The sequence below is a fragment of the Apostichopus japonicus genome, chromosome 12 (assembly GCF_037975245.1).
Source record: "Apostichopus japonicus isolate 1M-3 chromosome 12, ASM3797524v1, whole genome shotgun sequence".
NCBI classification, from domain to species: Eukaryota; Metazoa; Echinodermata; class Holothuroidea; order Aspidochirotida; family Stichopodidae; genus Apostichopus; species Apostichopus japonicus.
This window is the reverse complement of record NC_092572.1, coordinates 1,889,918-2,007,631: the sequence shown is the minus strand read 5'-3', so window position 1 is coordinate 2,007,631 and position 117,714 is coordinate 1,889,918. Positions and strand designations below refer to the sequence as shown.

Here is a 117,714-nt window from a genome sequence, read left to right as displayed (position 1 = left end):
AAACCGTACCACCAATCAGGCAAATAAGTTCAACAATGCCAAATTTAATTAAACCCTCTGGACCTACATCAGTTGTCACTGCACATCCTTTCCAATAGGAAGTACCATTGCATTCAGCTTTCTTTGCTGTGTAGACCATTTCTGCTTCACCAGTAACTGGTAGCAACACATCCTGGATGGACTTAAGCATTAACCTGATAGGATACAAGTTGCCAAAAGAATGTTCAACATGTCCCTTTGAAAGAAAATTTCTTTTAGTTCGAAACCAAGACTGATAATATTCATGCCTGTTTGCCAGTGTTTTGCAAATATTCCTTCTATTCTTTGTTCTATGTGACAATTCCTTAAAATACAGATGTTTCCCTTCAAATCGTAATGTCCAGCAATGCACTAATGGACCAAACTGCAGCATCTGATGGGGATAATGGATCATGTAGTGGAACTTGGGAGTCATAGAGTCATTCGGAAATAACACAAAATAATAAATTAAGAATGACTCTATTAAATCAGCTAAAAATTCACTTAGGACAACATTTGTGTGTGGAGCCACAACTAACTCCACAACGTCAGCAATCAGCTGTAACAACTTCCAAATGTTGTCACCAACTGGCACATGCTTACCAACCATCAATGGAAGAAGCCTTAAAAGACACCATGTTTGAATGGCATTTTGTTTCACTTTGAACCTGTGAACATTAGTTTTCATCTTTGTAGGCTTATTAACCTTGTCTGTGCCTTCATATGGGAAGATGTCAATTTCTGTGTTGAGTTGTTCAAGAGAAAATAAATTTTCTTGAACACAATGCAAAATTACTTTTTCCAATACACAAGGTACAATGCCTTCAAATAAGTCATGTGCAATATCTGAAGGTAACCCATTAACTACATGGAAATACTGCAACACATTAAAAATGGATGATTTCTTAAGACCATACATCCCAGCAATTTCTGGAATGTTTTCTGCCATCCTGGCTTGTTGGTCATATGATGCACTTGTCCTTTTCGTAACTGAATTTGCATTCATGTGTTCCTTTATTTCCCCTCTTGTTACAAGGCAGAACCTACAGGGACGAAAGGTGTTGAAACTCTCTTGAAAGCCACCAACAGTATGTGCAGCCAAATTGTCTGCTACAATCATGGAAAGAGTACCCTTGATATTATGTTCAGCACCATCTTTCTCAACAATAATGCCATCTCTTTCCAATTTTTTGAGGTCTGCTACCAGAGGGGCTAACACTTTGTGAAGTCCAAATTCTTTAACACATTCAGTTTGACACAGCAAAGACAGTTGAATAACATGCAATTTTGATCTCAACTTTGGGCTTATGTTACCAATGAGAAAATAGAATGCTGAAAACTTCAGATTTTTTACTTTATTTCCAAGTGGATTAGCCACACAAAAGTCGTCATGATACAGTTGAATTTGAATATTTTGTGATTCAGCCAATAATGGGTTATTTTTACAAAGAGCCCCATCGCAATAGTCCTGTAGGGAGCTGTCAGGACTTAGATGTCCATTTACCACCTCAGCAAAAATGTCATCCTGTTTGAGCAATAACTTGATCGTTTCCAATATATCAATATATTGAAAAGTTTTTTCTTTGCCATTTGCTCCAACTCCCAATAGGTATTCAACTGGTTCAACAAAATCCAAAGTTTGTGCACAGAAAGAATTTACATGCCTTGCATCACTGAAATGATCCAATGACCTCCAAAGGGAGCTTTCCCCAAATATGTTGTAATGATCCATCAGAGTAGGATCAATATTTTCATTTTGAAGTGCAGAGTTAACTTTCATTTGCATATCGGCACTGAACTCGAGAAGCAGATTTTGCATCTCAGTGGCAACAAAGTTACAAGCTTCATGGCAAACTTTAAAGTTTTCTCGCAAACCAATAAGAAATGCTGCAACTTGCTCTTCTGTGCTACTTTCAACTGCAACAAGATTAGGATTATTCAACTGGCCAACAGGATTTGGATGTTCTTCTTGTTCAAAGTCATCAATCTGTTCATCATCATTGTTGACATTAATATTTGCATCATTTCTTTGTCTACCATATTGGGCCCAAAATAGAGAATGCTTTTGTCTGATATGTCTTTGAAAGCTCCTTGTTGAACTGAAAGTACGATGACAACTGTTTATGTTACAAGTGATTTTACTGTCTGGACTTTTATGCATGTATCTATAATGTCGTAATAACTTTAAAAAGCTTTGTGTGGTGAACTGGCACTGACAACATGGGAAATTTACCATAGTGTTGAAGTTTGAAATGTCAACTATATTGTTAATACGTTTGAAAATTTTGCTATTAACTATTTCGCCCAAGGTTGTAAAAGATAGATGACCGAAGTTAGCATTGTGGTAGTGGCAGCTAGATGTTCAATAAATTCTGCTCAAAAATATGTTACCAATTCCTTCATTTCTTTTTTACATTCATTTGTAAAATATATCATGAAAATGGACAGGAAATTTTGGTGTTAAATGAAAATGAACATAGGCATGTAATATAATCTCTAGCACAATTGAGAAGCTGATATGGCAATCTCCCTGTTCAATGAAATGGTATATCTGCATGAGACAAATGGAAAATAACTGTAACAAATTTTAATAACACATAAATGCATGAAAAAGTAAACTGCATGAAATTGCTGTATCATTCTGTGAGTTTCTCAAAATGATAAAAACTGTTACTTTTGAGCATCTTTATTAACTATTAATTTTGGTCATTCTTTGTGAACTCAACAACTGCATGTATTGGCTGGTCACCAAAACTCACCAGACTTCATTGTTAATCCTCGTGAAAAAAGGACTTGGAACACATGTACCGTACTGTTAGTTATCCCATAACAACACAAACTTGTCAAGTCTGGTTGAACTTTCTTATATTTCTCAATTATCCTAATAGAAAATATTCAATCAATACCAATTATGGCCTACACCTGTGCCAAACATTATTTTCTGACCAATATGGTACTGGAAAATAGGAATAAGCTAGATCCCAAATTTTAAGATCCGATCGGTAACATAGGCTAGGTCAGTTGTTTCTAAATATCATGACATGATTTTGCATTTAATTGATACAATTCATCCAAAAGAGTCTCTAGTCACTATGTCAACTCGTCTACTACCAACTCGCCTACAATATTTGAATGCCCACAGTTGGATGTCATGCCCCCTAAAGTTCAGTCCTGGCTATGCTTATTATTGATTTTTTATTATTGATTATTAATTAATAATTTTTTAGATGTGGGGTATTTTCTTTTGGTGGGGTGACCGATATAAGAAATGTTCTTAGGTAAGGGATCACAACATATATGCTATGTTAGTCCCCCCCCCCCCCATCACTGTACAGCAAATGTTTCAATGTAAGAAAATGATATAGGCCTCCTAGCCTCTATGGGGGAAAAGATATGTCAGAACTGCCCTTGTGATGAAATATATATATGGTAAGTGAAACGCACATGGGGACAAGTTAGGGCCTTACTACTGTATATACTGCATACTGTACAATTTACAACAAGAAGCTTTTTAGTGTTATTGGTTGGAGTTTGCTGATAATAGGTATGCATATGTAGAGCACGGGTTGGCGAGTTAACGAATAGGGGAGTGAACTACTTGGTATAATGGTAGTGAATGAGTTGTTAGTGATCGAGTTGGTAGCTAGTGGACCTGACACCAACAGGGAGAGTTGACTAGTAGTTGGCGTGTGGACGAGTCTGAGTTGGTAGTGGACTAGTTGGTGTCCAGGCTGCATTTCATTTTATACTCACACCGAAGGTACGCCAAGAATTTAAAGTACCTTCTAGGCCTAAGACCTAAAGTAAATTCCACGACGAAGTTCTTCAGTTCAGAGTGCACGAAATGCAGGCTGGGGTGGCGTGTCCACGAAGTGTCTAGAAACTTGACGTAGGCTAGCCTACACCACAGGCTTTCGCAACATTATAGAATATAGTATACTAGCTAATCATACACATTTATATCATAATTGTCGTATAAGTGTGTATTACTGCTACTATAGACTTAACTCCTAGTTTCGGCCTAGCGTTGGCAACAGTTATGCTTACTGAGGCCTAACGTTATTAATTAATAAATACTTTCCAGCAAAACATATCGCGGATATTCAAACCTTCCTTGAACATTATGTCAATTATTATTTAATAAAATTTCAGTTGTGATTGAACTTACCGAACTGACGACATTTTGAAAATGCTTCTGAAATTTGGTTAAGTGGTTAAGAATCTTCTTATTTGCTGATAGCACTTTTCTATCTGCAGTTACGCAATGTACCACGTACCACGTACGTACGTACGTACGTGTATACAGTATACATATAATCGGCGGCCGTCGTCTGAATTTTTGATCTCTGATCAGCTGAGCAGACGGTATTCTACGGTACGATGATTGGGTAAAAATAATGACGTCATTGGTCAAAGCTGAAAGCTATAGAAAGTAAACAAACAGAAGACTAGAACATTCTCGTCACGCTTACATACATGACATGCATAGTGATTGTCAACAAAGTTCGTACAAATTTATGTGACTAATTTATGTTAGTCGAGCGACCATGCAAATTGGTCTGCAACTAACGAATTGGTAATGACTAGCTAAATCTAGTCACTGTGACTAGAATTTTGCCATTCGTGACTAACTAATGTTTACAGTGCACCAATTTCCTCATTGAGTATTTTCTGTAAGCCCATCCATTACCTAAGCCTAGCATAGCATAAACAGATCATTGACATATAGTTATACAGGTTTAATGTTGGTAGCTCCTTGGCTAGAGTAATTGTAGGTTAGCCTTCAACAACATATCCAAAGGACTAATTATTTATTGTTCAAAGTTTACGGTGTCAGCTTCCCTAAAGGGACAATTAGCCATGTTGCCTAGCAACGAAGTACCACCTCTATTATCTCAAGATATTAAGATATTATAGGAATCTGTGCATGCAACTGGAAAATAACATATAGTCGGGAATTACCACTCGATACATATCAGCTAAATAAATCTTGGGAGGAAAATCGGATAGAAAGGAGTTGGTAGGATATACAATAATTGTCAAACTTGGAAAATTGCAAACAAGTTAGTCGTGACATCATTGTTGTCATATAACAAGCATTAGAGATAAGAAATTCAACTCCATATATTGTTTGTTCTTATTGTACCTACATCGTATGTTTTTTTCAATACAGCTACTGCAATCAACCATTTTAATATTATCGAAAGCATCAATTAGTAATTCAATCAACAAACGTGAGTGATTTAACAATTGGTAGCCTTCTTGCTATTCACATTGTTTGTAAGGGGTTTTACCTGTATGACTTCTGCTTGTGCTGGAGAGTCACTGGGGTCATGGACATGGACTTTCCATATTCTTTTGTGTGAAATTGTAGCCAAACTATAAATTCAGTTTTAGATTTTAGCTAACGTTTATCATATATGTGTAAATGTTAGAAGTTTTGATGTTACGTTCATAGTTGGATATTTTTAGGGGCTAACTGAAACTCAAACAAACTTAAAATACATTGAGATACACATATAGACAGTCAGTACTTTCGATTGATCGCACTTACTCAGTTGGTGCCCAGCAATTTCTTAAAATAACAATCTCAATAGCTATATATAAAAAATATTACTGATAAAGGATGAAAAACGGCTGGATAAACGATAGACGACAAAGTGGCATAAATCATGCCTTCAATCAGCTAATACCAAGAAATTAAATTTGTAAAAATAAAAATTATTATTTATTTTTATTTGTCTTTCTTTCTGTTCTGTTGAACACCGGTAATACTTTGACCGTTATTAGCACAAATCTCATTTACAAATAATATATTCATATAAAAGCCCTATGTGTTAAGTTCAATGTAAAATTAATCTCTTATCGAGGGAGGTAATTAACCTACAAGAAGATAATTGGAATGAATGACCCCTGAATTGTATTAATATTAAAATTATGAAGTGCTTTCCTTGGGAGGCAGGGGTGCAGAAAGTCAAAAGTCGAGGATTCGGGTTGAATTCCAGCACAATGCATTTCGAATTTAGACTATTACATGAGGTTCTTAGCTTTTCTTTAGCACGTATTCTATATAATTGCCTGTGAGAACATACAATAATTTTCGTGCCATTGGGCTACTCATCAATCTTTCTTCATGGTATAAATCATATGAATCGCTCGTTTGGTTAGGGAGGAGTTGAATGTAACTAATATGCATTATATTATCTCCACAATGATATTTCCGTGTGATGCCTGTTTAGTTATAACTCAGTCAACTGCACTGCTGCTTTAGAAGTGAAAATTCAAACCGCTTTTTTTAGTGCTACTTATGTGAATTGAGTTAAAGATGATAAGACTTAGGATTAAACAATTCTGTCATGGAAACATTTGCCAGTTAGCATATAGTCATAGAATCCATTAAACACCCAACGCTTTCTAAAAAAAAAGGAGTTGGGTTGCTTTTTAAAACTAGTGAGGTATCATAAACTATAGCTATATTTCTTGTTTGACGACTGACGACTAGGCTAACGCAGTATTGACTTCAGTTAAATTAAGCGTACACGTTACCAGTCCCTTGTCATAGATTTACCACGTGCCTGGGTAACGTACACAAACGGGTATAGTATACTCACATCATAATTAATGGATGACGATAGCATATGGAGAGCCCATGGTTAAACCTAGATAAAGGTCGTTATATATGATACATAATCTACACAGCAGATGTTGAAGTGGGATTTTATTAATTCATAATTTTCTGCGAAAATTACTCCTTAACATAAACCGTAGTAGAGTAATGTTTATTAAACGTGATATGTGGAAGTGTGGACAAATGTCGCTAATACCCAAGCAATGTTTTGTATTCACTAGCTTAGTTTTTCAACTTAAAATTGTTCATAATACCGATGAAATGACCTGCTGCCCTTTTGAATTACACAACCAAATGCTTACAATGTATCAACAACTGTGGGCATTATCACGCTTTGTAACACATTGCTGTAATTCTGTCTTTATTCTACTTGTTTGGAAAAATAAAATCCTTCAAGACTATTTCAAACAGGAAGGTGTTAGGGGTGAAACAAACAACGAACTATTGGACCATTGTAGCTGCCCGTCTTTATATCATTGACATTTTATTGGCAAATGAATAAACCATGATAGGAAATGACCCGCATCTGACACATTGATATAACTGTTTCATTGATTTATATCGTCAAAGTAATACAGATTCTTAGTCATCTTAAGTCCTCTCTAGCTGACCCTACCAATCACTGTGTAGCTGACAAGTTGATCATTCATCGCATTTTCGTTTTATATTTCGCTATGAGATCCTGATTGTTTTCCGCCACTTGTAAACAAACCTCTTTACTTAGTTTTAAACATTTTTTTTTAAAGTGAACCTGGGGGGCCGAAATAATTCAAACATTCCCTCAAGTGACCCTATTACATTTGTCTTCATGTGTACTTGTCATAAGAAAAGACACATTTTGTTTGATAACATCTCAAAAGGATATTCTCCTGATGCTGTTCGGCAGTTCTTCTCTGAAAATCCCCAGCCGATTGATATAAACTCTATGTGGAGTACGCCATCTCACATGGCTAGTAATAACATACGTTATAAATTAATATTTTTATGGTGCTATGAGATGGCGTATTCAATGCCACGGCATTTCAGAACTCCCTTCACCACTTGCAACTGCAAAAGTCATAGTGTCGCGTACTACTCCTCCACGACTAAGCCTCTTATATCAGTCGCTTCAAGATTTGTCGGCTAAGCACATTACTTTCAAGTATTGCTTTCATTTTATCCAAGACTGACAAACTCTTTTCAGACTGTAAAAGCATAATCGTTCATTGGTAAATGTATTCAAACGTAGTTTTGATGGGAAATGAATACACTTGTCGATTCACACGAATGGAAATAACAATAATTTACTGACTCCCAAATACATATTGAGAGGGTCTGGAGAGAGAAAGTTGTTTTCCATCGATAGCACACTACTGTACAAAGTGACGCAATACACATAAATTATGATCAATTTAGCCAACTTCGCTGCTACGCGAGAATAAAAACTAAACGACTGTATTGTTGCAAGTCAAAGGTTTCAACCGAATTTTGGGTGGGAGTAGGGATGGAAGGTTTTGAATGAGCGGGTGGGTTATAGCTGGGAGTTATGAATAGGGAAAGATGAGAAAGTCAGGCAGGGGTCGGGAGGTTTTTTAGAGCACTTCCTTTTACAACTCTTTGTATTTTTGTTGCTTGATATAAGCTTAAAATTATCACCTGAAAGTTGTGATAAAACAAGTACATAAATGAAATGAAGTCTACAATATAAATTCCGGCTAAAAACAGAACTGTTGTCGTTTGTCAAGAAAGTTGCGCACGTTGGAACATTTTCAAATGCTGACTTCATTTTATAGATCGAAGATCTTGAACTGAAAACATGGCCAGTCGCTTTAAATGAAAGAAGCATCATACTGCTTACACTGACACTGCAAATGTTTTTTCCTAATTTGGTGCATTCGAGTTACTGTCTTGAACAGAGTAATGATTTCTTCGCACGTAATCTAATCTAGCCAGGTGTCGATGAAATCGTTTCCCATTCTATTCATAAATATGTTCATCAATGAACTGTGGCCACGAACATGACGCACAGTGGTTGACCAATCGATGAATGACGCATATCATATGAAATCTTGATCTGTCATTTCAGTATCAAATGTGAAGTACCCAAATAAACTGATAACAACGACACTTATTATTAAAACAAAAGCTAGGTTTCAAGTAATACGTAATACCTTCTTTGTCCTAAAACCGTTTATATATGATTATTTAACTCTTAAAAAAAGGTTATTTTGGGGTTACTTCTAGCCCACAATGTGTTCCACATGGTATTTGCTAATATAAGTTTACCACCCAACAAGCTTTATATTCAGCTTTGAATCCAAAGTTCAAGTAGAGCAAGTCCCGAGCATTGCAATGACAATATATTAATCTTGCATGCATAACTGTACTATGTCTTGGCAACGCAACGCTCTTGGTGATTCATATTTTGCATTATACCATTGGGATATACAGTTTAAAAAAGAAAAAAAAAAACATTTAGGGCGACATTGGCGATTTAATGTAAATTCCAGTACGGGTGCTTTTAATAAAAATCCTTTTAAAAATAACATAAACAAATGAATTTAATTAACAAAATAATTACATGTCGCCATAAGTGAATTTAACTCTTTACACACAATTTGAGGCGGTATGGCATAAAATAACACTTCGGGCGACATTGTCGATTTAATGTTATTTTGCCACACTAGACCATTGTTGGGAATTCAGTATGCGTGCTTTATGTACAAATCCCTTTGCAAAATTCATACCAAATAATTGAATTAACTAATTGATCAATTAAAAATCCTTTTAAAAATAACATAAACAAATGAATTTAATTAACAAAATAATTACATGTCGCCATAAGTGAATTTAACTCTTTACACACAATTTGAGGCGGTATGGCATAAAATAACACTTCGGGCGACATTGTCGATTTAATGTTATTTTGCCACACTAGACCATTGTTGGGAATTCAGTATGCGTGCTTTATGTACAAATCCCTTTGCAAAATTCATACCAAATAATTGAATTAACTAATTGATCAATTACACATATACATGTCGCCCTATGTGAATGAACTCTTTGGTACAAAACTTCGGGTAACATATCAAAAAGTAACATTTAGGGCGATAGCGGTGTTTTTCTATTAAAAAAAATACTTGTACTATGATAGCATCTTTATTTTTAGAGTAATGTTTTCTTTAAATTTGCCCCTCAACCCAGTGTGTTTCTCAAATTTAGGGAAACGTGCTATTATACTGTGTTACTATATCATGTTCGCGAAAGCGTTATTCTTGCAAATTGCAGTGATAACATCTAAGCGTATCTTTAATCATGATAAGACATTTCAAGTCATACCTATTACATACAAGAAATGACGGCGACTCAAATATGTCCAAACGACCACTTCCAAAGCTTGGGTCTAGGCATTTATGGCAATATGCTTAATGTTACATTCAAACCCCTCTCTCAAACTAAACATACTACAAATCGGCTGCAGTGGTAGTCCACGATGTCTGCTTTTTACTCATAAAAACAAAACTTCACGTAACTTCTTAAAAGTAACAGGTCACTGAGTTTGGTCCCTTAATGCACACAAAGGTTCCATGAATTACAAAAGTGATGTCCCGTAAGTTGATCTATTTTATCAGTTTACGCAGTAGTTACTGTGTCGAATACGTGATTCGGGTGATGGACCGTACGGCGCCTAAGCTTCCATTTTGTGACGTTTTTATCTATATGTCACTGATTTTTATTGGTTCTTCTGTTGAAATAGTTTGCCCCAGAGTGGAGGCTACTGGCCCCTGAAAACCTGGAATGGTGTCGAAGGGAACGCGTCTGGGGTAGGGATAGGATGGGGTGCCTAACCTGATAAGAGTTCGTCTCTGATGAGAGAATCATCCGAAAACAAAAACGTGGAGGTAGTAGGTGCGCCCTAGATTGTTTACGGTACTACTCCACTGTGGACCGCATTTTGTGGACACATTGCTGTACGTATGTGAGAATGGGGATCTCAATACTGAATCAGTGAGTACTGTAAATTTGGGCGCGCTGATGTGTGTGTGTGGGGGGGGGGCTATTGAAATGTTGGACGGCACCTTTTCGCTTCTGATAACATACTTTCAAAGTGTGAGGGACCAAACAATGCTAATAACATATAGTTTTCCCCAAATGTATTGTTAAATGGGAGGGGTAGTCAAATAACTTCGCATGAGTGATATATGTTATGCCAAGGGTGCAAAGCAAAATATTCATCCTTGTGGAATTTGTTCCGGTGTTATATCATAAGTCACTGATCGTGTCCAGCGGCAGAGGTACGATTTTCCCCAGATGGACAATCACAAGGACATTTGGTGTAAAGGCCTATAGAAAATTCAACATCTGTATATACATGACTGCAATACAGATTTGTCTTGAATAGCTGATATTACTGCAGCAAATTGTAAATGACAAATAATATTGAGTATGATTATAAAGAAAACATTTTTTTATCGATAAGTGATCATCATAGTACATTAGAACAGACTTGACTGGACTCTGGCTCAAGTCTGAATTCATCTTAATCCGAGTCATTTTAACCCGCTTGTGTAATTTTAAATGTTCTCCAAAATATCAACTTAAATAGTAAAAAAAAAAACATGAACATGCCCTTAAATAATAATAATACAGTTCTATGGTATTTGGTACAATATTCTAGTATGCGCTGAAAACCATATATTAAAGGAAATGTACATTTACTTTCAAATTATGCTATTTTTTGTATCTGGTTCATGTTTCTGAGATATTCAGGACTATGAAGTATTTCCTTTTCCACATACCTGCATATGACTATTAGGATATACAATATGTAAACAACACTTAGGGGGACTGTAACTATTGTAAAGGCTGCAGTAAGGTACCGTTTGAAGTGTTCACTGAGCAAATTACGAATACCAAATAATTTATTTTAATAATTACAGATATGAAAATTATGGCAACATATACTTTTTTACTAAGTGAGGAAGTTAGTGTAACCCTCTTACAGCACTTGGGACAACAATGAGGAATGAAATAATACTCAAGTTTGGTGACATGTATTCCATCCACGGACTATATGGTGGTTGATGATATGGGAAGAGGAGATCGTCATGGACTATTTGAGGACCTTAAGGTTAGTCTATGCTACTAGTACAGAGCGGTAATCAGTGACACATGCTGTGTTACTTCCATTTCCTATAGATAGTCTACCGATGAAGGGGTAGGGTCAGGCACCATACACCATACTTTTACAAATTACCAACATTAGCTGTTAGCCTATTAATATTTATATCACAAGTTATATTTCACTGATTTCTATCTGTTGAAACCATCCTCAATAATCAATGTTATGATGCTGGGGTAATATGTACTTGCACACTACAACCATGATGTATTATACCACATGGGACAATGCTATAACAGTTAGAAATGCATTAAATATACGACCTCCACCAAAAACAACCATGATCATATACTACCTCTGACTGATAAAAGCATACCAAGTATAAAATACATTTATTGTGTTCTTCTGGAGATATAGTCTTCCATTATACTGCTTGCTGACACACTTACACACGCCCACCAAACATATACACACGGACACGTTTGACCCCTCCCTTTAGTCATTGAATTCCAGAGCCCAACCATGTTTGACCCCGAAAGCAGGTTGTCAGGTGGCAACCGACATAGCTGTAAATGACCCAACTGGCGAATGAACTGCAATATCTCATCATTCCTATGAGAAAGATTAGCTAATCACACTGACTTGATATAATTCACTTCAACAGCTAGTTGTCGCAAATCTAGTAGGAATAACGTAGACATTGTTAATGTTTAGGTACAAATAGTTCCATGTTTATTAAAATGTCATACTAGTATGAATTAATAATTATTTTTCCGTGTTACTCAACACATATAAAGCATGACATGACAAATGTCTGTCATTGTTACGCTTATGTTGATAACAGTGAGGACATCTTTGCATGTAATTCAACCAGGAAGTTGTTATGAAACAACACCCCCATTCAACTGTACTGCACGAAAGATGTCTTCATATGTAGCAAAAAGCATCCGAGGTGGTCAAGGTAACATGAAATGTATGACAGAACCAGGTACACCTGGGTCTACTTCCCAGTACATTAATCTTCCGAGCAAGTAACTCTAACAGGTTTCGGGGCTGTTTGGGTATAGTAACGCTCACCAATGATCTACAAAGCCTAGTTTACTGCAATTCACACTCCAGCATGGTATATGTGTTCTGCATAGGTAGGTTGAGCGGTACGAGGGGCTCTCATAGGTAAATACGTCGTAGGTATTGGTATCTCGTAAGAACTGTCCGCGATTAATTTCTCAAATATCTGTTAACAGAAAATATATATGTGTTTTTTTTTTTGGGTTGCTGGCAACATATTCATAGTATTTATAATGCTATATATACAATATATCTCAAAGGTACATGAGTTGTTCTGATTGGTATGATACAAAATGTAAACAAAACGGTTTCTATGACTCACAATGTGGTTATTAGGAGATCATTGTCAGATATTTGCAAACAAGATGCATAGGAACACGTCTCTCAAAGTACGTTATAAAGAACTTGTAAGACATAATACACTCACACTAACACAAGGACCGTGGCTGATAGTTTATTTGGCACGCATAAAGGTCCGAGAACCAGTTAAAAAAAGGAGGAACCGCTCGTGAAGTAAAGTTGAAGATTTGCATTTTAATTTAGTACTTTAACATTTCCTTACAACACATCCAGTATATGACATATTGTAACATTGCAGTGAGTAACTCCTTGTCAAAGTTCAGGTATACATACCTGAACTGAATGCTGAACACTCAAATCAATATACTAAAAAACCTCAAAACGCCATGAACCAAATATATTACCTGTTTTGTCATAACTATTCTAAAGATGAGTAATGGGGTACTACTGGGGTACTTACAGCAACGAACGTCTCCCTCAAATGATGAATAGAAGGTCGGAGAGAAGAGTTATGATTCCAGCAATCAAACAAGATTTTATTTCTAAATATAATGGAGAAATATCCAATAACTGAATCAGACATTGTAATCTAGTTTTAATTCTTCATGTAAAACGAATCAACGCATTGCTTAATTTATATTTCCGGTATCATTTTTTCGGCTAGGTATTCTCAAGAGTTGACTTTACGCTATTATTTGTTAAAGTAAATCTATGATTTCAAATACCAAATGGCAAATAAATAAGTGGACACACCAACGCAACAATTGTTATTAGTATAGGTGTTAGGGATAAACTGTGCCTATCACCTTCCACAGGCAGCTAAGAAGAACTTGCTCCATTAGATATATGTCACAGAAATTGAATGTTCTATCACACAGTATACAGAAGGGTTGATCAAGCAAAGTATGACATCACCGAGCCACATGTCCTCAAGTGCTTACGTTATTCTTGGCTTATTACATTGTTTATTTTCTAAAATTGAGTTGGGTTTTTAAATACTTAATGTAACATATTGAGCCTCTTAATATGATACAATTCAGGCATTGGTATCATGACAACTTTTGGTTTTTGATCGTGTCATAACTTAGTTACTTACTCTTTCAACAATTGTTTGCTTCATTTTCTAGTTGTCATTACCATTGTACAAGACAATGTAATAAGTTAAATACCATGACATATTAAAGTAAATTTATTAGGAACTGTTTACGTCAAAGTGCTGCTACATTCTTGAATTTATTTGTTGTTACCGATACTGTTGTTACTGATAGTTGCTCATGACAAACTGCATGAACAAAACTTAGTTTTGGGACCGGTGTGAGATTAGTATTAGTGGGGAAAGGTCGGTTATTTTTAAATGTAGTACTTTTTATGTTTCTTTTCGCACAAGGGACTACGTTATTTTTTTTTAAGTCCACCATGGTTTTTAATGCACTTACTTTCACAGCTTGTAATCGATTTATATATATACTTTTTGTCTCTCTTGTAAAGTTGTGAATAAACAAATAATTGAATGAAATGAGAATTAAAATGTCATAACAGTTTCCTTTGAAATATGAAAGAAAGTAAGATATATCAGATCTAGTGGTATATGACATCACTGGTTTACGAAATGGCAGCTCCCATGCACTACTAAAAACTAGGATAACTCGCAAAATGAAAGCACTACTCAAAGTAAATGTATTATCTTCGATGTATAATAAAGTCAAATTAATGAATATATTCAGCTCAGTAGGTTATACGCGTGCTCGCATTAACACAGTCATCGTGATTTTATATACAGCTGCAATACACAATATGCCAATATTTGTTTCAAATGATACATTGCACGTCCTGTTGCAATCAAGTATTTTGGAAAGCGATAATTTGACAAGTTTCAAGATTGGGTCTTAACTTTATCTGTAAGTACTTCTCCGGCCAGGGTACTAATGGTGTGACCGTTTCCTTGTTAAATCTAACTTCCTGGTCGACTGGAAATGGTGGGTTTCCTAATAAAGGTGGAAACATTCATAATATTTATATGTACAACATGTAATATATAAGTAGAATGCACTGAATTGGTTAATATTATAACACAGTTTACCATATATGATCGGTTCGTTAGTGCAATAGATTTACTATGTGGGTCTACTAAGCGTTTTTTTTATTTTATTTGATAGCTCATTACTTTTGCTCTTAATTTCTTTTCTTATCAATCAGTATCACTGAAAATTAAAATAATTGCATATATTGCGAATCCTATATGATTGAAGTATCTTTGTAGAAAATGTATCTTGAGGCTGACTTGAAAGTTAATATATTTATTTCAATTTACTGATAATATAAATATTAGACCAACCAAACAATGTTTTTGAATTATTATTATTATTTTAGAGTTGTTTCGACTTGTAATTCTTTCTTACCTGCTGCCATAATCTCCCATATTACCACTGCTGTAGACCACACGTCACTGGATTCTGTATACTGATTCAAATCAACGTGGAAACACGTTTTACCAAATGGCTGAAATAACCTTGTCATTTCATATATTTATTATGGCTAACATATTGTTATTTCCTATTTCAGACATCATCTGACACTTCGTCTTTATAATGGTTTGGTCAGTTTTCGTGTTATTCATCCTTCTGGAGCAAGGTAATGAAGATGCAACATTGTACATTACATGATAAGCCCGTTGAGTGCCTGTAATTGAACCCGCCCATTAACGGAACTCTTCATTTCGTAGTATGTATTAGGGAAATTGTTCACTTTTATGATGTTTACTGGTACTACAATTTACATTTGATGACTAATTATCAATTGTGTAATTATAGAAGATTGAACTGTAGTCTAACCCTATGTGTGTTAAGCTCATGTGATTTCATAGAATGATTACAATTGAGGGACGTTGTTATGGTTTGACATTACTTCGACGTATAGACACATATAGCTATATCACTACAGGTGTAAAAGAAACAATAAATTTATGTACAAATACACAATGTTAGTACACAGTTACATCAAACACATGTAGACGTCAAAGTGTGGCTGTTATAACCTTTGCACTCTAAATTCTTATGCTATACATATGACAGACTTCCAATGCGTTGCTTCCTTCGTGACAACTTAATATTCGCGAGATATCAGAAACATTGGCGACAGTAATTTATTCCTTAATCTTTGTCAAATATGCATTCATCACTTTTCCATGACCATACGGAAGGAAGTGGCCCACAGTATTTTTACTAAATAATAATAATACGTGCTAGTGGAAAGTTTTAAGCATATTAAACATGTAGGAAACATTTTAAGTGTTGTAAATAGTAATATCTTATGTAAAAATTTATTTCATGAAACCCCAATAGCAGACATATGACCTTTATACAACTGTTACTCTGCTTGAAATGAGTAGATATGTGTTTATTCTGAACTGAATCACATCTTAATGCACAAACGGTAAGTAGAAGATACTTAATTGATCGTTAGTATGTCCATGGAAGTTAAGTTTTTTCATTCCTACTGCTATAAGCAACATTGTTTAAACCCACTAGATAATTTTAAAATGATCTCATTACTTTACCTACAGGTTTTGGCCAAAATTGTCCTTTGAGGCAGAGCGTCGAAAGAATGGATACAGAAACCATATACTGCATGATTGTCGGTAACGTGCAAAAATACTATTGGTACAAGGGTTCAGCATCCCACACTCAACCAATCCTTAGATTAGAGAATGGTGTAAAAGGTGGGGAGAAATATGACGATGACCATTATGACATCACCTCTGAAGGAAACATGAAAATTATCAATGCTAAGCTGGAACACGAGGCCATATATACATTTGCTGTAATTTTTGAGAATGGCACAATATGGAGACGGTCTATTTCAGTTTTAATAACAGGTGAGTATGTTCTTAGACTTGTTATTTGGAGTCTGCATGATGACAATAACCTTATTTCCTTAATTTCAATGTTACATTAGTCAAGTGGAAATGTATTACAATTATTATGTTCGTCGTAAAAATGTTGTTTGATCTTTAAGTCCTTTTTATACTTTGAGAATTAAGATTTAGGCGCTTATATAATTTTGAAGTAACTAGTCTTTACATAACTTCATTCACGTTAAAACTGAACTTTAAGAAGTTGAGATCGAGGTCTGATGACATAACGTGGCCTTTAACAATATCTTCCTTTAAAGTTAGATTTACGCTGTTCCCCCACATTCATTGTGATTATTAGAAGTATTTATTTTAATTAAATCTAGCTGCACAACCCACTAAGAATAATCATTCTATGTTTCATATTTATTTTATTAAAGTTACACCGACGCCTCCATGCGCTATCGTTCAGTCTTGCCGTAGCTGCGATGAATGTACCGTAACAATTAAATCAAAGGTCCCAACCACTTTAACTTGTTATATAGAACAGGTACGCCCGAATGTTACTTTGTATTGGAATGTCGAAGGAGATAATATTAACTACACCGAGACGGCATCATCAGCGATCAAGACTCTTACAACGGATACCTGGGAAATATCTACTACTATTCTCTTCGAATTAACATGTGCAGAATATATTACCTTTAATTGTTCTGTTTTCTACGACCACAAACTATTGACAATTGGAAATACAACAGTTCAAGTACGGTCCGGTAAGAATGAATGTTGTTTGCGGTTTTTCATTAATAAAATGATTGAGACTTTACGATAAAACTGATTAGTTTGAAGAAAAAAAACGTGTTTCCATTTCAAACATGAAAATTTGTTAACAGTAACTACTCTTAAATCAAGGGAAACGTACTGCAGTCGCCAAGAATGACAGCTGTTTGGTATCGGCTATAAACGCTATGCAAAAGCTTTATCAAAAAATTGTTTAAAATGGATATATATCGATGCCGCATAACTCTCTAAATCATTCTAACGACTAAACCTATAGAATATGGTGATGGATGGGAACTTTGGGATGGGCTTAACTTTTTCATAGTAAGTTAACCAACCTTTATTACGTTTACGAGAGAATCGAACTAACTATATCAAATATGTCAATTGGAAAGCTTCTTTCAAAATTCAAATTACACACTACATCTTACATAAACACAGCTATTGAGAGTTCATATCTAATTCTATGTAGTGAAAGACGAGATATGATTACCTTGACCCACTTGTCAACACAACACATATTTTGCATAATAAAACCGGGACAGCCTTTCAATACCTTGTAGGGTGGATATACCCACTCGAAATTGTAAGAAGATATGCCGTACACGGTGCACGCTTTAATACGCGATGCATTGCTCATTTAGCATGACTTACTCGTTTATGCTGTCGTTTCCCCATTTGTACAAATATGTATACTTGTTACATTGGTTTAGATGTCCTGAAAGGAGGTCCGTATTATGTTATTTTGTCTATACGCGAAATTATGTGAAACTTATGTTAATGTCAAAGAAACATGTACACAAAACAGGTGACATTTCTTTAAAACATGGCGCATTTTGTCAGAACAATCTGAGTGATGACATGCAGCTGCAAAGCGTACTTATTAAATATTATTCGGATGAAGTCCTTCTTCTTGACACCTTTTCATCCTGAAAAGATTCATAACTAGCGGTGCGATAGACAAGGTAGGTACATTCGTGAGTACACGTCATCCCTGAGTTGATACTTACGTACCTTCTTGACTTCCGAGTAGAACACTGTAGGTGAGGTAGTCGCAAGGGTTCAATACATAGCTGAGAACTTACAAACCAAATGTTGTACTAACCAGATAACTTGTTGACTTTATGAAATTTGGGGGTGTTAATAAACTTGTAGTCATTTATTTTCAAGGGATTCGTCCAATGTACTTACCAAAAACATGGATCCTTTTTCAGAGAGCTGCGATGAAGACAACACAAAGCCGATCAGCTCTTCAACGCTAGTAATATTAACGTGTGCTTCAGGGATATTAACTCTTAGCCTCGCCGTATTTTGCTACAAGCTTCATCGTCGCCACGGTGGATGGAAAGGTATATGTAAATTAGTTTTCCTTATGAAGTTGTATATACTTTGAAGATTCATTTTGAATTTTGTTAATTGCATCTGCAAAGAAAAAAACATGCAGTTCTCCTTCATTTTAGTGACATCAATGTACACGGTTATTAATGGAGGCTCTGAAGGGAAAAAGAGTGCTGTAGATTTACCTTCTTAGTATACGCGACACGGCATGTCGACTAATTGATACATTGTGTTAAGGTGCCATGTCAGTTTTGACAAGTTAACACATGTCGTGTTTTTTGACGTGATAACAAGTTTAGTGTCCAACACATCATCTTGACAAGAAGATACATTAGTTATGTTATGATTCATATTAGTGTTACTCGATAATTCAGCAAATACCATGTTTTGATCTTTTTTCAATGTACCCTCTTTCATGGGGTTACAATGAAGCTCGACAATATAGTTTCCTTCAAGGTAGCATGTTTTTACAACAGGACATATCGACAATTATATATTTGGCCAAGAGCACAACCCTCATTTTAGTAACGTGAAGTAAGGTGTACGTTGTTATTTTTTATATATCAATGTAGTCCTGTAAGAGGGAGTGTAAGAGTATAGCGTGTTTTCTCACATGTGAGAAACTTTGGTGATTGACGATCAATTGTATGGAAATGGTTGAATATTTCGTAACGTTTTGGAACAATGTAAACAAAAAAAAACTTATTGTCGTACTTTGCAAGTGATAGGTGAATGTGACGGATGCTCTTTTTGCAAAATTTTGTTTGCATCACATGTTACATCATACGTCGACATTTAAGAGACTATTGTTATTACAGAAATAACAACCTCGCTTTTTCTTCATAATTGTGAAAGGGTTGACAGTAAATAATAGTTGTACCTTTTAGATATTATTGAAGCAGCTGAATGTAAATTCAAAACCAATTTTTGGAAATAAATTGATGGAAATAAATTACATAAACATTTGAAATAATCGTCTTTCTCATATTCTTTCTCGATAGGAACCCTGTTGAAAGAAGTTAAACAGAAGACGTTGTTGGAAGAATTGACAGATATCTCTTCAATAAACAGTTATTGTAGTGACTGTCAGTACACGATAACATACACAAACAACGAAATATCACGTGTGAATAATGCCGATGAACTGATTGCTGCATTATCCAAGGGCGACCAGGGTAACCGAGTATTATTTGTTGGCGAGCCTGGTATTGGCAAATCACATTTATTTCGGGATATGTCAAGAAAATGGAGCAAAGGAGAAATTTTTAAAGATTATATTCTGATCTATTTTCAACTTGAGAATGTTCCAAAAGATGCTTGCATATTGGAGGAACTCATGACATTTTTGGGACGCAAAAAGTCTGCGGCAGAAGCTAACAGAATTATTTTAGAACTTCAAAGAAAAAAGAGCATTGTGATGTTAGATGGAATTAGCAATTGGTCAAGGCTTCATAATACTGTAACAAATGATGGCAAGGGGAGGAGATTAACTATAAAGCAGGTATTAGAGGGTGATGTTGCTGACTTTAGCAAGATGAACATTTGGGTCACTTCCCGTAAACTCGACCATTACGTAAAAATTATGAACACAACTTACACAAGGGTAGACGTGGTCGGGTTTACTGAGTCACACAGAAATTTGTTCTTCAAAAGATTTAGGCAACTAAAAGAAAGTAAACAGAATGACAAAGAGAAGCAAAAACATGTACGTTTGGAAAAAAAACAACACGAAGAAAAAGGCAAAGACGTTGATCCTGAGGAAAGACCCTTGAATGCCAAACATTCAGAAGATATATCGAATGCTTGGAAAACTCATATGGAAGATATAATTACCGATGGATGGAGTGATTATCTTTCTAGATCTCCATTAATTGCAAGGTTCTTTGCCTCTATTTACTTAAATAACTGCAATGAAGATAACAAACCACTGGCGGATCATTTGTTCCGGTTTAGTACAGAGAAGACGCAAAGCACGGAGACTCTTGTAAAATCTGGTAACTTTGATCTATTAGCATGTTTGCTGGAAGTAGGGACACATGATGAGGAGGAGTACAGGAAATACGCTAACATGTTACACATGAAGAAGTTACTGTTCAGGCACATGCCAGATGAGTATCACCAGGAGGCAATTCTACACTTGTTGAAGAGTTGTAAAGAGACAAAGGTAAGGATTATTATATTTATGAAAAGAGAAAATGCAAGTATTGTTTTATTTATATAGATTATACTTAAGCATCCTTGTGAATAACTTTTGCGATATATATCCTGAATTATACATTGTATTATAAAGTAATAACCTAAAGTCACGGACTGCCGGTATGGGTAGGATTGTATGTTGAATGGGGTTTCCCTCCCCTTTGAGATATATTTGAACATCAACAAGCCATCACCAGAAGTTTTTTCACGTGGCAGATTAGGGCATAAGGTGCGTTGAACTTAAATTTCTAAAACAGGTAGGCGGAGTTTCGTGAATTGTGCTGCTATTTCTAATATCGCTGAAGTATTCAAATTTGCATTAGTTTCATTTTGTTACATTTTGGTGACTTTGTTTGGTTGTCAGATTGAAATTCCAAAATTTCGAACTACACTATTTCAGATAAGAAATAGATTATTTAATACACTGTGACACGGTATTAATTCTGAAACAAAAATTATTAAAGTAAAATCAAACGCCATATATAGATTGGTAGTTATAAAAAAACGAACTACGTCAAATTTGTCAATTTGTTTATGAAAGAAACGTTTTAGGAGTCTTATTTGTATTAGAAAGATATCAAAGTACACTGAATAGTGTGCTATAAATGTGAACCACTGTTTCCTCTTGCTTGTGAGATAGATATGTTGCAACTTTATCGTTACCAACTATTGTTCATAGTTAGAATAAACAACCATGTGGATTAGAAAGCAAGCAAAATTAGTGAAATTTACAACTTTTCAGAGAGAAGTTTCAAATAAAATATAATTATCCAGTTCTTAAATTGTGTGATCGATATGCTTAAGTCCTCAGTCAAATCGTTGCATATCTATGTAAGAAACTCGTCCCTGTTGCCATACATGGCGTTAACTTGGCCGTATCAGCCTCATTATGTTCCCCTCAGCAGGGACACATGCTGGGTTACCATGAAGATCTTGCTATGATCGATACTACCTATCTATCATTTCTATATTCACATGTACAGGCTTAGCGCGTTAAAGATAAGCAGTTTCATAACATTTTCCCTCTCATATTGAAGAGTGTGCGTTCAAATGCAGACATAGTTATCACATATCTTTCAGTTTTATTCGAAGTTTTTTTTTCCGAACCCATCACACGCCAAGTATCCCTGTTGTCAGATCTGCCGCATGGGAATGCATTTGAGCCTCACAAACTCTTTTTTTTGTGCCTCAAAATACATCACAATCAACTCGAACGGCGAAAATACTGTTTTTTAATATAATAACGTAATGCCGAAACAAAAAAAAATTCATTGTTTAATTTTATTTTATACCAACAGATCACGATTGGTTCTTTGGAGATACATGGAGACTTCCCAATTGTTCAATTGAGCAATTTACCAACCATCTACGAACGGCTTGTCTTTCACGGGGTTAATTTAGCAGAAAAAGATCAATTCAAAGCTGTCATAAGAACTTTTCAACAGATGAAGATAACAATAGAGTAAGTAGATTTTAATCCTATCTGCTTTCTCCACATGTGTTTTGGACACTTCGCTTTTCTCTACAGTGTTGTGTAGCGTTAGTACCCATGAGACATTTCTAGGTGTTAATTGTTTTTCACCCCTTAAACAATCATAAACATCTATATTGATATATGTTGATGCCCTTTCTGAAGTCATCCAAAACTACATTTTTATGAAGTATAAAGAGTACCAAATGCGATACATAAGTTAGAAAGTCGGCCTGTATAAATTCATAGAACTGTTTACCTTTTCTTTCTAAAAGGTTTCATAACAGCAAAGTTCCAGAAAATTTTTCTAAAGACGAACTACAGAATATTGGTAATTTAGAAGGTAATATCGAGTTTATACATTTTAAGCACCTTAAGAAAAAAGTTAAACGATGTGGAGGAACCTAATTAGCATGTTATCCTTCGTTATTAAAATATTAAAACAATTTCATAATGCACCTTGTCAATTGTGGGCAACACCAATTAAATGTTTTTGCTTCCGTTAACAATTAAGTCTCTGTATAATCTTTGGAAACAAAGTGATTATCGATGACCACTTCATATTTATAATGAAATAATAAAAGCAGTACAAAACAGGTATTATAATTGAAAATCTTCAGTTGTTTTTTAAAAGATTGAATTCAGTTTTTTGCATGAAATAATGTGCTATATCATATGTAATATCAGCTATTTTAATAATGAATGTTTTATTTTACTTGGCAGTGTTACGCACAAATGAAAGTAATACTTTCGAACGATTATCCGAAGATGGAGAGTGGAATAATAAAATGACAACAGCGACAAGTGAAGTATAGCACCTACAAGAGAAACAACATAATTAAACATGGAAAAGAGCGACACGCAGCATATTTGTTTCGTAAAGGTCACGAGACCAAAACAAAAACAACAAATCATATAAATCACATTTAAGATGCAGTGTCAAACAGTGAAAAATTTGTTAAGAAAATAGCCTCTTGTTTCACTGAAGTTATGCTAACCAAACCGGTTGGATACACATCTGTTTGATGAATCCTTCACCAATTAAATCTTAATACAAGTAAACACAACTTTCGACTGTGTAGGAATAAAACAATTGAGGTACATCTTTCAATGCATCCGATATGTACATCGGATGATTGTACCCAAGGAATGAGTACGTAAGTGTAAAATTATACCAGATCCGAGTTTAACGAGGATCATGATATTAATTATTCAATATGTTCAATGTTAGTGGTTATGAACTGTCGATGATTAAATCCATAAATCAATTGTAAGACTAAGCCAGAACCTATCTGACATATCTTCATTAAGCGGCATTTTGATAGCATACACTAAGATTGTGCATTTAGCACTATATCATTTTGATGAACATATAATCACTTTCTTTATTATTATGTTAGAATTTTTCATACCTAACCTTATACAATAAATAACTTAATTTGGTGGAGAATTATGTTACCATGATCACGTATATTCTACTAAGTTGTATGAGCAGTATAAATTAACTGCTATGATTACAGAAAGTGCAGTGACCTTTGATGATGAAAACATGTTTAGTCACTATACATCATATGTATGCGGTAGTACTGAATGTAAAATATTCTATTCAATTGGCTCATTAGATATGTTGAGGATTATGAAATGTCAATATGAGGGAGTATCCTTCTTTTTTTCATTTTCTAAATATAAATGAATAATTGAAAGGATCGCAGTGATATATGTAGACTTCATGTCGTGATGTGTTGTGAATAACTGAGTGTGTCAAGTGTATTAGACCATAGAGAATACGAAAATAGGTTTATTTTTGGCATGTTTCTTATTTTAGTGCACGTATTTTTTGTGTGTCTATAGTTACATCCTTTGTGAGTCTTATTTTGGTCGTTCAATACAAATGTAATTATCTGCATACTTACCCTATCCTGCTGTGACGAATTTCGTTTTCTGTTATCCACACGTCCTTTTGATCTTTTAAAGATTCCTGTGAATCTTTATCTCTGTATAATTTAGGAGCGGCCATTGCGGCCAAGGCATACCTTCACCTAACAAGCCTCTCATACTCCTCGCCTATGCATATACAACGTAATGCTACTAAGGTTTTGTTTTGTTCTCATGACAACAAAAAATGGTTAGGGTTCTGAAACCAGCATGCCACTAAAGCATGTCTTGTTTTTTTTCATGCCCGGTATTGTCTGAAGATCACGGCGAAAATGTCTTGTCGATATTTTACTTACATGTTATCTTTAGTGCATATTGTGTATGAAGAATATTCTCACCGCCATTGATTGCCTTAGTTTGAGAGTTTGAGAGCACTTAGTTTTTGTACCGTATTTGTTATGTTGTAAGTTACATTTGCAGTTTCCATATGACGTCACAAACTTATTCGTTAATATTATTTCTATTTTTCAAGTTTTCGTTTAATTTCATATTCGAGGACAACAGCAAACGTAATGAGTAAAATTGATACTTATTGGTGTGTAGTCGTTTCGATGTTATGATGCGGTAGTCTCTGAACAGGTAACTTCTTCAGTATCTTAAAAATATAATATCATTGGTTGACAGAAGCGAACATCACATTAATATTTGGAGTAATCAAATAACGTTAATTTCGTATGAAAATAGAATAAACGCAAATAAACATAGAATACACTTTTTGATTATTTCATGGTTATTGTGGCAGCTTTTCCCATGATGATGTTTTGGAAGGTCGCTTTTGATCACGGATCTTTTTTGGGAATGACATATTGTCCTGTAATAGCTTCAGTGTATGAACGCTTTGCATGTGAAGTTTCATGTTAAATCAAATTCGTAATCCTTATAAGTCGTTTACATATTTCACATGTCATATTATGTTGTTCGTGCTGTTTACATCATGGAGGCTTATACAACGGTAAATTATGTAAAACAATGTGAAATACATGTTTTTTCTTTCAAAAACCAAATAGTATCGTCAAAAATCCTACTCTTTCCAAGTTTTGCTACAACCGTCGACCCTTCCCTCACGTGAGAAAAGTAAATCCACATACTAACTGAATGACCGCTCTGTGACTCCATTAGGATACGTTTGGCGTAGGATAAATTTCGATTTATTAATTTTACAGTAAATATCATAATTGCGGTTAGATATTTTGTTGCAAAGGATCATATAATGGTACACCGTGCATCATGCACATGTAGCTTAGTTCTATTCTGTCTCGCATGAAAAATAAATGATCAAATGTAAGAAGACTAGATGCATATGCCAAAATAGTGGCTTTTCAAGTTTTTTTTTTTATATTTTTTATCTGGCTCCGATTTGTTTCTTCGTAAGTCTACTCTATGGAAAAAACATAATATTTGCTATGATAAATATGAACTTACCTGTGGATAATGGAGATTTTCAACGTTTACCAGACACGTGATTTAACGTGTATGGAATAGTCGCAAATCCAGTTTTTTATTTAATGTTTGTCTTCGATAGAGTTATAGAAAAGCATTGTGCTAGTACTTATCTGAAGTTAAAGGTGATGTGTAACAGAATATAACATTCCTTTTCTACAAGCTGACTTCTCATCTCCGACCACACTTTTGCGGTTTACTAATCACGCAATGAAATTTTAAAAGATACAACATTTTCTTGATTACATTTATAGGAAATCATAGATTGTAAAATAAACGCAACAAACTTCGGAAATGACATTTGGTGAGTCACCTCGTATATCTTTATTACCTCATCAGCTTTCTGTAAGGGCCACTTCTGCATATGGGAGGAAGTTACGTACGGTGCAACAGTTCCCGCAACCCCCCCCCCCCGGCCCCCTTCGACATTATTAAACAGAAAATGTGTCCGCCCCGGCAAATTTACACCGACTATTTTTAATTGAAACAAAAATACATGTATTTAGCTATGGCATATGGACATCACTAACTCGGCTGTTGCAAAATACATAAATTCATAAAAGGTTACCATTCTTTCGTAATGTGTATCTGTATGGTAAAAAATCTATCGAAATTCAAAACGATTTGTTCAATTATGAACTCAGCCAGCTGGATCTTACTTGAAGGGTTAACAACGGTGTTCGAATATGATAATATGGAGTAACTATAATATTCTTGTAGGTAACTCCCGCAGCATCTGGGGATCCCCAGATACCGTACCGTCCAGCAATGACATCCAATTTCAGATTCCTGCAACACCCAGTTTACATTCCAGAATGGTAGATTGGATCTGGATAAGTAGGTTGAGCGGTATCAGGGGCTCTCATAGGTAAATACGTCGTAGGTATCGGTATCTCATAAAAACTGTCCGTGATTAATTTCTCAAATATCTGTTGAGGGATAATATCAGTACGTACTGTAGGATATAAAATCAATTAACATTAAGTTTTAAGTAATTATTAGTTAAAGTGCCTTCTTTGTCCATTTTGCGTTTTTGCACCAAAAAAGGCTGAGTTGAAATATTCCAAAGAGCAAAGCACTCCACTCAGCAAAGTGTGACGGTATCGCATACTGTTGTTATTTCTCATCATGTTATGGAATGATTTATAAATTTTGTTCCAAAGATGAGTAATGAGTTACTTACAGCTACGAATGTTGCTCTCAATTGATGAATGGAAGGTCGAAGAGAACAGTTATAATTCCAACAATCGAACAAGATTTTATCTCTGTAAATAATTGAGAAATAGACGACAAAAATTGAATGAACGAGATGTGAATCTACTTTGTAGATCTTAATACATTGTAAACTACATATGCTTGAAACGAATTAAGGCATTATTAAATGTTTTGCGCTATCAATCGGTTAAGTAAAACGACAACTGAAAAACACAACTGAAAAAAGGACTACATATCTGTATCATAATCGACAATGAAAACATTTACTTATCTTTTTGTATGGGAGAAAGTCAGTGTTCCTTAAAGTACTATGTTGTCTGCATTGCATAATACACTTAGTAAAACCAAAATGTAAGAACATAACTGAGTAACTTCTTCCTATGTTCCATAATCCTTTTTCCAAATGTTCCCAGTTCTACATCCAGATACAAAACTCGAACACGGTGTATAACGGTTTTACACTATGCGGTTACTATATTGTTGTGTTATAATAACATATTAAAAGTGTCATATTGGCAATAAACTAGATTATGGAAGAGGTATAATGCTTTCTAACCTTAACTGTAAGTACTTCTCGGGCCAGGGTACTGATGGTTTGATTATGTCCTCGTCAAATCTAACTTCCCGGTCAACCGGAAATGGTGGGATTCCTAACAAAAGTAGTTTTTTAGAATCATTGATACTGAAGACTGAGCAAACACCAGAGTAACCATGCCTCCTAAATCAAATGTGGAGCGGGCAGCGGACTAGATATACTCTAGCTATGTTATAATTTACATTTTATATACACGTTTTGATAATATCAGTAAACCTAATGAGCTGCGGTTAAAGTCAAACTACTGGTATGGTATACTTGATAATGTGATTAATTAGTTAAGAGGTAATCTCAAACAGACAACTAATACGGAAATATTTCTTAATGAGTACCTCAATAATCCGTCTTTTCTGTTCCTGATTAACTTGTCATAACTTCTCTCCCTATTATTCTCCCTATTAATCGAAAACACTACATTGCTTCTACACACTGCATAATGCTTGAGGTTCAACAAGTACCAAGAAATTGTCCTTAATTATTTGATTCCAAGATGAATACATTATTTTAAGTCGTCCGTGAAGGAAAATTGTAATTATACAAAAATTACAATCGGTATCAAGTCGACGGTATCCCCGGTATCCCATGTGAAAAATCGCAAGGTGTCTTTATATTCACATGTATATTTACAGTAAAGAACATCACCGGATACCTTTTGTTGTAAATGTGACATGGGTATATTCAGTTTAATTTAATGCTACAACATTGAATAAGTGTCAATACTTTCTCTTTATGCAACTGCCTAAGTTTTGATAAGAATTTAGTTTGATTTACCAGCTTTCATAATCTCCCATATTACTACTGCTGTAGACCACACGTCACTGGATTCCGTATATTGATTTAACATCAACATTTCAGGTGGGAATTGATTCAAAGTCACGGAACGAATCTTATGTAAAAAATAAATATGAAAAAAAATGTTGTATGAAACCACAATTAAATTAGCTGCAAGATAAACAATGCTGCTGCAATGGGCGACATTTTATTTTCTAAAACTAATTATTACATTGTGACATTGTTAAAGTGAGTGTGTGGATAACTTTATCAAATTATGGTAAGGCGTAATAAAGAAGAAGTTGCTCTGACTTCATTAAGTACAAAGACGCAAACAAGTCATGCATATTATTGCAAACTATTATTCAATATTTAATCGAGGCACTTTGAAATAAAAAGCAATCCCGCTGAAGGCTAAATTAATGTGTTTATGTTGTTCTTTGTTATATATGTACATCATAGACCTCGTTATACCAATAATAAGTTAATATGACACAGATAATTGTAAAATGTTTTAACATTGAGAAATCGATATAAAGTTTGAACGCACAAGCCTAAACGTGTAGCACTATTCCAAAGAAAAACCTCAGGCCATTTTTGCTTACAGTTTTCAAGGGTACGGATGTGTCTTACACCAGGATATAACGCTGACTGTGCTTTGACTGGATGATATAATCTTTTTGTCCGTTAAACACATTATGTTATCATAATCTTGTATTTAATATATAATTACATTGTACATTTTACCTTTTCTTTCTTGAGAGCAGCTATTTTCGGTGCATCGCGAGCCAGACAGAAGTCAAATAATTTGACCTGCCCTCCTTTTGTTAGCAAAACCTTTTCCGTTGTTATGCCAGGGTGAAGGAACTAAACGAAGAAGAAAAAACAATAAGTTAGATTCATGTGTGGAGAAGCACAAACGGGTAATTTGAGACAAAATTGTAACACGTTGTTCACTTAGAAATGATCTTTTATACAGAAAGATAGGTTTTAATAAACATTGACGATGCCGATAATACTCAATAATCAGACAGCTATATGAAAATACGTTGTTAGGTTGCTACATATTGAATGCAAAGGTTTTATTATTACTTACCCCGAACGTATTTATAATGTCCATTCCTTCCAAAATTCCTGATATATGTTTGATGACGTCAGGAACTGATAATGAGCTACAGCAGTATAAGTCCTTTTCATCTTTAGTGTCACGTGATAAGACTTTGTGCATACTTTCACAAACGAGGTGTTCACTGATAAGAAACAGTTTATCTTAAACAATACAAGAGACAAAATAGAAGAAAGTACGTTAAAGAAAACGTGTTTATAGTAAAATACGTAAACATATGTTGAATGTCCTGCATATAAAGCTTCTTGTTCACATATATATTATGACCAGAAGATCATATCAGATCATTGGTATTTGCATTTTCTTTTTATTCCACTTGGCGGACATAGTCACACTTGGAGTTTTAAAAACGGAACAAATATTGGGGTATAGACTTTATTTCGCTTTGTTTATATCCCACTAACATAGATTAACAATATACTATATATAACTTGATTAATAAAATATGGACAATAACAACTCACTGCTTTGTATAGATATAGCCTCGATCTTCGCTAGATGGTTCGATACTGGTAATTCGAGACATTTTCTGATGAAACCCTCCCAATGAATTTCTTTCTTTCTAAAAAGTGTTTCTAGAAACAGAACCATAAACAGTCACGAATCAATATATAGTTAGGACTGGTATACAATGTCATTTATTCCCCTCTCATCTTTAACTGATATTTTAAAGGGGCACATTGCCAACAATTTACCGTTGTTGCACACAAAAATCGATACAGACGTTGTATTATATAATATCTGACCTTGGCCCTGAAACTAAATAAGTACAATAATTGTATAACATAATGTTACTAGCCTGTTAGAGTTGTTACTACAACACACTTATTGGTCTCATTAGCAAGATGAATAGATCCCATCCATCTTTTGTAGATTTTTCCTATCTTGATATTCATAATGATGGAAATATCATTCTCATTCAAAATCCGGGAATCTTTTCCTGAAATTACATCAGCTGTAGAATAATAATCTGCAAAAGAGAACAAAAATATCTTAAAGTGATAAACATGCAAATTACTCACGAAATAGTACTACAAATAACCTATTTGAGAGTGTATCTTTTAATTACTCAGTATTTATTAATACACAGTGGCTTCATATTACCCTCAGTAACAATTTACTCTTGGTGGACTGTATAACACAATGACATAAGTATCGAACAGTTGTATCAATTTCCTTCTATAGATATACGGACTACACTCTCGTTGGCAAATGTTACCTGCATCTCTTGTTTAGTGCTTGCGATGTGTAATAAATAATATGAATCTGTTTTTACATTTTAATTGATTTATTTAAATTACTTATCGATATTTTGAATTAACTTACTAGGTTCACTTCCTCCAGAATTGTGGGAGTTTTGTGAGTTTTCCTCGTCAACAGGTATCTTTGGTAATTCTTTCCTACTACAAAAATCAGTGACGATAACCGTGAACTTACATGAATACTTCCTCGTATCACAATAACCCATGTCATTACTTGTCATAATATCAATGCCAATTATCTGTAATTATCTTAACTAGAATAAAGTTTAACATTCAGTATGTCGATTAGTTTAAAGCTTGGCAGTTCCGTTATACAGTTGTAAAGAACATTAAGAACATTGCTTACCTCCCTTCTGTCAATGTCTTCTTTCGTTTAACTGAAAAATAATAAAGTCGATGTTTTATCTTATACAACTGCTTTAGTTTCTAGTTTATATCTATTTCAATTGTTTTCATGGTGATAAAGTATTTGATACTTGATTATGAAAAAATAAGTAAATACACATTAGACATCCAGAATAAACCATCAAGTTGTTAACAATTTACAAATTAAAGCATTTTTTTTTTTTTACTTTGAAGTGCACCATTATTTATTGTTAGAATTGTTGAATTTGAAAGAGAGTGCAGCCACATGTGAAGTTTAACAAATGCATGTTATTCGATAATCCCAATCTGTTTCTTATTTTGTTGCATATGAAATCGTGCTTAAAATCAAATCAACGTTCATCATAGTATTATAATCCATTAATACGTAAATCGAATTCAGAAACTGACAGGACATGAAAATATATCTTACTTGATTGTTCGGTGTCTAAGACGTCTTTATCGAGTACGTTCATTTGGTTACTTGAGTTGATATTTCTAAACCAAACAGAAAATATTTAATTAAAAGCAGAGTATAACTAGTGCTTAGCATTATCAACGTTGATGGTCATTTGACTAAGTTCCAAAGCTAACAAACTAACAACATTTAATACAGACGTCCAAGTGCGAACTACAATAGTAATTGGGGGGATGAACAATTGGATTTTTAAAAAAAATAATACTCACCCTTGCCTGTTTCTTGTTACTGGAAATGTACATGGACAGAGAAGTAATGAAATCCCTCCAAAATGAGAGTACGTAACAAAACAAAAAATTCTGATTACTATTACTTTGTTGGTAACATAATTACTACCCAATCGTAGAGCTATATCATGAGATGTATATTGGATACTTATTTTATATAATTTGCTTAATTTGAAATCAAATTGTAAAACCTCCTTGCGTGAAGCATCTCTATACAAGTGCATTGTGACATGATTAGTCGTTAAGAGGCGAAGCTGATTATTATAATGTACCGATCGAAAATGTATTGCAATCAGTAAACCCTTGTTAAACATACCATGCATGGTCTTTCATTTCGCTATCTGGCGATGTTATTTATTTAAAGTGTGAACGAAAGATAATGCCTACCGTAATTACACAAAAAAATGCGCGAGTCATGTCGAATAACTCATAGCTACCCCTGGATAGTGCTTCTTTGCCTTGGTTTAATTTTTTATCATATTTGACACAGTGCGATATCATTTGACATCGTAAGCATATATAAAACAAATGATTCATATTTCTCTTCATTAACTTTAAATATCAAAGGTATTTACAACACGTTTACCTACATCTAAATTGTCTGACTGTGATATAAACACAGACAAACAGGCCACTGGAAATCAAACCGAATACAACAACCGCTGTGACCCACGTGTTTTCTAATTGCCGTGGTTGTAACTCTTCCGGAGTTTGGGTTGTATGTAGAGTGTCTGTGGGACAAAGAAAGAAATAGTTAGTTTTTGGTGCAAATAACCATGGGTGAAACATTTACCCGCTCGGTCGAAGACTGGAAAATGTGAGCCCTATTGTTTTAACGTCTGTCATGTCTGCAGTCATGAAAACATCATGAACGTGTTTGTCAATTACCGGGTTTGATTAAATTATTCGTATTGTTCTCAAATCAAGAGAATAATTAAATGTTGACCTCATGTTACTTATTAAGGGAAACAACTTACGAAACTGCATCAAACCACTTGACTAAAACCTATTTTTTCATAGTTAGAACTGGATCAAAAGCTTTCGTAGAATAATGTGCTTGACCTATATAGAATCAGATTACTAAGTTTACTTCCTCGTATGGCTTTTTACACCTTTAAAAAAATTATAACTTATTTTGTATCTTATATATACAAAATAAGGGATGTTTAGATGGTGACTATAGGCAAGCACAGTGTTCCGTTTCATTTTTATAGTTCATTGTCCTCATTCAATATCCTGTTAAGTAATATATCGTTACACAGACATATGCTGCCCACCTAAACATCTGAATTATGTCAAAAAAAATATGTTGTATAATACTATTGCAAATACCAGACAAAAGAACATAAAATGAAATTAAAAATATGGTTACATTGTATGTTATTCTATATTGAATTCATACAAATATGTTCGTATAACTGTTAAGGTGTGTTCTCAATACCAATCGTTCGTTAGTCTTGCCACAAAGTTACACAAAACTATAGAGACTATGTAAGCGCACTGGCACACAAAACTGTCCACCTTCGTGTTGTGTAGGTGTTACCCTATTTTCATTACATATTACAATATGTACTTGAATAACCTGTAGGATGATTTTATTCATAACTTACAGGATGACTGTGTGCATAAAACATTGATACTATGCTACCACCATTACATTTTGCATTCCTGTAATACAATTAATTCTGAGAATTGTCCATTCTAACTTTAGAGCCTTGTCACTAATTACAGTGATTGGACTATTTTAGCACACATTCCATTAGATCAGTCCGTTAGACACAACACAAAACAAAACTGAATGATATGGTCTCCAACAGCTACAGTGTAGGACATGTTGTCAATTAAATATTGTGTTGAATACAATGCAATATTTATCTGCAGTATATGTGATATTCATTTATCATGCTTTAATGACATGGCTGTTAGTTATGATACGACCTTGTTTGGTATTAAAGAGCATGGTTATAATGTTTTATTTTGAATTGAATGACGTTTGAAGATCACATGTAGAGCATTATATAAAATTATATATGATTTTCTGTATTTGTTATTGCATATACACAACATGTAACATGCTATCGCTGCGGGCTCGAGAGTTATAATTGTTAAGGTAGTTGTTGTGTTGCGATTTGGCAGCTATCCTGAAAATTCGATATATTCAGTTGCAGACTTATCTTTTACTTTGGTGTAAGGTGAGAAGCATTCTGCTTTTGTGATTCAAATTATTGTTGCCTGGAATTATTGTTGCCTAGAATGCATTAGCTGGTCAGCAGAACAAAATTTGATTCTCTTAATGCAGTTAAGTAAATGGATAATTATTGGAAATAATATGAAAAGTATATAGTGAATACAGTTGCAGTGTATGCATTATTTATTTCCATACATCACTAATGCATCGCCTTGTTTGACTTCAAAGGAAGTACAAAATGACAAAAAAAATATCCACACTGAACATTTTGATATCATGTTCATATTTTTGTAGTGACGATGTTTCCGGTATTAATATTTAAATTTAAACTAATATCCGTCGTAAACTGGATACGTTAAATACATATACGTGGCATAAACGAGTAGCTCTAAGTTCATAATGTGAATTTTCTAGTTATTGTGTTAAACACACGAATGAAGCATAGAAAATAGGTAACTACTAGTGTCGTTAGTCTATAAAATCATTAACCTGAAAGTCCGATTATTGCAGAGTATCGGATAGGTTTTGGGGAGTCACCAAGCAGTCTACAGTCAAAGTACAAATGATACTTATGAAAAAAAAGTAAAATTTTATCGAATGTCCTCACCTTCTACGACAGATATTGAACGACTCATATTTAGTATATAATTTCCATAGGCCACGCATGTGATAGACGTTATTATAGTTCCTGTATATATTTCCAGTGATATCGAAAAGTTAGTCTCCTCACTGCGATACTGGAAGAAACTTTCTGTATAGACCCTTTTACTATCAACAAACCATTCCATCGTTAACGGTGGCAACACCCGTTGAGCTAAGCATCGTAGACGTATGACTATATCCTCGTGACGTGTTAGAGTATCATCTTATATCGTTTCACTGTCTCTTTCGATGATTAGTATTTCTGAAAGCACAAAGTACGGGTAGAAAGAAACACATATATGTTACAGCTTTTCACAGTTGTTTGTATTGTACCTTTGCAAGGTGAAGTTTTTGTCACGAGTTTTATAAAAATATTAAGCTAAATGTATACGGTGAGCTCTTCAGCACACATTCCCTACATAAGTGACATAAGGCACTGCTTTATATAACTACTAACAAACGACATAAAAATTACATTGTTTTTTAGGTTTGTCTATAGAAACATTAAAAATAAATTATATAGCCTTAATCGTATGTTAAAGACAACGAGCTAACTGTATACTTGAAACTTACTCCGAACATTAGGTACATACGTGCCTTTTGCTAATATGTGTCGCTTCTCTATCCAATGCAATGTGATTGGCAAATACCATCTAAAGAAACAATGTAATGTACTCACCTTCTTGTTCACAAATGAACTCTCCCAAAATTTTCTTCCCCTGCCGACATTGAAAATATTTCAGTTCATCTCTACAACTTTTAAAACGTAAAGAAGCGTTCGTCTGATGGCAGATGTTTACGTTAAACTCGTTATATTGCCCCACATAAAAGTTTCCGTACGCAATTCGAGTCTCAGCGGTAAACCACTCCACGTCAACGTCTTGATAAACTGGACAAACAAGGCAGACAGGATCCTCAGGCATCACCTTACATACGATAGTCGGAAATGGTTGAGTCTCATCGACTTCATTGCAAGCTTTAGCTGCACGTTTTTGTTCATCTACAAAATAATTAGGTGAGAAGTTCAGCAGTTTGTTATATAACATTTGTTTGAAACCAGACTTCATGCAAGGATATACTTACCGTTGAAGATTAAAGGAGCACAGAATAAGCAATATAACATTGACCGTAAGTGAGACATGACGTTAATTGCTCTCGTTGTAATAATTCAATACACTGTGAATATGACAAATTATTATCGGATACACTTCTCGTGAACTAATGTAGCTACACTGAAAAAAATAAACTAGTCAATATTGCCACGGACTAACGTTAAATTAGTCTGTAACGTTAGTCAATGCACACGTACTAGCAAAAATTTTAGTTTCATCGCTGCTTTTTAGTCAGTTTACACTGACTAAGGAAAATATTATCGCAGCTTAGTCGGTGGCGACGGACTAAGGTATTTTAACCCATGGACTAAGAACGCTACGGACACCCGATTTACGCCATAATCGTAGCTTAGTCGGTGTCGCGGGACTAATGTATTTTAACCCACTTCGATTCACTTCAATTTGGAAACCGAGAGGCAACGGCAGCTTGCTGGACTTGGCATAGTTTCATACGATCGCTCTAAGCAACTTTCAACCGTAAATCACACAAAAAGGTCTTTAGAAGAATGGAGGTATTAACTGCCATCATCGGCCTACCTGTTATTCCTTTAACTTGAAGGTAAAATTAAAGTTAATTGTTAGGCCACTGACACTAGTACTGTATTATGGTTAGTGTAACGCTACCGTTGTCACGCTGGCGTTTCGCAATACACAAGTGCAATGACAGTGAGTAGCCTATAGGCTTCTACTGGGTACTGAAGTGCATTCTCAACACTAAAGTGTGCATTCTAAACACCAATTAACAATGTGTTATGTGTGTATTGGGCTAGATTGAACAGTGGCACATAATCTTCTAATTTGTTCCCAAACAAATGCTGGAACTATAAGTCTCAATAGTTTATTTGAAGTCTACACTCATTTGGTAAAGATTTCCTGTAATTTCCCATGTGAATCCAAATGGGTAGGCTTTGTGATATTGAATAAGCAAGGCTAGACCTTCAAACGTACAGTCACAGTAGGCTGAACAAATTATGTTGGCTAGTCAACGGTATTATATGTTGCGAGCAGTCAGTTCTATTCAGTTCTATTTAACCTTTTCATTTATCATTTTTTAGTATTTAATTTCCGGTCACGCCCAGGAAACAATTGCGACATTCCTTCACGGTCGACTTGTTTACTGTGAGAAGTATTAACCGAAAGCTTGATAGTCTGAAGTTATTATAACATGTGCTTTTAGTATACTGCCAAAAGAGTAAGTTGTTGTATTTGTATTGATATTTTATGTAGAAGTAACGGAAAACTTAGTATGTTTAGTTTGGTCTAATTGCACGTTTTTTCCTGTCCAATGTAGTGCAGGGTTCACTTGCGCGAATTCAAATTATTCTGTTTATGTATATGTATATGCATCGATTTGTAGATTATGATGTTTTTTTGACATTTATTTGTAATTAAAGCATATCTGTTTAGTAGCAAAGTTTAAAGGTTAAGATTAATTAGTTTTCTCTTTATGATCCTAGATTGAATGAAACGTATTGACGTAAATAATACATCAGTTGATACAGTTTAACGCAGTTGCTAAAATTCTGGGTATTCTCTAGTCTTCGCCGGTCCATTATGTACTTTAGTACTACTAGTAAGACTAAATCAAAATGACCGAAAGACAAACTTAGTGTAACGAAGTACTGATTCTCCTCTAGCCTAGGTCTAAACAGGCTTGTTATGTGAGCAAGCAAAATAACAACTAAAAACGATTAGGCCTATAAATAAGTTGGCTCAGTGCATTTCTGTTTCTAAAATTTTATATTTTTAAAGATCATAAAAACAAACAAAGATTTAGCCCATGTTTTATTATCTCTGTATTCTGTGCATTTGATTCTGGTTGCAATGGTGATGACACTCTCGTTCAAATTTTCAGCTTTATACAGTCTGCTTCAAACTTTGGGATTGTTTTTTGAGACTATAGTGGAAGCAAATCTCACATAACTTTGTGGTGACAACTTTATTTTTTTTTCTTCAAATGATGAATACTTTGCTGTTTCTCTTTTCCAGCAGGAATTGAAAAGCCAAATATCTAAGTCAAGGGTGAGGTTTCCTGTGATGTACGACACCAGTGTGGAGGCAACAACAGGAGAGGAGAACTGTGTTACATATGGCTTAAAGACATGTTTTAAGATGATATATTGGTACCCTTCGCAGAACAAAAGAGTTTATCCAAGAGTCCAAAAAGCAAAGGAACAAGTGCCATAGAGAAAAAAGATGGAAGAGTGAGTTTAACTATTGTACCCAACTGTTTAATGATATTAAAGATACTTTGCATAACCTGTTTAAAAAAAAACAGTCTAGTATATCATTTACGTGCAAGCTTCATAAGTTTGGTCAAATTTTCACTGATCTGTAGAGCGGGAGTCCAGAGGGTTTGGTTAGCTGGGAAGGTAACCAATTGCCTGGTACATCACAATGTTCACAATGATACAAGGGATGGGCATTGCCAGTGTTTTTTATTGGTGGGGTACCCCTGCCAGTAGACCCCCAATATGCCCATCCCCTCATTGACCTAGGTGAGCTCATGATTTGACCAGTTGAAACCTACAGGAAAATGATAGGTATCACTTCATATGTAAGGATGGGCATTTCCAGTATTTTATATTGGTGGGCCACCACTGCCAGAGTCCGCCCATCCCTTACATATAGAATCCTGTCAATCATTTTCCAGTAGTTTTCAACTGGTTAAATCATGAGCTGACTTAGATCAATGAGGGGGGGGGGGCATTTTGGGGGTCTACTGGCAGGGGTACCCCAGTAATATAAATTACTGGAAATGCCCATCCCTACATATAGAGTCCTGCCAATCATTTTACAGTAATTTTTCAACTGGTTACCTCATGAGCTAATCTAGGTCAATGGGGGATGGGCATTTTGGGGGTCTACTGGCAGGGTTACCCCACCAATGTAAATGACTGGAAATGCCCATCCCTTACATATGAAGTAATACCTATCATTTTCCAGTAATTTTTCAACTGGTTATCTCATGAGCTGACCTAGGTCAATGAGGGAATGGGCATTTTGGGGGTCTACTGGCATGGGTACCCCACCAATATAAATTACTGGAAATGCCCATCCCTTGCATATGAAGTGATACCTATCATTTTCCAGTAAGTTTTCAACTGGTTGCATCATGAACTGACCTAGGTCAATGAGGTGATGAGCATTTTGGGGGTCTACTGGCAGGGGTACCCCACCAATATAAATTACTGGAAATGCCCATCAGTAGTATCTGAAGTCCTAACCAACATTTTCCAGTAGGTTTCATGTGGTTACCTCATGAGCTGACCTAGGTCAGCCTTGAGGGGTCTATTATAGATCACTGGCAGGGGTACCCCACCACCAATAATTACTGGCAATGGCCATTTGTTGCTCTTTGGGCCATACCTGACACATTGTACTTACTTTGATGTGGTTACCATGAAAACTGATCTAGGTTAGCTATCAGGTGACTTTAAAATTGCTCTCCAAGCCACACCCACCACAGTCGGTTTGCCAGTCGTCTGGTTTCATATGCAGGAATGCACTGTGAACATTGTGATGTACAAGGCAATTGGTTACCTTCCCAGCTAACCAAACCCTCAGGGCTCCCGGTCAATTGGGATCATTATTAACATGATTAACATAATTATTAAGCTTTGAAAAAAAAACTTGGTGTTATGCTGTGCAAAGCTAATAATTATTTGGTAAAGCTGCTATTCCTGGCTTATAATTTGAGGGACCTAGATTTAAATGTATACCTCCCAATATGTTAGAAAATTTTAATGTAAATGTATGTTTAGGATAACGTGCGTTATCATGTGCTATATCTGTATCTGTGCTTACACGTATATCATATTTTCTGTTCACAGGTCAATAATGGTGCAGATTTTGGCTTCCTGAAGACAAGTGGGAGGCCATTTGTAGTTAAGAGAAACACTCTTTGTTCGTGAAGACTTAACTGGTGTCGATTTGGGGTACCACTTTAAAACGAAAGTCATGAGGAACCCTTGCCCAAGATTCAACTTTGCATTATTGTGCAGTGCTATACTTTTGCGATTCATGTTTAATCCATTAACTTGTCTTAACTTTGTTGGAATTAAATCATATTTTCAGATTTTTGTTTACAGTGATTTCTTCTCTATCTGTCGAAAGTCAGCCTTTGTAGACATCAGAAGTTTTATCAGAAATAAATACTGCCAACGTACACATTATTTGTGCTTCTTCTGCTCTCTTTTCTTTCAGTGATGCTAATCAGTGAAACTAGTCGGGTTTAATTCTTTCAGTGATTCTAGTCAGTGCAACTCGTCAGTCGATACCGACTAAGAAAGGTTAGTCGGGAGAGGCACCATCCTGACTAATGTAAAACCTGCTATAAACTAGTCGGTGGCTCATATAAATTAGTCGGTAAAGACCGACTAATGTCATCAACTAATGTAACTGACTAATATACATTTACCGACTAAGAAATTGATGATCGACTAAGCTGACGGACTAAGATGACCGACTAAGAAATTCAACTGACTAAGGAATAAATTAGTCAGTATAGCAACTGGCTAAGGCTATGTAAGTCGGGAGAGGCACCAGATGGACTAACGTTATGTTAGTCGGTGAACCAATTTAATTTTTCAGTGTATACTGTATGACGCGCTATAACAAAACTAACAGTTTAATATTCAGTATGAACCAACTTGATAAGTACAGTACGCAGCTCTCGATATAATGATTATATTTAATGTAGGCCCACATATAGTTCTTATCCTAGCTTAGTTAGATTACTTCCATTCTAATAGCGTTAGTTTTAACTGTCTATAGAACTGTGCCCTAGAATAGATTTATATGAATTGTTATGGAAACGTCATACTGAATTATGGCAGATTACATAGAATCAAATTGCAGTAGCAGAATAACCTCATTTTATGAAGAGTGAATAAAAACATCTAATTTCATCCCGAAAACACAAAGAACGGCCCAAGTACTGACGAAACAAAAAAGATGAAAAGCAATCGATGTCCTAGTGTAGTAGCATTGTTTGTTTCTGACACCAAATTAGTTTCTGGTATTACTTCCCAGTCCGTTTTTGGTATATTCAAAACATTGATGTGATCAGCTGTGTTAAACAAACTGCTTCTAAGTAAGAGGAAAGAGATGATGTTTCCTCCATTTCTACCCCCACCGTCATCCAAATCATCCTCAGCATACAGTATTTTGCTAATACACGTAAAGGGTTTGAAACCTAACCAATATTATCTGACTCATACACTATGTTGCCACCCACTGATGGTCTTGGCATTCACGTCAATAAAATTACAGGATATACCACATCCTGCATAAAATTCATATGCATGCCTTTCGAGCGTACAGGTTGAGGCCAATACAGGTGCGAAGCGAAGGGGAGAGGGGGGGGGGTATCGCCCACCACCCCCCTTGAGCAAATTTTGTGTGTATGTTCTTATGATATCGCTAGTAATTTCAAAATAAATGAATTTGGGTTAATAGCTCTCTACTATAAACATGTCCATGTGTTCATGTGTTCCATTTTTTGCTGTGAAATTCGAAAGAAAATCTGGAAAGAGTCGCTGACTTTGACCAGCAACTGCAAATGGTCTTACGCCCTGGGGTGTTCTGGATGCGTGTACCCCGTATTTCGAACACGCCCACGGCTACTCAGAATATGTTTCCCCGAGTTATTACCATGCGATATGTTGCCCATTCACGCACCATTCCACTTACTTTTGTTCTATTTTGCAGTTGTATTAGTTCAAGCCCTGCTAGCATTAGTCTTCGCCTCCCCCTTTTCCCTGCCCTGATATCAGGTGGCCTCCAGCTGCCTGATAACCCACGCTACGGCTCGGCCGGGGTACAGGGGCATTACAATAGCAAATTAAATTAGTAATGTAATCGGCTTTGTATGCTCGTTTTTTGGGGGGGCTTCTAGTACTGGGGTGCACTTTTTGCCGCTCTATAAAAATTGTCAAGAGTCAAGATAGGAGCAAGGGGATTATTTGCTTTCAAATATTTCAAATAAAAAAGGCATTGAAGACGATACATCCTAAAATGAGTTCAGAGTATTTCAATTTGTAACATGCACTTGAAAATCGTTTCCAAAACAATACCTACTATATGTAAACGCTGCCGCTTCTAGGATATTTGCCTCCTTAACCCCGTTAGAGCAATTCAGCCCCCCCCCCCTCCCACCCGAAGTAAATATATAAACTAAAATACGAATAATGTAGGTATACTTGCAAAGCCATTTTCACGTTTCTCTTTGTTTGATATTTTCACAAAACTTGTGCTGTGTTTGGAAAACCTGGAAATCTCCAACAGTCACCCGCATTGTGCGCTTCCTCATTTATTGCATCACATTTCCTTACGACTGTTACCAAAATAGGCCCTTATATTGGGCGTTGTAAGCTGCTAGAAAGGGAAGAATGAGCTTTCTAAACCTGATACACGTTGTATGGAAAGATTTTTTGTGAAAAGTTTGTTTTGTTACAGCTAAAAGCTCCACTCTTATTTGTATCCTAATTCTGTTTCGTCTTAGTTCAACCTGTTCTAAAATGCTTGCACTGTGAGGTAGAATCTTATAAAAGAAATGAAAAACAAAAAAACAGTGGTTGTGGGGTATTCTCTCAAAAAAAGTTTTACAGATACTACGGTACCCAAACCGGAAGTTGCCCTTTTAATCACGGAGATTCCAAGTTTGTTGTTGGCAAATTTCGACTATTTTTTCACAATGTCATCTGCTTGTTTTCAAAACGCACTTTGTCTATTATCGAAAACAGGAATTGGCTTTCAAAACTAATTTCCTTTTATAGGCAATCGTTATGCGTTACTAAACGACAATGCTGCTGACAAGGCTAACGTAGTCTGCACATGTGATTAGTATTTTATTGATGTCCTCTAAGTATGTGAATGATAGCATTCCATCGCACCCACCGAGTACAGGTCACATAGCCCTGTAGTCGATGACAACGAGAGCTCGTGGTTCATGACCAAAATGAGTTTTACTTAATGTAGCAATGACCTTGTGGTTACCTCAAATTATCTTTACCCTGTGTTTTCTCTCATTTACTTAGCAAATGTGTCAATGACAAAGGTCGTTCTTAATTACCACTGACAATATTGATATGGAGTATATATATATATCGACAATGCTATTTAAAGAGGGTTTATAATTGTTTTAGATAAAGAAACAACGACGTATTTAGCCTTTGGAGCTATGCGTGTTGCAATATTGGTTTTCATTTTGTAAATTTGAAGCAACAACTGTAAATACTTGATGATCTCGATTAAGGGACTCTCTTGGTTTCTAATAAAGATTCAATGCAGCCGTGAGGTCGCATCCATTATGGCTAATATTGTCAAAAATTATCAGAACATTTCAGAATTTTCTTCACTGAACGCAGAAATGTGCAAAGATTTGTAAACAAAACCATTAGACACTTATAAAAAGAGACGTTGTGCTTACTAGTGATGGACTTATTATGTGATATATGTGACTGTGTATTTGCTCAGCCAAAAATGATGTCGTTTTAGGACGCCACACAAATTGCTCATACATTATCACTGTACGAAAATTTCCTACGCAGTACAAGCTAATTATACTTAATTTGAAAGAAAAATTAAAGAAAACTTAATTCACACCAACTGAAAAGAATATCATTAACTTACCCTCGAGTAAATTGGTACCGTCTTTAAGCTTACATGGTTAGTGGATTTCTTATTGCCGAAAGGAATAAGCTACGAAGTATGGTCAAATAAACATGGATTGAGTGTCAAGTGTCCACTAACCTAGAACGTTATACGTATGGAGTCATCTTTGTCAGCCTCGTATATTACCTGTTAATTAAAGGATAACTTAGAGCACATCATTGGGTTTATACGTTGTCGCACAGGCCAAAACGTTGATTATTGCTTTAGAAACGTCATTACCGCTTTCAGCTCCTAAGAAGGCACAAAATAGTTAATAGATTTTAATAACTTAGTTAAACGTTTTAAGTAATACGTTTACTATTATTCAATGGTTTGTATATGAAACCCCAAAACAGGATATTTCATTGAGTTATTAAGACTTTTTCAACAATTATCAGCAAGAATGTCGTAATTGAGGAACGTAATCAGTCGAGTTGCACCAAAGCATGCTCAATTTACTTTTGCAGTTCTTAGCAAAAAGCATTTCGTTTCAACTTTAATTACAGTTTCATGATCTTAAAAAGGCAAAACTAACGTGTTACATTTTATTCACTCTTTTATATAAAACGTTCTTAAAGTTCGAGCGGAGTGGAGATTGGGTTAACATATTTTTTTGTGTACGAAATATCTGCGTAATGTACTTGATGTTGTCATCCACTTAGTTGTCAGCTCTATGAAATAAATATGAAGCTAACATGACTTCGTTCCGAGATTTGCTTATACAATCAGGTGACGACGTTCAATACACAAAGTCAACATAGTGTATGATCATTATCAGAGTCATTCCTGACTTCACTGTTGTATTGATTGACCAATTCGAAAAATACAGGGGTCACTAAGAGACAACGAGGATATGAGCCCGGAGAGTGACACATTTACAATTTTTTGTAGGACATCGATGTTAATGTCATTCAGTTACCAAGCGGTACGATAGATCCTTGAAGCTGGCTGACGAGAAAGGTCAGTGGTGAAATGAAACGAGGCGTGATCACACTTAGGACAAGTCGCAAGTAACAGCTTTACATAGTTTAAAGTCTCGTCCAGTCCTCAATAATTGTCCTACGCTCACAAACTACTACCGTTTATAATATCTATTTTGTAACGTTCTCAGATTATATGTATAATTGCCACTTATTCAAACTATCAAGATCATTTAACTTGTGTTTACTTTCCACTGTAGTCATTCCTGAATAAATACCAATGCACCATTATTGGTGAATAGTCTTCATAGTACTGTATGTAGCATACTCCTATTAGAGTCAATATATCCGCCCGATTGTTCTCCTTCAGGAAAAGCGCCAAAAAGCAGCAGGAGAACATATACTTTGACTTGGTATTAATGGACTGTGGAATAGTTTTATAATTGAAGTGTAGGCATACCTTTTTGTTTACTTTATTGTTCTGTCATCACACTGATGTCTACTTTGAGTTCATATTTTCTTGCTTCTTCAAAGGATGTATTTATAAGTAGTTTTGTCTTATGAGCTGTTATGTTAACTTTATGATTAATGATTAAGTCGTACGTAAAAGGATAATATGTTTATACTAGAAAATATTAACCTTCTTTTTAACCAACTTCAGTTATCTGCATTAATTTCCCTATTATTTTGTCAGTTAGTGTCATGCTTTTAGAGGTTGCAACTTAAAGCAACATAGTACATCACAATTTAAAGCAGAATATGTTTGGTATTTTAAGTAGTATATAGTCGGTTTCTTGTTAATACTTCAAAAGAACATAGCTCTCTTTTCACGAAGTACTTTCAAGTACTCATTAAGTGCTCATCCTAATCGAGAATCATATGCTTTAAATCGAGTTCGAGTGTGAGCATTTATGCATCCGAATAAGAGTTCTCACTGATGAGTACGAGTACTGTAATTTATGAGTACTTTATATCACGTGCTAGTACTGAGTACTACTTGGTTACACAGCACTAAACACTTCTTTAGTACTACAATACTGCATCAAACACAGGTCTATTGGTATTTAACTAATCTAAGTGAAAACATAATGAAGTTCTAAAGTACTTTCATGGTGTAAACAATCCCAACATATGTTGCTTAAATGTTCTTGCGATAGCGTGGGAGTGTACATTATATCATATATTGAAATATTACACAATTTTTAAACAGATTTGTTTGACTTTTACGTTATGGAGCCGAAATATCTGTCAGGCAGACACTTCTACCAATTAAACGTCACCCATCCCTATTTTAAAATTTATAATGATGGTCATTATGTACAACGTGGTTTCAAGAGGTTACCGTTTGGAATGATGTAGCTCATCTTGGGGATCATTCTTTAACCTAAAATACCACACCTTCAGGGAGAAGCCCAGCTGACCTGTAGTTCCTCTTTTGGAGTTCATTTCACGCCGAGAATATCCTTGGAGTTCAGTTACCTTTTAAGCTACAGTTACCCTCCCTACACCTTCCTACTTCTCCCTACTTCTTCCCTACTACTCACACTTCCTCCCAATTCCACATCTAAGGCGTGCAAAATAACCTTTAACTTTCTGCTCTCTATCATTATGACAAAGGTGGTTTGGTCGAAAAACTATAATCGCAAGTACACTGTTTACACTGTTATAATACATATACCTTTTAAAGTATAATCTTTCCCAGCCCCCAATAAAAATGGAAAATTCCAACTAGTTATATAGTGATATTTTTGCATATTGAATATTCATAGTGTACTTGACTGCAGAGTATATTGTAAGTGAATCCCGTAGGTACATGTGACACAGAAATGTAAAGATAGAAGCCATATCGCACCTGAAAAGAACAATACGTTTTGCAGCGATATAAATGTCACTAGCGCCATCTTCTTACACCCGAAAAAAAGGCTGGCACTAGGGTGCCTACGTTATAACAACCAGGTTTTGACAAAATCCTGATGTTATTGTCAAAATATCTTTCATTTTCAAATATATAAACACTTGATGCAGCATATTAGCTCGAATTTAGTGTGAAAAATGTAGTTTTAATGGATTACAACTCACTGGATTTTAGCCGAGACTAACACAGTTGTTCTTACTTTTTGCACAAAATAAACAAGGTATTCTTAGCATGTTCGTAAATGTTGTACAATCTTATGTTAGTCACTTACCCACGAAGCCAAGCCGTCAATATTTTTCACCATGCTGGCTTTGATAAGACCGAAATGTTAGATAGACGGCTTTACTGAAATGTTTGTGCCCTTGGGAAGCAGATACTCCGAGTTGGAGGGGCACCAACAATTTATGAGGGGCACCAACATTGCTTTCTTGATATTTGTTTTGTTTTGAAACCAAAACATCTATTTGAGAAACAATATTTCCCTATAAAATTATTGTAAAATTTATGGTGTGCAAAGATAAAGCTATTACTATGTCACACAGGTGTATTTTGTATCTTGTAAAATGGTAAGCCATCATCCGTTTAGTGGCATCGTTTACATAGTTTAAGAAGGAAACTGAATAAAACACTATGTATTTTCTGACAAACACGCTTGATAAACGATTAACGGACAACGCACCACGAATGGATTTACAAAGTTGCAATATATCAGCAGTCGAGCATGTTAAGATCACGTGTCGCACTTTCACAGCACTAATACACACATCTACCCGGAAATTATGGAAACGTTCCATGCTGTTCACTTTCGACTTTCCTTTACAAATGAATAGCTTCTTCAAACGAACTGGAAACGTTTCAGAATCGATTTTTCTATATTATTGATCACTTTATATCAGTTAAGCAGTATAGTAGTTAATGCCTACATAAATTGTGGGATGGTCCAATCCAAGGATAATTTGAAACATTTACATAGCACTCAACTTTCTTGTTTTAAACCTCAGTGTTTCAAACGAAATGGAACTTTATTCATGGTCAATAGATAAAACGTTTGGCGTTAAGTGTAAAAAGAGAAGGAATGGTCAAGTCCTAATTTCTAAAGGAGCACCCCTCCCCCCGCCATTCCACCAATGCTGTTTTGAGGCTTAGCTGAAAAGTTCTCTCTAACCTTGATCTAAGTCGTCCAAAATGTTTTGAGCATTTTCACCTGTTTTATATCACTTGTCGTAAAGTTACGTAGTGTGGAGAACTTGAAGTATTTTTTCAATGTAATTGATATGCATATGTGCACATTGTTAACGAATTTGATCATGGAGTAAAGGCATACTGTAAATGTTGATTGTAAGAACTTTTCTCAACTTAGAGCTGTATTTCTAGGATTTCGCACTTGCTAGTTACGATTCAGGATAAACTAAACATTGTTGCAACTAATGGATGCCGATTCAGTACTCCCTTTGAACACAGTTAATTCAGATTTGTTTCTCATCTCAATGTTTGTTTGACAATCTATTTAAATAATAAGAATTGTTGTTACTAATCTCACAATACATGAAGAAATTGTTTTCCGTTAAATATAAATGCACTTACAGTTTCATATGCGGGAAAATTTAACTTGAGCTTATCAATGGATAATGCTAATCAGGTGCGTATCCAGGGGGGGGCGTTGGGGGCGCGCGCCCCCCGGGTAAGGAAAAGAGGAGAGAAAAAAAGAGAAGAAACAAGGGAAAAGGAGGGGGGGAAAAAGAAAAGGAGGAGAGGAAGGAAGGGAAAAGAAAAAGAAAAAAGAGAGAAAAAGGAAAAAAGGAAGGAGTGGAAGATAGCCAAGACCTCGGGAAGAGAAAGAGGAACAGTCATAGTTAAAGCGCTGATCACTATTATATACACAGGGTAGCCAGTGACAGATCAAGGATTACGGAGGGGGGTGTGCGCCTCACCCTACCCCTTACACCGACAACTCCATTTTTGACGTTTCCATTTTTCCTCTCTCACTAATGTATCTATATAAATACTATATATATGGTCTATCATAACGCGTGTGTGTGTATGGACGCCTTAAACAATTGTACAATTGTGCTATATGGAACCAACTGTGGCTGGTCTTGAACTCGACCGAGTCGTCGGGGTACATGACGCATTTCGGGAAGGGGGCGAACCCCCCCCCCGAGCAAATTTTCTTTATGACATCGCTTGTAATTTCAAAATAGACAATGCTTAGATGCAACTTTCAAGGCCTGGGAAGTGTCATTTCCAGCGATCTGGGAGGCATTTTCGGCCAAAATTTTGCTTGTACGCTTCGCGCCAACTCATGGTGGCGCTTCGCTTAGATAGTTTGCCTACAGGCTTCGCCCCTCCCTTGGCAATTACTCGCTACACGCCTGTTCGAATTTGTAAAGCAAAGAGCAGATATAACATCATATCAGTGAGCATTGAAATGCATGTTCCACGATGAACAGCCTCAAAAACTGTCTATGTGTGTAGTTAAAGGCGTAGGAGCCCAATTGGATTTGGGGGCTGTAATGACTTGCCCGAAAAAAAGCCAAGATTTTTCGCGCGCGAAGCGCGCGTTCAACATATCGATGCCAATATCATATAAGCAAGCATCGGTCATTACAGTGCATAGCATCGTGCACCTTATGGTCCGTGAAAGTTCCACAGTATACCGCTGGATGCTAACAACCAAATGTCTTATGTAGATGGAGAAAAATCATACAGATCCATTTATGTCAAAACTCTCTTTTACAGTAGTAATGTCGGCCAAGCTTACAACTTTATTTTAATTACCAAGGAGATCATTTTTAAGCTATTCATTGCTATTTATTTTTCTTTCAGTAGGTGCCCGAAAAAGATGGGGAAAAATTTGGTTGAGGGGGGGGGAGGGGGGCTGCAGCCACCGCCTCCTACGGGACCTACGTCTATGTGTGTAGTGTTCGGTTTCGATATACCTGATATCGGAAATATCTGCTATTTTTCATTTCCTTCAACCAAGTTTTATAATAGCCGTTATAAGAGGTTGCAATATTTCTACACCAATAAATTAACTGTGTCTCAGTGAATTTTCGAAAATTTCCTCACCAACATTCTTCATCATACTTTCCTCTACTCGTGCAACTTTGACCTGTCTGTTAGGGGTTCAAGGAGGTTTTTCTATATTGCTTGTCCATAGACTGAATTTTGCGCAACATTATGGGTATGTTTTCAAGTGATTTTATTCACGAGAAATGGGAATTTTCAAATTCTCAACAAATAATCGGCTTAAAACCTTGAAAAGTGGGGCTTTCGGATATTGTGGGCCGTGACGTAGAATCACCTACAAAAGCAATCATCCATAGGACATGCAATCAGGTCGAACATGATGTGTGACTGGTGACAATCTGCAAAAAGGTTATGGATGGAAAAAACTTTTGGGAAACACTTGGTTCTCAGGCAAAAGTGTACATCTGGTTGCTCATTTCAAGCCCGAGAAGTGCTATTTCCGGTGATCTGGGGGGTATCAAAACCAGAAATTTTCTTGTACGCTGCGCGCCAACTGATGGTGGCGCTCCGCTTAGATAGTAATTCGCGCCCCCCGGGTTAGAAAATCCTGGATACGCGCCTGCTAATTAATACGTTATGAAACATAAACAAGTCAGGGTGTAATTGTATTACCTTCAAATAACGCATAAATTAATGTTAATATTGAAATGTGAGTGTAGTCATGTGATTAATATATCACGCAGGTATCACGCTGAACTCACATGCCATTATGATCCGTACTAAAGTTTGGATCCATGTCAATCCTCTTAATATGGGGTGATAGTAGCGTATCAAGGAGAGGCACCGGAATATAATATGGGCCTTGAAGGACAAACCATAATCATCAAGTCCAACCTTGGTTTGACTTTTGGTAATTTTGTTTTATATTTGACACCGTGGACGCACGGATATGGAACGTTTATGCTTTCTCCATGAAGAAGAATTTCCTTTCAATGTCCAGTTTCAGGAGAGATTTTACCCATTTCCTTTAGTGTGTTGGCATCAGTAGATGGGTGTTCTTCTTTGTCGGTACCGGCTGCCTTGACCTAGAAACGTCGCTTTCGATACCACTTAGCTTTTAGGGATCAAATGCAGTGACTGTTCTATTCACCATCCTTAAAATGAACAATTTGCTTTTTTTAACTGTATAACTTATGAATCTTTACATGTAGGAAGTATTTCCATTGGTTTAAATTGTTGGCTGAGACACCAACGAGGAAGCTACCGAGAGCTGCAGCATTTTTAGGTAGTTCGTGGCCTTTAAGCAATTTGAAGCACACAACTAAATGTCAGACAGAAGAATTACTCCTCTTGTAAACCTTTGAATATATCTCAGCACTATATATATTGGGTTTGGGTTGGGGAGGGGGTGTAGCCGCAGTGTTTCAGTGATTTATTGTTCTCTTGTAGGGAAATTAAAACACTAATACATCATTATCATAAAGAACAATGACTTCAGAATGTTAGTTAATTATTTCCCCTTATATTGTACTAAGAGAGTAATCTAATAGAATTAAAGCATGCTCATAGATATTTTAAATAATAACAAATAAACGATATAAGAGTTGTCACTTTGACTTTCACTTTGACTTTCACTTTGACTTACACTTTGACTTTCACTCTGACCTTCACTTGTACTTCATTGTTATCACAGAAAGACAAAAGCAGTAAGCGAGATTTAAAATCGATGCAAATCGATAATAAGATGATCTCTTCAGAGGCAGACTTATACCAAAACTGGAATGGTATTGTTTACAACTAATAGTTGCAACACAGTTTTCACTAAAGATCATTGTCGAACGTTCTGTTCCGTTACGTTTCGAATATCCGAAAGGAGTATATGTGTTATATGCCCAACAGTAATGTTAAATACATAATACACATTTCATAATATTATTTAATAATATTGCATAAATCGCCACAAGCTAATTCTACTTCCTATTGCCGGTTGCCTCGACTGCTGACCAAGATTCTAGTTTTAGGTGGGAGAGAAAAGGGTGGTAAGTTTTTGAGGTGGCCGTTTGTGTGAGGTGTTTGTAAGTTGTGTGTGTTAGGTGTATGGGAGAGTTCTTACAAAAATTGTCGCTCATTTCCTCCTAAAACTGTAATCTCGTTGTCTAGCGTCGTGGTTTGCTTCATAGCGCCACCAATTTTGTTAAGCTGAAGAAAAATTCTAGCTTAGCGATCGATTGCGATCACGCCGTTAAATTTAGTGTTTCAAAGATTATGCCTTAGTTAGATACAGTTGGTAAGTTAGGTGTTATTGACAATATATTAACGACTAAGGATCCTTGGGCAGAGGGAGTTGTTTCGAAGATTAATTTATAAGAAAGGCATCAATATGTAATTATAAACTGTATGGGACAATGTCATATACAGCTATGCAAAAGGTGTAGTTTGTCTGCGATTTATGACAAATAACAACACCAAAAGTATGAACATTACGCGCATGCCAAAATTAGAATTCGTTATTATTATAACCATTTAGCTAGGATATAAAATTATGAACAATAGTTTTGTATAATGGAGAACATCAATGATCACGTGGTCAGTTGAACTTGGAAAATATGTGCGAAAAAGCTTGTCGTGACGACATAGTCGTCATATAACCAACATTTGAAATAAAATCTGCAACTTCATGAACTACTTATTTTTCAATGCAGTTATTGCAACGAACAAGTCCAATATTTTTTTTTTTGATTTATTATATAAACAGATTAACAAATGTGGGTAAACTTTGGAGTACAAGTGAATATGGTATATTATTGTTTGCACTCAAATTTAACATACAGGATAATGTGAGTCAGGGTTATGAGTGATGGAATATGTATGACTACTGCGGAGAAAATTTCTGATACAGATCCACGGTAGACCTACACTATATCAGGATAGCGTTGCTTACCATCCACCTCTGCTATTTCGAACATACACCTACTTAACCGTATACATGACTAAACCATGGTAATACAAAATTGGTAATTTAAACCATTCGGGTTTGTATCTTAACCGTGCATGGAGATGAAACTAGTTGACATAACGGTAAAAGCTAATCTCAAACCACAATTTCCCTATCCAACCAAATAGTACTTGTTTAATCGCCTGACAAATTCGCAACGTTGAAAGAATATCGACAGTAACATATTATGTGTATGTCATTAAAACAATGTACTGTGCTGTACACCGGTGTTGAAGGACCCAGACGAGTTTAGGTTGCGACTCAGGCTAAAGGTCGGTCATTTAGAATTCGAGAATTCAGAGCACGACTAACACACGTCCTATAAAATTCACCCTGATGTTCGCCCTCTATTCATATTTCCTCTAAGAGCAATGACACAAGTAAAGTCACTTTGCTAATATGACAAACATGTTTGTTCTTATCTGTAAAAACTGTTTGCTGAACTTAGTAAATTAGATCTTCACTAAAGATTTTATAACCGTTGTATCTGTACTATTATTAGGGAAGCAAGAAGAGTCAACACTCCAAAGATTCCCCGCTGATAATATATTAAAACTAATTAGCCACTCATTCAATAATTAATAGAATAACGTTATGTATATCCACAAATGTTGACAGAAAACACTCCTGCCAACTTGCCACCCAGCACTCTGTCCTCTCCTTCTAGGATTCATACATAGGACATAATAATCACTCATTCAATTGGAAAGAAGTCGAATGAACCGCCATTCAATTATATTTCATAGCTATTAACATAACTATATAACATGTGACTCATTCATGGTGTCTGCTAACTTCATTCTTCATTTCACTTCATTGTCCTTTTATGTGGAGGCAAGAAATCATATTATTAACTTTATTTGTGTTCAGCTTCAATCATAACTGTTTTTCTACAGCTCAGTAAGTTTCACATTCACGCTTCATTGATTACCGCATCGATTCGTTCCTGTTTCCCTTTCGCAAAATATTTCCCTGTTCTGATAAAATGGGGTGTTTTTTCTCTGTGTTCTGATTATTTTTAACTAGCAATATGTCTGCTTTTAATCTAGAGCTAATACTAGTGAAAGGCATTTACATTTTTGTCAAGGGATATAGGGTGTATAGCAAGCTCAAGACCAAGTATCTTTTCTGAGCGCGGCTTCAGTGCATCAAAAGTGGCATACTGTCTAATAACTAGTGCATACCGTATCGACTGGAAATGAGAAGAATCTGTTAATTCGAAGATTCCATTGAATGTATCTCAGAGCCCTTGAACCAAAACCCCGGCAAGCTGCAGTATGATTAAATATTTCTTGATGTCTTTTAGTCAGTTTAAACACAGTAACAAATTCAGGCCAAAGAAATTAAATCTCTATGGGATGTATTTCAAAGCCCCTGGGGTCCAAGTGGCGAAGCGTTAGCTTTTGGTGATTTTTCGTATTGACGTGAATGCACAAAACGTGTTAGGAAAATGAAGATATTTAAAGTATCATTCAACCCTTTCTGGGAACTGTGGGGTGCTCAGCCGAATCTCCTGCATATACTCTGTGCCCGTGAAGCGATTTACATGCGCAGTAATACGTTTCCGGAAAGAATTCAACTTCAGCGGAATGTATTTCACAACCTCGTAGGATATCATATTGTTAGCTTCATATTATACACATATGGGAACGAAGACGAGAGTTACACAACTAGAGATCAATTTTGTCGTTGTTATCTGTGTATTGTTACTCAAGGCTTACGTTCATGGGCAGATGATCACACTGATATCAACCTCCAATGTTTATAACGACTTGCCGTTGATTTGAGACCGACGTTTGATACAATAATCACAACTAGGACGCTGACTGTCTCATATAAAATTTGGAACACGACAGCAGGCAATTATTCAGTGGACAGAACGACAGCAAGGGATGCAAGGGAGAGGAAGGCATTTATTCACTGTCCTCGAAATTAAAAACATATCCCATACTAGTAGAGCTTCACCGGTCCGCATTCATTAGTACGGTTGACTTTTAAAACAACCCATTATTATGTCGTCACACTTAGTGAAGTTGACGTCAAATGCTTAAAGTTTACACATTTATTTGTCAAACCGGTCCAACGGGTATTATATTAAACGTTTATGAGAATACTATCGAAGGAGAAGCTGAATAGTAGCTCATATGAGCAGATATGCAGTAACCCTACATTACATAAAATAAATACACGACAAAAATTACAATAACAAGAAGAAAACAGAGAACATGAGTACATTTGTCTGTAATTAATGTGTATTTAATTAATTAGTTTTGAGGTGCTTTGTCAACGGAACATACTGATTTATGACAATGTAAGAAACTAGCAATAGAACTACATTGTTCGTATTGGTATCGTAAAAGTCGTAATGAGGTAAGAACGATTTATATGCGGTTAGAAAAATATGTAATCGGGAATGAGTTAAAAAAAAAAAATCTGTTACACGTCCTTTCTAAAAAGCCTTAACTAGAAGAATGTACAAACATATTAAGTTACATCTAACTATATTGCATCGGAATATCTCTGTAGACCAGGTGTTCCTGCATCGAATATATCTGTCATCTACGTTCCCATCGTGACTATAGATTGCGATATAACTCGTAACACTCATTGCTGAAGGACAAACTATAAAGTATTAAAAGAGCTTATGGTATAGTTCCATTGTTTCGTTAAAAAAAATGGTTTTGTCCACTTGAACTGATTATATATGCACTTTCATTATTTGATGAGCGTTTAAACCTGCTTATAATATATTATAAAAGGTAAAATCTGTTTCATGTTCACCATTATACTACTGTCAGGAGCTTGATCCCATTTTTGTTTGATCCATCTTTACAAACCTCTCATATTATTTGTCGCTTGAAAGATGACTTTAGAGAGCATAATTTGGCGTATACGTTGTCATCAAGGCATTGATTTGTCATTAGAAACGTCAGCTCTTAAGAAGTGTTGTTTGTATGAAACTGAGAAAAGTATACTTCGTTGATTCATTATATAGCTATATTTTACATTGATCATCAAAAGCGTCTGGAACGAGTAACGCAGTCATTAAACATTGAATGTATATGAAGATATACTCATCTTCCTTTTTGCAACTGAGGAATATAACTTTATGAGTTCTAAACAAAACACATTGCACCAAACAAATAATTATAACCTTCTAACTTCGTTAACAGATCTGGTAGGCGTCGACGGCGTAAATCTATTGCAAAAAAATTGTAGTGTACATACAGTCTAAATATATTTGATGTTTTCACCCAATTAGTAGTTACCTCCATGTTATAAATATGAAGTTAATGTTTCTCAGTGATGACGATTTTGGTCCTGTATTTGCTAATATCATCAGGGGGTGACGTTAAATGCAGTACCGTGGTTGGGCTAACGTTTTCATTATGTTAAAACTGTGAACGTTTCGAACTAAACGACAAAATAGTTCTCTCAGTTCGATAATGTTTGTAATACTATCCATTTTGTACATGGAGCGTTCTTGGTGTACAATCCTGATAATTCTTAAACCGATTCGAATATTAATGTGTTTAATGTTAAGTATTATGATTTCCATGATTTTAATAATTGCGTTAACCGGAAAGGTTCACGTGTGATTACATTAGAAAGGAATATCATGTCAATATAAACAGTCAAACCAATGAACTTCTATGGAACCGAATAGTCTATCAAAAGTCTACCAAACCTAACGTAAGAAATATGTATGTATTATGCTACGAATAATTTACCTAAAAGTCAAACCTTACTTCATAAATATCTCGTAATGTTATTTATAATCGGTGGTTTACACAACTCGAACACTAAGTAAACATATTTTATTATCTATATCACAGACTTGTTTGCCATAAATGAAGAAAAGTCTATGCTATACCAGGCTTTATAATCTACAATCCAAAGTTCAAGTATTGATAAGCCGCACAAAGAAACACTATTTACCGTAAACTGCACGTACGATAGTTTGCGTGCAAGACGACATAACATCTTTGTTAATCATCGGTTTCAGACAGAACGCAACGTTGTTGGTAAGTCATCTTAACCTCAATAAATTATAATAACTGCTGTTGTGGCGTAATCATATTTATTAGCTACTCAGTATGTTTTAAAATGTAATGTTAGAGGGAATTGTGGAAAATATATATGTTCAGTGGTAAATGCAATGGGCTTTGTACACACTAATTCGTAATTGTCAACGATAATTTGTCATATTGATCGTTGCTGAAAGTAACGTGAACATTAGACATACCTACAGCGGTAATGTTTTCTTGTTGTTGGTAAATTCTGTAATTTAGTTATATTTTTGCGTTATTGCGTATAAGTTTTACACATAATCTTCTATTAATTTGCAAACACTGCAATGTTCTGCGCATAGTGAGGTAGTAGTTCTTTCACCATGCGTCATGAAACCGTATTTTATAGATTATACTAAATCGGGTTAGGTTTAATATCTTATCTGCTTTCAATTGGCGTATCAATGATTAATTACAACTTGAAACACTCTGTTCATTTGAACTTTGATATTTCATAAAATGCTTGTTTCACTTTTGGTTTTCCATTTATTCATACGTCTAAGCAGTCAGAAAATCATTAACGTATGACTGCCACGTCAAATAATGACGTGAGCAAATTACAATTATAGAACAACTGGATCAGTCGTAACCAATTTCATCATATATTTATGAAAATAAACTCTCCTAGTGAATCTAAGTCAGTAGATTTTTGTTGATACCTAAGCATAACAAGAGCATTGTATTTTACAGGTAGCTAGGTTGTCTCTTATTTTATGTAATGACCTTAAACTAGATACTTTGAAGTTACTTGCGAGATTGCTCTGTACTGAGTTAATGACGTATGTCGTTTTGTACAGGGCACCACTGATATCTAACCACACATTGAATAAAGATAAACTCTCATTTCTCTGTGTTATTCCAAAGAGGGATCTTCCTTCGATTATACACATTTTGACATAATTTAGTACTACCTAGAAACAAATCTTAATGTGTACACTTTCACAGATGTAGGTTGCGTTGTTGCACTTATGACCTCCATATAATGTTACTATTGATAGATACAGTTAAGAAGCCGAAAACTACCATGATTTACAGTAGTACAGATACCTTCCATCGATTATCTGATAGATATAAATATTAACCATTGCAGTATCAGTACAAAGCAATAAGCGTCTTCCAAAATTCCTTAAAGTGTGGGTATGGTTGGCAGACAGTGACTTATATACTGTTGTTCACGTTACTGAAGCAAAACAAAGCAAAACAAGCCTGGCGTTTTTGTATGTTATGCTGGTCTCTCGGATTATCCCAGTAGGTAAATAGTTCAATCCCATGTTTTTTTTTTTTTCCCGAAGAAGATTTTACGATAATTTGAAACTTCAGACGAGGAAGTCAAGACTCGTCGATATATAAACACCATTCACTGATTTAACGATCGACATAGAATCACTTCGGTATTTCTGAGTAATTACAGTCTTGACATTTCTGGAAGAAAACGAAGTAATACAATGCGTTATGTACAAGCCATTAATAATTTTCTGAAACATTGGTAGGAGCAAAAAGATATTGCTCCATACCATTAAATCAAGCGCAATTAACACTACATTTTAAATCGAGTATGTCTTTTCAAAGGACTTGACAAACGGTATTTTAAGACTCGGATGTAATATAACATCTTTTTGTGAGAGATATTGCTTATATATGGTTTAGTTACCTCATGCAACTTTTCATATTCACATCGAATAGTTTGCAGTATATCACTACACGGAGGTCTCATGGTGTGGTTCTTTTGCCAGCAAGACACCATAACTCGAAACCTGATGAAAGTTGAGAATTGAAAGCTAGTAAAAGATTGGACTAATACCTAACAAATTAATACAGAAAAACGTAAGGATGATTGTTACTTGTTACAAACTTCACAAAAAAAGTAATTTAGCCATATATATATATATATATATATATATATATATATATATATATATATATATATATATATATATATATATATATATATATATATATATATAAATATATATATGTATATATATATATATATATATATATATATATATATATATATATATATATATATATATATATATATATATATATATATATATATATATATATATATATGCTCAAGGTTAACGTATATGTATACTATATCGTGTATTTGCTCTACCTCTATGAATTGGCACTTTTGCAGCAGGAAGTGAACAAGTGAATCTTTGTTGTACTAACGTACTACACTGCAATTATACACAAATGCGTTCAGTATGCTGAGTTATAGGACATAAATATTTCATAAACATGTCTTTCATAGTCTTCTTACATTCACAATAAACATTTAAGTGGAGTCACCAAACTACTTTAAGATATTACGAGAATTACAGTTAAGAACCAATAAATCGTAACTCTGGAAACTAGTCGTGCACTTAGAACTACAGTTATTTGGCCTGTTATATTTATGAAGTATGTTTAACTATGCAAAAGAAGGATATTTGTATTCTTTTTCCATTTCGGCTGTTTTTAGTTAATATTATTGTGTATATTGTATTCGGCAACACTATTTAGATGAAGCTAGTAAAGAATATTCGTCTTCCTTACATATTTTTTGGACAAACGTACGGTCTTGATAACATAAACCCGTCAAGAACCTTCGCTTTGATATCTTCTTGGGAGATACCAGCAAACGGTATTTTACCTTGCAAGAAAAGTAAAGCACATGTGAGAATAACATATGAATAACTAATCAGTGTTTTTAGATGAAAATACATGAAGGTAACTACTATTCTCACCCCCCCCCCCCCCCGTAAAAAGTGAAATTTGACAATCTTAAATTGGTTGGTTCAAAAGTAATTCAGTTTATGAAATATTACCTATCGACAGAAGCTCCCACAAGAAAACGGAAAAGTTCCAAGAATCACTCTTCAGAAAGTATTTGTCAAGAAGTAATATCTCTGTAGCCATCCATGCCGTAGGGGGATTTTTCTGTATACAAAATGGATTAATAATAATACAATCATAAAATAAAACATTAGAAAATAGTGAGGCCTTTCAAATCCCCAAAACGAGAAATTTCCTGCGTATTTCGTAAAACCTACTTAATTATGCATCTTTTATTCCTCTGTGAGAGAGAGCTTTTAATATTAGACAAAATAAGAAATTATTTAAAGAAATGAATATATAGCTCATGAGTGGTGATAAGTATGAATAAAAAGTATTTTGAATTAACTTGCTTTTTAATATCATAGCATTACCTTTTTCATCAAATGTTGGATTCTCTCCATACATAGGTTATTTGGATAAATATCGTATAATTTGCAGGAGCATTGAGGCGTCATCAGTACCTTTCTCAAAGAGAGTGCTGGATGACAAAACTACGAGAGAAATGTAAATTTGGTTTGATGTTATGGAAAGAGCATTAAAACATCATAAAACGCCTTAGCCACTGTGGACCACGTAAAGATGAAATTAAAGGGATCAATGTATTATATTCTTATAAAAATATTTAGATTGCCAAATATTGTCTTACCTAAAACAATTGTATAAAGGAAATGCAAAAGGACACATCGTTATATTTGCAACTAGGTTCTTCATAATAAACAGGAATCATCTGAGGCTGCATTGGACATTGCGCATTCCCATTAACTGCGCCTGGTATAACTCAAGCAATGTACGAGACCGTAGGTTATACCCCTTGAATGTACTGCAAATAAATATTTGGTAACCCTATTCATTCATACAAAACATTAAATAAACATATATTTCTTCTCAGAATGTTACCCTTGAATATACCAACTATATTCTCGAAAGGTTACCACTTTGTAAGAATAGGGTAAATTTGGGCGTATCTGTTATACGTTACGTAAGTGATAATATCGAAGGTGTCCTCACATTGTCAAATCAACTGTGTTTTATATATATATATATATATATATTACTGTACGTGTTTGATGCATTTCCTTGAATCTATGTATTCAGGACATTTGAACATTGCCTCCATTGGGTACAGTTAAGTTTGTTAGTTCTTTTCGAAGCCTCGCATAACTTCTGATAACATTACTTACGTTAGACGTTTTACTTCATATCGATGAACTTTAAACGCAATTAAGTTAATCTGCTGCGTTTACTTTGAATTAGATTATGTATCTAGATGGACCGGGATATAACAAACCGATTTGATCTTGTTATGTAACTTATATTCATCTGTCGTTGAGACTATACCGTGCATTAGTGATATGTTAATGTATCGTCAGCTGACGATCACGGACGATCAATCATATTCGACCATGTTTAACACGTATGAATAAACACAAATTACAAACTTTTGGCTTGTCTAAATACACGCTTATCATAAAATGTCAATCACTGAAGTATGGTAAAGTACCTTCTGAGAAGCGAGATAATGCATTGCTTGGGAAATGTTTACTGCGAAGATGAGTAATTCCTTCAAAACGGGTCGGTAAAAATAAGATAGCTGTCTCTTGATAGTTTTATTAATACGTGATTTTTTCCGGAAATGATTCATCACATGGTCTTGAAGAGTTCCACATCTCATCTTTTCATAGAAGAGACCAAACGGAACTAGAGAAACAAGCTCAAATTATATTATGCATGTTTATAGTATAAGCAAAGCATTAAAATAGAATTCATTATACACCCCAGCATTATAACATGCCTTATTGTCGACATTACCCAATTCGGTCATAAAATGGATATATTAATAGATAAGTACTTGTCTGTGTTGATATGTGTAAAAGTTTCACAAATCCCTCGCCCATTTGAAACGATGATAAGCTCTCGGCAAGGACTTTGAGAGTCGTATAGTCGCCAATTGTTGCATTGTCTGAAAGAAATCAATAACGACCCATTTTCAAATACTCGCCTTGTGTAAAATAATATTATACTTTAAGTTGAAACAATGGAACAATAAAATAAATAATGTTGGCATGTCCGGATTATTTTGAGTTTTCTTTCGAAATCAAATACTGAAAGTTCATTTCTTAGCCGTTCACACGAATCTACAAATTGCGTAATTAAAATTAATTTTCTTTTTTGCTCAAGAGATGCTATATACCTGATAGCTTCTTTGCGAAACAATCCATTTTATTGGAACCATCAACCGACATGTGAGCATTCCAATATTCAAAGGGTAGACCAGACAGCACTTGTTCGTTCAGGATCGGTTTGAGAAGAAGGCGATTTGTATCTGGATGTAGACAAAAAAACGAACAGAGGCCAACATATAATCATTGCCAACTCGTACTACTCACAAGAAACTCGTTTAAGAAGTGAAGCTTCCATTTACAGTTTAATTAACTCGTTTATGAAATACCATTATTACAAAATTCAACACAATGAACTGCTATAAAGAATCAAGTTAAAATAACGTAGCAACGTACGTCACCTGTTAAATTTGTCTGTACAATGTATTCCAAACTCATTGTTCTAGTAGTTTCATCGACCATTCCTACGTAACACACGTTATCTTCCATTTCAATGCTGGGTGTAAATCTGAAGGTTAATGTACATACAAATGGACATTAAGTTACTTGTCTTGTTGCGCCAAGGGCAAATGGTTAGCTCACTACACTTCACAGTGATATTGCGTAGTCTAAAAGCCATCGCTAAAGGAATTACAAATATCACTTTGCTTGAAACCCGAATGAACTATGCACTTTGCTGCAGATTTTTAGAAACACATGTTTAAGGAAACGTTTACAAGAAATTATTCATCAGTATACAGTTAGATTAAAATTACTTTGTCGCGTATAATACGAAGGAAACTAATATTTGTGTAAGAACTCACAACAGTATTCGAAATTGGTAATTTCAATGTTACACACTTTTTCAGACTCAAATTACTCGAGATTGTGAATTTTCTGTTAACCCATAAAATATGAGAGAAACATTTAGAAAGGTATGATTCAAAAGATTCCAATATCGTTTTAAGAATTCGATATTCAGTGATTGAAATAACGCTGTTCTGATTTTTGAAATTTGGCACAACGTGCGCAACACTACTATGTATATGTATATATATATATATATATATATATATATATATATATATATATATATATATATATATATATATATATATATATATATATACCATATCGTTACAACGCAGAAAGATGTTGAGTGGGATTTGGCTTTAAGTTTGGATCAAACTTACGTTTTCGCAGGGAGCAAATTACCAAGGGAGCAAGAGTACAGCCTACCGCTAGAGAAATCACTCCAACGGTGATGATTATCTGTATACAGGAAAACAAAATAAGTTAACTGTATGAAACCTTGCAAAATGGATTATTATCAAACATCAGTGAATGAGGTACTATATCATATGAGATTATTTCATTGAGAAGCGATTATTTTTACTTTCATGTCTATCTTTTTCATTTTGTTCCATCATAAAAATAAGGACTTGGTGCTCTCAACAATAACTCAAAATAATGAAAAACTTATTTTAGATATATGTCATTTTGAAACGGAAAGAAACAACTCTGTTTACCTGTTGTCGGAGGCACTGTATCTATCATAACGAGAAATGGAGAAAATATTGTTCTCTTAAATTACTTCGAACTCCATTTTGATTTTTTTCGAATCGTCTGATCAAACTAGTAATATTGCTTAAATTCTTTCTTGGAAATTGCAAATGACCTTGGAACAAATAGTTGTAAATGATTAGAACCACGTAGTAGTTTCCCTACATGTAACAACATATATCATATTTTGTGCATGATTTTTATCTGTCACAAATGAGATGGAATTGTTGACATTCCTTGTATACATATCAGTTTAATATTGATCATTGTATTAGACTATTTTAAGAAGTCGTTCACATTAAGTTAAAAAAATCAGGTTAATTGATACCGGAGGCATCACCTGTTGAAGACTTACGAAGACTTTACCAACGTCTTGCTGCACAGTTAACCATATTTTATCTCTATTGCACTAGATCTTAATATGATTGGTGATTTTGAAAACAAACTATTTATTGCAACAATTATACAAGAAAAATACTCACATAAAGTGTTTCTCACATTGCCGTTTGCTACCACTGCCACTAAAACTTGAGTGCTACCTCTAGCACACGATAAAAACACACACTTGTTGTAATTCAATGTTATTAAAAGATAATCTTAATTAGATTTGTTATTGAATACTAATTTACCATATGGATCTCCCTGATCATTTTATTTGTCTGCGGAGAAGGGCAAAGTGTCAAAAGCAAATGTGTGTCGCATCCAGCACACGATAAACACATACTTAAAAAAAAATGTTGTATTGTTATTAAAACGGAATCTTAACAACATTTAATATTGGAAATGAGTTTACCATGTGGATCTTCCTGAGAATTGTTTTTATCTGCAGATAAAGAAAAAAACGTCAAACAAAATGGTGTCTCGTCCAGCCGACGATGGACACATACTTAATAAAAGCATAATGTATTATTAAAGGAAATCGAATTAGTGTTGTTATTAAAAATGAAATTACCATATGGATCTCTCTGATTAGTATCCATGTTTTAAGAAATATAACAGTTACGTTTCCTTCAATTGCCACTAAAGTATGAATATCACTAACAGCACAAATCGTTTCATAATTGTTAAGACTTGTTGTTATTTTTTCATTACGGAATTTTTTATTGAAGAAGAATTTACCAGGTTGATCTCCTGTACTTTCAACTTTGTCTGCACAGAAAAAAAAACAAACAAAAGCTAGCTGTATACTTTAAATTGACTATTAATATTTTATTGAAAATGCATCGGTTTGTTATGTTTTTTGTTTGGTCGTTTTCTAATTCATATTGCAATTAATTTAGATAAATTCAAAGTCGCTTACCTAATCAATAACATTTACTCACCGTCTATTTTACATATGAGTGTAAATTTGGCCAACACTTCAAGTCCCTGTTGACATCGAATAGAGGATTCATTCTCAGCGTCACAGGATTTCACACTTAACGAAGCATTCGTCTCATGGCAGTTGTTAACGCTTACTCCTTTACGTTTTCCCAAATTCAAGTCTCCGTAAGCTATTCGAGTCTCAGCAATGAACCATATCACGTCAGGTTTCTGATAAACAGGGCAAACAAGGCAGACAGGATCCCAAGGCGAGACCTTACATACGGTGTTCTCAATACCATACATTTCTTCACACATTTCAGTTGTGTTTTCTTGTCCATCTGCAAAATGAAATGTACCGTAACTTCGTATTGACTTCTATTTTACTATTACATATTTATTAACAAATGTTTATGTACTAACTTACCGCAGACAATCAGCAATAGGCTGAGTGAAGAAAAAAATATTGCCCTTAATTCCGTCATTGTGTTCTTGGTAATGCAAACACTGTGTATCCGACAAAAGTGATTATCAGAAAATATTATCATGTAATGATGTAAAAGTGAAATCAGATTAGTAATAGTTTCATTCAGTGACGCGTTATAACAGAGACTGTCAACTATCATGTGATTTATTATTAACTACTTTTTTACTAACGTTCCTAGCGGTCGATGCATTGATTAACTTTAGTGTATGATTTTATTATCATAGATCGAATGAAATACTTTTTTTTGTTGCGTTTATGACCTGCAGAAACGTTTCTCAGAGCACATTTATAAGTAGGACTTGGTACAGTCATCCACTCATAGCTAATAATGCCAGATTAATTATTATGTTACAGTTCTTGGATCCATACAAGAGTTTCAGAAATGTTATGAACTGTATGTCGTTCCGTTAGGTAACGAATTCAACATTTTTTTTGTCTAGTAATCTTGAAGTAGCAAAATAGCAAATCTCCCTAACTTTTATGACAACATCTCATTTGATGTACCCGACTAAAGGTAAGGTCCAAGCAAGGAAGAACAGGAAATTGTAAACTTTCTGTTCTCAACTGACGTCGTCGAATAGGTTTTTCAAGGTTACTTATAATACGTACACTATTTATCTATCCTAATGAACCAGAGATGCTATATCGACAAATTATCTAATTTTCGAAATAATAAGAGAGGTTGCATAGAAAACAAAATGGTTGTCACTAATTAGAAACGTCAAAATGACAAACTTCTGTTGTGGCACTTCTAATATACTACCGATTGGCGCAGAAGTAAGTCAGAGATATTTCTGTTAATGTTCAACAACTACCACTAACTCATAATTTTGAATTTTATAAAGTGTAATCAAGATGTTGATATAAAAAAAGTCAAAGTAAGCACCGCCTATTCATCCTTCGACACAATTCAGCAATAACTTATGGTTACAATGATGTTCAGATGTGTCAGACATGTTTCTTTCAGAGTATAGTTTGTTAATATCTTTACAATTCAAATTATATTGGATGTGGAATTATCACTGAATAAATCAATCAGAAGTTTGTTTGGTGACAATGTAACGGTAGTATTGGTAGCGACGTTAATAGTTTTGGTTAACTTGAGGACGAAGGCGAAGATGACTTAAGTGATAACGGTAACTATAACTATTATGATTATAATAAAATTTTGTTTCCTTTATTTTCATTTTCATTTCTTTTCTTGGTGTTCTTTTCTGATAACTGTAACTGATTGAATTTTAAAATGTTCAAGTCGTTACGCCGCACATCGAATTATGCGTTGAGTTTCATAACAGGTTACCCAATTAAATTTCCAAATAAAAAGCGTTTTCTTGTACATTCCACGTTTTCTATATAGATAGATTGATACATACATACACACACGCATATATATATATATATATATATATATATATATATATATATATATATATATATATATATATATTAACGGCATGATATTTTATGATAGGTTTGTATTGAATTTACATGCAATCTTATAAGCGTTATCTTGGTAGCAAGAACATGTGCATTTCTTTATATGTAAAGAAGAAATACCAAATACGTAGAAAATATTACAAAATTGTCGAAGCCTTCCCACTTATATAGAGTATCATACTATTTGATAAAATATTAAAAAAAAACAGATGTAAACAAATATTAAAAGTCCACATGATGTAAAAAAGTTAAATATCAAACTTTGTTTGTGCAAAGAAGCTTTTTTTGAAAATGGCTGTATTCCTTGACCATGGCACCGACGGGCTCAATATTTGGGGACAATATTCCGGGAAATATAATGCAATGGCAATTGACCTTAAGAAACAAAGCGCAGAAGATAAAAAAAGAAAAAACAGGTTAACTGATTATGTTTTCAAACAAAAAGCGTTTTCATAAACATACAACATACTTAACGTAATGCCGAAGGACTCTAAACTTTAACCTTTTTGAAAATAACACAAAAGGGGGAAACCGTATACTTTGGCCATTATGCACATATCAAACTGAAAAAATGGTGGATACCCACAAGTTTTGGTGAACACCAGAATCTACATATTAATATTGCATTAATTCACGTAAAAGCTTAAAGAACAAATGTTCAATGGATTTCAACGGGGAAAAATTTACACAAATTTATGCAAGTTATTGAAATTGTGTGGTAAAGTGTTTTTAATGTTTAACGCATACTTCGGTGGCTAAAGTAGATTGCTTAAAAAATCGTTGGAAATTATCAACACGAAATACTGACTGTTGTTTCTTTCTTACCTTTTTCAATAGTGACTCCAACATTACCTGTGATAGCGCTTACATATGACCATACCTGTGGCGAGTTCATCATAACAGTTCAAACTTCCCAACCTAGCAGCTTAACGTGTTACTTTAACACAGTGTCCCTAAACAAACATTTGTCTTCGAATGTGACAATAACTCGAGCAACATACAGCGAGACATCTCTAGAAACCAAGAAGGATAATAACACATATACTTCTTTTATGTTTAAAACTGTAGTCTACAAAGTTAAACAGAAGATTACCAACGGAGAGATGTCTATTCAAAGTGCATTTGGTAAGTTTTTATATTAGTCACATGTACATTCTGTCAAACTTCCTGTTTAATCGTAGCTTGATATAGGCAAGACTATATTTCAGATCATGGTCAGAACAATTTTGCATGGTCGTCGAGTTTATAAATGACTAAGATTGGACATGTTTATAAAATAGAATCAGTTGCTAGATTTGTTTTATCTGTAGTGTGTAGCATTGCTTTGGCATATGCCTATCTAGAGAAACATGTAATGGAACACACGTGACATATGTCGTCAATGACGACGATGGTAGCAGAAGTAGGTATGAGACCAGACTTTTCTTTTGTAAATTATCTTTTTAACGCCTATTTGGCCATTTTTTAAATATAAGTTTAATAGATTAATGCTTCCTATTAGTTTAGTTTAGTAGAAATATAGGATCAGGACGGACACTCAAGTCCCCATCAATGACCCTATGGAAAGGAAAAAAACTGAAGACAAACACTCAGACCCGATTACAATGCTTAAAGTGCTTGTCCAAAGCATTCTTAAACCCATTGACACTACTTGCAAGTACAACTTTCTCAGGCAAATCGTTCCACTCATTCACAACCCTAATAAAAAAAATATGCCGATTATTAATCCTACTTTGTGTCTTTTGGAGTTTAAGACAATGACCTCTGGTACAACTACTATTAGCAAACATGAAAAAGTCAGTGAAGGATCAATTGTCAAAACCATACACAAGCTTGAAAACCTGAATTAAGTCACCACGTAACCTCCTAAGCTCTAGTGTGGTGAGATTCAACATTTGTAACCGCATATAATAAGAAACACCCTTTAAAGAACTATTCATCCTAACAGCCCTCCTCTGGACCTCTTTGCGTACTTCCTTATCCTTAGTAAAATATGGTTTCCAAGCTTGCTCAGCATACTCGATATGAGGCCTAACCAACTACTTATATAGCCTAACAACTATGTCCTCTTTAAGAAAACTGAAGTTCCTCTTGATCATACCTAAGACCCTATTTCCTCTTTTAGCAGCTTCGCGACAATGTTTAAAAGGTTGCAAAGATGAGTCAATGTAGATACCTAGGTCTCTTTCAACAATTGAAAACCTCCTGCAACTCCTCACATTTAAGTTTACTACTACCAATATGCATCAGCTTGCATTGATTGCTAACGATTTGTTGGAGTATAAGCGACATCGACTTATGTTCACAGAGGCTATTTATAAACTCCCGTTTTAACATTTCTGCACATTTTAAAATTGTAGTATTATTGCACCCACCTTTTTCTTGATGGTAACTTTATTTACTAGGAGATTGAATCGACAGTATGAAATTAGAGACTTGAGCTATGCGCTATTGCACAATTGCCGCAATTTGAGTTGAGCTGGTCACGTGAATGACGTCATATCAGTAAATAGTGAATCTCTCTTTGATTGTAGTTACTTTGCAATTAGTCAGTCTTGAACATATGTAAACAAAATGCAGAAAATGTAAACATATCGGATTATATATGCATTGCAAGATATAAAGGAAAAATTTACGACATTTATGCGTGCTTATACATAGCTAGCTCGTAACATGCTAATCAAAAAATCTTATATATGATTTAAGGGGCTTAAGTTATACAAGCAACCCAACCTCGCACTACACGATGTATGTAACACATCGTCAATGTCATCGTCATTGCTAACGGAATCATTATTAGCACTATTAGATATGTGCATGTCTAGTTGTATCTGTATGACCGCACATATTGATGTTCTAGAAATTACTGTTGATAGGAAGTTCCCTGCCGTTCGGCAAGCACGTTAAGTTTTATGCAATTGGCCATTCTGTAAATATACTGTAATTAGTCAACTAAGTTATCAAAACAAAATGTAGTACATAGTAGGCAAATGTCTACATTACCTGATACCCGATAACTAGATATACGGATATATACATGGAATATAGGATGAGATATATTCAAACATACGTGTACACGAGTGACACAGGAGCACATTAACCACGTGATCCACCCTGCGCACAGCTACAGTTTAAGACATTTCTTACAAATTAAATACGTTTATAGCCCTTTGATAATGATTCGTATTACGCATTTTCAGTTTACTTAAACAATAATAAGAAAATTGTTCGACTTCCTGGATAGTGTGTTTACAAAATCTGAACATATTTTTGTATCGTTATGTCATCTTCATTTCAGAAGCGTAAGGGAAACGATTTAATAAGTATTTGCACTTCTTTTTTTTGCGCTTCTCTGCAAAAGGTACAATACGATAGCAGTATGATGTAACCATGTTAATATCACTTGTATTTGTATATGTGGCTGGTTTGCTGGATGGATGGCTGGTGGATGGATAAATGCCTTCTTAATAGTGACTTTCTATCTTATTTATCAGACAATCGTGCTAACGAAGACATCATCACGGCTAGCATATTTCTGATCGATGTGATATGTGGCATCCCAATAACAGGGGTCTTTTGCTTAGGACTATGGAAGTGGTGTCGTAAACAAGGTAGCTGTTTTAATAGTTTTGCATACTATAATTTGTTGTTGTTCCCTAAATACATATTAGCTGGCTTAATATTAGCTTATGTCACAGTAGGGCAATTCCCCAACCACGTATACGATGTGTTCCCTGTGTTACCATACGAGAGGTGACTTCTCTTAAGTAGTTATCATGTTCATACGTATACCAATTTTCGTTCCGTTTTCTTCCTGTTGTTGAGACGTGCTAATTGGGTGTTATAATGAATACTTCAGGTCTCCTTATGTATCATGCTTTTGCTAGGTTTTTTCTCTATCATTAAAGTAGTCAATGTAATTTTGTAAACGTTTACGATTGTTCGATTCTATTACAGGTACGTTGAAACGAGATTTAAAGCAGAGCTACATTCCCTTAAGAGGAATTTGGTGCAGTGATAGCACTTACCAGATAACGTTGCATAAAATAACAAGTGGACAAGGAAATATAGCAGCAAACAACGACGATATACTTCTTCACCATTTCTGCCGGGGCGACCATTATAAACGAGTGTTATTTTGTGGAGAACGTGGTATTGGCAAATCACACTTATTCCAGAACATAGCAAGGAGGTGGATGAATGGAGAAATTCTTCAAGATTATATTTTGATATACCTTCAGCTTGATTATGTTCCCAAAGGCGCTAATATATTGGAGGAAATCTTAACAAAATTGAGATATAAAATATCTGAGGAAGCTTTCCAAACACTACACAATGATTTAACAAGTAAAAAAAGCATTGTAATGTTAGATGGAATTAACAATTGGTCAAGGCTTAGTATCACTTCATCGAGTCTTCACAATGTATATAAACATAATCTAACTGTAGAAGAGCTTTTGGATCCTGAAGTTAGCAAGTACGAGAAAATGAAAATCTGGATAACTTCCGATGATGAAGAACTTTTTCACGAACATACTACTCGGGTAAAACTGCAGGGGTTTAATAAACAACAAATGAAAGACTTTTTCGGAATTGAGATGCATGGAAAAATGTGGAAAATATTAAAAGTTGTAGAGGGAATACGACAACGATGGGCTGCTGAAACACCTCTGCAAAAAATGTTAGATAACTTTAAAAAGGATCAGAACATTTACGATAATCTTGACCGCACTATTTCTCCATTAATTGCTAAGTTGTTTCAGTCAGTCTACTTAAATACTAACGGAAGTACAAAACTAAAGTTTTTCAATTTTTTTGAAGAGGGTAAAACCGTCACGTTTATTACGCAATCTACAAACTTTGATATATTAGCATGTTTACTAGAAGTAGGAACAAAAGACAAAGAGGAATACAAACTATATGCTAGAAAGTTACAAATGAGGAAGCTGGTGTTCAGAAAAAGCACAAGTGATTACTACAAACAAGCGATACTGCTTTTATTGACGACTCTCAATGAAACAAGTGTAAGTGGTTTATATATCTACATTGATCTAATTTTCATCTTATTTTTTTGTCATTGCGATATAATTAAAACGAAGCGATTGTTTGTTTAAGACATAAAACTGTATGTTGACGAGTTAAACACACATTATTTTAGACAAAACCGTGTCTTTTTTACTCGTTTGGTACAACAGAGAAATCTTGTTGCATCAAAGTCTCCGAATTATATTTGTACTTATGAAGTTAAGTAAATCCCAGAAAGAAGAAACTGAAAATGATGGAATTTACCCTGCGTCGTTTACATTATTTAAAATTCAGATAAAAGAACTATTTATTTTAATTCACATCTGACGTTAATATAGATATATAGAAATATGGTAATTAAATGTAAATCTATTATTTCATGCAAACAGGTAAAGCTCGACTCGTTGGAGATATATGATGATAACCCGATCCGTCTGCTTAGCTATTTACCAAAGGTTGAAAATCCAGTAGACTTTTACAACCCTCGGTTTTCGCAAGATCCAGATTACACACAAATTGCAAATACTAATAAAATACGGTAAGTTTTTAGCCTTTGGTGTATGCTAATGCATAGCATGCAGTTCTTCATGAGAGTACTGATCTTAATAGTCGCAACAGGATGTCAATGACGAGTATACTGGTCAGATTGTTACTTATATAAATCTCTTTTTTCACAAATCTTTCAATATTCCAACTGATCATATATTTCAACACTGCGGTTACAATTTACTTTGCAAACGTGACTACCTCCATGTTATTTACTCATTATTTATCAATGAAAACTCGAACAATGCGCAAAAGTAAATAAAATAAGAATTCGTTCTTATATTTACGTTTTTTGTTTCTTTTTTATTCCCAGGATACGGAAAATTAAGAGCTCTTCATGAACATCTAAATTTTGGAAATATGAAAACGTGGAAGATACATAAATCAAGTATCTTAAAATACAGCTTGAAACCAGGGCGTCAATACCAATTGAAAAATGGAGGGGGGGGGGAGGGTCGTGCGTATAAATCACTGAACATGGATAAAAGCTGAGGGAGCGCTCTGGTACAAAGCCTTTATCGGTTTGGTTCCAGTGGCCTTTTGTGTCCCTGATGGTGTCCAGGAGCGAAGCCACGTTGGGAGCGAGGTGCGGACTCCGGTCTAGGAATCTACAAGGGTGTTTATGTTTGCTGCTGATTTATATGTCAGACATATATCTATATTTTAACAAAAGTCACATCGGATAAGTGATAAGACTTAAATTAATATTCTATTTAACATCCGGGTATAACCTAGAGCCTTCATCACAATTAATAAAATTGAAACTTATAACAAAGGGGAAACATTCTTAAACTTTGCACACAAGAGTAAAATGATCTTATACCTACAGATGTTAACAAAATGCACACATAATAAGTACATTTAAAGCACACTATTGAGTATCTGGGCACATTCACGTTAGCAAAAAAATAAACATATAAAATATACTTCAGGGCTGTAGGGTTGAGTTGGGTACAATCTCTAGAGGGCAGTTGAGAAACATCGAGAAGCATTATGTATCGTCAAAATGTTACATAGTGCTGCTTTTTGATGTGCGTATAAACCATTACCTTTTCAAAGAAATTTGTAGTGGGTGGGCCATTCCCAAAAAGAGACCATCTCAACAATATGGGAGCAGAACGCCACCGTCAGTTGGCATGTAGCGTAGGAATTATTTATTTTGCCCAAAACGCTTCCCAACTTTCTGAAAATAGCACTTCACAGACCATGTAAGTGGCAGCTAAACATTTTAAATTTTCATGTTTTAGAATTTTACACTGCTTTACAGCTCTGCTTTATTCATTGTAATTGAAATATAACAATACGCCAGGGAATGCCGATGGGAATTTAATATGTAAATTAATATTTAGATTTGATTTATTAATATTTGCTTTACATGCAAACAATGTTACCGATACTGTGTTGGGGAGGGGTTGTGGTAAATGAGCTGAGTGGGTGGGACCTGTAGGGGACTGTGTGCCTCAACCTTCTTAGTTAAAACATTGGGGCAATGATATAGGGGCTAATAATGAAACTGATAGGGCTATTAAAACATACAGACGCAAAGATCAATTTATGAAACATAGTTTTACATTAGACCACTGCACTGTACACGCAAAATTATACAGTATTAATGTAAGGAGCTCACTACGTGTATTGTTATTCTAACAACACTCGTAAAAACCAAAGCAAACCCATGGTCATCGTATCAGCGGTCGTGCAAATACGTGATGAACGTTTAAAATAAAACCTTTATATGTTCTTAATGAACTTCATTCCTACAATATGTGCCTATATAATCTTGATGTTGCACGCCACTGACTAATGAAAACAAGAAGTGATTCCGCTAAACTAACTTAAATTGCGCATACTATTGCTGTGCAGGGATTCACTTGATCGTAGGCCTACTGTCTTTTATGAAGTATATAGTCTTCCTACTCACCTACCCACCCCTCCTTCCTGCAGGCTACGGCCTGTACTTGGCATCGGTAAATTATACATGAATATTATATTTTTGTGAACATAATTATAATTATGTGCATAACTAACACACTACAACTTGAGGTATAATAAGCTACATGGTTATAACAACAGCGTGACTAGCAGCTTAGCACCCAGCCAACTATATATGTATCCGTCCCAAACCTCCTACGAAATATATAATTATCTCAAAATCACTTAAATCTATCATGAGTGGCATTGCTAACCAAACAATAATAAACATATATTGTTATATTGATTTTACGTGATAACACAACATACTATAAAATATGACCAACAAATATTGTGGAAAGGAGATAAGCACTTCTGCGGGCTTCAGTATCAACCCAGTTGGACGGTTCTTTTTTTTCATCAGGAGGTTGATCAGATGAGCACAAGATACAGATAACTAATAATCTCATAGCACATTTTTTGAACTCCTTTTATGAGATACACGAGTAATTATAAGCCTGAAAACTACACGCACCTGCAGATTGACACCCCTGCTTGAAACTCGCATGGAGGTATTAACTCTTTAACACCAGACAAAACAAATTTATTTACAAGTACCCGGACTTGCTCCAATATTCAAAATAAAAACAGAAACGTTTATATGAATCTCTGTTTAGCCAACAAATGTTAGCTTAATTTTACATCTTTAAGCTGTAGTATTTAAGAGAGTGAATGACTCTAAGACGATTATATCATGATAATGATAAATGATACTACCAAATGAAAATAAACTGTTAGCCTTATATGTGAGGTTCGATAGTTGCATGAAATGTTCTCTAAAAGTTTTTTATGCTAACAGAAAACGATAATAACATAATATGAAGCGCGGGCTCTCTTCTTTCACGTTGTAATTATTAGCTAGAAAGAAAGTATACATGATATATTTGAAGTAACATTGCGTAATAAAATAAAGGATTGCCCAAACGCTAGTGTTAGAGATTTAATCTTAAGCCAAAAGTGCTAATCGATTGTTTTCTAAATCAAAAATGGTTCGTAAACAATATAAATGATTTCTTCTAGATTTTCTTTCCATTCTCATTGTAAATATTCCTCAATGTAGGTTAAACGAGTTGCGTGTTTGCTTTTCCGTAATTTTCAATTACGTTTCCATTGTGGTATGTAATATTTTATCTATCTTGTTAGCGGTTTTGAGCAACGTATATTAAATGTACATATTGTGACCAAACGCTGCGATAGTGTATAAATAAGTTTGTAAATGTCAGATTGTAAGCTTCGTATATAATATTACACATAGCAATGACAAAATAAATATGTGTTGTTCATGAAAGGTTTGCAATCAGGGGAAATAAGAAGGCAGTAAATCTTTAATATAATCTCAAATCGTCTGTGAAAAGCTGGAATGTAATGCGTTTGCTTTCAATGAGCATTTTACTTGCTTTGACAACCAAACCAATATAACGTTTATTTTGCAGGATGAATAAAATAATAAGATAGTTATTGATTAGCTGTCTAGTTACTGTGAAGCAGAAAGCCTGTTCAAAGTTAAATAAATTAATTAATCAGGTGAATTATAAATCGATCTTAAATATGGTTGAATGTGAGAATAGGTTCTTCTTTTTCGCTTACGAAATCTGTCGGTATAACGTTTGAAAACTACAGTATTGATTTATTGAATGTAGTTATAATTTGTCAATTTATTCCTACACATGTTACGATTCTCGCTTGTTTATTTGTCCCCTTTATCGCATTTGCAATCGTGTACTTTGCTGTTATTAATAAAATCAGTACTATGTTCTATGCCTTCTCCTTCTTTGCTTGTATTGATGATTCATCCAACTGCTGACATAATAGTGACATTAAATAAGTGAAATTTCAATAGTAAGACTATGTCGTGACAGATCCTTAATGTTACTAAAACCCTTCCAAGTCCCTATGCTACAGTATAATGGAAAAAAGTCTTTCTTATATAAAACCCCATAGTATTCTTCCAAGAAAAGGAGAACACATACTTGTTTATACTGTCGAACCAGTGAACTTTCGTAAGCTTAATTAATTGTCAGGAATCTAACTTCATTTCTCATACAATATTACACGCGGTGCCTCACGAGAAGTTATCACAATTAAGCAGATCCCACAAGTAAGGCGTATTCTATGACTCACACGGAGATTCATACATTGGTAGTGTTTTCCTTTTGTGGAAGGTATAGTTCCTATCGTATAAGAAAACAGGCAAAAGAGTTTCCCTTCCAATAAAGTTTAAAACAATTCAGCCACGAAACCGATTAGGCAAAGTACAATTTGAAGAGAAACTAATTAACCATGATAAATGTTTAACTCTACAGATTTCTTGTTTTTACGATGCTAACTGCGTCTTATAAACCATTCAAAGCTTCAGTCAACCAATCAACCAAAATAACAGTACAAAAGGAAATAATGTTAAACAAAATATTGGGAACATCTATACCAATCCTTGAATAGTATGAGATAGATATTACGATACAAATACTAGGACATATAGTGGAGAGACACATGAATGATTGAAGAGACTGCTCTGAATGTTTAGCAAGAACATTAATGGAATAGACGTCGAGTTAGAGCAAATAAAACATTGAAAAGGATCGAGGAAAGTGGTAAGAGTTTATAAACGAAGATGACACAGAACAACCAATCTCGCCCATCCCATTCTATGGCCACATCCTTACGAAACCATGTTACGGTAAACAACAAAATGACAAAAGACAGGAAACGTCACGAATGCTTATATACCAAAAGAGCTATGGAACAAGTGTGAATAACGATTTACAGAGGTTACAAAATTGAAAATAAATATTGCAGCTTGATGACACTTGAAACCGGATAATCAAACGGAATTTTTACCTATAAGCTATGTTTTGGTAAAGACATTGATAGGTCTGGTGAATAATATCTTCTCAATGATTTCGGAACGAAACCAAAGTAAAATAGTTATTAGCCTGTAATTAAAATGATTTGACAAACAAAACTTGAAAACATAACTTCGCCATTAGGTACATGTGAATATAAATGCTGCTATTTTACATGGTATTTGAAAAGATTTCGTCATAACTGGGACATAGTACAAACATTAGAATAATGCATGGAATTGTTGTGAAAATAAGTATTGTCATCTGAACTGAGTTCTAAATGCATTTTAGGACATTTGTCGGTGAAGAAGTCTCTAACATTATTGATCTCTGTCTCCTCAATCAACTATCCTTTAGCATAATATTGGTTATTTCAAATGACTCTTCGATTGATGTTACCAGAATACTTATAAGGTTTAGCATAATAACAATATTTATGTTTCTTCTCATTAACAAAAATAATCTTATTGCTAAACACACTCCTTATAACTATTCTCGTTTGAGGTGTTTATAATATTTACGATCTTGTTTGTTTTCTTTTCGTATAACACGAGTACAAAATACCCTTAGTCCCCATTCCTTGTGGATTACTTCTACTACTGAGCTAGTATTACAAGTAAGACGTTAATTCAAGGTACTGAATGAGAAATATGACATGACATTGTAGGACCTTTCACATTAGAGCCATTGAAGAATTGAGAAGATTTCAAGTAAATCCTTAAATGATTTAAGTTGCACATACAACTTAACATGTCGATCACTACAGTACGCACAATTTCCTTTCCAGTGACCATGGCATAGAAGAACATACACCTTCTATTAACCTATTGGGCAAAGTAGTACTGGCAAGACAAAGAGTAATATTATAAACATGAGAATCTAGATCATCATTAGAAAAATTATTTATGTCGTCAATTAAAGTATTAAAATTCACATCCAGGGGACGTGGACAGGATCTAAAAGTGAGAGAATGAACAGCATGATCATGAAGTAAACAACCCCTTTAAAATTGAGTTTTCTATTAAAGGTAACAAATATATTCAGAAGTGAAGGTTTGTGTGGAATCATCCCTTAAAAAGAATGAACGAGAATTAAGAAGGAACATACGGACATCACAAATTAGAGTATTAGAGGTACAGTTAAAATGTTGAAATGGAAGCCACCCGTCGTGACAGACTTAGTTCATAGCCATTTTGCTCTCTTTCCGTCTCGGTACCCTGAGTTTGACACTAAGCTGTATACTAGATGTAGGCGTGCTGCGATTCATCTGAAGTTATCGGCCTTCAAGTTCAAGTATACCCTAACTACCCTTTGGACTATTGTATTAGAACCGGTGTGTAAGTTGGTGGTATTGGTTATTAACTCAGTAAAACAGTTTTACACTCATGATCCTCACCAGTTCATTCATATTCTTCCAATCCAATACCATCGATAATGCACAGGAGTATATTGTAAGCCTCATGATATGAATATATGTAATTTAAATTACTCTTCTTTGTCTCTCTTCAGTTTATCTCCTACCTCTCCTCTTTCCCCTGTTGGTTTCTTTCTTCTCCCCATACCTTGTCCACTAATCATCTTACATCTTCTCTTTTGTGTTCACACTGCTCATTAACCTGTCTGTATTCCGTGTGTGTAGGTCCCTTCTGTTACTATGACCTGTCATTCAGCCTCTGGAGAAGATCTTGCTAGGAACGATCCCCCTGTCGGTTTCTTTCTTCTCTCCATCCTTTGTCCACTAATCATCTTACATCTTCTCTTTTGTGTTCAACCTGCTCATTAACCTGTCTGTATTCCGTATGTGTAGGACCCTTCTGTTACTATGACTTGTCATTCAGCCTCTGGAGAAGATCCTGCTAGGATCGAAACGCCAGGCCCTCTAACTTTGACACATTCTCTAACACAGGCGATTGGTGGATAACAGTTTGCTTACAGCTTTGTTTTATTTTAAATTTAAATTACAGCAGCCGGTTGGAGCAGTTTCAAGGAATTATAACACTCTATATTGTCTTCCCAAGTAAAGCTTTAAATAAATTGTACTGTCCTTAATTTCTGTTAAGAGAATATTATTCATATTGTTCAAACAGTTATGATGAATGCTTAAGCATGACATGGCAATGTCATTGATAATCAAAGAATACTGTCCCATCATTACATGTACACTATAACAAATCCAATGATACAAGAGTGTCGCACTTGCATTTGTATAGCAGAAATTTACCTTGCAGCAAGCTCCGCCTATAATCGTTATTCCAAAGTCCACGTTTCGTCAAACCATAGAAGGTAATACGAGTTTATTCGACTATGTTCATAGAATAGCTTCCCTGCAACGCTGTATAAGCGGTCCGTTACTCATCAGTAGAAAGCACAAACAAAAAGTTCTGAGTAAGTCATTTGAATATGGTCTAGCTTGTATATTTAAATATGATGTGAATTCTACCTCTATCAACTGCTAAATACTTACAATTATTATCGTTAATATCATTGATGACGTTAAATTCAACAGTGTAGTGTAACACTGGTCGATGGATGAACCAATTATGCCTTTGGAAGGTGTAGTGACGGCACGGTATTGATAACATATGATATTGTTGACTCGTTGTTTGTCCATTTGAGCGGTAGATGGGCTGATGTATAGGCTAAGACTAGGACTAGGGTAGGATATGGCATCGATTCATAGGCTAGGCATACGATGTATGTATATCATATGTGTGTTATAATGCAAGGATAAGGCGAATGATGTAGAGCGTAACGAGTCAATTGGAACCATTCCTGCGAACCTCATATTCGGACTGACCCTCATAATTCGTTGTGAACAGGCTTGTAGTGACAATAAAAAAAAACGTTTTTAATGAGCTGGTGAAGGTGTGTGACGTGTGTTTTGTACCCAGTCGTCTGCATTTGTGAACGCCAAGCCGAAAAAGGATCTCATTTTATTTAAGTTCTTGTATTTACACCTACATAAAAGAACATTCTCAAGAACCCCGAGTTAACAATATTACTATCGTATAATATAATTTTCATGGCATTTGGGCCATGTATTGATGCACTGAGTCAAACTGCAAGTATTCCAATAAAAACAATCGTCACGCAAATAACCGAGGTGTGTTTCAACGTTATTACAACAACTTAGCAATACTTATTCTAATGATTATATGCAATATACATTGTTGACTTCGAGTTGTAAATTCACATAGCCTAGCCTATACACGTTTTGCATGCATGGTTAGGCTACTGCTGTTACTGCCTATGTTTTGTTTGGTCCTCACTTAACTACACCTGTCTCATATATGAAAGGCGGACATTATCCACCATTACACACATGTAACACATGTACAAATGTATCTCGTGGAGTAAACGATCATCATTGCTCTAGGTCTATGTTTACTCAGTTGGTGAAATCAAATGTTAGCTTGCAGATGGCTAAGGTGATTTTCATGTAATAACCTAACTAAAGGCTTAACGTACTCTAATCTTACTTTAACTTATTTGTTAATTATTTGTTCTTTGAATTTATTTTCTATAACCAGCTGCCTTTCCATAACATATATCTAAAGGTAAAATGAGAATAGTTGCTTTCCTTTATCCTTTAGCAAAGTGGTAGTAACAAATAACACTTAGCATTCAATAGTTGTCTTCATATGTTTCATAAAAAACATGTAACTTATTTGACATTTAGTTTCAACTTTGTGACTTTTTGTCCTAAAGAGTTCACTGGAGATGTAATGGCCTTTAATTATACGAAAACCAGTGATGTGTATAGCTGAAGTTCAAGTCGTCAAATCTTATGATATTTAGAATGAAACTTTACTGAAATCGGTGAAAGCTGATATGTTAACATAAGACTTAGATTTATGAAATTCAAACATGAAGGGAGAAGGAAGCTGTGCCATTATGTTTATTTTTATAATGTGTTATCAAATCTCAAGCTTGGATAGATTCCAGGTTTCCTCTGTTGGATAATTGTGATGTTTTCTTTGAAAGGGTATTGATCTGGTTACTAGAAAAAAGTTTTATTCCAGCATTATTCAACTTTCATTTAAGAATACAAACAAACCTAGACCTTACTTATCCATGATATTTTACTTTACACATTAGCCATTAACTTCTGCAATTTGAAGCAATTATTACATATTCCTAACAGAAATGCTAATCACAGAAGTCTTGGACTGTATGTTTTAATCTCTACGAGATACAGAAGTAAAGTTAACAGGAAGTTTTCGACATTTTCTGATGTACTAACGGTGAATGACTTACCGCATGTTCCATAATACAAGCGCAGCTTATTTACAATAAATTAAAGTCCTTAAACGCAACAAAAAAAAAATCGTGGACTTCAATTCAAACTTTGAAATCTTGTTTGCTTGGCTCTTTTTGTTTCCATATGACTAGCAGTGTAACCCACAATGTAGAACAAATTGTAATATTAGAAGAAAATTGACTAAATATTAACAGCATGTTTGTTATGAAGATCAATTAACTTTTGGCTCCATAATTCTTTCCTCTCTCTGATGGGTTGGTTTTATCGAATTGAAACCGTGTGGGACTACTGTTTGCATGGTAATATGCAAGGTACTGTCACTTCCGACTGGCATCCTATGGAACGAAAAGATTAGATACGGATCACCTGCAACTAAGATATCATAATCTCAGTTCATAAAGCAAAAGACTTGTAATCGTTTAATTCCGGTTTCGAAACCCGTGGTAAATCTGTTGCACTTTTATTTGTTACTACTCACAGTTAGTTTTCAGCTGTTTAATTTTCGTTCTTTGCTCACATTAAATGTTGTCATGGATGCCCCTCTCCCTATGTCTTTCTACTGCTTTCAATACATTGCTTGATATCAATCTTCTTTACGTGAGGCCCTATGTTATTGAGCCCATTATCTTCTATCTTAATTTCAGATAGCATCAGGCACTTTGACTTCATGATAATGTTTTCGTCTTTGTTCATGCTGTCCATCCTCGTGGTGCAAGGTAACGTACTTTTAATACTGTTAATAGGAAGGTCTTACGTAATAGTAACCGAACCCTTCACGACATTAGTTGAATCGAGGACTGTAGCAAACGCTTCATTGAAGAAATCCTTACAGAAAGATCAATATTTCTACATAGGGTAATATTCTCGAAAATTTTGGACAACGTCGATATTTCAACAATATTTTAGATTTTGTTCTATTACCTGCAGGTTTTTGCCAAACATGTCCTACGAATCAACATGTCGAGATAATGGAAACCAAAACCATATACTGTGACGTTGGCGGTAACGTCGAGGAATACTATTGGTACCAGGGATCAATATCACTGACTCAACCAATACTTAGATTAGAGAATGGTGTAAAGGGTGGAGAAAAGTATGATGATGACCATTATGACATCACCTCTGAAGGTAATATGAAAATTATCAATGCTAGGCTGGAACAAGAGGCCTCTTACACATATGCTGTAATATTTGAAAACGGAACCGTGTGGAGACGGTCTATTTCAGTCTTGATTATAGGTGAGAATTTTACCAATTATGATGCTTGGTGTTTGCATTTTCATGTTACTTCTTTGTCTTTGTCTTTTCTTTTCTTTTTAAGATTCGGTCTTGATATCTGCATTGTTCATATCTAAAAATATTCCATCAGAATGTTCAGAGTAAGACATACGTTTAATCAGCTTTCTATTTAATAATTTGTGACTTTTGTTTTTGGAGAGTTCATGTGCGTAGACAAACTTTGTAGCACTTTCCATCACACACATTGTCTTACATAACTAGATTTATATTAACATTGAACTTCACAAAAGTAAAAGAAAGTTTAGATGCAATTTTGGAAATATATCTTCAGTTGAAGTTAGATCCACTCATTCAAATACTCTACGTTCACTGTTATTGTTACAATTAATTTTAAACTAAATTGCATTGTCGCAACCAACATAAATCCACGTTTATATGTTTTTATTCTTTTGAAGTTACGCCGACACCTCCGTGTCCTCTCGTCCAGTCTTGTTCTAACTGCGATGAATGCATTATTAGAGTTAAATCCAGCAATCCTACTAGTTTAACTTGTTACATAGAACATGTACGCCCGAATGTTACATTGTATTGGAGTGTCGAAGGACATAATACTACAATCACCGAAAGGACATCATTTGAGATCAAGAATAACATAACAGATACCTGGAATACTTCTACTACAGTTCTCTTCGAATTAGAATGTGCAGAAGATGCCATATTTCACTGCTCTGTTTATTACAATAGAGAGTTGTTGAAAATAGGGAATAAGACAGTTAACATTCGATCAGGTAAGTCTTGTAAACGATGAGCACCCATTGTGTTAGTAAAAAATTATTTTATACATGTAATAAAACTGATTACATTCAATATGTAAACTTGAAAATAAGATATGGTTAGTTAATTACAGTTATAGAAAAAATAACAGATATTTGTTCTTTAGTGATAAACGTGATGCAAAATGCACATGTTCATTTCTTTATTTGCAGCTACATAAGTGTATCAAAGCCCGATTGAATATAGTAAAATACGCAACCTGATTTAAGTACAAAGAAATGTATTTCTTTTTTCAACTGTCATAATTTATATATATATTTATCATGTAGGAAGAAATACATATGTATTACACGATTATATAAGCGATGTGTTGATCATTTTACCTGATCAGATAAGAATCCGAGGATGTTAATTGACACATGGAGCTTGTGGTATCACAAAATAATAGTCACTTAACTTCAAGATATTCGGACAATGTCAACATCAACAAAGGAGTGAATCTAACATTCCATCTTTGTGACGCATGTCTTTTCAGAAAAATGCAATGAAGACAACACGAAACAGATGAGCTCTCCAACGCAAGTAATTGTTTCGTGTGTTTTGGCTGTCGTGGGGATAATTCTTTTTGCTTTAGCTATATTTTATTATAAGCTACATCGGCGGCACGGTGGATGGCAAGGTAATATCTTGGGTTAAGTATGTAAATTCGTTTACTTTATTAAGTCGTATTTGAAAGAATGAGATTCACCACTGCTTCCTTAGTAAATCTTACATCGGTTCTTGACGAGTTGTCACGTATAGTCTATAACACATGATCTCAAACATTGGTTGTAGTACTATTTTATTTCATGATCACATATTAAGATAACTTGACAATTCAACCGACTCCGTGTGATTTAAATGTTGCAAATATAGATAACGTAGCAATTCCAAAATGTAAATAGTTTCTTGAAGTCATCATTTTTGGTTTAACTTGGCAACTAAACAAATATAATAACAACTATAAACAAGGGGCAAAATCACCATCTTTATTACGGGAGTGGGGGAGGTTGTAAAATGTTTTGTGATAATTATCTTCCTAATAGTAGGGATTTTACCAGCTGCGTACATACTTTCCCTTGTGAGAATTACGGTAAAGCTAGCGGTCATTGCATGTCAAAACTATAAGATATTGTCATTTTTGATACAATGTTGAAGAATTTTCAACTGCTTACGTTCTGCATATGATTAAAAGTTGTATGGACTGTAGAACTAAGGAAGGATTACTCTAATATTCTTTTTTAGAGGGGGAGGGGGGTGAGAACTAGAGCAAAACTTATGCCAAAGTGTTCCCGCTACAAGTACTACGGCTTCTGGACCCCATAGGGGCTACACATATATTTAAGTAATCTTTTTAGTTTTAATGAGTCACTTATAGAAAAATATATGAAAAGAAAAAAATGTTACAACTGAATACCCCAGGACCCCCACCCTTTCTAGGAGTACGTTCCTGGGAATGTCCATAACTCTCTCTGACATTTATTTACGACACTGAGCCCCCCCCCCCCGGCTCATCTGATTTCATCGTACGGGGTATGAAATATATTCCACAGTATTAAAGAGTACTTTATCTTTCTGACATGTAATTATGTGCTATGCAATTGTCAGCATAATACAAAAGCTGATTATGCTGGAACTTCCGGGGCTTCATTCTACAGTCTCAAAATCGATCTACTCCACACCTCTTTGATAGATGTTTCCAGGTTCCAAGTCGCTTCATCTGCCGAACTTACAAAGATTAACGTAGTTATCGAACTGTAATTGATTAAATGGTCATAAATGTTGCGGTACTCACCCAAAATCTAGAGAATGATCACTAGAAAGCAACGTGGCTAGGCCAATGCAGCCAGTACAGCGACCTGGTAATAGGTTTTGAAAATGCACCCATCCACTGAAATCGGCCTTCACAAAACGAAAAGAAAACAGAAAAGAAACGCTCTCCTAAAAATCACCATAATGTAAATTCTAGACACTGTCCATAACAGACAAAGCCCGTGAGAGCCATGTCCGGACGGCTGGAGGTATCTAATAGTTAAACAAAGACTTGGAATCTGGTAGATATTGCTGTCCCTCTTAGAACATCATTTACCCATGCCCCACGACAATACACAATTCAATGTAGACGGTTAATTGGTTAATAAGTTTATGTTTTGGACAGTTAATCGGTTTTTGACAATGGAAGTGCGCTTGCCGCCTCTCATTTTTTTTTTTTTTTTGCGAATGCCCATACCAGAATATATTTAGAAGGTACAATTGAACGTTCTTTTTTTATGAATTGTAATAGGACTCGCATCGATTAGTTCATGTTCTTTCAAATGCCTGTTGAACCTTAATGCACTTTTCAAATACAAAATTAGGTTATGGCATCATTTATTTGCTCTGTTTTTTTGTTTGTTAATTTTGTGGGTGAATAGAAACCAGAGGAATAAATTTAAGAGATCGTTAATGGCCTCTTTTTAATTATCAAATATTGAAGCAATAAATGATACTTAGTCTGTTTGTGTTGCCTGAGTTTGAGGGAGACTTTTGGTAAAAATACATTACAAAGTCATTTAAAAAAAGTTGGTTATTTTTCTATTCTTTTCGATAGGAACGTTGTTGGAAGAAGTAAAACAGACTAATGTGTTGGAAGAATTAAAACAAGTCTCATTCAGTGACAGCTGGTGTTGTGATTCTCAGTTCTCGATAACGTACGAAGACAACGGTACATCTTGTGTTAATAATACCTATAAGCTGCTTGAGGCATTATCCAGGGACGAGCGGGATAACAGAGTATTATTTATTGGCGAGCCTGGTATTGGCAAATCACATTTATTTCGGGACATATCAAGAAAGTGGCAGAATGGAGACATTCTAAAAGATATTATTCTCATTTACCTTCAGCTCAAGTATCTTTCCAAAGACGCTTGTATATTGGATGAACTCATGAAACTGTTGAACCGCGAAAACTCTGTTGAAGAAACTAATAGTTTAATTTTGGAATTAGAAAGGAAAGATAGCATTGTAATGTTAGATGGAGTTAGCAATTGGTCAAGACTTCATAATAATAATAATAAAAATAATATATCGAATGTAGTCAGTGAGAAGAGGCTACCTGTGGAGCATATCTTGAAGGGTAATATTGGTAACTTTAGAAAAATGAAACTTTGGGTAACCTCTCGTAACATTGACAAGGATTTGAAAGTTATGAGCAAACCTTACACAAGGGTAGACGTTCTCGGATTTACCGAAATCCAAAGAAATGCGTTTTTTGAAAGATTTTGGCAAGAGAAGGAAAACCAAAAAAAAAAGGAAAACATCGAGGTGTACAGCATGTTAGAGGAAAAGCAAAAGGAATGGAAAGACCAAACACCTAATCCCGAGGAGAGACCCTTGAATTACAAAATTGTTGCAGATATTTTGGAAAATTGGCAATCTCAGATGAGAACTGTTTCTAATTGTAAAGATTATATTACAAGATCTCCATTAATTGCTCGCTTGTTTGCTTCGATTTATTTACATACAAACAGGGTAGACAATACAATGCTGGAAAAAAATTTGTTTCTGTTCTTTGAAAACAAGCTTAAGGCAATCAATAATCTTTTGGAAGTCGGTAAATGCGATCTAATAGCATGTTTACTGGAAGTGGGAACGCTAGATGAAGAGAAATACAAAGAACATGCAGACATGTTACATTTGGAGAAGGTGGTGTTCAATCATAGCACAGAAGAATATTACCAAGACGCAATATTGCACTTGTTGAAGAGTTGCAAGAAGACAGAAGTAAGGATTAAGCCATTTCTAGATTTCCTCAAGTTGCTAACACATTCATATTTTACGTTAGCATTTTGTACCTAGTAAAGAACCTAAAGGGTATAAACGGTGTATCAAATATTGTATTATATTAAATAGTTAGAAAAGAAAAGAATTTGATTTTCTTAAACGAAAGCATGTGTTAGCATCCTGCTTTGAATTATCCGATGAGCATTATTGCTTCTCATGCAAACTTGCTTTTCTAGTAGATAATGTGAGTTGTTGTCATACTGAATTCATGTGGGTAAACAAAAAAAGAAATTATCATTTTTTAATTATTAGTCTCAATTCGTCTCGATAACTATTGCTATATCTCTCCTTTCATGTTTTATCCCTTTTTCCTATGTACTTTATGCCAGTGAATGTTCATCGGGCCAGTTATATTGTCTGTCTATCATCTAGCTGAAATGTGTCCTTAGTGGTTGCGTCTGTGGCCGCCTTGACGATCTTGGCAGCATTATATTGTATTTAATAATATGTAACTATATTTAAATAATTGCAGTAGATGAACAGCTTGTTAAGTTTCTTCTTTCTACAATTTGACGGTTTGAGCTGACGGTCGGCTCCAAATGTTGACTAGACGTTTTTTTTTATATATGTCGGTATGAAGTATCTTGATTGACTGTAAAAGTGTAATCATCAAGAATGACGTCAATTCCAATCGATTCTCCTAATAGCTTCATCAGATACGTCGCTTGGTTTACCACCATTGTTGCATTTAACTTGTAGCACACATATTCTCATTAATGTGAATCAAAGCAAATTACCCGCAATAACAACGGTGAAAAAAACAGTCTAAGATAAAATACGGTTTGCCGAAACAAATAAATATACACTGATATTAATACTTTGGGCCAACAGATCACGATTGAATCTTTGGAGATATATGGAGACTTACCAATTGTTCGATTGAGCAGTTTACCGAGCATCCGTGATCGGCTTGTCTTTCACGGGGTCCATTTAGCAGACAAAGCTAAATTCAAAGCTGTGATGGAAAAGGTTCCACAAACGACGAAAAAAATAAAGTGAGTGACGCTTGAATTATTTCTTTTCTTCTCATGAGTTTTATATTAATTCTCTCTAAAGTATTGTCTAGCATAGGTATCGCTACGGGTTTTTTAACAAGCAAAGTTTTCATTTATAAAGCAACCATATATAACTAAACTGATGATGTATAGACCAATGTCCTATCTTGTCGTGTCCGCTAAGAATGAAACTAAGTACACAAATTGACATTGTTCACAGCTGATATAGCTAAAGTGTATTTTTTCGCCCAAAAAATTATGTAACCGTCATTAACATAGAACCAAATAAACGGAACACTATACTGTTTCATGTCTTCCTATAAAGAGCTAAATGAAAAAGATTCCCCTTAAAATCAATAAAGAAAGTAATGTTATAATTATTGTTTATAAGCCTTCACACCCAAAATTGAGACATGTTGAACTCTAAAATTGGCGGCATCAAACTTCATTATGAGAGACTTTTTAACGATTTTATTTTTCCTCCAAATTGATTGAGATTTGCTTTGGAAAATGTTAAAGCTAATATTCGTATTAAAGTCTATTATGTGTTATACTTTGCATGAACATGTTGTCGTTTCAGAAACAAATCATGGCACAGTATGGCATAATATTGTGCTAAAGAAGTTTGACGTTCGTTGTCTGTAGGTTTTATAATCAACCAACGATAAAAAGTAACACACATACTTTGAGAAGTCAACGTGTGCAAAAGATTAATACTGTTCAATATCTCTTCTTCGTTTTCCCAAGGTTTTGTGACAGCGAAATCCCAGAAAGACTTTCTCAAGAGGAACTACATGATATTGTTGATATCGAAAAGACTGAAGGTACATATTCAAAATAACATAAACCAAAACTAATTTTAAGTAAGGTAAAGTTATTTCGAAAAACGTATAACTTGAGGCCCCACGCAATGCATGCATTATACAATTAAGCGGTTTCTTATTTAACACTGAAATGATTGAATAACCTTGGAAAATAAACTAAATGTAAGAATACATACGAGAAAATGTGTGCTGCCATGGTTCATTAATTAATCAATATAAGAAATTGTTACAAGATGTATAGCAATATTTGCTTTAACTAAATATCAGCTCTTTTTATACTTTTATCTAATAATCCATTGAACATCTGTATCAAAGGAAAAGAAAAAATAAATAAAGAAATACACGTAAATGCTTTGGTGTTAAATATTTGTAATGACGTTTTAAATCTAAAAATGTTCTTTTAATTTTACAGTTTTTCGCAAGAATGAAGATGCCTCTTATGAGCGTTTATGCAAAAATGGAGAGTGGGAGAAGTGGACAAGCGAACAAGAGAACAACGCTTAGTATACAACTTGCAAAAGTTTAATAACAATACTTATAAAACCAACATGCTGACTGATATTTATCAGTGTCAAGAGAAAATAAAATCAGCACCGAAAAGGAAAAGAAGGAAAATTAAATTAATAAACTCACTTCAGTAAGAAATACAATGCTTTTATTCAGCCTTTGTTTGTTAATCGAAATGTCAGCCTTGAGCCCTGTCTCAATTTAGTCTTATTTGCAGTCGGAATACACGTGAATCTACATGTATTATGCAATGATGAATTGATTTATTTCATACACAAAATATGACATTATGAATTATGATCAGCCTTGTGCGTGATGTCATCACTGTAGTCAAATATGTGACGTTGTGTTTCTTAGTTTCAATTTCAATGTTAATAAGTCGCACTTTTCGTTTTTAAAATTATTTTGTAACAATCACATCTTATGTGATTCTCACATAGTAATTTTTATCTATTTGTAAATACATATAACTGCTTCGGCCCAACCCATCTACTGATTATTTCATTAATATTGTTTAGCAAAACGTATGTCTTATAGTTTCAAGATACAGTGATTAGTGTATGAAGTTGAGAAGCGGCCATTGTTATAACAAAGTCTTCGTTTGCCAACCAAGCCCCACCCATTTGTGGGTATGCCCTGGTTTGTCATTGTAAGGTCAGCGGACATAAATGTAACTCTTTTCGGCTTAGAGAACGGACGCTGCAATACCAAGGTCGTCGTGGAATGTTTCACTATACCACAGCTGGTTAAGTTTCATTATTTTCGCCACTTATTGACCAATTGGCCCCTTCTTGTGTTTATATCAGTTATAATTCCTTCATTCGAGGTTCATGATCTCCGTTTTCCTTGACTAATAACTGAATATAAATTAGAATATTATAAGGGTTACAAAACCATACGATAGTTTGTTTTCCTAACTTAGTCGTTTATGATTCAGCTGTATCTGAAACCAGACGTTTCCCTAGTTTGCATGGTTTATGTATCTTTACTGTGTATACGATTGTTATCAAACATTCCACCTAGTGGCTGAGGCCAAAGTTCAAAATTCCAATGTACTAATATTCTTCAATTATTATTAAACTGTATTCATATATAATTTTAACAAAGCAGATATGAAACAAAAATTGTTGTAATCTTTAAGATCACCAACAGAAACGAAAAACCTCTCGGTAAGTTATGACATGTATTAAATGATTCAAGTTAGTAAGTGCGCAGGATGTTTACCGAGACGATAATGGAATTTACGGATATTAAAGCAGTAGAAACCTAAGTGATCAAGTAGCTATGTACAAGAACCAGTAACAGTTATTGTTACCACTTCCAGTTATACTCTTATTATTACCATATTAAAACAACTATATAAAAGATTGTTGTATTCAGTAGACCTTGAGGAACCGGTTTGGGGTTGATGTACAACTCTGCTTGGTTAATAACGGTTTGCAACCCCTTTTTATTGTACCATTTACGGTGCTAGAATTTGCATCAACCATGGTTTATGTTAATACTGAGAGTATTTATAGGTTTGTATATAGCATAGGATTCTGTATATACAGTACGTCATTGTATGTAGTTTATATTGTGTTGTCGTCATTATGTTATTGCGTAAAGCTGTCGTGATTGTTAAGGGTTTAGCATGTATTAGTAATGCAGCGAACAAAGTGTCGAATGACGAGAAACATACCTTTTGGTCCTTTCAGTTTGGTTCAATAATACAGTAAGAGTTTGATATAAATGATCAAATGTATTTTAAGTTACTCCAGTGCTGCTGAGGTTCCAAAACAGGGAAAGAACATCATATTTGCTATGATAATTATGTATTTACATGCGGAAAATGGAGATTTACAATGCCTTTTTTCATGTTTCTGCAATCCAATTATCTGTAGTTGTCGCAAATTCAGTTTTTTGTTTAATGTTTGTCTTCATGTAGGAGTAGGCCTATAAAGGAGCAATGTGCTAGTACGTATCTGTAGCAAAAGGCAAAAGTAAAATAAATAAAGGCTATTACATTCCTTTACTACAAGCTGGCCTCATCACCGAACAAGTTTTGCAGTGTCGATCGAAATTTATCTTCTAAAGATACAATATTCTCTTGGTTGAACTCATAGAAAGTCAAAGATTAAATAAACACACACATCACACTTTGGAAATTATATTTGATGAACCACTTTCAGCTTTTTTTGCTGAGTCACATCTGCGTATGTGAGTTAGTTATGTACAGTGTAACAGTTTATCCTCTCCTTATCTTGTAGATGTGTCGTGACGGATAATATTTAACAAATTTATTCCGACCATAACAGAAATAAAACAAAATACATGTATTTAGCATTTTTCAATTGACATCAATAACTCAGTTCTTTCCATTCCATAAATGTTTCACTATATTTTTATGATGTGTATCTTTACGATAGAAACTAGCGAATTCCAAACAATTGTTTATAGTGAACATCAGGCACCTGGATCTCACTTTACTTGTTGTTTATGGAAAAATTATTATAATATTCGTTATCTCATTAATGATGAATAAGACTCTAGAGTCTAAATAGTTGCCATTTCTGAGACTTGGATTCAAGAAAACACTCCTCCAAATATGTTACAGGTGGATAATTATAACTTCATACATAATAATAGAACTGGTAAACGTGGTGCTTTTTATATTCGCAATGGTGTTAGTATAAACAAGGTATGATTTTAATTTCAATTAGAGTACTTTTGAATTTGTAATTATTGAAGCTATACACCAAGACCGCAATTTTATAATTGGTGTTATTTATCGACCGCCAGATGGTTCCGTGATTACTTTTAATGATGCGATGTCCAACCTGGTAAATGCCATTAACCTGGGTAAAAAATCACGCTTGCTTCTCAGTGATTTTAATATTGACCTCCTCAAGAATGACTCTAGTAGTCATGTTGCCACTTTTTGAGATAATATGTTCTCTGATTCACTCACGCCGCTTATAAAAAAAACTAACGGGATTACTGATTCATCTTCCACTTAAATTGATACTAATTTCTGTAATGACTTCAATCTCTTCAATATGTCTGGCATTTCTGTGTCTGCTATAAGTGACCATTGACCTATTATATGTCAGCTGCGTTCAATTCTTCAAATTGCTCACACGTTATGTAATGAAAATGGATACGTCGAGGGGTAAATATTATAGGTTTTCCTATGAGCCCAACGACTTCAACTATGGCATCAGCTATACACAAAAACAGATGTAAATGATGCTTGTAAAATATTTGTTAGTGTAATAAGTGAGATTATCCTATTAAGCGCAGTGGTGTCAAGGGGTCACGCAAATGCAATTCTTTGATTACCAACCTCATTAATCAATTGCTACTTAAGAAAATAATACAAATCGTACCTTCAAAACAGATCTCTTCGAAATAACTTACACAACGTCAATTACAAAAATATCCTTACTTCACTAATTAGGCTCTCAAAAAATTCCTATTTTACTATAGCAATTTACTCAATGAAACTAAAAATAATCAGAAGGAAACCTGGGGAACTATCAATGAAATAATTGGTAGATAAAATGAATTTTAGAATAAATCATATAAAATTAAAATAAAACAAAACAAAAACTGTAAGCACAATAAATGTGTAACAGTAAGTAGGCCTGACCGTTTTTTATCCTAGTAGGATCTGCTTCAGAGGCTGAATTGACTAATAACACTTGCCATTTAACCTCTGAAGAAGATCCTGCCATGACCGAAATATCAAGCCTACTTAGAATAAATCACAATAGCGAAGAATTAAGGGTTGTTAATTGCTTTAATAATAATTTATTGTCTAGTTTCGGTCTGAACTAAGCTGGGTACATGGTAATGTCGACTTCAATGGTTTTCTTAAAAACTCTTACCCTAATACTATGTTTATTTCCTCAACTAACTGTATGAAAATGTCTTCAATCATTCATAATTTTATCATAGGTTCAGCGGCTGGGACTGACGGTACAACTGTCAATATAAGTTTTACTTGCGAAAATCTTCTTGAACCGCTCACCTATACTTGCAACCTTTCCCTCTCTAGTGGTATTGTTCCTTATGGTATGAAAGTTGCTAGAATAACGACTATTTACAAAACTGGTGATCCCTCTGTGCTTTCAAAATAACGACTAATCTAGATTCTGTCTACATCTTATATACTTCTCGAGAAAACCATGTTTATATAACTCACAGACTCCCTAGACAAGAATGATATCATTTCATCACGTCAATTTGGTTTTTATGAGAATCTTTCCACGTATATGGCGGCAGCAGATACAGTTCAGTTCTTAGATATTAACCTCATTAACGATGAATTTACTTTGCTGTGTTTTGAAATCGTCTAAAGCATTCGACACTATCAACCATTACATCTTATTAAAAAAGGCTTAGCCATTATGGAATACGTGGGGTTACATATATATGGTTCGAAAGCTATCTTTCAAGAGAGAACGTTTTGTACGCATCAATCGTCAAACTTCTAAGACCAGTACAGTCAACTGCGGCCTCCCACATGGTTCTGTGGACCACTACGTGATCTTATCTACATGCATCAATGACGTGTGTAACTGTTCTCAAATTTTTAACATTACACTCTTTACAGACGTATTCTTTTTAAGCACAAAAATAATTTGCCTTTAAATGTAGGCAAATCAATTGTATACTATTTCGTCCTGTTCAGCGAAAGGTTGATATTGTTAACGTATTTATTGATAATGGTGATATTACTCTCGTTAATTTCTAGGTGTTCTACTTGACTCAAATCTCACCTGGAAGTATCATATTAAAAGTCAATGCCCTCAAATTTCAAAGACTAATGAAATACTTCATAAAAATCGCTATATTGTACAATCGCATACACTTACAACACTGCAAGATTCCCTTATTAAATCAAAACTGTCTTACTGGGACATAATATAGGGAAAAGCCCTTTCTATCTTACCTTAATCGCCTGTTTACTTTCCAGAAGAAAGCCATCAGCCTAAATACAAACTCTAGTCATCGTGCGCAGAGTAATATCATATTTTCTAACTTCAAACTTTTAAATATCTTTGACACATACAAATTCCAATTGGCTCTATTTATGTATAAATATGTCATGGACTCTTGCCTGCGAATTTTGACATTCATAACTACAATGCACGCTTTTGTCAACATTTCCGTAAAATTTAGTCACTTCTACGAGGACTCATCGACTTTTTATCAATTCTGGAGATACAATCTGGAATAGTTTGGACAACACAATGATGAATCTAAAACTATTTAAGCTTCAAAGAAAAATGAAATCAATTTTACTTAACGATTATTATCATTAAGCATTGGTTCTTAGTTTCTTGCGTTTTTTTTTCTTTGTTCTTTGTTCTTTCCTTCTTCCTCTCTCTTATAATTTGTATTCTTTCATTTATTGATTTCGTAAAAGGAGAATGCTTGTAAAAGCTCTGTTTCTTCTGTCCACCTCCACCTGCTAGTGATTTAAATTATTCACCATTGTATTTATATTATGTGGAAATAAATCAAACTCAAAACACTCTAATGGTTAACAACGGTGTTCAAGAAGTAATTAATTTTCTGGGATGGAAGGGAGCTGAAAACAGGTACGGAAGAGAAAAGCAGCGTTATTTAATTGCTGGCTTTTGGTTATGAATATGATGTAATAATACTTCTGGGAAAATTGGTTAACCTTTCTTTGATAAAAAGTCTTGCACTTCCAAAACAGCCCGTCATTTAAGCTGTTATTACTTTGTAATGTGTGGTTCGCATCATACAACATCGCTGATTGGCTAACAGGTTTTACTCAAGTCTAGTGTGTGTAATTTGTGTGAATTTCATGCTGAATTATATCAACGACTATTAAAGGATTCCGTAGCTCATGAACATAAAGCTTTTACATGAAAAGTGTTATATCCAAAACATATCATCATATAAAAGTGAACCAATCTAAAGTTGTTATTATCTAATATTTATCATATATTGTATATTATTTCATCATCATTGTATATTTTTAAATCATCGTTGTTAGTTGTTACCTCATCATCGTGTATTTTACATCATAATCGTATATTCTTCATCATCTTTGTTAGGTCTTACATCATCGTCTTTCAATTTGCACCACCATCGTTAGGTTATACATCATCATGGTATATTGTATACCCTTTTGGCGTAGCGTATAATTCCAGCATGTTAGAACTACCGTGGTAAGTAACTCCAACAGCATCATGTGCTCTCCAGATACCGCACCGTCCAGCCGTTACATCCAATATCAGAGCCATGCGACACCCAGTTCACTTTCCAGCATGGTAGATTTGTTCTGCATAGGTAGGTTGAGTGGTATCAGGGGTTCTCATAGGTAAATACGTCGTAGGTATCGGTATCTCGTAAGAACTGTCCGTGATTAATTTCTCAAATATCTGTTGAGGGATAATATGAGTACTTAATGTAGGATATAAAATCAGGATGAGCAAAGTAGAATTAGCATTAAATTTTAAGTAACTATCAGCTATAGTGCTTTCTTTGTACATTAACCGTTTTTGCCGCCCTCCCCCCCCCAAAAAAAAAAAAAAAAAAAAAAAGCTGAGTTGAAGTATTTCAAAGGCAAAGCAGACTATTTAGCAAAGTATACTGTTGTTAACTATCAGCATTCTAAATACTGGTTGATACATAATATGAGTAATGGATTACTTACAGCTACGAATGTTGCTCTCAATTGATGAATGGAAGGTCGAAGAGAACAGTTATACTTCCAACAATCGAACAAGATTTTATCTCTGTAAATATTTGAGAAATAGACGACAAGAACTGAATGAACGAGATGTGAATCTACTTTGTAGATCTTAATGAAATGTAAACTACAAGATGCTTGAAACGAATTAAGGCATTATGAAATGATTTGCGCTATCAATCGGTTAAGTAAAACGACAACTGAAAAATAACGACTGAAAAAAGGACTACATATCTGTATCATAATCGACAATGAAAACATTTACTTATCAGGATTTTGTTTGGAGAAAAAGTCAGTATTCTTTACTTAATGTACTATGTTGTCTGCATTGCATAATACACTTAGTAAAACCAAAATGAAAGAACATAACTGAGTAACTTCTTCCTATGCTTCATAATCCTTTTCCAAATGTTCCCAGTTCTACATCCAGATACAAAATTCGAACACGGTATATAACGGTTTTACACTATGCGGTTACTATATTGTTGTGTTATAATAACATATTAAAAGTGTCATGTTGGCAATAAACTAGATTATGGAAGAGGTATAATGCTTTCTAACCTTAACTGTAAGTACTTCTCGGGCCAGGGTACTGATGGTTTGATTATGTCCTCGTCAAATCTAACTTCCCGGTCAACCGGAAATGGTGGGATTCCTAACAAAAGTAGTTTTTTAGAATCATTGATACTGAAGACTGAGCAAACACCAAAGTTACCATGCCTCCTAAATCAATGTGGAGCGGGCAAGATATACTCTAGCTATGTTATAATTTACATTTTATATACACGTTTTTATAATATCAGTAAACCTAATGAGCTGCGGTTAAAGTCAAACTACTGGTATGGTATACTTGATAATGTGATTAATTAGTTAAGAGGTATTCTCAAACAGACAACTAATACGGAAATATTTCTTAATGAGTACCTCAATAATCCGTCTTTTCTGTTCCTGATTAACTAGTCATAACTTCTCTCCCTATTATTCTCCCTATTAATCGAACACACTACGTTGCTTCTACACACTGCATAATGCTTGAGGTGCAACAAGTACCAAGAAATTGTCCTTAATTATTGATTCCAAGATGAATACATTATTTTACGTCTTCCGTGAATGAAAATTGTAATTATACAAAAATTACAATCGGTATCAAGTCGACGGTATCCCATGTGATAAATCGCAAGGTGTCTTTATATTTACATGTATATTTACAGTTAAGAACATCACCGGATATCTTTTGTTGTAAATGTGACATGGGTATATTCAGTTTAATTTAATGCTACAACATTGAAAAAGTGTCAATACTTTCTCTTTATGCAACTGCCTAAAATTTGATAAGAATTTAGTTTGATTTACCAGCTTTCATAATCTCCCATATTACTACTGCTGTAGACCACACGTCACTGGATTCTGTATATTGATTCAACATCAACATTTCAGGTGGAAATTGATTCAAAGTCACGGAACGAATCTTATGTAAAAAATAAATATGAAAAAAAAAATGTTGTAAGAAACCACAATTAAATTAGCTGCAAGATAAACATTGCTGCTGCATTGGGCGACATTATATTTTCTAAAACTATTTATTACATTGTGACATTGTTAAAGCGAATGTGTTGATAACTTTATCAAATTATGGTAAGGCGTAATAAAGAAGAAGTTGCTCTGACTTCATTAAGTACAAAGACGCAAACAAGTCATGCATATTATCGCAAACTATTATTCAATATTTTAATCGAGGCACTTTGAAATAAAAATCAATCCCGCTGAAGGCTAAATTAATGTGTTTTATGTTGTTCTTTGTTATATATGTACATCACAGACCTCGTTATACCAATAATAAGTTAATATGACACAGAAAATTGTAAAATGTTTTAACATTGAGAAATCGATATAAAGTTTGAACGCACAAGCCTAACGTGTAGCACTATTCCAAAGAAAAACCTCAGGCCATTTTTGCATACAGTTTTCAAGGGTACGGATGTGTCTTACACCAGGATATAACGCTGACTGTGCTTTGACTGGATGATATAATCTTTTTATCCGTTATGCTATCATAATCTTGTAATTAATATATAATTACATTGTACATTTTACCTTTTCTTTCTTGAGAGCAGCTATTTTCGGTGCATCGCGAGCCAGACAGAAGTCAAATAATTTGACCTGCCCTCCTTTTGTTAGCAAAACCTTTTCCGTTGTTAAGCCAGGGTGAAGGAACTAAACGAAGAAGAAAAAACAATAAGTTAGATTCATGTGTGGAGAAGCACAAACGGGTAATATGAGACAAAATGTTAACACGTTGTTCACTTAGAAATGATCTTTTAAACAGAAAGATAGGTTTTAATGAACATTGACGATGCCGATAATACTCAATAATCAGACAGCTATATGAAAATACGTTGTTTAGGTTGCTACATATTGAATGCAAAGGTTTTATTATTACTTACCCCGAACGTATTTATAATGTCCATTCCTTCCAAAATTCCTGATATATGTTTGATGACGTCAGGAACTGATAATGAGCTACAGCAGTAGATGTCCTTTTCATCTTTAGTGTCACGTGATAAGACTTTGTGCATACTTTCACAAACGAGGTGTTCACTGATAAGAAACAGTTTATCTTAAACAATACAAGAGACAAAATAGAAGAAACTACGTTAAAGAAAACGTGTTTATAGTAAAATACGTTAACATATGTGGAATGTCCTGCATATAATTATTGTAACATAGGAAAGCTCATTAAGTTGGTGATAAAAATATAAGCTTCTTGTTCTCATATACATTATGACCAGAAGATCATATCAGGTCATCGGTCTATGCATTTTCTTTTTATTCCACTTGGCGGACATAGTCACCCTTGGAGTTTTAAAAACGGAACAAATATGGATGTATGGACTTCATTTCGCTTTGTTTGCATTCCACTAACATAGATTAACAATATACTATATTTTGATTAATAAAATATGGACAATAACAACTCACTGCTTTGTATAGATATAGCCTCGATCTTTGCTAGATGGTTCGATGCTGGTAATTCGAGACATTTTCTGATGTAAGCCTCCCAATGAATTTCTTTCTTTCTAAATAGTTGTTCTAAAAACAGAACCAAAAATAGTCACGAATTAATAAATAGTGCGGTTGGTTGCAAAATTCGATTAATCCCCTCTCATCTTTAAATGAAGTGATAAGGGACACCATTACCAACAGTTTACCGTTGTTGCACACAAAATCGATACATACGTTGTATGATATAATATCTGACCGTGGCTTTAAACTCAATAAGTACAATAATTGTATATCATAATGTTACTAGCCTGTTAGAGTTGTTACTACAACACACTTATTGGTCTCATTAGAAAGATGAATAGATCCCATCCATCTTTTGTAGACTTTTCCTATCTTTATTTCCATGATGATGGAAATGTCTTTCTCAGTCAACATCCGGGGATCTTTTCCTGAAATTACATCTGCTGTAGAATAATAATCTGCGAAAGAGAAAATATCTTAAAGTGATAAACATGCAAATTACATACTAAATAGTACTACAAATAACCTATATGAGAGTGTATCTTTTAATTACTCAGTATTTATTAATACGCAGTGGCTCCATATGACCCTTAGTAACAATTTACTCTTGGTGGACTGTATAACACAATGACATAAGTATCGAACAGTTGTATCAATTTTCTTCTATAGATATACGGATTACACTCTCGTTGGCAAATGTTATCTGCATCTCTTGTTTAGTGCTTGCGATGTGTAAAAATAATATGAATTTTACGTTTTAATTGATTCATTTAAATTACTATCGATATTTTGAATAAACTTACTAGGTTCACTCCCTCCAGAATTGAGCGAGTTTTGTGAGATTTCCTCGTCAACAGGTGTCTTTGGTAATTCTTTCCTGCTACAAAAATCAGTGACGATAACCCGTGAAGTTACATGAATACTTTCCTCCTATCACAATAACCCATGTCATGACTTATTAATATCAATGCCAATTATCTGTAATTATCGTAACTAGAATAAAGTTTAACATTCAGTATGTCGATTAGTTTAGGCTTGGCGGTTCCGTTATACAGTTGTAAAGAACATTAAGAACATAGCTTACCTCCCTTCTGTCAATATCTTCTTTCGTTTAACTGTAAAATAATAAAGTCGGTGTTTTATCTTATACAACTGCATTAGTTTCTAGTTTATATCTAATTCAATTGTTTTCATGGTGATAAAGTGTTTGATACAGTAGATAAAGTAGAGTATAACTGTTGCTTAGTATTATCAACGTTGATGGTCATTTGACTAAGCTCCAAAGCTAACAAACTAACAACATTTAATACAGACGTCCAAGAGCGAACTGCAAGAGTGATTTGGGGGGATGATCAATTTGCAAATATTTTTTTTTAAATAATACTAACCCTTGCCTGTTTCTTGTTACTGAAAATTTAAATGGACAGAGAAGTAATGAATACGGTTCAATCCCTCCAAAGTGAGAGTAAGTAACGAAACAAAAACTCTGATTACTATTACTTTGTTGGTAACAAAAGTACTAACCAATCGTAAAGCTATATCATGAGATGTATATTGAAAACTTATTTTATATTTTTTTAATTTGTTTAATTTGAAATCAAATTGTAAAACTTCCTGCGTGAAGCATCCCTATACAAGTGTTTTGTGACATGATTAGTCGTTAAGAGGCGACGCAGATGATTACAATGTACCGATCGAAAATGTATTGCATATTAGCAATCACTAAACCCTTGTTAAACATATTATGATCTTTCATTTCATTATCTGACGATGTAATTTATTAAAAGTGTGAACGAAAAGATAATGCCTACCGTAATTACAAAAACAATGCGCCAGTCATGTTGAATAACTTATAGCTACCCCTGAATAGTGCTTCCATGCCTTGGTTCAATTTTTTTTATCATATTTGAAAAAGTGCGATATCATTTGACATCGTAAGCCTATATAAAACAAATGATTCCATATTTCTGTTCATTAACTTTAAATATCAAAGGTATTTACAGCACGTTTACCTACATCTAAATTGTCTGACTGTGATATAAACACAGACAAACAGGCCACTGGAAATCAAACCGAATACAACAACCGCTACGACCCACGTGTTTTTTAATTGCCGTGGTTGTAACTCTTCCGGAGTTTGTGTTGTATGTAGAGTGTCAGTGGGACAAAGAAAGAAATAGTTAGTTTTTGGTGCAAACACCCATGGGTGAAACATTTGCCCGTTCGGTCGAAGGCTGGAAAATGAGAGCCCTATTGTTTTAACGTCCGTCATGTCTGTAGTCATGAAAACATCATGAACGTGTTTGTCAAGTACCGGGTTTGATTAAATTATTCGTATTGTTCTCAAATCAAGAGAATAATTAAATGTCGACCTCATGTTACTTATTAAGGGAAACAACTTACGAAACTGCATCAAACTACTTGACTAAAATCTATTTTCTCATAGCTAGAACTGGATCAAAAGCTTTCGTAGAATAATGTGCTTGACCTATATAGAATCAGATTGCTAAGTTTACTTCCTTGTTTGGCTTTTTATACCTTTAAAACAATTGTAACTTATTTTGTATCTTATATATCCAAAATAAGGGATGTTTAGATGGTGACTATAGACGAGCACAGTGTTCCGTTTCTTTTTTATTGTTCATTGTCCTCATTCAATATCCTGTTAAGTAATATATCGTTACACAGACACATGCTGCCCACCTAAGCATCTGAATTATGTCAATAGAATATGTTGTATAATACTATTGCAACTACCAGACAAAATAACATAAAAGGATAGTAAAAATATGTTTACACTGTATGCTATTCTATATTGAATTCTTACAAATATGTTCGTATAAATGTAAAGGTGTGGTCTCAATACAAATCGTTCGTTAGTCTTGCCACACAAATACACAAAACCATAGAGACCATGTAAGCGCACACTCACACAAAACTGTCCACCTTCGTCTTGTGTAGGTGTTACCCTATTTTCATTAAATATTTCAATATGTACTTGAATAAACTGTAGGATGATTTTATTCATAACTTACAGAATGACTGTGGGCATCAAATTGATAAGATTGATAAGATGTTATCCGTCAAAAACGTGCTACCACCAGTACATTTTGCATTCATGTGACAATTAATTCTGAGAATTGTCCATTCTAACTTTAGAGCCTTGTCACTAATTACAGTGATTGGACTATTTTAGCACACATTCCATTAGATCAGTCCGTTAGACACAACACAAAACAAAACTCAATGATATGGTTTCCAACAGCTGCAGTGTAGGACATGTTGTCAATTACATATTGTGTTGAATACAATGCAATGGTTATCTGCAGCATATGTGGTATTCATTTATTATGCTTTAATGATATGGCTGTTAGTTATGATACGACCTTGTTTGGTATTTAAGAGCATGGTTATAATGTTTTATTTTGAATTGAATGACGTTTGAAGATCACATGTAGAGCATTATATAAAAACAGCACCGCAATGATAATTCTCACTCACTTACCATTACAGATGAATATCAGCAGATTAACGCAACCAATGTGTGAAACGATATACTGTGGTGTTTAAGTATTATGATTTTCTGTATTTGTTATTGCATATACACAAAATGTAACATGCTGCGAGCTGGAGAGTTATACTTGTTAAGGAAGTTGTTGTGTTGAGATTTCGCAGCTATCCTGAAAATTCGATATGTTCAGTGGTACGTGGAATATACATTGTACGCGTATCTTTTTCTTTGGTGAAAGGTGAGAAGCATTCTGCTTTTGTGATCCAAATTATTGTTGCCTAGAAATATTGTTGCCTAGAATGCATTAGCTGGTCAGCTGAACAATATTGGTCTTTGTTAATGTTAAGCTGCGATCCTATTAACTGCAGTTAAGTTAATGGATAATTATTGAAAATAGTCTATATTGAAAAGTATATAGTGAAAAAGCTTTCGTCTGATGGCAGATGTTTACATTTAAATCGTTATATTTCCCCACATAAAAGTTTCCGTATGTAATTCGAGTCTCAGCTGTAAACCACTCCACGTCAACTTCTTGATAAACTGGACACACAAGGCAGACAGGATCCTCGGGCATCACCTACATACAATAGTCGGAAATGGTTGAGTCTCATCGACTTCATTGCAAGCTTCAGCTGCGCGTTCTTGTTTATCTACAAAATAATTAGGTGAGAAGTTCAGCAGTTTGTTATATAACATTGTTTGAAACCAGACTTCATGCAATGATTCACTTACCGCAGAAGATTAAAGGAACACAGAATAAGCAATATAACATTGACCGTAAGTGAGACATGACGTTAATTGCTTTCGTTGTAATAATTCAATACACCGTGCATATGACAAATTATTATCGGACACACTTCTCGTGAACTAATGTAAAAGTGAAATCAGCATAGTAGTAGCTATACTGTATGACGCGCTATAACAAAACTTAAAGTTTAATATTCAGTATGAACCAACTTGATAAGTACCGTACGCAGCTTTCGATATAATGATTAGTTTTAATGTAGGCCTATATATAGATCTTATCCTAGCTTAGTTAGATTACTTTCATTCTAATAGCGTTAGTTTTAACCGTCTATAGACCGTTGCCCTAGAATAGATTTATATGAATTGTGGTGATAACGTCATACTGACTTATGGCAGATTACATAGAATCAAATTGCAGTAGCAGAATAACCTCATTTTATGAAGAGTGAATAAAAACATCTAATTTCATCCCGAACACACAAAGAACGGCCCAAGCACTGACGAAACAAAAAGATGAAAACAATCGATGTCCTACTGTTGTAGCGTTGTTTGTTTCTGATACCAAATTAGTTTCTGGTATTACCTTCCAGTCCGTTTTTGGTATATTTAAAACATTGATGTGATCAGCTGTGTTTAACAAACTTCTTCTAAGTAAGAGGAAATAGATGATGTTTCCTTCATTCTTACCCCAAACGTCATCCAAATCATTCTCAGCATACAGTATTTTGCTTATACACGTAACGGGTTTGAAACCTAACCAATATTATCTGACTCCTACACTATGTTGCCACCCACTGATTGTCTTGGCATTCACCTCAATACAATTGCAGGATATACCACATCATGCATAAAATTCATATGCATGCCTTTCGAGCGTACAGGTTGAGGCCAATACAGGCGCGAAGCGAAGGGGAGGGGGGCATCGCCCACCACCCCCTTGAGCAAATTTTGTGTGTATGTTCTTATGATATCGCTAGTAATTTCAAAATAAATGAATTTGGGTTAATAGCTGGCTACTATAAACATGTCCATGTGTTCATGTTTTCCATTTTTTGCTGTGAAATTCGAAAGAAAATCTGGAAAGAGTCGCTGACTTTGGCCAGCAACTGCGAATGGTCTTACGCCCTGGGATGCGTGTACCCCGTATTTCGAACACGCCCACGGCTACTCAGAATATGTTTACCCGAGTTTTAAGAATAATTTACCATGCGATATGTTGCCCATTCACTCACCATTCCACTAACATTTGTTCCATTTTGCAGTTGTATTGGTTCAAGCCCTGCTAGAATTAGTCTTCGCCTCTCCCTTTCCCCTGCCCTGATATCAAGTGGCCTCTAGCTGCCTGATAACCCACGCTACCGCTCGGCCGGGGTACAGGGGCGTTACAATAGCAAATTAAATTAGTAATGTAATCGGCTTTGTATGCTCGTTTTTGGGGGGCTCTAGTACTGGGGTGCACTTTTTGCCGCTCCATAAAAATTGCCAAGAGTCAAGAGAGGAGCAAGGGTATTATTTGCTCTCAAATATTTCAAATAAAAAAGGCATGGAAGACGATACATCCTAAAATGAGTTCAGAGTATTTCAATTTGTAACATGCACTTGAAAATCGTTTCCAAAACAATACCAACTATATGAAAACGCTGCCGCTTCTAGGATATTTGCCTCCTTAACACCATTAGAGCAATCCACCCCCCCCCCCCTCCCACCCGAAGTAAATATATAAACTAAAATACCAATTATGTATACTTGCAAAGCCATTTTGACGTTTCTCTTTGTTTGATATTTTCACAAAACTTGTGCTGTGTTTGGAAAACCTGGAAATCTTCAACAGTCACCCTCATTGTGCGCTTCCTCATATATTTTATCACATTTCCTTACGAATGGTACCAAAATAGAACCTTATATTGGGCTTTGTAAGTTGCTAGAAAGAGAAGAATGAGCTTTCTAAACCTGATACACGTTGTATGGAAAGATTTTTTGTGAAAAGTTTGTTTTGTTACAGCTAAAAGCTCCACTCATATTTGTATCCTAATTCTGATTCGTCTTAGTTCAACCTGTTCTTAAATGCTTGCACTGTGAGGTAGAATCTTATAAAAAAAAAATGAAAAACAGAAAAACAGTGGTTGTGGGGTATTCTCTCAAAAACGTTTTACAGATACTACGGTACCCAAACCGGAAGTTGCCCTTTTAATCAAGGATATTCCAAGTTTGTTGTTAGCAAATTTCGACTATTTTTTTTTCACAATGTCACCTGCTTGTTTTAAAAACGCACTTTGTCTATTATCGAAAACAGGAATTGGCTTTCAAAACTAATTTCCTTTTATAGGCAATCGTTATGCGTTCCTTAACGACAATGCTGCTGACAAGGCTAACGTAGTCTGCACATGTGATTAGTATTTTATTGATGTCCTCTTGGTATGTGAATGATAGCATTCCATCTCACCCACCGCGTACAAGTCACATAGCCCTGTAGTCGATGACAACGAGAGCTCATGGTTCAAGACCAAAATGAGTTTTACTTAATGTAGCAATGACCTTATGGTTACCTCAAATTACCTTTACCCTGTGTTTTTTTTTTTCATTTGCTTAGCTAATGTGTCAATGACAAAGGTCGTTCTTAATTACCACTGACAATATTGATATGGAGTATATATATATCGACAATGCTATTTAAAGAGGGTTTATAATTGTTTTAGATGAAGAAACAACGACGTATTTAGCCTTTGGAGCTATGCGTGTTGCAATATTGGTTTCATTTTGTAAATTTGAAGCAACAACTGTAAATACTTGATGACCTCGATTAAGGGACTCTCTTGGTTTCTAATACAGATTCAATGCAGCCGTGAGGTCGTATCCATTATTATGGCTAATATTGTCAATAATTGTCAGAACATTTCAGAATTTTCTTCACTGAAAGCAGAAATGTGCAAAGATTTTCAAACAAAATCATTAGACACTTATAAAAAGAGGCGTTGTGCTCACTAGTGATCGACTTCTTATGTGATATATGTGACTGTGTATTTCTCGACCATAAATGATGTCGTTTTAGGACGCCATACAAATTGCTCAAACATTATCACTGTATGAAAATTTCCTACGCAGTAGAAGGTAATTATACTTAATTTGAAAGAAAAATTAATGTAAACGTAATTCACACCAACTGTAATGAATATCATTAACCTACTCTCAAGTAAATCGGTACCTTCTTTTAGCTTACATTGTTAGTGGATTTCTTATTGCCGAAAGGAATAAGCTACGAAGTATGGTCAAATAAACATGGACCGAGTGTCAAGTGTCCACTAACCTAGAACGTAATACGTATGGGGCCATCTTTGTCAGCCTCATATATTACCTGTCAATTAAAGGATAACTCAGAGCGCATCATTGGGTTTATACTTTGTCGCACAGGCTACAACGTTGATTATTGCTTTAGAAACGTCATAACCGTTTTCAGCTCCTAAGAAGCAACAAAATAGTTAATAGGTATAAATAACTCAGTTAAACGTTTCCAGTAATACGTTTACTGTTATTCTATTGTTTGCATATGAAACCCCAAAACAGGAATTTCATTGAGTTATTAAGACTTTTTCAACAATTATCAGCAAGGATGTCGTGAGGAACGTAATCAGTCGAGTTGCACCAAAGCATGCTCAATTTACTTTTGCAGTTCTTAGCAAAAAGCATTTCGTTTAAACTTTAATAACAGTTTCATGATCTTAAAAAGGCAAAGCTAAGGTGTTACATTTTATTCACTTCTTTATATGAAACGTTCTTAAAGTTCGAGCGGAGTGGAGATTGGGTTAACATAATTTTTTGTGCACGAAATATCTGCGAAATGTACTTGATGTTGTCATCCACTTAGTTGTCACCTCCATGAAATAAATATGAAGCTAACATGACTTCGTTCCGATATTTGCTTATACAATCAGGTGACGACGTTCAATACACAAAGTCAACATAGTGTATGATCATTATCACAGTCATTCCTCACTTCACTGTTGTATTGATTGACCAATTCAAAAAATACAGGGGTCACTAAGAGACAACGAGGATATGAGCCCGGAGAGTGACACATTTACAATTTTTTGTAGGACATCGATGTTAATGTCATTCAGTTACCAAAAGGTACAATAGATCCTTGAAGCTGGCTGACGAGAAAGGTCAGTGGTGAAATGAAACGAGGCGTGATCACACTTAGGACAAGTCGCAAGTAACAGTTTTACATAGTTTAAAGTCTCGTCCAATCCTCCTCAATAATTGTCCTACGCTCACAAACTACTACAGTTTATAATATCTATTTTGTTACGTTCTCAGATTATATGTATAATTGCCGCTCATTCAAACTATCAAGATCATTTCACTTGTGTGTACTTTCCACTGTAGTCATTCCTGAGTAAAAACCAATGCACCATTATTGGTGAATAGTCTTCATAGTACTTTACGAGCATTCTCCTATTAGAGTCAATATATCCGCCCGATTGTTCTCCTTCAGGAAAAGTGCCAAAAAGCAGCAGGAGAACATATACTTTGACCTGTTATCAATGGACTGTGGACTAGTTTTATAATTGAAGTGTAGGCATACCTTTTTGTTTACTTTATTGTTCTGTCATCACACTGATGTCTACTTTGAGTTCGTATTGTCTTGCTTCTTCAAAGGATGTATTTATAAGTAAGTTTGTCTCATGTGCTGTTATGTTAACTTTATGATTAATGATTAAGTCGTACGTAAAAGGATAGTGTGTTTATACTAGAAAATATTAACCTTCTTTTTAACCAACTTCAGTTCTCTGCATTAATTTCCCTATTATTTTGTCAGTCATGTGTCATGCTTTTAGAGGTTGCAACTTAACGCAACATAGTACATCACAATTTAAAGCAGAATATGTTTGGTATTTTAAGAAGTATATAGTCAATAGTTCATATGTCTGCGGTTTCTTGTTAATACTTCAAAAGAACATAGCTCTCTTTTCACGAAGTAATCTCAAGTACTCATTAAGTGCTCATCCTAATCGAGAATCATATGATTTAAATCGAGTTCGAGTTTGAGCATTTATGCATCCGAATAAGAGTTCTCACTGATGAGTACTGTAATTTATGAGTACTTTATATCACGTGCTAGTACTGAATACTACTTAGTTACACAACACTAAACACTTCTTTAGTACTGCAATACTGCAGCAAACACAGGTCTGTTGGTATTTAACCAATCTAAGTGAAAACATAATGAAGTTCTAAAGTACTTTCATGGTGTATACAATCCCAACATATGTTGCTTAATTGTTCTTGAGATAGCGTGGGGGTGTACATTATATTATATATTGAAATATTACACAATTTTTAAACAGATTTGTTTGACTTTTATGTTATGGAGCCGAAATATCTGTCAGGCAGACTCTACCACCAATTAAACGTCACCCATCCTTATTTTAAAGACCTTATAATGATGGTCATTATGTACAACGTGGTTTCAAGAGGTTACCGTTTGGAATGATGTAGCTCATTTTGGGGATCATTCTTTTACCTTAAATACCACACCTTCAGGGAGAAGCCCAGCTGACCTGTACTTCCTTTTTTGGAGTTCATTTCACGCCGAGAATATCCTTGGAGTTCAGTTAGCGTTTAAGCTACAGTTACCCTTCCTACACCTTCCTACTTCTCCATACTTCTTCCCTACTACTCACACTTCCTCCCAATTCTATATCTAAGGCGTGCAAAATAAGCTTTAACTTTCTGCTCTCTATCACTATGACAAAGGTGGTTTGGTCGAAAAAACTATAATCGCAAGTACACTGTTTACACTGCTAGTATCATCTTTCCCAGCCCCAATAAAAATGGAAAATTCCAACTAGTTATATAGTGATATTTTTGTATATTGAATATTCATAGTGTACTTGACTGCAGAGTATATTATAAGTGAACCCCGTAGGTACATGTGACACAGAAAGGTAAAGATAGAAGCCATATCGCACCTGCAAACAATACGCTTTGCAGCGATATAAATGTCACTAGCGCCATCTTGTTAAACCCGAAAAGAGGACTCGCACTAGGGTGCCTACGTTATAACAACCAGGTTTTGACAAAATCCTGATGTTATCGTCAAAATATCTTTCATTTTCAAATATATAAACACTTGATGCAGCATATTAGCCAGGAATTTTGTGTGAAAAATGTAGTTTTAATGGATTACAACTCACTGGATTTTAGCCGACACTTACACAGTTTTTGCACAAAATAAACAAGGTATTCTTAGCATGTTCGCAAATGTTGTACAATCTTATGTTAGTCACCTACCCACGAAGCCAAGCCGTCAATATTTTTCACCATGCTGGCTTTGATAAGACCGAGATAGACAGCTTTACTGAAATGTTTGTGCCCTTGGGAAGCAGTTACTCCGAGTTTGAGGGGCACCAACAATTTATGAGGGGCACCAACATTGCTTTCTTGTTATTTGTTTTGTCTTGAAACCAAAGCATCTATTTGAGAAACAATATTTCCCTACAAAATTATTGTAAAATTTATGGTGTGCAAAGATAAAGCTATAACTATGTCACACAGGTGTATTTTGTATCTTGAGAAATCCGTTTAGTGGCATCGTTTACATAGTGCATGCTCATAGATATTTTTAATAATAACAAATAAACGATATAAGAGTTGTCACTTTGACTTTCACTTTGAATTTCACTTTGACTTTGACTTTAACTTCATTGTTATCACAGAGCGACAAAAGCAGTAAGCGAGATTTAAAATCGAAGCAACTCGATAATAAGATGATCTCTTCAGAGGAAGACTTTTACCAAAACTGACATGGCATTGTTTACAACTAATAGTTGCAACACAGTTTTCACAAAAGATCATTGTCGAACGTTCTGTTCCGCTACGTTTCGAATATCCGAAAGGAGTATATGTGTTATATGCCCAACAGTAATGTTAAATACATAATACACATTTCATTTTCATTTTCAATATTATTTAATAATATTACATAAATCGCCACAAGCTAATTCTACTTCCTATTGCCGGTTGCCTCGACTGCTTGGCGGTACAGTTAAATTATTTCTTTTTTATTTTTTTTTATTTTTTTTGGGGGGGGGGGAATTTAACTTGATTTTATGTTATGCTTAGTTTGTAGGTACGATACATCTTTCGTTCGCTATTTTGCTATAAGGTAGGCCTTAAGTTATTTAATCCTTGCACCCAACATGTTCATGTACACGGGGATATAGTATTGTTGTAAGGCTGTTGCATGGTATTGAAATTCTATCGTTTACCATAGCAACAGTTGTCATGAAAACATATTGTGTGGAAATTACCTAAAGGTCTATGTTGGTGAGACAATAATAGTTCGACCAAGATTCTAGTTTTAGGTGGGAGAGAAAAGGGTGGTAAGTTTTTGACGTGGCCGTTTGTGTGAGGTGTTTGTAAGTTGTGTGTGTTAGGTGTGTGGGAGAGTTCTTACAAAGATTGTCGCTCATTTCCTCCTAAAACTGTAATCTCGTTGGCTAGCGTCGTGGTTTGCTTCATAGCGCCACCAATTTTGTTAAGGTGAAGAAAAATTCTAGCTTAGCGATCGATTGCGATCACGCCGTTAAAATTAGTGTTTCAAAGATTATGCCTTAGTTAGATACAGTTGGTAAGTGAGGTGTTATTGACACTATATTAACGACTAAGGATCCTTGGGCAGGGGGAGTTGTTTCGAAGATTAATTTATAAGAAAGGCATCAATATGTAATTATAAATTGTATGGGACAATGCCATATACAGCTATGCAAAAGGTGTAGTTTGTCTGCGATTTATGACAAATAACAACACCAACAGTATTAACATTACGCGCACGCCAAAATTAGAATACGTTATCCTTATAACCATTTAGCTAGGATGTAAAATTATGAACTATAGTTTTGTATTGATTAATGGAGAACATCAATGATCACGTGGTCAGTTGAACTTGGAAAATATGTGCGAAAAAGCTTGTCGTGACGACATAGTCGTCATATAACCAACATTTGAAATAAAATCTGCAACTTCATGAACTAGTTATTTTTCAATGCAGTTATTGCAACGAACAAGTTCAATATATATATTTTTTTATTTATTATGTAAACAGATTAACAAATGTGGGTAAACTTTGGAGTACAAGTGAATATGCTATACTATTGTTTACACTCAAATTTAACATACAGGATAATGTGAGCCAGGGTTATGAGTGATGGAATACGTAGGACTACTACAGAGGAAATGTCTGATACAGATCCACATTAGACCTACACTATATCAGGGTTGCGGTGCCTACCTTTCACCTCTGCTATTTCGAACATACACCTGATTAACCTTATACCATGGTAATACACAATTAGTAATTCAAACCATTTGGGGTTGTATCTTAATCGTACATTGAGATCAACTAGTTGACACAATGGTGAAAGTTAATCTCAAACCACAATATCCATATCCTACCAAATAGTACATGCATAATAGCCTGACAAGTTTGCAAAGTTGAAAAAAATATCGACGGTAACATAATTTTATTATTTCATTTATAACAATGTACTGTGCTGTACACCGGTATTGAAGGACCCGACGGGTTTAGGTTGCGACTGAGGCTAAGGGTCGGTCATTAAGAATTCGAGAGAGCACGACTAACACAAGTCCTATTTAATTCACAATGATGTTCGTACTCTGTTCACATTTCCTCTAAGAGTATGTCAATGACACAAGTAAAGTCACTTTGCTAATATGACAAACATGTTTGTTCTTATCTGTAAAAACTGTTTGCTGAACTTAGTAAATTAGATCTTCACTAAAGATTTTATAACCGTTGTATCTGTACTATTATTAGAGAAGCAAAAAGGGTCAACACTCCAAAGATTCCCCGCTGATAATATATTAAAACTAATTAGCCACTCATTCAATAATTAATAGAATAACGTTATGCATATCCACACATGTTGACAGAAAACACTCCTGCCAACTTGCCACCCAGCACTCTGTCCTCTCCTTCTAGGATTCATACATAGGACATTATAATCACTCATTCAATTGGAAAGGAGTCGAATGAACCGTCATTCAATTTATTTCATAGCTATTAACATAACTATATAACATGTGACTCATTCATGGTGTCTGCTAACTTCATGCTTTATTTCACTTCATTGTTCTTTTATGTGGAGGCAAAGAAATCATATTATTAACTTTACTTGTGTTAAGTTTCAATCGTAACTGTTTTTCTACAGCTCAAGATTAAAATATCGCTGATAATCCATTCTCACCGGCTTGTTTCAATAAAATGTTTTCGTATATGTTGGTCTAGGCATTTCTTTGTTATTGTTTTGACCATAAAGTGAAAGATTGCATCCGATATATCAAACCATGACTTGCACTAGCATGAGTAGCTGGTACATGCTAGGTTTCCTTGATTGACAAACATTATGCCTTATTTAACGACAATGTCTCCTTCAAGGTTAAACGTAATCTTTATATCAAGCTTCTTTGTTTCACATTTCTTTGGTGTTCGAACAATAACTTTTATCTATGCCGGTAGCAAAGATTTAACATAAGACTTATTAGCTTATATTAGTTTCAGAAAGTGCATAATACCGGTAATACGCGCTGAGGATAATGTAATACCAGCATAATGTTCGGTACATAACGAACATTATGTATATACTAATTATGTAACTGAGTGCTTTACTGATACTTAACGTTGTCTACGAACCAATGATTATTATATTGTACTGCATCGACGACCCTAAAACTAGACCAAAGAACCTACCAACAGCCAATTTGTATAACCCCGCCCTTATATGTACTATCTACTCAAATTTGACTATAAAAGCCCTGTTAACAGTACCAATGGACATTCAGCCTACTGAATCGTGATTTATTCAGCCAAATCATTAGTAGTACACTGCATTTTGGCAAATGTATGGTTCCGAACTCACCTTGCTTTACGTCTATCTTATATTTTGGTATTGAACAATAGAAGTCCGATTACGCTACATAAAGTGGGTATTATATGTGTTAGACATTAAGAAACAACTACATAGTGAGCATTTGGAACTATGTGCGTTGCTGCCTTAATATTGGCAATGTTTTGTTCCATCGATAAAAAAAAAAACACTTAAATTGCATAGGAACGAAAAAAGGGACCCTGTTTTATTCTACTATTGAAGCTTTCTAGTGGATTGTACACACAGCCAGTACACATAAAATGTTCACAGAGGCAGTCCACATGGTTATTCTACTGTAGCTTGTAGACCTGTAATAGAACGAATTACTGCAAGGGTGATCTGACGATATTTTACCAATCGCGATAGGAAGATACAGCCCATTCTTCATGTATATGTTTGGTATATTAATAACGGCAACTAAGCATTGAATGTATTTCCAATTTTTAAGTATTAAAAGGGACCTACATTCTTCATTGCAGGTAAATAAAAACTTGTATATGTTACTGGATCCAGATAGTTTTATTAATAAAATACTATAGATGCAGTTAAGTAAAAGTGAAACCGCCGCGGTGACCAATGAATTGTCCATGCTACTCAATTATATAAATGACTGTGTGATAAATGGTATTAAAGATGTTCCTGTTTTGCAGTCACGAACGTGTTATAACAAGTTGGTTACCTTAATCCGACATATGGGCTCAATTGTTTAGGTAGTCAAACAGTTTCTGTCGGAGTTACAAATTTAATATCAGGAATTAAGTAAATAAAGCATATCCAGGTTTTAGAAGTTCAATTCCAAGAGCAAATAGCATAATCTGGGTTAATTAGGTTCCTTCGAATCTGACAACAGGATATTTTTAATTGCAATTTGTGAGATAACTTTCGCTCTCTTTAAGTAATAATATTACTAAGTTGAAAATCACCCTTTTACAGAAAGAATGAGAGATTACAGTGAAGCTATCAGCTTATCTGTTTGTATTGAACTTTAAGAACTGTCGAAAAAAAATGGGCGATACTAGTAAGTTTCTACTAGTAAAATCATGGAGCTATAAAACAAAATAAACTAGGCCCAAACAGCACAGATTGGCGGCTAGCATTATCTTTGTAAACGTTGTTTACAAAACAGCAGGGGTGGGCCATCTACCGCCCGCGGAACACATGCGGTCCGCCGGTGATATTTTTGTGGCCTGTAAGATGTCTCAAGAAAATCAATCTAGTTTACATCATCACAAAAAAACGAGGTAGCTACTTAGAGTTTATCTGCACTAATGTTGCTGTGAGGTAGGTCTATTATTGCTTGAAAGTCCTCGGAATCAAAGGTTTGAAATCAACAGCAGGTCGTTGGTTAGGTGCGGCCCTGTCAATATTTCACTCCTAAACTATGGCCCATTCATCCAAAAAGGCTACCCACTCCTGCATTACAGCAAAGTGCCGTACGGGGAGCTCCAATAGACTTGCGTGACCCGCGAGGTCAAATCTGATTGTTTATATACGATGCAGAATTAACTTGGCCAAATCGAACATGAAATCAAGAAGAATAAAGGGTGGATCAAGTTAGCTAGTCCAGGCGGGGAGGAAAGTTGTTCAGACGGTGTATCTTATATATTTGGACACGACTGCTTACTCATGTATGGTCGGGAGTTGTGCCGCATTATCGTAGCGCAGGAAAATACGACATGGTTTTCTACGTACTTATTAGAACTAATATAACCAGGTACCTGCGAAAAAAAATCTCATTATTGCTACCACTACATTGAACTGTCCATTTCATTAAATGTACACTTATCAATGAAGGACGCAGGATAATGTACACCTAAGTGTTTGGGCTTTAGTTTCATTCTTTGGTGTTAATGTGTATTGTCCACTTGAACTGATTAAAATTACACTTCATTCTTTGAACTGTGTGTTACCATATATGGTAATAAATCTATTGTATTTAAATATAGCTGAAATTTCATATTCAAGCTGCATTAATTACGGCATAGATCCGTTCCTGTTTCCCTTTCGCAAAGTATTTCCCTGTCCTGATGAAATGTGATCTTTTGTTCTGTCTTTTGTTCTGTCTTTTCGTTAACTAGCAATAAATAGTATGCTTTCAATCTACAGCTACTACTGGTGGAAAGCATGTACCATTTTGTCATGGGATATGGAGTGTATAGTAATTTCCAGAACAACTATCTTTTCTGAGAGCGGCTTCAATGCAACAAAAAAGGGCATCTTGTCTAATTACTAGTGCATTCTGTATCGACTGGAGATGAGAAGGTTATGTTAAGCTAATTGCCGGGAGCTGCGACTTAAGCAATACATGTCAGAAAGAGGGTTCGAAGATTCCATTGAATGTATATCAGAGCCCTTGAATCAAAACCCCGGCAAACTGCTGTGTGTTTAGATGTTTCATGTTATCACTTAGTCGGTACATAGTAACAAATTCTGGCTAGATAAATAAAATCTCTCTGGGAGGTATTTCAAGTCGCGAAGCTTTAGCATTTGGTGATTTTTCGTATTGACGTGAATACGGCATGCCATACGTTTCAAAAATGTCCAAAACAATATAAGCATGTCCAAAATAATATAAGCATGTCCAAATTTATATAAACATGTCGAAACTAATATGAGTATGTCCAAAAATAATAAGAGCATGTCCAAAATAATATGAGAGTGTCGAAAGACTATATGAGCATTTCCAACATATTAAAAGAATGTCGAAAAATAATACAAGAGGGACAAATGTAACTGCCTAATTCAATTTTGTATTGAACATTTTGGCGTTTTAAGTTACGCCATATGTTGCAAAATATCCAAAAAAATATAAGCATGTCCAAACTTATATGAGCATGTCCAAATTTATATAGACATGTCAAAACTATATGAGCATGTCCAAAATAATACGCGCATGTCCAAACACATATAAGTATGTCAAAATATAATATGAGCACGCCCAAAATTATATGAGAGTGTCGAATAATAATATAGAAGTCTCGAGTGTAACTGCTAACTTCAACTTTGTTATGAACATTTTGGCGTTTGAAGTCACGCCAAATGTTTCAAATATCGAACTTTTATATTTGGTATGTCGAAAAAAAATTAGCTTACAATACCTTCTTTAGAGGTAATTTGTATCAACTGACACAATGGTTATCATTATGACAATATATTATTGAAACATTCTTCTGTTTTTGTGACGCAAATAATTCAAAATATGTAAAAACAAGACCATCACCTAACATTTTTCCTTTTTACATCCCTACGTAATGTGAGTGGTTTCGCCCTGCCTAGAGGTGCTGAGATTATTCATATATTGTTGCGAAGGCAAAGAAGTTCACGTGCGAAAGTACGTACAACATGCACAAGCGCTAACAACGTACAGTAGTTATCACACATGCGTACGTTGACAGTGAAAATGAACTACTATACTGTGTTACTTTTTTAACGGAAAATTGTGACACTTAATTACGGTTACCAGGCGAAGTCGGACACTAGCCCAGAATTTAAAAAAATAAGCCTAGGTTAGGGGTATTCAACGTTTAATCTTCACTCTCAACTTTTAACTAAATTTCAAGATGGAAACGTGGGAAGAACTCGCCAACTCAAGGGCGTAGGAACCGGGGAGGCTGGGGGGGGGGCGCCAGCCCCCCCAGTGAAAAATGTGGAGGGGCGGAAGTATCATTCCGCCCCCCCACTTCGCAAGTCAAAAAACCCCTTTTTCATTTCCAAATGAGAAAAAAATCTCATTTGGAGCACCAAATTGCATCTAAGGCCAGGTGAAAATACAAAATTTAGTTTACAAAATGGAGTGGGTGTTGAAGTGTGCTATATTTCACCAAATTGCATCTGAGGCCACCTGCAAATGCAAAAAATCCAAAAGGGGAGGGGCACCCCCTCCCCTTAGACCCCTCCCCCAGGCCGGCCATCAGTCTTCAGCCCCCCCCCCCCACTCAAAAGTAACTTCCTACGCCACTGCGCCAACTACATATTATTGATTAAACCGCGTGCAATGTTGGACACAGTGGTTCTTCGTATTAAACTCACTGATAGTTACAGCACCTTGGGGCCAGGTTGATCACTCGCGCTACGAAACAACTCAACTAATATTTCCTCGAAAATAAAATCGTTCTTGATCGAAATATCATTAAAATATTAACACACACACTAATACGGTAATGGATGAACTGTATATCGTCTTAAGTTACGCTGGATATGGTGTTTTTGTTTTCAGCATACCAAAATAAAAAGTTTGATATTTGGAACATATGGCGTAAAATTCAAACGCCTGACTATTCATTACAAAGTTGAATCGAGCAGTTACGCTCGAGACTTTTGTATTATTTTTCGACACTTTTTTATATTTTGGACATGCTCTTATAGTCTTTCGACACTCTTATATTATTTTGGACATGCTCTCATTAGTTTTGGACATACTCATATTGGTTTCGACATGTTTATATAAATTTGGACATGCTTATATTTTTTGGGATATTTTGCAACAGATGGCGTGAATTCAGATGCCAAAATGTTCACTAAAAAGTTGAAGTTAGCAGTTACATTCGACATTTTCATATAATTTTTCGACACTCTCATATTAT

At 34.8% G+C, this 117,714-nt stretch overlaps 7 protein-coding genes and 2 long non-coding RNA genes across 16 annotated transcripts in view; 3 read left to right on the top strand and 6 right to left on the bottom strand.

Moving 5' to 3' along the window:
- LOC139977305 (uncharacterized) overlaps window positions 1-4,992 on the bottom strand; it is an 11,923-nt gene extending 6,931 nt beyond the window's left edge. The window contains exon 1 of the mRNA XM_071986591.1: window positions 4,187-4,992. Coding sequence (XP_071842692.1) covers window positions 4,187-4,200 — 14 coding nt within the window. The 5' untranslated portion in view covers window positions 4,201-4,992. The remainder of the gene's footprint in view (window positions 1-4,186) is intronic.
- Window positions 4,993-12,855: 7,863 nt separating this feature from the next.
- On the bottom strand, window positions 12,856-31,461 carry LOC139977304 (fibroblast growth factor receptor 1-like). The gene is made up of 8 exons (XM_071986590.1): window positions 30,632-31,461; window positions 30,297-30,407; window positions 29,803-29,975; window positions 29,454-29,573; window positions 28,707-28,821; window positions 27,897-27,990; window positions 27,309-27,390; window positions 12,856-12,981 (listed from the first exon to the last, which is right to left on the bottom strand). The coding sequence occupies exons 1-8, from the start codon at window positions 30,726-30,728 to the stop codon at window positions 12,856-12,858; spliced, it is 918 nt and encodes a 305-aa protein (XP_071842691.1). The 5' UTR covers window positions 30,729-31,461.
- LOC139977234 (uncharacterized) lies at window positions 13,573-15,584 on the bottom strand. The gene is made up of 3 exons (XR_011796487.1): window positions 15,515-15,584; window positions 15,007-15,100; window positions 13,573-13,657 (listed from the first exon to the last, which is right to left on the bottom strand). It is a non-coding gene; the product is annotated as an uncharacterized lncRNA (long non-coding RNA).
- LOC139977909 (uncharacterized) lies at window positions 15,640-25,036 on the top strand. Of its 2 annotated transcripts, none has more exons than XM_071987635.1 (8): window positions 15,640-15,746; window positions 16,678-16,989; window positions 17,511-17,738; window positions 18,960-19,094; window positions 20,085-21,247; window positions 22,578-22,741; window positions 23,026-23,093; window positions 23,474-25,036. In XM_071987635.1, the coding sequence occupies exons 1-8, from the start codon at window positions 15,704-15,706 to the stop codon at window positions 23,563-23,565; spliced, it is 2,205 nt and encodes a 734-aa protein (XP_071843736.1). In that variant the 5' UTR covers window positions 15,640-15,703; the 3' UTR covers window positions 23,566-25,036. The 2 variants fall into 2 exon arrangements, with proteins under 2 accessions (XP_071843736.1, XP_071843735.1); XM_071987634.1 differs by having other exon boundaries at window positions 17,406-17,738.
- Window positions 31,462-31,886: 425 nt separating the features above from the next.
- LOC139977710 (uncharacterized) lies at window positions 31,887-32,974 on the bottom strand. The gene is made up of 3 exons (XR_011796643.1): window positions 32,753-32,974; window positions 32,145-32,163; window positions 31,887-31,955 (listed from the first exon to the last, which is right to left on the bottom strand). It is a non-coding gene; the product is annotated as an uncharacterized lncRNA (long non-coding RNA).
- Window positions 32,975-56,463: 23,489 nt separating this feature from the next.
- LOC139977696 (uncharacterized) lies at window positions 56,464-73,892 on the top strand. Its single transcript, XM_071987207.1, has 7 exons — window positions 56,464-56,585; window positions 65,262-65,318; window positions 67,182-67,469; window positions 69,839-69,955; window positions 70,302-71,368; window positions 71,759-71,907; window positions 72,229-73,892. Exons 3-7 carry the CDS (start codon window positions 67,397-67,399, stop codon window positions 72,254-72,256), a joined length of 1,434 nt encoding a protein of 477 aa, XP_071843308.1. The 5' UTR covers window positions 56,464-56,585; window positions 65,262-65,318; window positions 67,182-67,396; the 3' UTR covers window positions 72,257-73,892.
- On the bottom strand, window positions 57,597-62,427 carry LOC139977697 (tyrosine kinase receptor Cad96Ca-like). Of its 3 annotated transcripts, XM_071987209.1 has the most exons (9): window positions 61,978-62,422; window positions 61,648-61,779; window positions 61,306-61,416; window positions 60,958-61,154; window positions 59,828-59,947; window positions 59,447-59,558; window positions 59,175-59,271; window positions 58,282-58,384; window positions 57,597-58,052 (listed from the first exon to the last, which is right to left on the bottom strand). In XM_071987209.1, the coding sequence occupies exons 1-9, from the start codon at window positions 62,063-62,065 to the stop codon at window positions 58,014-58,016; spliced, it is 999 nt and encodes a 332-aa protein (XP_071843310.1). In that variant the 5' UTR covers window positions 62,066-62,422; the 3' UTR covers window positions 57,597-58,013. The 3 variants fall into 3 exon arrangements, with proteins under 3 accessions (XP_071843310.1, XP_071843309.1, XP_071843311.1); XM_071987208.1 differs by lacking the exon at window positions 57,597-58,052 and having other exon boundaries at window positions 58,059-58,384; window positions 61,978-62,424; XM_071987210.1 differs by lacking the exons at window positions 57,597-58,052; window positions 59,828-59,947 and having other exon boundaries at window positions 58,059-58,384; window positions 61,978-62,427.
- Window positions 73,893-78,331: 4,439 nt separating the features above from the next.
- On the top strand, window positions 78,332-90,787 carry LOC139977680 (uncharacterized). Of its 3 annotated transcripts, none has more exons than XM_071987172.1 (9): window positions 78,332-79,114; window positions 81,635-81,706; window positions 81,918-82,229; window positions 82,685-83,017; window positions 83,539-83,682; window positions 85,633-86,804; window positions 87,696-87,859; window positions 88,607-88,683; window positions 89,096-90,787. In XM_071987172.1, the coding sequence occupies exons 2-9, from the start codon at window positions 81,658-81,660 to the stop codon at window positions 89,185-89,187; spliced, it is 2,343 nt and encodes a 780-aa protein (XP_071843273.1). In that variant the 5' UTR covers window positions 78,332-79,114; window positions 81,635-81,657; the 3' UTR covers window positions 89,188-90,787. The 3 variants fall into 3 exon arrangements, with proteins under 3 accessions (XP_071843273.1, XP_071843275.1, XP_071843276.1); XM_071987174.1 differs by lacking the exon at window positions 78,332-79,114 and adding an exon at window positions 79,145-79,298; XM_071987175.1 differs by lacking the exon at window positions 78,332-79,114 and adding an exon at window positions 79,917-80,157.
- A 147-nt stretch (window positions 90,788-90,934) lies between these two features.
- LOC139977702 (fibroblast growth factor receptor 1-like) lies at window positions 90,935-100,075 on the bottom strand. 3 transcript variants are annotated; one of them, XR_011796637.1, is made up of 9 exons: window positions 99,730-100,075; window positions 98,882-99,384; window positions 98,347-98,519; window positions 97,997-98,116; window positions 97,256-97,370; window positions 96,464-96,557; window positions 95,867-95,948; window positions 93,663-95,591; window positions 90,935-93,618 (listed from the first exon to the last, which is right to left on the bottom strand). XR_011796637.1 is itself a non-coding variant. In XM_071987218.1 (9 exons), exons 4-9 carry the CDS (start codon window positions 98,476-98,478, stop codon window positions 95,466-95,468), a joined length of 669 nt encoding a protein of 222 aa, XP_071843319.1. In that variant the 5' UTR covers window positions 98,479-98,519; window positions 98,882-99,384; window positions 99,730-99,806; window positions 100,011-100,034; the 3' UTR covers window positions 90,935-95,465. The 3 variants fall into 3 exon arrangements, 2 of the variants coding, with proteins under 2 accessions (XP_071843319.1, XP_071843317.1); XM_071987218.1 differs by having other exon boundaries at window positions 90,935-95,591; window positions 99,730-99,806; window positions 100,011-100,034; XM_071987216.1 differs by having other exon boundaries at window positions 90,935-95,591.
- Window positions 100,076-117,714: the final 17,639 nt, after the last annotated feature.

Bases quoted from the DNA above. Each gene is read 5' to 3' on its own strand.
- LOC139977909 (XM_071987634.1), top strand. From the start codon at position 15,704: ATGGTTTGGTCAGTTTTCGTGTTATTCATCCTTCTGGAGCAAG. The intron at 16,990-17,405 runs GTGAGTATGTTC...ATTTTATTAAAG, and splicing joins TATTTCAGTTTTAATAACAG to TTACACCGACGCCTCCATGC. The intron at 19,095-20,084 runs GTATATGTAAAT...CTTTCTCGATAG, and splicing joins TCGCCACGGTGGATGGAAAG to GAACCCTGTTGAAAGAAGTT.
- LOC139977304 (XM_071986590.1), bottom strand. From the start codon at position 30,728: ATGAATATCAAGATAGGAAAAATCTACAAAAGATGGATGGGATCTATT. The intron at 27,991-28,706 runs GTAAATCAAACT...TACTTTTGTTAG, and splicing joins ATGGGAGATTATGAAAGCTG to GAATCCCACCATTTCCGGTT. The intron at 27,391-27,896 runs GTTAGAAAGCAT...AATTATTTACAG, and splicing joins GAGAAGTACTTACAGTTAAG to AGATAAAATCTTGTTCGATT.
- LOC139977697 (XM_071987208.1), bottom strand. From the start codon at position 62,065: ATGGAAGATAACGTGTGTTACGTAGGAATGGTCGATGAAACTACTAGA. The intron at 59,948-60,957 runs GTACTTTACCAT...TTTCTCTCGTAG, and splicing joins ATTATCTCGCTTCTCAGAAG to TTTTGTCATCCAGCACTCTC. The intron at 59,272-59,446 runs GTAATATTTCAT...TTTTCTTGCAAG, and splicing joins GTGGGAGCTTCTGTCGATAG to GTAAAATACCGTTTGCTGGT.
- LOC139977696 (XM_071987207.1), top strand. From the start codon at position 67,397: ATGTTTAAAACTGTAGTCTACAAAGTTAAACAGAAGATTACCAACGGA. The intron at 67,470-69,838 runs GTAAGTTTTTAT...CTTATTTATCAG, and splicing joins GTCTATTCAAAGTGCATTTG to ACAATCGTGCTAACGAAGAC. The intron at 71,908-72,228 runs GTAAGTTTTTAG...TTTTATTCCCAG, and splicing joins GCAAATACTAATAAAATACG to GATACGGAAAATTAAGAGCT.
- LOC139977680 (XM_071987172.1), top strand. From the start codon at position 81,658: ATGATAATGTTTTCGTCTTTGTTCATGCTGTCCATCCTCGTGGTGCAA. The intron at 81,707-81,917 runs GTAACGTACTTT...TATTACCTGCAG, and splicing joins GTCCATCCTCGTGGTGCAAG to GTTTTTGCCAAACATGTCCT. The intron at 87,860-88,606 runs GTGAGTGACGCT...CGTTTTCCCAAG, and splicing joins CAAACGACGAAAAAAATAAA to GTTTTGTGACAGCGAAATCC.
- LOC139977702 (XM_071987216.1), bottom strand. From the start codon at position 98,478: ATGCACAAAGTCTTATCACGTGACACTAAAGATGAAAAGGACATCTAC. The intron at 97,371-97,996 runs GTAAAATGTACA...TTTTTACATAAG, and splicing joins CTGCTCTCAAGAAAGAAAAG to ATTCGTTCCGTGACTTTGAA. The intron at 95,592-95,866 runs GTAAGTAATCCA...ATCCCTCAACAG, and splicing joins TGAGAGCAACATTCGTAGCT to ATATTTGAGAAATTAATCAC.